At 40.6% G+C, this 144179-nt stretch overlaps 1 protein-coding gene and 1 long non-coding RNA gene across 5 annotated transcripts; one reads left to right on the top strand and one right to left on the bottom strand.

Moving 5' to 3' along the window:
• Window positions 1-56082: 56082 nt before the first annotated feature.
• Window positions 56083-130167, top strand: PTCH1 (patched 1). Of its 4 annotated transcripts, none has more exons than XM_065860714.2 (24): window positions 56083-56230; window positions 64014-64206; window positions 85410-85599; window positions 86875-86944; window positions 87044-87135; window positions 88574-88772; window positions 89402-89523; window positions 90713-90860; window positions 91720-91851; window positions 92151-92306; window positions 92927-93025; window positions 94322-94447; window positions 101278-101396; window positions 103354-103753; window positions 104227-104536; window positions 110075-110217; window positions 112272-112455; window positions 113954-114234; window positions 115772-115909; window positions 118851-118993; window positions 121939-122038; window positions 123446-123700; window positions 124767-125295; window positions 126980-130167. In XM_065860714.2, the coding sequence occupies exons 1-23, from the start codon at window positions 56168-56170 to the stop codon at window positions 125292-125294; spliced, it is 4191 nt and encodes a 1396-aa protein (XP_065716786.1). In that variant the 5' UTR covers window positions 56083-56167; the 3' UTR covers window position 125295; window positions 126980-130167. The 4 variants fall into 4 exon arrangements, 3 of the variants coding, with proteins under 3 accessions (XP_065716786.1, XP_065716785.1, XP_071658898.1); XM_065860713.2 differs by lacking the exon at window positions 56083-56230 and adding an exon at window positions 61579-62473; XR_011736718.1 differs by lacking the exons at window positions 56083-56230; window positions 124767-125295; window positions 126980-130167 and adding exons at window positions 61655-62473; window positions 121741-121757 and having other exon boundaries at window positions 123446-123585.
• Window positions 58707-61528, bottom strand: LOC139826574 (uncharacterized). Its single transcript, XR_011736719.1, has 2 exons — window positions 59974-61528; window positions 58707-58895 (listed from the first exon to the last, which is right to left on the bottom strand). It is a non-coding gene; the product is annotated as an uncharacterized lncRNA (long non-coding RNA).
• Window positions 130168-144179: the final 14012 nt, after the last annotated feature.

Below are 144179 nucleotides of genomic sequence, written 5' to 3'. Positions count from 1 at the left end.
TCAGATTAAAAACTGATACAAATTAAGTAAATAAACATGAATGATTTCATTTGCTATTTAGCATGAATGTGGATAGAATCCTTAAACAGAATGTTTGCCATTGGCTGCAATAGAAAGCACATATAGCCCAGAATACGTTAATTATTACACTTCTTCTGAAATGCTTACTTTACAGCTTGTAAGAAAATAATTACTTTTATGCCTCATCATATATTTAGATTATTTGAGGTGGGGGGAATAAGGAGAAATTGTAACATCAAGCATTTAAAGTATATCCCTAGAGTAGGGATAATCAGGGATATCCCTATTAATTACAAGGCAGTAAGTATGTGATTTGAATCTTGCTTTGCATAAGTATTTTTTGTTCTATACTGTTTTCACTCTAAAGATAGTATTCCTAAAATATTTCCACATTAGGCAAAATAAGGCCATATAAAAACGTCTAACCTGTACCCTCTTCACATTCTTTACTCTTATTTATGAATATTAAGATGTTGCTGTAGCCTTCTGTTTTTCAGCCTTTCGTGTTCTAAATCCAAGTGACTGATATTGCAGCTACCTCTTTCAAAGTAAATACAGCAATAGGTTACTACTCTTTTCCTTAAAGTTAAAAGTTGTTAGTAACTTTAGAAAAACAAATTTAACACCAAATCTTGTTTTCATCCTTAAACCAGGTTTGATTCTTAGAAGTCATTTTGATTGAAGTCGCTGCACCGTATCAGTTCCAGAATCCCTTCTAATATTCAACAGGCCTCTCTTATAGTTATTAGAGCTCTTAATCTTGTATATGATTTTGACTGATTTGACAGTGTTTGTCAGGGTAATTGCTTATAAGACTGTAAGAACTATAATTGGGGCTGACGGGGGTATTTGGGCTTGCCTGAGCTGGACAAATCCTGGACAGTGTGAAACTGAAGACAGATCCATCCTGATCTAAGTAAAAAATAACAAATACTAAAAATTTCTACAAAAAATATAAAAATAGGTGGAAGAAAAATTCTTCTGAAAAAAGAAGGGAGAATCTCAGGAAAAATGCAAGGTGGAATAAAGAACAAACATGAGCAGCAAGAGAAAAAAAGAACAGGATCTATTATACATTTGGAGGAAAGAAAATACACCATTGTATTAGAAAAGAATCTGGCAAACATTTAAATACAATTTTCGAATATCCTTTTTATTAAATGTAATAAGATCTATAACTTTTAAATGAAATTCAGATAAATGTAGGTAAATCATCAGAATTCCAAGACCTCAGCTGAAATGAACAGTGAGGGAAAAATCCTCATCCCTTTGCAGTCAAAGGCAATGGTCAATGTAGCCTTTGCTACAAGGTTTTGTCATGTGCATATGCGTGCAGCACACAGTACAAAGTCTTCTTTCTGTCTTATAGTATTACAAATATACTGTTTTTCTATCTGTGAGACATATATCTGCTATGTACTTAGCAGCAGTAAGTCTTTAAGTATTCAGAGAGAAATTGGTCCCGGTGTAATTCTGGTGGAGTAGTTAGGGTGACACCAGGACTGAGTTTGTCTCACAGCATCTGGTTCAGGAACGAGAGCCACCTTGCCAGGACTTGAAGATGTGAAGAATTTACCACAGGAAGAAAACCATCACTTTTTGATTCCTTCCCTAGGCTTGCCGTATCCTGCAAGGAGCATCGTCAGTGAATCACAAGAGAATGATAATTGTTTGGAAGAAAGTAGAGTCTCATTGCACAGAGATACACGATGTACTGTGTATCATGTACACTGTACATGAAGAAGGTTACAAATCCTGATGTACAAAAGAGAGGAGAAGGGAGAGAGGTAGGTATATAGACAGAACGATTATGATGGCGTATTATATTATAGCCACTTTGTTTGAAAGACTGCCTTCTTGTGAATGGACAGTTGCACTGAAGAGGCAGGAGACGTCTTTGCGGAACAGAGAGAGAATTTTACTGAAGAAATTGGGACGAATTCCTCATATCTTTGCTTGTTGGGCAGACTGAGGAGAGGTCGAGTCAGAGCCTACCTCCAAGCCTTGAGGTCTGGATTCTCTCCCAGCCACCACAGCTGCTGCTGGGCGAAGGAGAAAGCCACGCCCAGATTCTTGTTCAGTATCAGGTAAGAGGAATTGCACCCAGCTTGGCTGCCAAGGTGGAAACCACAAGAAGTTTGCCAGTTGTGGCAATTGGTTTTGTCCCCATCCTTCTCATCCTTCATTAAGTCACTAGGCAGTTGGTAAGATGAGAGGACTGGTTTTGGAAAAGATTTTGGAAAAGCCTGAACTACCCAGAGCCTCACCTTATGTGGTCCCTGGATTTGAAGTCCAAATGCTGTGCTTGTGCTCAGCGCAGCTGTGGGGCACAGTTCAGCTGACTTACTGGGAGATGCTATAACATTTTCTCTCAGCTTAGCAGTGCACAGTGAGGGAGTGTGTCTGTATGCTTATGCACCTCGAGATTACCATTGTCTTACCTTTTACAGGAAAAAAATTGGGAAGCTACACTGTTTTTAGGATCCTGAAAGGAGAGTGGGAACATTACCTTCAGAGCCACCCAGGTGCTGGTGCCAGCAGAAGTCTTTTACCAAGAGGTGTGGGCTGAATGCTTATGTAATTTCAAGAAAATTGTGATCTCTGAATTTCATCTTGTGCTTGTGTCTCTGTTTTATCGCTTCTGCTTTTGCATCAGTGATTCTGCACCAAAGCAAGGACCACAAAACATAGAATCTTTGCAAGCCTCGTGGGTGTGTTGCTATGCCAAGGTAAATACATATTTTTTTTACCCAAAGCCCTACTTCAAACACTGATTGAGAACAGCTTATAGAGGCATAAGTATTGACTTGATCTAAAGGTCACAAAAAACCCAGAGAAAGTATAACAAAGTTTACTGTGTTCTTTATATAATTAATATTATTTTCTAGCATCAAAGTATAGCTCATAAAATATCTTAGTTGGTGTTTGCCTTGGTTATGAACAGAAGAAGTCAAATTCACTCTAGCATAAATACTCACATTCCACTGAAATCAAGAGGCATTTTTCCCATTTACACCATGGATGGATTTGGCCTAATGATTTGCAGAGCATCAGAGTGGCTGCTGCTGTTAGTGTAGCTAATATTTATAACAAATTCATATTTATAACAAATTACTGTAGTAGCACCTAGTGGACCACTTGGAGGTTGTTGTGGTTTAATCCAGGCTAGCAATACAACCACAACAACTGCTTACTCACCCTGGTCCACACCCCCAAGTAGGGGAGAGAATCAAAAGGGAAGGGAGAAACTTGGATTGAGATAAACACAGTTTAATAAAATAACTAAATACTAATACACTACTAGTAAATATATATGTGACACAGAAATAGAATATAAAATAAAAGATAGCCAGTGCAATTTCTCATTAACTCCATCCACACCAAGCAGCCAGTCCTAGCACCTGGTCCCAAAAGCCTATCCCAGAGAGAGAAGAGAGAAAAAGGCAGAAAGGCTCAGAGGCCTCTGCAAATAGCAGGATGGCAAAAGGCCAAACTAACAAAAGTCCCGGACAGAACTCTCCTGAACGATCCCAGCTACAACAAAAAGAGTGAAGAAGGTGAAGAAGTGAGATAAAGTGACTGGAAGATCCCAACTCTCCTTAAATATTAAGCGTGACACTAATTGGATGCAATACTCTTATTGATCAGTCTGGATGTCAGTCAAGCTCTGCCCCATCCATGCCCTCCTTCCTCGCTGCCTCACACCTGTGGGCAGAGAGCTCAGAACATCCTTGACTCTCAGACCAGAGCAATTAAAAACATTAACTCTGTTCCAGGGTATTATCTTTTGTTCTCAAACTAAGTCCAAATAATGACCGTGCTAGCTATGAAAAAGAAAGGTTTTTAACTGCAGAGTCATCAAGACACTCCTTGGACATTCCGTTACAGGCTTGGTGCTGTGACCACTTTCCTGAGGACCTTGTTCTAGTGACTAACCAGACTCTCAGTGAAGAACCCTTTCCTCATGTCCAGTCTGAACTTCCCTTGACACAGCTTTGCTCCATTTCCTCATGTCCTACCAGTGGTCATCAGAGAGAGGAGATCAGCACCTCCTCTGCTGCCCCCCTTGAGGAAGTTATAGACTGTGATGAGATCTCCCCTCAGTCTTCTCTAAGCTGAGCAAACCAAATAGCCTCAAGCCGCTCCTCGTAAGTCTTGCCCTTGAGACCTTTCACCATCTTGGTTGCCCTCCTCTGTACACACTCCAATAGCTTCATATCCTTCTTATATTGAGGAGATCACGACTACACACAGCATTTGAGGTAGGGCTGCACCAGTGCAGAGCAGAGCAGAGCAGGACAATGACCTCTGTCGCTCAGCTGGCAATGCTGTGCTTGATGCACACCAGGACACAGGGGGCCCTCTTGGATGCCAGGGCACACTGCTGGCTCATGTTCAACTTGCTGTCAACCAGAACTCCCACACCTCCTTCTGCAGGGCTGTTCTGCAGCTTCTCATCCCCCAATTTGTACATATAACCAGGATTACACCATCCCAGGTAGAGAATCCTTCACTTGCTCTTGTTAAATTTCATACTGTTGGTGATTATCCAGCCCTCTAGTCTAGCCAGGTCTCTCTGTAAGGCCTCTCTACTGTTGAGGGAGTCCACAACTCCTCTTAGTTTAGTATCATCAGCAAACCTACTTAATGTACATTATATTTTTGTGTCTAGACCACTTATAAAAATATTTAAAGAGCACTGGGCCTAAAATCAAGCCCTGGGCTACCTCATTGGTGGCTGGCTGCCAGCCTGGTGTAACCCCATTTATGACAACTCTTCAAGCCCAACCTGTCAGGCAATAGTTCACCTAACGTATTACAGACTTATGTAGCTGTATGCTGGACATCTTGTCCAGAAGGATGCTATGAGAGACAGTATCAAAACTTTGCTAACATCAAAACAAAACCCACATCTACTGGCTTCCTTTGGTCAACTAGATGGCTGACCTTGTCGTAGAAGGAAATTAGGTTGGTTAAGCCAAACTTTTCCTTGTGAACCCATGCTGGTTATGACCAATGACTGTGCTGTCTGTGGGGGACTACGGTGGGTCCATGGATTCTCTGACAGAGGGCATGGGAACAGAAATTAACCTTGAAGATATTAAGGCCTACCCGTGAGAAAGATGGGAGTAAAGGAGTATCCAGAGATGTTAAGAGGTACCCGTGAGAGAGAAGGGAGTAGAAGAGTAGCATTGATGACAGCAAAATTAGCCAATGAGATGTTGCTGCTGTAACTTGTAACAAATAGTGAAGAGACACATGAATTGGTAAAACTGTATAAATATGCACTTGTGGCAATAAATGGCATCTACTACTTTCATCCTGGAAGAACCTGGTCTATGTCGTTTGTCCATCTCAATCATGACATATGTTGACCCCGACGCAATCCTGCATGAATAGGATCTCGCATGAAGAAGAGACAGTGGTGAAGCTGTGGCAGCCAAAGACAAGCTGGGGAGGCGGAGCCCGGTACAGCTGATAGAGCAGCAGGGGGGAGCTGCCAAAGATCCGACTCCTTGAAAAGACACCACGACAGTTGTATCTCTAGTGTTTTTCAGTAACTCCCAGAATAACCTTCTCCATAATTTTACCAGGCACTGAAATGAGACTGACAGTCCTGCGATTACCAGGGTCTCCCTTCTTACCCTTCTTGAAAATTGTGACAACATTTACCAGCTTCCAGTTGACTGGAACCTCTCCAGACTCCGAAGATTGTTGAAAAATAATGGAGAAAGGTTCCATGATGACATTGGTCACCTTTTTCAGTACCCTGGGATGAATACATTGGACCCCATAGATGTATGTGCATCCAGCTGGAGCACAAGGTCAGAGTTGGCTGGGAGTTTATCATCCTCCCACCTTCCGACACAGGGCTCCGGGTGTCCCAGGGCCCATCAATGGTGTTGAAGACAAAGGAAGCATTAAACATCTCTTCTTTGTCTATGTCCCTATTTGTGAGGTAACTGACCTCATCAAGTAACAAACCAATGTTATCCCTGATACTCCTTTTGCTCTTAGTATACTATATTTTGAAAGGCCTTTTTTGTTGTCCTTCACAGTTCTGGCCAGCTTGAACTCTAATTGAGCTTTGACTGCACAAATTTTCTCCCTACCGTGGTAAGCGGCATCTCTGTAGTCCTACCATGTTGCCTGTCATTGCATCCAATGTCCACACACTCCTTTTTTACCTAAGTTCTAGAAGATCCCTGATAAGTCAAGCCAGCCTTCTGCCCCTCTTGCTTGACTTCTGACACTTCGGAATTGCCTGTTCCTGTGCTTTTAAGAGACAGCTTTTAAAAAGCAACAAATATTCATGGACCCAAATACTGTCAACCTCTAGTTGTTGGGCAATATATTTTGTGTCTCCTTTGGCAGGGCAGGAAGAAGGTTTTGAGCTAAATTGGATCTTTGCACCCACTCTGTGTGCCTGTACAACATCTAGTTCTGCAAGATGCAGGCAGAGTTTCCATTGCCATGGGTTGCAATCTGTATTGATCCCTCACACTATGCTCTGGGAATTAAATGGTGTTCTTGTCAACAGTAATGGTCCCATTAATTTTATTTGTGTCCAAGTGTGACCAGTCAGATATAGCTGGCTGCTAGATGATGTTTCCTGCAGGCTGTTGTCAGTAGCAGCTCTGTGGTGAGAGACAGGACAAGACCCAGCAGCAAGCCTCCATTTCTTCAGTCCTGTCTAAGTTTGCCTGAGCTTGAGCTTGGTCACGTCATGGGTAAGGTGAAATCAACTACAACAGGTTTGCTTCTCAGAGTACAAACTGAGATGTTTACCCTTCACCTTTGTCTTCTCTGGACCTGACTAATCTGATACTGTCATGGGGTAGCTTGTCACAGCCATGAACCACAGGCAGAACTCTTACCTCAAGCTGAGGTTTTTCCTCAGTTTAGATGACACAGAAGTCCCCTGAATACAACTAAAGTTGTACAATTCTGTGGGTACTTCCAAACATAAGATAATTAATGAAAGACTGATCTTACCATGTTGGCCTTCAAACTGAGTAAGCAATTAACTATCCTTTTTTCAGAAAAAAGAATATTTTCTTAGGTTCAAGTCAGACTGCAGCCTGTGAGTCATTCAGGGTTTTTGCAAGAAGTCAGTGAGAAAAGAAGGATCCTAAAGTGAAGGTGAACATATTTCCCAGATGCCTTACACTTCAGCTGGGATTTGTACAAATGGCCTTTCAGACTAAATAGACCCCCACTAATCTGCAGTGCAAAGCTGTCTCTATTTCATTTTCTGTGTTTGTTGCCACAAACAGTAAGATGACAGCTTGATTGTATTTATTATGTTTAAGGAGCAAGGACTTTTCTTCTGTTACCAGAAGAACAAGAGAAATCACTTGCTTTGAAAGAAAAGAGCCTGAAAGTTCACTTTTAGTTTGAGACTTAATCAATAGCTCTTCATTAACCTTTTATTTTAGAGATTAGAAGAAATTATCTCAGAGTAAAGGTATGTGGTTATGCATAACCATGAAAAAACATGGTGTTCCATGCTAGCACACCATTCAAGGGCTGCAGTCAAAACTAAAAAGAGTGAATGTCACCAAGCCACGTCTGTTCACAACTGTAGACTGATTGAAATGCATGACCTTCTTGTACTACAAATAAGAGGCAGCTTTTCTTCAGAGGACACAGCAAATCCAAGGATTGAGACACTTAAAGCATGTGAATCAAGTAAGAAGTAAAGAACTTAAAAAGAGATACAATTCAAATACTGGTTGTAGTGTATTTTAAAACTCAAGCCGGCCTTCACTGCAATCTCAGAGCTCCCACTGAAGCCTGTAAAGTGGGCAATAAATAATGGAAATACTGGGCTTGGTCTTCAAGTCACAGGAGGTAAAAACCCTGACTGAATTCACAGGGTCTGTTCAGCAGGACTTTTTTTTGGAGAGTGAATAAAGCATGTCATTCTATACTCATTTTAAATAGTTAAGTATATCAGCAATCCTTTTGAATACTCCTTCTGCTTATCAATCAGAGTTAACTTTTTTAGGAAAAAATAATCCCATCAGGAGGGGTAAGAATGTGTCCATTACTAGCTCACCCCAGACAATCCTGTCCACTTTATTTATTGTCTTCTGCCTCTTTCCAGAATTTCTTCCCAGCTATGAAAAGAGAAGCAAGACTTGGAATAGTTGGGGGGGACTGTGGAGGTGATGATCTTTATGGAGATTCTTTAATCTTTTCCACATTTAATAAATCTGGCAGTGTCATCTGCTAATGTCATTTTATCTCATATGTCATTCAGAATTTACCAAGAGATCCTACTGTTTACAATGGATACGCACTTTCCTAGTAAGATTAAATTATAGTTTTTTTTTTAAATACAATTTGATTATCATATAATTCCCAGAGCAGGTAAACGTTTATTTGGTAATACCAGTAACATCCTTCCTCTGATATCCTCTCTCTATTTAACTCATAAAGTACTTCTTCCTTCAGAGCTCATAAATGTGTGCTCAGCAGTGTGGTGTGTATTTTATTAAGGCAAATAAGTTAGTTTCTGTTTCAATCATACTTCAGAATCCAGAAAGGGGGCTCCATGACAGTGAAAACTCTAAAGCAAGATGAAGCTTTTGAAGATTATGGTAATTAAGCCTGGTTTGCATCATCAAGAGCAGGAAGAAGAAAAGAACATGGCAAAGGTACCTCAGTTTTTCACAAAGTTAGTTTTGGTTTCTGCAGTCTCTGGGTCATGGTTGGCTGCTTCCTTAGGTAAGGGCGGATGTCAGTCCTTCATGGACATCTTAGTAAATGCAGATTTATAAGTCTTAATTAAAAAAAATTAAATAATTGCAAGAGGAAAGAAAAAAAAGTTTCCTGGAAATGGTGAGCCAAAAGCAAAGAAAACAAATCTGTCAATAGAATAAGCGTATCTTTTCCCTTGAATCTCAAGACACTAACTAGTGAAATTCTACCTATTTCTGATTCTTTAATTTTAATTTCCACACGTATTAATTTTTCAGTCTTCTTGTCTCATTTCCAAGCAGAAAGAAGCAACACCAACATCTTAATTATCTCCATGTGTAAATACTTGCCTCTGTTTTATATTTCTGCTCTCTTTCCAGGCTAATAAATGCCATTTAATATTTTCAAGATGATCTATTTTAAACATAATGAAGTATATTTTAAGAAGTTGTTTCAGATTAAGCCCATAGATAGTCTCTGCCAGATCTAGTTGTGGAAGTTAAAAATGGCATCCCCCCACCCTTTTTCAGCCCCGCCCGCCCCCCCCCCCCCCCCCCCCCAAGACCTGGCAAATTTGTGAACCATTCTCAATTTACTCCAGGCAAAATGAAGTGGGTTAACATCACCAGATTATAAAAACCTGTTCAACTGATAAACAATTTGCTGTTACTATTATTACTACCATTAGCAGCAGCAGCAACTAGTACAGCTATTTGTGTAATGAATATTCAACTAAGAAATATGAAAAATAGGTTGTACAAGTTTATACAAAAATGTTGTGAATGCAAAATCCCAGAATAATGCATTCCTCTGGCCAAGCTAGTGTTTTTCTGTCTGGTAAAAGACATATGTTCCTTAGTAAAAATGATACTTCCTGTGGTACTGCTATGCTGAGTAAATGACAGACACAACAGTAACTCAGCAAATAAAAAGTATGATAATCGTATGGTTGACATGGGTTATCATAAACCATTTTCTGGTTAACACCTGAGTGGTGTTAAACTGTTGCTCCTGATTATGTGACATTTGAATAGCCACAACTAATGCTTTATTCATAGTTGAAGTGTCTTCTGCATAATAGCTGTGCCAAAAATAGTGATAGTTTTCATCTAACTATTTTCTAAAATCCTGTTTTTTGTTTTAATTTCAAGGCTTTAAACTATTTTACAAAATATGTATTAATTGTGAGCAATTGAGGCATTTTAGCTATTCAGTAATGAATCACACACTAAGAGCTGTGTTTCAGCTAATTTGTATCACATTGTTGCAGGTCCCAGATTATGTGAGTAAACAACAGTATTTCTGACAAGAATACTTAACACTCCTAATTTAAATGTTTATCTCCATGAATAGTTACAAACGGTACTCCTAAATTCATTCTTTTGCGCCACTGTAACTCGGTTGTGTGAGCGATAATAGAAGGTCAATAGAGATGAAAGGAAGATAACATAAAACTAAAGCAGGCATTGCATGTTTTTGTACTCATCCATTAACTTCAACTCTGTAGAACTGTAGGGCTCTCTTGCAAACTTTTACTCTTTATTCTTAAGATTCAAAATGATATATAACGACAGGCTACAAAAGAGAACCAATGTAGGAATGTTGCCTGGCGTATGCAGGGATGGTGTTACACCTGCTCCTCAGCCAAAGCTCAGGGTTCAGCTGTGGAGTTGTAGATGGCAAGAGGTGACCAGGAGAACTTCTATAGCTACTTTAGCAGTGCAAGAATAAGGAAAAAAAGAGGGCAAAGCACTAGGAAGCCTGCATTGGGCAGGCGCTACTGGATGACCTTCGGAGGTCTCTTCCAACCTGAAGGATTCCATGATTCTGTGAATGTGCAAACAAAGCATCAATAACCTCCATCAAAAATACGCTAAGGCATAAGACAGTATTACAGCAAAATGTTCTTCATTCCAAACAATTTTTGTCAGCAGTGAGGTTTTGTTCTTTGAAAAGTATTTATGTTTTTAGCCAAATTCAACTTTTTGCTTTTACATAGTCCATTCTTTGTGGATTTCACAGTAACCCTTTTGAAGGGTAAAACACATTCTTAAAAGCATCCCCAAAACTGTTTCTAATTTGAGCATGCAGCAAATAACTTGAACATGAGTGTTACAAACTCACTTAACTTTAAACATATGAACAGTCAACAGAACAACTCAGAAACTGAAAGTTAAAACCATATTTAGGTGTTAGGTTTGGATGACAGCTCTGGAAGGCAATGGAAAACAGCATCGTTGCTCCCCTTTTGAGTCTGAGGAATAGCAGTCTTTATCATAAGGTAAACGGTTTGTGTAGTCATAACCCCTGGAGGCTGGGCAGTCACAGACTGGAAGCCTCAAAAGAGCTTGGAGGATCTCCTGCAAGGTTCTCCTAATAAGATACAGTTCCTAGCTATCAAAATTTATGAGCTTTCCAAGCCAGAGAGAAATCTTAGATGTGAAAATGAACAAGACATCTAGTTGGATATACTAAGCAGAAGAATAATTCAAATGTAAAATTTAGATTACTAATATGATAGATGTTTATAGTGTCTTAAGCAAGAAATAACCTGGTACTCAGGAAACTAAGTAAAGACTTTAAGGCAGGCAAAAAAAAATATTACTTCTCAGTGAATCCTTAAAATCCCTAAAATCTGAACATGTCGGGAATGGTGGAATTATGATGAAGATTTAGCAGTCTTCAGATGGTACTCCTGAACATTTTTGAGTCAGCGATTAGTTGGTTTCAGAGTCTATCTTCCTGGTGTCAAACATTATTACTAAGACACAGGAATTCCTGGAAGGGCTGAGGGGTTAGACCGGTAACTCAGCTTTGGTGTCACTGGCCGCAAGATCAAAGTAGAAATTTTGGGATGTCTGGGGGGACCATGATTGCTCGGAATTTCAGTGGGGATAGGTTGGTTCACTCAGCATCTCAAAGCTTAAAGCATCTCTGCATCTCTTCCATCTTCTGTGCCCAGACTCTGGTGAAGGGATTAGACACCAACGACTAGAAGGAAATCTAGAGCTTCCTCTGGAATCTTTACACCCATTTCTTTTGCTTATATGTATATTAATAATTGCTTTACTGCAATTTAACCTCCTGGTTTTATGCAAAAAAAGCAAAAAACAGAAAGGGAGAGAAAAGGATAATTTCCATTCCTAGAACATAAACTTGGCAAAAGCCATCTGGTATTTATCTATGTCATTAATTGACTTCACAGTTGAAGACTTCAAAGAGGAGCTGTGTGGGAACTGGAAATTAGGTTATTTCAAAATTTGTTTTCATTTTAACTCAGAACAACACATCATATTTAGAAATTTCTTACAAAAAATAATTTCAATTTAAAAAATCAGTGTTGTAGTGATACTTAAAGAAAGTAGAAAAATAGTCTTTCTTAATTTTCATATTTTTCTTCTATTTTATTCTTTAGTCAATAGAGTCTTTTTCAAATGGGCTTTCCAGTTTCTATTAAAAATCAAAATATTCTCTTCAAACTTCTAAAATATTTTGCACTGGTTTAGTCTGTTCTGTTTTAATGGGCTGCCTTCCAAATCACCACAATCGCATGTTTCAGTGCAGATTGAATGCCACTTTGTTTCACTGGAAAATTTTGCAAGATCTGCCTATGAGGAGTCAGTTGTCCAGAAGATGCTGTTAAACACTCTTTTTTAAAGAGAAAGATAAATTCTAGAGGTATTTGTGCTGGCTGCCCCTCATCGTCATGGATTGTCATCACCACAATTTCATGTGCATGTCCTGTGGATTTTCGGTCCAATCTGTACTCCTGTCTGCTCAGTCACATCCTCCTCGGGCACAAATGGCTCCATCTTGCAGCTTTCAAGAGCATTTTGAAACTGGGAGTACACTACCTGAAAAATTCATCTTCTTATGTGATGTTGCACAAAGAGGCTCCAGTACACAGATAGTGTATAACGGTTTCTTACTAGAATAAACCAGTACTGCTTGTTTTGGTTTGCTTTTGACTCATTTAGTTTCAAACAAGTCAAAGCATGCCACTGTTTAGTAACAATTTGCATTTTTGTAGTCTATTTTTAAAAAAAAAAAAAAGTGTTTACCAGAGAATTTGTATTTTTAGAAGTAAAGGAAAAATCACCTTCAAGGAATGCATAAAAGGTTTTCAAGTCATAGTTTTACTGGAAGTAAGAGCACGCAAAATTGCAGGGGAGGTTACTGCATGTTTTCAACCTTAGCGGAAGCCAATAGGTAGCCTTTGTATTACAGCTGCAAAACACAAACATTTTATGTGATGTGTTGTTGTGATATAGTAATTTTATGGTTTCCACTTTACAGATTTGGAACAAAAAAAATTAGAGTCCAGTTTTTTCCCGTTGCAAGAATTACTTGCAGAGCTTCTAGAAGCATATTCCACATGTGCCTGTGATGCATGCCAGAAATAGTAAATGAATGTCATTTATGGTGGCTCTGTTGCTACCTACAGCTACAGAGAGCACTGAATAAAGCTTTGATTTCGAAAGTTTGTGAAGGGCATAATTATTTTTGAAGTTTTAGCTGGAAGCAGGACAGGGCGTTGAGAAGGGGAATGAATGGGCTACCCCACGAGGGATTTTAAAGGAGTGGCTGGAATGAAAACGTAGGCTTGAATTTAGGAAAGCTCCAAAGAGCTGTAGCATGTGCAGTAGTTGTTGCCAATACAATGGTGCTTATATACAAATATACAGTGATACACAGGCCTAGACTTTCAAAAGAGTTCAGTATCCAAGTTTGGAACCACATTTTTTACGGCGTCTGACCTCAAATGTCGGCACTGCACAATTGAAAATCTAGCCCCATGGTGCGTAGGCGCACAGCACGCATCACTGTGTTTGTAATTATATGCAGTGTACAGATGAATAGATAGTGGGACATTTGATTGTGATTAAGCAGATCGCATTCATTTTTAGCAAAGGTTAAGAAAAAGCTGCTAAGAAAATCCAGCTGAGTCTCAGTGAATGTCTGAAACCGGTGTTCACAGCAAATGTGGGTGGGCGATCCTGAACTGTTTATGTATGCTGGCCGAGAGACAACAACACCAGGAATGCCAACTGCTGGAAACCAGATGAGAAGGTACAATCAGCTCAGTGGGACAGGGAGCGTGCCTCTGGAAGTAAGCAATACAAGAAAAAGCAATAGGTCAAAGTCACATCATGTGTAGCATTTGGAAACCTCTCCTCAGCAATTGTTTGACAAACTGTTTTCAAAAAGTGTGATTTATTAAAAGTTGTAGCAATTATCAAAATAATTACAGTGCCACTCAGTACAAAAATAGAACAAATGGACGGGGAAAAGAAGTTTCCCATTATTTTGAAAAACATTTGTAAAATTTTAACTTAGAAAGGGTAGAAGAGTTGTTTCCAGGGCTAATACATTTCACAGTGTTTACAAGTTATTAACTTTTCATCATATACTCCTTAAAAAAAAAAAAAAAAAAAAAAGGGTGGGAGAGGGAATACGGAAAGTCTCATTGAAATGACGCATTTCAAAAAGAGCAGATGACAAAACTGTTCTCAGATTTCTCATAAAACCAGCTTCTATTGGGTTTCTTTGAATATTTGTTCTCTGGCTAGTTAGGCATGAAGAAAAGAAGTGAACCAGCACTCTTTTGTTGATAACATACCCACGCTGATGAGACTTAGATATCCTCCAGCCACAGTGCCCCATCAGAGGCAGCTCTCTGGAAGGATGACTCATAGGAGGGGACAGAGAAGAAGGGCTGGGTAGGAATTTACTCTGCAGTAGATTTTTACATACTTGATTGGTCGGTACCCTTTTAAATGCTTTGGAAATCAACACCAGGCATCTTTCTGCGAAAAGCAGAGTGCAGTAGTGACACACTGATATTTAGATTCTGACACGGAGAAAAGTGCAATTCTCTAGAGAGCAGAAGAGACAAAAGAAAATCAATCTCCAGGCCATTAGAACTGCAGTCATAATTGAATTTGTTCTCCAACAAGGGGAATGAGGGTTTCTTCCTTTCCTTTCCTTTCCTTTCCTTTCCTTTCCTTTCCTTTCCTTTCCTTTCCTTTCCTTTCCTTTCCTTTCCTTTCCTTTCCTTTCCTTTCCTTTCCTTTCCTTTCCTTTCCTTTCCTTTCCTTTCCTTTCCTTTCCTTTCCTTTCCTTTCCTTTCCTTTCCTTTCCTTCCCTTCCCTTCCCTTCCCTTCCCTTCCCTTCCCTTCCCTTCCCTTCCCTTCCCTTCCCTTCCCTTCCCTTCCCTTCCCTTCCCTTCCCTTCCCTTCCCTTCCCTTCCCTTCCCTTCCCTTCCCTTCCCTTCCCTTCCCTTCCCTTCCCTTCCCTTCCCTTCCCTTCCCTTCCCTTCCCTTCCCTTCCCTTCCCTTCCCTTCCCTTCCCTCCCCTCCCCTCCCCTTCCCTCCCCTCCCCTCCCCTCCCCTCCCCTCCCCTCCCCTCCCCTCCCCTCCCCTCCCATCCCCTCCCCTCCCCTCCCCTCCCCTCCCCTCCCCTCCCCTCCCCTCCCCTCCCCTCCCCTCCCCTCCTCTCCTCTCCTCTCCTCTCCTCTCCTCTTTCACAGAGTAATAGCCATGGAGATGACAAGCACCATGTGCACATGTTTGCTGTGCATATACAGCATTATCTCATACAGTAACTTCTATAATAAATAGCAACACCTAGTTTTAGCTGGTAGGTCTTCCATTTGTCTCCTGAATGTACTATTCCATACCAAAAGCTGATTGCCCAGTTTTCTCTCTTTCTGTCCTTCCCTTTGGCTTGTGTTTGTCATTAATATCGTTCCACTCACTTGCACACAAATTGCATTTCCCCCTGATTGCCTGCGCTCTCAAAATGCTTGCAGTACCTTGATGACCCCTTGTTGTTGCCTCCATTTAGACCCCAGAAGTAGTTCACAGAAGGCAGGACCTGTGGTCAAGAAGAACCTGTTTGGCTTGGTACTCAGAAATCCACCTTCACTCTTTTTGTAAGACCAAGTACTCCTTTTTTTTTTTTTTTTCCTCAAGATACATCTGTTCTGCTCAAAGCATATTTACTTAACTTGCCCATCTAGAAATATGTGCAAGGAATGTGCCACTAAAAATGGATAGATTACATTCTGCTGTCCTGCTACCAAAACCACTGATCAGTAATGATGCTAAATGCCCCAGTGAGTGGGTATAAGTAGGTCTAATGAAATTCAGAATTTACTGTGAAAATAAGTTCTGTTCCAATCTCTTCAAATCAAACCTCCAGTCCTCAAAGATTTCCAGGAGACCTGGTATGCTCTCAGTCTGAAGTGGATTTCAAACTGGTGCATTCTGAACTGGTACAGGTGAATCTACATATATCTGCAGGGTGATTTCACAGTATCACAGTATCGCAGTATGTTTGGGATTGGAAGGGACCTCGAAAGATCATCTAGTCCAATCCCCCTGCTAGAGCATGAATGCCTAGGTGAGGTTACACAGGAACTTGTCCAGGCAGGTTTTGAATGTCTCCAGGGAAGGAGACTCCACAACCTCCCTGGGTAGCCTGTTCCAGTGCTCTGTCACCCTCACTGAGAAGAAGTTTTTTCTCAAATTTAAGTGGAACCTCTTGTGTTCCAGCTTGGTCCCATTACCCCTTGTCCTATCATTGTTTGCCACTGAGAAGAGCCTGGCTCCATCCTCGTGGCACTCATCCTTTATATATTTATAAACATTAATAAGATCACCCCTCAGTCTCCTCTTCTCCAAACTAAAGAGACCCAGCTCCCTCAGCCTTTCCTCATAAGGGAGATGCTCCACTCCCTTCATCATCTTTGTTGCCCTGCGCTGGACCCTCTCCAGCAGTTCCCTGTCCTAACAAGTTTGTTTGTTTGTGCAAACAAACGATTAATTTCAGCCAGCCTGGAGTATTTTCACCCACACTATTCTCTGTCAGATCCTTTGCTCAGAGGAGAAAATCTAGGATAGCAGTTGCTAACAGCAAGAAGGTGAATATATTTATTTAGTAGGAAACTGTCCTTTTTGAGCTCTTGAAGAGCTCTCTTCTACAGAAGTGTAGGCTGAAAAATTGCCAGCACATACAGTCTTAAACTAAACATTGTGAGTTTTTTAAGCTGTCCTACTTTGATGTATTTGCCAAAGCCCCATTTTAGTGTTCAATATTTCCTCTGTTGTCATCATTAGCGGTATCATTAAGTGTTTCAGGGGAGCCAAATAGTTGAGTGTTAGGTCTTCAGAAATAAATGGAATAAAGACTGTTTCACTGAGGTGGCATTAAGCATGAACTTTCAAAACAGTGAAAATTAAAAATACAATGTAGAAAGAGTGTACATTGATGCCTTATTATACATTAAGACTGAGAGTGTTTGTCCATCACAGTCCGTTAACACTAATATTTAACTGTGAACAGGTAGTGGAGGCACAAGAAATTGCCAGCAGCAAAAACATATCAGGTGGCATTTGTTGGGTGAATTTATACTCACAAGTCCAGTAAACTTTTAGAAAAGCTGTAAATAGCCCAATTTGATAAGGAGGTTTTACGTAATGACTGAAAGAAAAAAAAATAACAACATAAATTATTTTTCAGCCTCACTCAGAAAAACAGGACAACAGAAAGTTATGAAAGAGGTCTGAAAATTAAACCAAGAAAGAAGTCGATGCATATTGGAAAGAGGGTTTGGTGGAAGACCTAAAGGGAGAAAGGCCCCTGCAGTTTGTCCTCTCTGGCATATTGACTTATAAATATCTGATTTACAATACACCAAATCCTCCCTTGGGTTGGTCTGTTTCTGAACCATGGTAGACACAAAAGGATTTGCTGTAACTGTCCTTTCAGGGGGAGGGGAGGGAAAATAATATTTTATTCTGAAATCTATCTTTCAATATTTTAAAAAATTACTTATATGGGCATATTATACATATTAATATTTGTGTGTGTATATCTGTGTATAAAAGAGAGATATTTAAGGGAAACAGAAAATGTGTTATTTAAGTAGTAACAAGAAAGGCCAGACAGCATTTAATGCTCAGAGAGAAAAACTTTCTTCATAGGTGATTAGTGACCAATGTTTATGTTGGATTGATATAAAAATACATTTTAAACTAGGATTGTATTAGTAAATTCTGTCTTCAGACCAGTTTAAAATTATTTTTCAGCTCCTCTCTCCCCACCTTTAAAAGTAATCACTGGTAACCAAGTTCTACCTGCAAAATTTGGGTCCTTGTGCTGACTGAAATTCAATGAAACATAGCTGGTTTAGCAAATGTGTTGCTAATGCATGACTACAAAAAATAAACTAGTTGTATTGATGCCACAGTGCTAACTGGAGCAAAATGCAAGAGGGAAAGGTCTCTCCTCAGAAAAGCAAATATATATTTCCTAAAGTAGTTGTCAGAAGCAGATCTGTGAAATTATTAAGGAAATTTTCCCCTTCTTAATTTCAGAAAGCGAACACACAACCAACTTTTGCTCATTTTAAAGAAATGCTGCAATCATAAAAGCCAAATTGTATTAGAGTATTTATAGGGAAATAGGACTCCACAATTTTGAACAAAGAAAGTTGATGTGAATTTCTACACCCGGGCAAGAGTGGCATCACCTTACATCACCAAAAGGTCTGGCAACAATCACTATTTACAGAGCTACTTCCTAAAAATAGATCTGCCAGTTGAGACAGTGGAACTATAACTGCTTTGGTTAGTCATTGTAGACTGAGCTGATTTTGAATAAAATAGGTAGTTTAAAATAAAAAAGTATATTATGTTTTTGTGTGGTGCAGAAAAAGGTGATGAAAGAGAAAAGATGCTGTGAAGCTGACCATAGCTGGACTTTATTCACCTGTTGTGACACTCTCAATGAAAGGCTGATGGAGACTAGCAAGAGAAGAAAAAACAAATCTGCTGGAAAGGTCAGGAATGCATCAGGCTTCAGACTTCATAAAAATAATATAAATGTCAGCAGAGTTTACAGGAACAGAAATATGTAATTTTACTACTTTAATTCTTGTGAAACAGCAATAAAACTTATCACAATAGAGACCTGGCAAAGCCTACACTTATTTGTTTTGCCTTTTAAAAGTATGGAATAATTTAAACATTTGTTTTTATTTTCTCTTGTTAAAAATGGTTTTAACAAGTGGCAGAATTTCATCCTGCACAATTCTGGAAGCATTCTTTGCTAAGAAGCAGGTTTTCTCTCTTAATATTATTTTAAAATGTAGCCAAAATCACACACACAAAAAAAAAAAGTCATTAAGTTGAGAAGAAATAGAATTTTGTGAAGAATTAGATTATGAAAAGTCTGAAGTTTGGGTGTTTTAATAGAAGGAGAACATTTAGCTAGACTACCTAGATTGATGCTCTAAGTGACCAGAAGAGAGAGAGAGACACTGTATGTATGTATAACAAATGCAACTTTGGTATCTCTCAGTGAATTTTAGAGTACTTGATTATTGTTTTCTTCACTTAATAACACAAGGCACTGTCAGAATTTAATTGTGGGAAACTCTGCAACAACCTAGATAAAAATAAGAGAATAAAGGAAAAAAATACTCAATCATTATTTTTCTTAAATCTTAAAAAGAACCGCTTGGTTTATTGAACTATAGGAGTAAGAAGACCAGCCCAAGTCTAACACATAGAAGGCATCTTTCCAGCAACTGATCAGGGAGCACTGAATTCTGAGGAAATGTCATAAATCCCTAGCCAAAGTCCATTCACTGCTTCATCACACTAAACAACAGAAATAGTCTAACTAGTTGCAAATAGTAAGTGCCCTTATAGTCTTTTACACCACAAGAAAAATTCGTACTCTGGAATCTGGAATCACTCCACAGCTACTAACTCTGCATCTAATCAAGGATGTTGCAAGCGCATCTTGGCTGGAGATGCAGTTGTACACACAAAATGCGCTGTTGAAACCAAGAGTGTAAGATCAACCTCCTTATGCCAAAGGCAGGCAACGTGAGAAGCAGAGCTGAGGAAAGACCGTGGAGAGCTGAGTGACCGCTCTTAGGATGAAAAAGATGGTAAGGATGAAGATGATTGTTCTTTTAGAAAGAGTGGCCACCATCCTGTGGAGGTGTGTTCCACAGATTCAGACCTCTCTGAATCTCTGTGGCCATAGGCAGTAACAAATTAACTTTCCAAGGCTTGGAATTAGGCTAAATAACTGTTTTGCTTCTCTTTACAATCTGCTGCAGTGAAATGTTGCCTGTTTTTCTTATCGTTAGATTCAAAAAGTCCTGATTCATTACAAGATAACACGGCAAAATTATATCCATCTGCTCCTTCTATAAGAGAAATCTACTGAAATACAAGTATAAAAAAGCATGGTTTGTCCTTATAAAGTCTTTTCATGGAGAACTAGGGGGTTATAGACCTTATGGGCCAGATGTCTAACTTCAACATGTCAACATTTCTGCTACTTGGTTTGGTAGGTGTGCATGGTGTTTACACCAGGAACAGTCTTCTCATTCCAGAAAAGTAACAGCATTTAACCACACTCCTGTCGTAGTTTTGCTGATTTTCATGATTAACATCCAGGACAAAGTGGATTTTTAATGGCGTAAGATTTCCACGCTGTGTGAAAGATAGTGAGACATTCAGTATCAGGTTTACATGGAATTAGAGTATTAGCAGTACTCTGGTAATTGTCCAAAGTTCCACATCTGTTCTATGTCCTTGATATTAGCAATGTTTTTTGATGCTTCTATGTTGATTAAAAGCAACATTACACACATGAAGGTGTCATTTTCTTTCTCCTCCATTTTAGATCCTCTTAATAGAGACTTCCATGAAAGAAAAGTTCAGAGTACTGTAAATAATGTAAAAATGCACAATCATATACGTAATATCTCCTCTTCTGAGTCATTGTCTATAGCAGCACCTCTCTTTCATAATTTTTACATGAGAGAATGTGTTATGATTATTTAGCTAAGAATTAAAATTGCTACCAAGATGCTGTTAGAGTCATCCACCACTCCTGTGTCTCTCAGCTGACAATGCAATGTCATTGCATATGCTCCAAGCTGCTTTACCAATTCCACTCTTATCCACTCTTAAGATACCCTACCAAAATCGATATTGCAGTCTGGTCAGTCATGATTACAAGCACTGTCTGTCTTGCTGACCCCATAAATGGGGTGGCCCAGCAGTTTTCCTCCAGGCTTTTGGCCTTATAAGAACCACCAGCAGCAGCAAGGAGCAATACAACTATGCGCTAGATACAAATAAAAGATTGAAGACCTGTCTTCAAGCTTCATGTAAAATATTCTGAAGTAATTGTGGAATACTCGTGAGCCACATGAGCTGGAGCAGGGTTCATGGCACAAGAGTCTGTCCCTGTGTGCTGCCACAAAGACATGGACCAAATCTGCCCAACCCAAAAGGTTCTGCTGTTTCACAATATGAACAAGAGGCAGGTTTCCACCATTTGATCAAGAAATTAGACGGATCTCTGTTGCACACCATGTCAGAAAGGCATTGTGGGTTCATTCATAGTACTTCATCAGAATTCAAACCACAAAAATGTTAAGCTAGTCTGTAATCAAAATACTGATTGAGCTCTGAAACAGTCATATTAAAGAGAAAACATTATGGTCTCACAATAAGCAGAAGACAATTTCAAAAAAGAAGGTTGTTTAAAAATAGATAAAACATATCACGAAACACATTAGGCAGGTAATTATTTCAAAAGACCCCGAACCCTAAGTTTCAGATTATACCTGCACAAGCTTAATTTTGTGTCTACCAAATTCCCTTATTCAAAGTTTATTTAATAATTAAATATGAGATAGCCTATACACATCTTATATAAAGAAAAACTAATACCATGTGTGTATGAAACATTTTAAAGTACAAGTCAGTCTATTTTAGAGCAATTTTCTTAAGTTCACCTGTATATTGGAATACTAATATACCCGTTTCTCAGTTTAATTATACCACACTTTAAAATTTGTGGGGAAAAAAAATATATACTGAAATGAGAGATAAATCTACAGTGACCAAAAATCCAACTATGAATTCAGTGAAGAAAAATAACTGTAGTTTCTGGGATGAGACGTAGCTCTGAATCTACAGTAGCTCATTTGTTAATGAATGCAGAGTGGCCAGGAAATAAGAGACCCACTTCATTATGGCTGCCCCACAGTTACTCTAAACCTTATTTTGCAACAGCATGGAGAGAATAAAAACTTCTTAAGCTGGTTGTCCTTCGCTCTGAGACAGGATAATCTTTGAGAAACATTTTACGGCGCATCTTTTGAAGAAAAGTGCATTAGTCTTTACTGAAAAAAAAAAATTTGTTGACCTTGAAAATAAAGCATTCATGAGAAGTATGAGCAGAAGTTTTCATTATTCCTTAAGCCCTCCCTTCAGAGAGACAAAAAATTCCTCCCTCCATTGCAGCTCCACAATACCCAGTTGCCAGGCAACTGATCTTTTATGGTGGATCTCCATGGAGACTGATGTAAACAAAATCATAAATCCCATTACCTAGCTAAATACTAGGGCTGCACAATAAAAGGGCAAAGAATCACTCTGAACTTTAAAGAGATAATATGAAAGAGTGACAACAAGATTTAAAAAATAAATTGCTGTTGCTGAAATCATAGTTAATATGGTTCATTTTACCAAACTTGCTCTTTCTCCATTTTCCTACAAGCCATGCCAAACCATTTTCCTCCTTATTTAGTAAGTACATTTTCAGCATAATTAAGCTGGTTAAGGAAACCACTACACTTCAGTCACGGCTAAGACCAATCTGTGCACAGAGGAATTGTCCTAACATTGTTATAGTGCTTTGAAAAGCTTTTGGGGTAGATGAATCAAAGCTGAAGATGACTGGTAAGATACAGTGGCTAAGCAGATAGTTACACCGCTCTTGCCTAGTGGAAAGTCAAAATAGGAAAGTATAAGGCCCAGTACGCTTTTGCTCCCTGTGAGCATGCAGAGAAATTCAGGCTGGCCACAGAAGCAGAAGAGACCTGACCACATGCTCAGGGGCTCCTCAAAAGGGTCTTACAGCTGTTGATACTGTGGGAAAAGACCAGAACAAGGCGAAGACTTGTACTGTGCAAGCAGAGGTTTCCTGAAGTCAGTGGTAGCAGGTCTGACATCCATTTGGACAACCATGTCAACAAGTCATTCAGCAGCACCCTTAAAAGATGGAAACAATGCAACTGCATCTTTGAGCGGGAAAAGGCTGTATTTGCATTTGTTGGTTCTACTCAGTCTCTGCTTATTTATACCATTCACTGCATGTTACAGACAGCGAACCTCTGGGGCTTTTACCTTTTTAAATCCAACTTCCTTCTGCACAGACTGTGTCTTTTAAATACCACTTGGTGACACAATCTTCCCCAAAACTGTATCTGTTCGGTTCACTGCACTTTTAGTTACAATCCATGCATCTACAAAGTGATCTTCAGCTGCCATTTTTGTGATTCTGGTTACCCTTTAAATACAATCACCATGCAATACTTTCAAGTACAAATAAATCAACATAAAACCAGATCTATTTGTATTATTTTTAAAATCTGACCATATGATTACTTTCTTGAGCAGGGTGCATTGAAGTCAGACTCCCAAGAAGGAGAGAAATAATTGCACCTAAAACACATATAGTATTTTTCTATCTGCATTTATAGTGCATATGAACAGAACAATTTTAGAAGCAGATGTATGAGTTGTAATTGAGTATTTAATATTGTTTTGATAGTAAGCAAAAGTTAAAACTTATTTAACTAAAAGAACTAAAAAACTAATAGTGGGTATTATAGTTTTGAGTGTACACAGATTATGCTAAAATACTAACTATTCCTTATTTTAACACCTCTAGTCTTTTAAAAGTGTTATACACGATAAGCATTTTCAATGGATAGAGCAATAATAATAGAAAAATAACCTTTTATGGCCTTGGAATATCTTGTGGATTTCCTCTGTCCAAGCCCCTCATTGCCTCCGGGCAATGTTTTTTAAAACTGGATTAACTAATGGTGACACAAGAACAGGAAGTTCCATATCTTGATCAAGACCTTGATCTAGATATATTTTGCAGCTTTTATTTGTCATTGTAATATGGCCTTCCATAGCCAAATTAGACAAACAGGCACACAATATTTTAGAAATGTTAAGTGAAATTCACAATACTCCATATCAAAGGTAATTCATTAAATCATTTAGCAACTCTCCAGTTTCTGAAAACCTATTTTGATAGTAAGTCAAATATAGCAGAAACTGGGAGTACCTCTCTAGTTATGACTGTGTGAAGCATCCGAGTTTTCTCGTAAGAATGCTGGGGGGGTTTAGGTCCCCTCTCTCCCTTTTTTGATTAAATTATTCACTAACTGTTTTACAGATACGAGTTGAGTTAGAAATATGGTGGAAGAGCAAATCCTCTTCTGCATCTTTAATTTACCATAAAATGGGCATGAGAACAAGAGAAGTACATAGCCCAAGCAAGGACAGTAAAGGAACAGAGCCATTTACTGTTTGCATGAGAAAAGCTTTGTGTGGGTACAGAAGATGAGCATACCTTGTGTATAACCCAACACTGGGTGGCTCTTCCTCAGTATTACCCAAGAGTGTCAAGACAGCTTGAGAAATTATAGCTATGTTAGGGCTGTACCACTGTCTAAATAGACCTGAGCCTGACAGCTGGGGGTTCAAAAACTGTAACTAGCAGATACTGTTCCTTTCCACACCACTGGGGAGTTCAGGGAGAGATATGAATATGGAAGACTTCTGTTGTGAGACTGCTATGAAACATTACTGCTGACCTGAAGCTGCAACCTTCTCACTACTCTGTCTCACTTTTAGAGTGCTTACAGAGAACTTTGTCCAGCCTTTTCCCACAGGCTTTACAGGTAAAGGTTTAACAAAGCAGCGTTCATGCCCCAACAACTTGTCAGGTGTTGCTCTTCTCCTTATTGACACATGACTGTTTCCTCCAACAGAGTATGAAGCCTCTTGTCTGGTTCCAATTAAAACTAACACAGGCTGATGGCAATATATTCAGTAGGAACCTGAATACCTAGTCATTGGTAACAGGGAGTCTAACATGCATAGCTTTTTGTTCTTCCACTTAAATGCTTCTTCATTCATGTTCATCCTCCTAGGCTAAAGAAGATGTTAAGTAAATCCATAAAACTGGATCAAATAGCATTGATTTTTGTCCTGCCCTCACTGAAAACCTGATGCAAGCTTTGATTACTATTGTTCAGCTTTGCTGTCACTTTTAGACAGTATCAGAAAATATTGATATACCTTGAATTTGTGTTTAATGTCCTGACACGTATCCAACTTCTAATGAGATAAACACAGTAGGACAAAAGTAGTATTCCTTTTACAGCTATAAAAGTCAATCACTATCGACCTGTTAAACAAAAGCCAGATAGCTATCATGCCTTTTATCTCCATGATCTCAGTTGTCTTATGTACTTTATTGTAATTACAGGTTGAAATAATAAGCTGGTTTTAACATATAATGGAGTTGGAAATTGCAAAAGCCTGACCATACTTTCTGTTTTTCCACATACAATACTCAATATTCTCCCACTTTTGCTACACTCTGTAAAAGAAAACAAAAACATGTCTTTCAAAGGACAGCAGTAAAATGTAAATTACTCTGGCATACATTCATCTAAAATCCAGCAAAATATTGAAAAGTAGGTACGGCTAATAGGATACTTTTAACCAAAATAATGTCTAGTCTCATGGAGGCCCTGGGGCTTCTCTCATAAGCAGGGAAAAGGGAAACAACAGAATTAATTTCTGAGTAGGTAACAGAATTAATTTCTGAGTAGGTAACAGAAAGGGAGGATATTCTTAAGTTATTCTGCACAAAATTCTAACTGCAGGATAATGCAGAATTAGATTCCTTTCAAAATTAAGAACGGGGTACCTGCAGAACATGAAAATATTGGTCTAAAATGAATGAACAGAAAACCACTCTAGATATTTAATGATTATGATGATGACTTTTTTTTTTTTTTTTTTTTTCCCTCATGTAGACTTAAAAAAAGGTACCATGACTAAATCTGTCTTATAGATTTTTACAGCCAAGTGTTTTGCTCAAGCCACCTGACCTTCTAGCAACAGGTTTACTGGCTAGAGTTTTTTTCTGGCATTATGTACAGAATCTCTCAGATCTATAAGTCAGTCATAAATTATAACTAGTGGAGTTCAGTTGTATGGGGAAGTATGAACAGGCAAGAAAAATAAGGCTTTTTCAAATACTTAAGTTTGTAGTTGTCTTCATGTTGTTTGGATGAGAATAATAAAAAAGGCACATAGCATGAATTGGCAGTTGTCTACATCACCAAACCATCACAGAAGTTGGCACAATTCAACACAGTTTCTGTTTCTGAGAGGCCCAGATCTGAAAAAACCTTGATGCTGTAGATCACAAATTTGTTAGCAGACTGAGTGCAAAAAAATAGTTATCCTTTCATAGATCGGCTGGAAGAAAAGGATTACACCTTTAACTAAGTGTGGCATTCTCCCAGTATTTTGGAGGGCAATGTATTGTTATGAGACTCGGTGATAAATCAGGGTTCCTGATACACTCTGCACATCAGATTCCGGTTTAACTAGGATCTCCAGAAGTGAAGCTGGCCAGTCACCATTCACTGCCACATACAGCAGAGGGTCTGCCCAGGTGGCAGATATACAGAAATGTTGTCCTCCCCACTCTTACCTGATGCAGTACCTCTGCACATCCCACCTGTGCTGATGCACATGTATTAATAAAAAATCAGAACAGAGGCCAGCTGACTGAATCTAAAAAGTGGCAAGAGAGGCATTCAGAAACCTGTGCACAAGGAAGAAAGGCTCAGAATCAGAAACTCAGAGGGCTCTACAGTTTTCAAAATTATGAACTATTGCTGTTTGAAAAACAAGAAAAGAGAATTATGTTTGTTATTTTGGTTGACTCAGATTTAAGTTATGAATGCCTTCATTTCTTCATTTTCAGGCCTTCACTGGGTATTCCTGCTCATTTAAATGTGAACAGTGTTTTGCCCTCAAATGAAGGACACTTTTTGTCCTTCCTGCTACTATTATCCACTCCACCAAGAAGAATCATTGGATTCTACCAGTAGGTGATCCTTGAAAGGAAAAATAGGATGACAGATCCTCCTGCCTTGCTCTAAAGTCAACCTGGTACAGGTTTCCCAAGAGCTGTTGTCTTCCCCTTGGAAAAATATTACCCAAATAGCAATGCAACAAAAAATGACATTCACTGAAACTAGCATGTTGATAAATTTTTTGTTATCCATAACTTTTTAAAACCCAGGCTAAAGTAATAAGCCTCTCAGTTTTCCAGCCCCACTGGAAAAGACTGAGAGGGACAGGTTAGTCTGTCCTTCTGCAGAGCTGAATCACTCAAGCCTTGTATGACTCCTGCATGGTCAGGTGCAGAATTCGTAGATAAGTGTGTGAGTATTGAACAGTCTGAGGATGATACAATTTGTCATCTGCTCCTCAAGCCTGGTGGTAACACTGCAAATGCTTTTGGAAACTCTAAATAAACAGCTGTTTTTTCAGTGAAGTCCTGGGTTCACCACTGAAAACACTCAGCAAGTTTAAGTATTTGCATGAAACTAACTTGCTATTCAGAAAAATCTCACATGACCAAATAGAGAGTGCCTGAGTAAGAAAGATTTCAGATAATCTGTAATAAAGATTATCCACTAAATAACTTCACACACTTCAGACATGTTCATTATAGTTACACAAATTTATGTTTTAAATAGTTGTCAATTTCATTTTAAAAACAGAACTGATTTTTATTCATTTTTGCCAATTCAGTCACATAATAAATAATGAAACTATTGATACAGCTGCTGTTTATAGACTGATTTAAATTATGACAGAAAGACCTCTGTAAGCTTGATTTCCGAGTGCAAACAGACTGTGACCTACATGTGATCACCTGACTTTATGGTATTTCAACAAAGAGTTGACCTGTATCCTTACTCTTATAGTTAAATCGGTATTGCTGCAGCTGTGGAGCTTCTGCCTGGGAATCTAACTAATGGTCAGCAGCACAATTACCATCCTAATAATAGCTGTAAATTAGTTTTCATTTATACCGTTCACAAAGTGTGAAAAAATATTGATTTGTATCTCAGCATTGTACAGATTGTATATCTCTAACACACCACAAAATATCATTTAGACTATCTTCTTAGGCAGGGTCAATGTAGGATGAACTATGTCTCTCCAATGCTAGAGGCCCCGTAGACTGCTTATTTTAAGATGTTCTAGTATGTCATTAACCTTCACCACTAGAAAGTTTTCCCTAGTGCCTTCTAAGTCCTTTGTAATTCTCTTAAGCCCTTCCAAGAGTAATCCCACATTTTTAACATGGACACTAGAAGAAAATGGATGGGAACACATATGCTCAGTTGCTGATTAGACAGAACATAAGCTATTTTATCTTGAAACTGCAATATCTATTCTGAGCAGTTTCAAGAAGAAATATTTCCTTCTTTAATACTGGATTGCACCTTAAATCTCTCAGTGATGGACAGAAGACAAAGTGGTTTGCCACCATTGGTTGTTTTTTAGTTTTTTGCCTACTCTCAAAGAATCTTTTCACCATGAAGATAAAGCTACTTTTGATGACTCTCTCCTATAAACCTCAAGAAAAACAGAAAGTAAGGTAAGGGGAACAGACCAGTGTTCACAAAATGCACAGGCCAATATGTTTACTCCCAGAAATCACCAAATGTCTCTGAAATCCACAGCACGCAGCTAAGCTCTCAAATATCCCTGCATTTGTTTTGAGAAGAATATGCAGGGTATGAGGTACTACAGCCTGAAGATGATCTTCACTTCACAAGCATTCATGTTCAGAGAAATAGATCAAATCTCTGAACCTACCACTCAAATAAAATGTGCAGACATATCACATTCTACGTGGATCCCCGACTTATTCAGAGAAAAACATGATCTGTTTCTTTCACCATATCAAGTCATCTGGTGGAAAGGAAGTGGATGAAACAAATATCATTCAACCAAGATGAATAACAATGAATGGAAACAACTACTTGCTGATAAGAAAGCACTTTTCATAATCATAGTTGCACTCCACTATCTCAAGAAAGGTGCAAAAAGCTTATAGATTTACTGGAAAATGGCACCTGATCAACAGAGGTACTGATTTTGTGACATCTTAAAATCTTCCTGCTTCTCCTTCCCCACTGCACATCATTAGCACCTTTTTGTTTGTTGTTGTTTTGGTTTGGTTTGGTTTGGTTTTCCATCCGACCATTTCCCTCTCTTGCCTTTTATTCTGCCTGCCCTTGCCACAAGCATCTCTCACTCAGTGTTATTGACAACATTTCTAGCTCAGGTGTTCTAATTAAGCAGTATTATTGTAGTTACCTTAAACTGATTACACCTAGCTTATATTTAGGTTAGACTTGCCTGCTTCTTGTCAAACTTGTTGGAGGAATGCTGGATATGAAAGCTTTCTCTGCTTTTTCCACCTGTAGCATCTCATCTAGGAAGATGTGACCTCTTCCTATAGTCTTCTATGAACAAAGGATCTCTCTGTGTTAAGAATAAACAGAGTATATTGACTAGACTTATCTTTAGCATATACAGTTTATATCAACATTTTAAAATGTTTATAAGTTTAAGAGAGAAGACCTAAACAACTGACTAGTTTGAGTAAATTACACCCCTTTATTTGCTTTTAGATGCTTTTTAGGGGCAAAATCTTTGCTTCTCTATCCTTCCTGTACAATTCCTTAGTTCCTTGATGATATGAGCAATGTTTGGATATGGCAGAATACCAATTGTGTGTGAAGCCAAGAGCTTAGCAGGATTCAATAAAGGATTATACATTTGTGTGGATAATGAGAACATCCACAGTTACATTAAACAGCACAAAAATTAAAGGAATTAATCTTATTTCTTAAATTCTAAGAACAACCACTATCCAGTATAAGAGCTATGCAGAGACTTTTACCAGTAAGTCGGTTACAGCAGAATTATGTGACCAGCCTGATGTGATGGTAATACAATTCCTATATTCCTTCATTGCTGTGTGATCAGGCCTGCTTTAGTTTCGCCAACACTGGACAACAGTTTGCCACCTAAAAGTAGATAGATGAAATTGTATCTTGAAGAACTGTCACAGTTCAGAACTACTAAAACAGTAGGGTAGTCTGCAGAAAAGTGGTGAAAGAGTGGATGTGATAAGTGTACTGAAAATACAAGGAAAGAAAACACAAAGAAAGGAAAATTAGTCCTTCAGATTTATTTTTTTGATGGGTGCTAAATTCTAAATACCTCTCATTCCCTTCTATAAGCAATGGAGATTTGAAATAAAATAAACAATAGAACAAACAACAAAGTTAAGAGAAAGTCAGTCTGCAAAAGAATTACACTGTTTCTCTGTATCATAAGTAAAAAGTAGTAGTTGGGTTTAAAAAAAAAAAAAAAAGATAATTCAACTTCAAAGACTTTTCAAAGACTTATTGTGATTCCTAACAGTTGAAACAAAATTAGATTACATTTTTTTTTTTATTGTCGCTCTTCTCTAAAGAAGAGAGAAGCCAGAACAAATGAAAACACAAGGCTCATACACCTCCAGGAAATGCTTGCGTAAGGCTTATTTATCTTCTAACTAACATTTGTTAACCATGGATTAGTGGAACAGTCTCTTGTAATTATGGTTACTGTTCCATTTGTGGCTATCTTCATGAGGCCAGCAAATCTTCAAATTACAGGCTGACCACCCGGGAGCACAAGTATTGAATCAGCCACATCTCCATAGGCACCACATTTGGATGATTATCCCAAAAGATGACATGCTAACACACACATACACAACAAAGAAGGTTTATGCTCACAGCTTCAGAGTCACTTTCAGTCCCTGTAGCGGTTTAGAGTTCAATAAAACCAGGGTGGCCCCTGACATAATGTGTTCCATTTTAGTACGGGAGAAATCACTGGTGAAGACAGTCTTTGTTAAATACCGGCCATTCTGACAGCTATCACAGTGTCCTTCAGTTACAGCCTCAGACATTGGACTGCAGCAAGAGCTGGGAAACTGGCCAGAGGAAAAAAGGTTTGGTTTGCTTAAAGGCTGTATACATTTGAAATATACACATATTTATGTATATATACATGTGTAGATATACACAGATGCATGCACATATAGGCAGACATATATATATACACACATACATATCAAATAGGAAGAGAAAAAAAAAAACTATTCTTCTATTCCTAAAAGACTGTATAGTTAAAGGGATTTTACTATGTGTTTGTTATTGTCTTTGTTATTGCCTCAGGGCTTACCATTCAAATCACCACTTCCAAGATAAAAGACTTTATGATCTTTATTGCCTGGATCATTCATCTTTGAGACATGATCTGTAGTCCCTGGGGATCAGATCACAGATCTAGTTCTCAAAGAAATCCAGCCAGTAGGCAAAGTACAGTGAGAGACTCTGTGCTGAACCAGTCTTCCCTTCTCTTCTAGCTCCACGTAAGTTGTGCTGGCATCAAGGTGCACACAGATTTCGTCTGAAGGACTTATAAAGAAAGTTGTTCCATCTCAGTCTGAGATTTGTAATGGTCAGTTTACAAATCCACACAGACATGTGACTAAAAAGTTTTCTGCAAGTCTTACATCAGAGCTGGTGACCTTGCCCTAGCCCAGGGCATAGCTTTAGGCAGATAGGCAACATCATACAAAACCAGCTCTCTTCTTCGAGAAAATTTGCTCTCATATATCCATTGTCTAATAAATTGTTCCATTAGAATAGAATTTCAGAAGGAGAACCAGCACTCTTCAAATATCACACCCTGAGTAAATAAGGGCAAGAATCTGGCTTTTACTTAGTTGTCATTCAGTCTTTCCATAATGCATAAATAATGTGCATGTAATATATACACATTTACGGACATGTTTTGATGGCATCCAGGAATTCAAAGAGGATCTGGTTTCCCATTGTGCAGGGCATTATATAAACATGGATTTAAAAGGTGGTCTTTTCCCCAGAGGCCTTACAACATAGTCTTAATGCTATGCTGATAGATGCCTCACCATCTGTGCAAACTCACTTACCAAACCACTACCTAATTACATATAGGCAATGCACATCTGAATCAAAAAAGTTGCAGTGTAGAGAATTACAGGTAGACAGTGTAGAGCTGCTGCGATTTTGCAATTATAACATATATTTTTAATTACTTCTGAGATAAGCAAAATTCAGCTGGAGAGGTCATCTGTTCTGTGTGAGAAGATTTGGCTCTTTGTTTATACAATGATTCTTCATTTGGAGGGGAGATGAGGAAAGATCTTTAATGTTTTTGATGCAAAAATTGTCAAACAAACTTGAAATGCAGAGTGGTTGTACACAGTGTAAGGCAGGCGCATTTGCACTATACATGGTAACCCTTGCCCAGTACACCTCCCATTTGCTTTCTAGCTCTACATTGATTTGAGATCTGAATGCTACCACCCAGTGCTTGCTGGGTGGCTTTATGTGGAAGGAAAACCCCATGCAGCTGTAGTCCCAGCTCACTGCTGCGGTTCCTCTGGTTTGGAGGAGCAGGTTCTGAGGAGCACTATGGGGTCACACCTGCCCTGCCATAAGGATGTGGGCCAACAAAGTGGTAGGTACCCCAGGACCCTCAGGGGAGTAGCAGAGAATAAGCAGCAGATTACAGCCTTCACGTTACCTGCTGCCTGTCCTGACGGCAGGTGGGACGTAACGCATAGCATTGAGGATCTGGTTCTCTGGGAGCATTGACTCCTCTGGGTTTCTCCCCTTGAGCAGTCTGTGAGAGTGCTCCTGTGAAGTGTCACCACCCACTCCCTCATCTCGTGGTGAGAATGCACACAGACAGAAAATAGTTACTTCTCCTGCATTTTTTAATCTTTCTCTGGGCGGTTGTTCTCTGCTACCATTATCATTGTGTGCCACCTGCCTCCTTCTCTGGACCTGTGGGTCTGGGTTTAGAGTACAAGCATTACATCAAGTTAGCTTTTAGTTCCTACACAGCCTCTCTGCAAAGCATATTTTCCTTGTTTACAGTTAGAAAACAATATATTGAGGTTCACAACTTCATACTGTTTTTTCTTTCCCCTTGGTTTGTGTAGCCACAAGCATATTTATCTAGCAAGAATGCTACTCCTTAGACTGTTTCATTTTGGCAACAAAACGCTGCCTATGGAGAATGGCTCATTCTATTGTTTCCCTATCAAAAAGAATTTGAGGGAGGGACAGAAAAAGTGGAACAGTTGCAAGATGAAATAGCCATAGCTGTGATTATGCTGCATTCTTTTCAGGATGTTGCAGCATTTAAAGGTAGTTTGTTTCAGGTACTGAAAAGGTTGGTATCTGCCGTTTACACCAGAAAATACTTCTGTCTAATTGGACAGATGAACTAAGAAGGGCCAAGGCCAAAACCGCAGTTAGGGACAAGGGAAGATTTGTCATATCAAAAAATCTGTGTTAACAATTTTAGGTTATGCCTCTACATTATTTTTATTGTTATTTTTTTACGAATGGATGAGAAATAAATTAACAATTGTTCCATATGTATAAAAAGGCATCTGAGTGCATTGGTGGTTTGGCATGGTCAAAAATATCTTTCAACTTAATTCTAAGGCAGTTTACCTGTCTTTTTTGTCTCGTGAAAGTGGACAAATGTAGTGGTGCTACATTCACCCACATTACAGATACAGTTAGGACTATAGGCAAAGGCTGAATTAAAAAATACACATTACAATTTTCACATGCTTCTTCAGATGACTGGAAACCTAGACTGACATGTCCATCTGCCACAGAAGCAGTGTCAGGACTTGCATTCTACGCACTTTTCATGTTGGACCAGGAATTGACTATAAACTACGAAAAATCCTATATTACCTGGAATACATAGTATCCAGCATTGGAGAATGGAGTCTCAAGAGCCATTGCAGATTGGACCCCTGGGATTTTGTGGGGTGCCAGCATAGGTGAGCCGGAGGGCAGCTGTTTGTAGAAGGGTTTTTTGTGCTCCGCTTGTCTCCCATTTTGTGACTGAGAGAATGAGGGGTTGAGAGTCAGCAACTGCCAACAGCTCTGAAGTTGAATCTTAAGCTAAAATTAATCGTAGAACCACAAACTGTTTCATAACGTCTTTCATAATAACAGTAGTTTATTGCCTTGTGATGCTGAGTCCTTCCCTGTTTCTCCACTCTGGAAAACCTCTATTGTACTGGCTTCTTCCTGTTTCATTGAAGGGAACAGCTTGTATGAATCAGGGATGAACCACTCTCTGGAGTTATGAATTTCCAGCTATCACCCTCTGCCCTGACTGTCCAGAAAGGCCAGAAATGCATCTTCAAATCTCTTTCCATTCTTCCATTTTTTTCCATTGGTGTAAGGGAGCTGTGGCTGCAACCTGGATATTGGCCACGTTAGTGTACAATGCAGACTTAGGCCTCCTAAAGGCATGAGAAGCACACAGCTGTCAGCTTGTGTCCCATATTCACTGAAAAGATATTTCTGCTTGTAATCTTCTTGTATTGTTTTTAAACAAAACTAAACTCCCTGCGAAGGCACAGAGGGTGGGGAAGAGTGTTAAATTGAGACCCCCCCACAACCAAGGTGTTTTTCATTGAAACTTTAAAGATCATCTGAATATATCATAAAGTCTTAGGAAACACAAACATCAAAGATCCCAACTTAACATCTCAAGAAACTAATGGATAAGTAAGCTGACAATAAAATTGGTATTGTTTGTGAACTGTCAGTCCTCTAAGAATTTATTCAATCTGTTTACGGATTTTCTGGTTCTTGAGTACTTTGGAAAATCTTGCCCGGCTTAACAGTATTCTTAAACCCTTCAGTTCCTTCTTTGATGCTGCAGAACCTCCTGCTAGTCCTCCTTGGCTCCTCTCTTAAGCAGTGTTTTTGCAAATAGACTGAAAGAGTTAGCGAGCAAGTCATTTTAACTTAGCATAAATATGGGATTTTGAGCACGTATGTAAAACTGTAAATCATTATTAACTCCACTTTTCCCCTCAAAGCAAGATAAAACCACTAATGTTAAAGGGTGGATATGACAAGCTCATCTACAGAGCTTTCACAGTCAGTTACAATATAATACCAAGTGTAGAGCATTTATTACGTGCTATGCTGGACACTGTAGGGTTTCATTGTGAATCTGCAAGTGAATGACTGTTCAGCATTTGGATGGAGTACACAGCCAACTAAGATTACCACAGAAAACATGGGACATGAGAAGAATATTGTTTTCTGACCATGAAAAGACCACACACAGAGTCCATGTGGAATGCACACTGGACCATCTTCAAAAACATAGAAGTTGCATTCTCTGTTATGCTCACAGGCTGGTTTAATTAAATATAGGCATTAGGCAGTAAATGTGTTGGCAGTTTCACACTGAAATGCCGCTGTTCTACAAGTAACTGCCTCACTGTAGTTTATTATTTTAAAATGGTATCTTTTTATTTTTTTTAATTCTGCTTAAGACTTGCCAGGGAACATATTTTTATAAATCAGAATCCTGAAAAACACAATGTGAGAACTAATTAATTCCTTTAATTAACAAATACTTATAAATTAAGTGATTAAAAACATGGGTATTTTCAAGGTTTATGTTTCAAAATATAGTTATGGGTCATATTACAAAATCAAGTGGTTATCAGTTTCATATTTTAATAATTAATTCTTCTGAGAGCAGTATTTACTATTTAGTACTACTATTTTTACTCAGATATTTATATACATACTTGCATAAATGCCATCTATATTTTACTCAGTTTACAGTGTCAAAGCTAGATTGTGGCTGAATAACTTAGGTTAAAATGTGTGTGACCAAAAATGTAGTTAAGTAAAACTTACTGTATGAGCCTTGTAAATTTTAGGAACATAAACCTGAGCTATTCCCTTAGCACAGACATTTTTCAGTCTTGAAATTTCAAGATCTGTTTAAAAATCTCAAATGGCCCATATAACATCGATTTTCTTGTCCCAAAATCATCCTTCCATAGATAAAAGCAATTACTGCTAATAAAACTTCTCCTTGTAGGGTACTTTTTATAATTACAAGTTACATATTTGCCTAGCAAATTTCTAGGAAGTCATGATCTATACAACTCTCTGACTTGTATAGCTGCAAGTTTCCATTATATCATCCTTCTATTATGCACAAGCAGGTAAAAAGGTGTATGAAGGTGGCCTTTTCCATTTTAGACATTAAAAGCAGGAGGCACAAAACCTGACTGGAAGTGGTGTACAGACTAAAAGGGACATAGCCACCAGTTGTTTTGCCTGTTAAGAGGATGCCTTGCCCCTCCTTATTTGAAGCTTTGGTTATGTATGCACGCTGTCATCACAGCTTTACCCAGACACTCTTATTCAAGTAAAAGCAATGAAGTCACATCTCTCATGAATTCCAGAAGCATAAAACATGGCACTGGAAAAGATACAGATTCTTGTTGAAGAAAACTTTTTTGTTACAAACTTGACCTGCATGCAAACTTTCAATGGGTTTTATTTTATGGGTGTAAATTAGCATAAGCTAGGCAACAAAGCAATGCTTATGAGAAATAGGCACCAAGAAAGTGACTGTGGGCAAGAAAAGATCAGATGTGAGTGGGGCTAGAAAAGTTTGAAGCCCCACAATCAGCTTTTAATCACCATTGTGCAGGTAGCTGCTTCTCAATTCTAGAGTAGAAGAAATAGTGATTTCTTCTACTGTCTCTTCTATCACCCTTGCCTTTGTAGCTGGGCATTTATTTGTGGGGCAATGTAGTGACAAGAGAGCTCTTCCCCAGTTGTGTGTTCTTCTGACAGGGAATTGCATTACGTCTTCTCTTTTGAGCTTTTTCATTTGAGGACTTCACCTCTAAATTTGGGTCAGGTCTTGCTAACAAACTGGTCAACAGTTAGGAAACCTTAACTTCTGGAAGCAACATTTCTAGGTGGTTTAGATTGCTTTCTCTGTGATTAAGATTGGAAGCATTTTTTAAGGCAGATGTCTTGAAGGGGCGTGACACAGTTGGTTATGTGTTATTTGTGTTGCTCTGAATTTACTAGCTCTACCATTGTTTTCATACACAGAGTAAAAATTCTCCTAAACTCACTCCTTTGAAGTTGCTGCTTTGAGACAAATCTTTTGAATTCCATGTGGTTACCAAATCACATCTGAGGTCAGTGTGCCCCCGCTCAGGATACCCCTCCACGACTTCCCACTGGCGTTACTGTCTTAGAAGTGACATCCTGTGGGCTGGGGAAGGTTTGCCTTTTCCCACCCCCTTACAACACCTCAGAGATCACGAAAGACACCGGTGTGCTTAATAACGTATTTCCAGGCTACTCTGGTACGATAAACATATTGAGCTGTGCAGTTTGTGTGTAAGTGGCTCTGTAGCCAAGGTACTGATGCTGGACTGAATGAAGCATTCACCTCCCCTGGTAACTTCAGATATGCATCACTGTGTAAACAAGTGCTCTTTAGAACGCACAGCACTGCTTACTCCTGCTTTGAGGAAAAAGGTTATTTAAATAGATGGCATAGATGGAGCCAAAAGTTTGGAGGAATGAAATTACTATTTTGGTCTTTACAACTTAAACTACATCTCTGCTGCAAGCCCCTGATCATCCTTTGCATAGTCCTTGGGGCATGGTGTCCCCTCTTTTTTGTGATATACAGGGAGAGGGCTGTCAAATGAGCTGCCATTTTTCCAAAGTGACAGCTATATATTTATTCTGCTTTGAGCCTGCATCCATGCACATCTCAAGTCTGAGTTTAGTACTGAAAACATATGTTGTTTTAATCTGCTTTATGTCTAGGATCAGTAATAACAGCAGCAATATAACCCATTTATTTCACCCGAATGAAAGAAGCCAAAAGCCACCCTTTTAATGATTTTTCCATTCCTGCTGTTTATATTTTTATAGTGCCCATTAATTGGAGACTATTAGTAAAACAATACTGTGTACGCTGTTTAGGACCCATGTTTAAAATGAACTCATTAGCTGACAAGTTGTTACAGAGAAATACTTTGGTTAAAAAAATACAAAAACACATTCACTTCAGCCCAGTCTTCAGTGACTGAAAGGAGTTCCCCCATTTTCTGAAAGCACTTCCATGGGGGAGAGTGAGCTTACTTCCTAAGGAAATTACTCTAGAGGTGTCTGTAAGAGAAAACCAGGCACCGCTTTGCAGCTCCACAATTGCAATGAGAGTAGTCATGAATGAATGCCGAGCCAAAAGAGTGATGCATGTTTACATTATGCTTACTATATTATGCCTTCAAATGCATAAAAATGCAGCTGCCATGAACAACTGCCATGTATAGCACTTAGTATTCACGAAAGCATTTGGTTCTGGGTATAGGGCTCTGTCTCAGCCTCCTGCTTTAAAAAATCCTTCTCCAGGCAGTCACAGGCTTGCAGAGGTGAATGCTCTGGCACATAATGCACGCTGCAGCAGATGAGCAGTGCCTGTGGGCATGCTTCATTTAAAGAAAGCCCACTGTCCCTTACACTGTTCTGGGACCTCAGAAGAAGCAAAGCTGGCTTTGTGCTAGGCAGTCTCTTTGCAGGGCCCCCGTGGCACAGGAAGAGGCGATGGCTGCTTGCATGTTTCTTTTGGCACCCACAGAGGTCCTTCCCCCTCCCTCTCACCTGGCACAGGTTACACTAGTACTACTGGTTGTGGGACCATATCATGAACTGGGTCAATGAGCAAGCCAAGCTGGAAATCACACTTGGAAAAAAATAAATAAATTAAATAAATACAGCATTTTTAAGCTGGATATATGCCCTGATTACTTCACCTTGTGGTTGCATGAACACTTGCACTGACACCACTGAGAGGACAAAAAATGCGCAGGTGGAAGTCACTCACATGACCCTACCACTGAAAAAGTGGCATGTGTAAACCTCGTCCTTACTGTAGAGAAGACAATGCACAGGTGCTTGCCTTGTGATTCCTTTGAGCTCAGTTAACGATATTTTCTTTTCTCCTAACCAAAGAGTTTCCCAGAATGATACATTCTGAAAGGCTAAAAGAAATTTAAAAGTTGATTTAGATGATAAGTCAAGAAACAAACACTTTTATCATGTCTTTTAAGGCTAGAAAATCCACCTGATACGGTAGAAAATTGTGCTACCAAGCATGTAATACACTGAGAATCGGAGACTATTAACAGAAGATGAGTTCTGAAGGTGACTTTTTAATTTTTTTTTTTTTTTTTTCTGCATATGTCTGAAAAAATGACTGTCTTCACTAAGTACATCATGGACTAAACAATATTTTCACAAGCAATTTTTGCTTTGTCTTTCACATGTCTTCTTTGTGATCAGAGAATCAGTGTTTTAACATTCATCAAATGGTTAAGTGCACAGGCTGAGTGGCTCCCAAAATAGGAGTAGAAATACACTTTGATTAAATTCTTTCAAACTCCTTGACAAGAAAATTAGTGCTATAAAAGAGTGCTGAAATGGAGTGATTCAAGTAGTGCTACATTCACAACCTAATTCCTTGAGCCTGCCTATTTCCTCTGGACTTATTAACTTCTAAAACCCTTCCATACCCCATGTAGGCCAACACAGAACAAATTAGCCCGGGACTGAAGCAAGCTGGCGGTCAGGTACACCTGTAAATCCTGGCACAGGTAGTATACCTACTGTGAAATTCTGTGGTCAGCAAAATAGGAGTCTGCAGGCAAACAGGAGGTTGATAAGCACTGTGCCTAATTTCTGTAACCATTATGCAACTGGAGTAGCCAAGTGTGACAACATCCTGTGCTACCGCACTGGCACAAAGCCCTCCATCCCCCGATGGCAGCGTGGTGCAGGGAAGGGGAAAGCATATGAAATAGCAGTTTCTGACTGCACCAAAACCTAACTAAATTTCTGCTGTACACAGATCAGTTATGTTATACCATAGTCCCAAGTTAACTTTGAGCTCTCAAATACTCGAAATCTGCATTCTCATCTTGTAGCTAATTGTAGACTATGTGCACACATCAGGTGGTCTTCAAATACGATTTTGCACCTAGCTGACATGTATGACTTTAGTAAGTCTCACCAATTAACCTCCTCTGTGTAGGAATTCAGAAAGACGTCATCATAAACATTTTGCAGCCAGTTTTCCTTACATTTTCAAACAAATAATCCCGAGGACTTTCACTGACTGTACATGAAACACATTCTTCCCTCATAGTCACCCTTGTATGCATTAGTTTATTTTATCCTGTGCTCTCCATACTGACACATCAGTGAGCACATTGTACCTCCAGCAAACATCATGAGAAGCCTGGCGGCAGCAGGATCCCCACTCACCCAGTCAGCCTCGGTGTATTTATGTGCCGGAGTAATGAGTGGATGACAAGCTGCTGTTCTTCATCAGAAACCTTAAAGATCCCTCATTAGAGCGGTTTTAGGAGCAGATAACCTCTGCTTTTTGAAGTCCCACTTTGAGTGGATGGACAGGAAGAAAACAGTAGTTGGTTGATGTAAAGTCAGAGACAGAAAATAGTCAGCAGAGATTTAGACAGCCTGGGGAAGTGAAGCTGGCGGACTACATCAATTACAAAAGACAAGACAGGGAGGGGAGGGTGAAATAGATTTTTTCATATCTGTGTTCTGTAATGTTCTCTGAAGGTCAGCTTTGTTAGAGACTTTGCTGCCCACTGTTCAAATCTGCGTATTTTTACATCCACGTAAACCTATGTGAAGTGTCAGGTCTTAAGGATTTAGCCCAATGTTCACTTGCAGGTTGCACTGGGACCGTATTTTTAGAGGTCTAAGACACCAGCTCTGAAGATCAAGTACACGGAGGCAAGAAAGTCTAAGGCAATTTTCAGATATGAGTGGGTTAAATCACTTTACAGTAATCTGTCCAAAGGCTTACACTTGAGGGATTTACAAATGAGAGTTTGCTTAAAAACCAGATCAGTTCCAACAGAGATTTTCAGTGATGAATGTGTGAGTTTTAACAGAGACACAGCTTAGGAGAAGCCTAAACATCACCCTGGTTTATCTTTCTATTTTGTTGCTTTGGTTTTTTGTTTGTTTGTTTGTTTTTTGTGTTTTTTTTAAATCATACTCTTCCATATTTACCTCACAACAATGAATCATCTTGCTCCTAAAGTCTGCCTACAATCCTTTCCATCTCCCCAAACAGATTTTTTTCAATTCGCATTATGTGGAGATGGTCGTGGGGGAAAAAAAAAAAAAAAAGGCTATAAATCAGGCGAGATAGGGCTATTTAGGCCCACTTTGTTATTTGGATGAGCAGCCATGAACACAACCTTACCCATCAGGAAGAAATGCGGAGCCTTCTGCAATAAGGCAGCTTGTGAAGCAGAAAGCCATCCAGAAACAGAAATAAGCATCCTCTGGCAAGATCTGACTTGAGAGTTGTTTGTGTGGTTACATAAAATGTAGTTCTATCCATTAAACCATTCTTAGACCTGTGGTTACTGTGAGATATACATGCCAGTCCTATTTGCCATATTGACTTGCTACCTGAGTACACCATGGTATTTGGGAGACCGAAGTGCTCAGAATCAGTGGATCAAGAACAAACATGCAGAGCCCTTTGGCACTGGCACAGCACAATTCCAAACTCCTGTAAAATCCCCATTGACAGCAGCAACCACACTATGAAATACTTCAGCTTTTTCAGCATGTGTAACTTATTTTTTTATCCAATTGTTATTAACTGATGTACCACATATACCTCCAGTAGTCTATAACTCTGGTAGCTGAAGAAGGTGGTGCCAGTGAGAAACAGGACTTTTGGCTGTACGGATTGGGTGCACAGGGATACATAACCATTCTCAGATGTGTTGAATAACACTGAGTTAGACCGGCGCAGCTGAGGGGAAGTGAATGCAAGAAGGATAAGCAGAATTCTGTGCAAAAAATTGATCTACTAATTAGTCTTTCTTGTCAGAGACCAAATTGCTTGTAACTAATGCTGTACCTACAAAGCATTCTTTGATCCTGTGTCTTAAAGCAGATGACTGCAAGATTTTAACATTGTTTTCTGATGAAATGGGAAGTACAGAATTATATAGTGCGGCTGTCGACTGATTTTAACCAGATTTGAGATAAATTTCAGAAAGTCTTGCAAGGGCCTGAAATATGCCTGAGAAATCGAGACTCACTAGTGCTTCTTTGAATAGAACAACTTATTTTTTGTTTCAGTTTTCAAAGACACAACTTCTTTTGTCATCCTACCTGACATGATCAGAAGAGAGACATGGAGAAGTTTAGCTTCTCAATCGTGGAGAGAGTCTGAAACTCTGAAAAAGCATAGGGAAAAGAACACAGCCTTTAAGCAGGCTATACCGCCCATTCTGTGGATGGTAAATAAATAGATTGCATCTGATTTCATTTTTAAAAGGTTAATAAAGTAGATATGTAACCATCTGTTCTGATCTAGAGAAGCATCTGGAAAGTTACTTATTGATTTTCTACATCATGCTGTTTCCACTGTTTTTTTCTCTTCTATCAGATATGATAACTATTATTTGCTATACTTTTCTATGGGACGATTCTCAACTTTTGATGCTCTTTCTAAGTTGTTATGTTACTAGTTGCAGTGCCACACCACCCAAAACTTTAAACGCTCTACCTGCACGCTCTGCTAGCTCCTGGGATAGGAGTGTTGATTTTCACATGCTTCCCTTACTTCCCTTGGCTCATGACAGACAGTTGTTGACACGAGAGAGCAGAATGTAATAGGTTCTCAGCATTAGTATTTGGGTGAAGCAGCTAATATTAATGAATTATTAATAAATTTCAGAAAATGAACTATGAATTTCTGAACTACTCTACATAAGAAGTAATATTAGTGCATACTGAAGTTCTCAACAATTATTTGACCTGAGAATGATTCCTTAATGAAAAGCAGTGGAGTATTTATTCAGTCATGATGTTTAAAACAGCAGACACAGCTCTTTTGCCATTTCTGGATGCAATCCATATGATCAGTTGGTCTACACTGCAAAAGAGCAACAGCATTGACAACAGGAATGGCTCAATTGTTTATAAATTGTGAAGGCCACATTACTTTCTCCTCTGACTTCATATCAGCCTTTCAAATATTTAGATTCTCATTTGCAGCTGTTCATCACCATGCAGGCTCCTGGTGTGGGCTGCTGTCAAGGGGCCATCCCAGTACTTCTCCCTTGATCTGCAGGGTGAAATAGATTAGGAAACCAATCTGGTTGAAAGGCAATGATAACAAAAAAAGGTGGGTTATCAGTCCTCAGGAACTTTGCTTTGGCTGGTTCACTATGATCAGTTCTCAGCTCTAATCTGGTTTAAATGCTACTCTGCTCGTATCACAAGAACACCTCCCTAGATGCTTTGCTTTAAGCAATGCACAGCAATCATATAATAGCCTTGGACTGACTCCCATACTATAGGACTATGAGACCTTCAATGGTTAGTCACATAAACATGCATTGTTTTCCAAAGATTTCATGTTCAGCATCTCCTTTTGAATATAACATCTTACATTTGTATCTTTCCTTCAGGATACTAGTGAAATGCTTCTTCTACCAGTGGTTTTTGAGAGGAAGAAACCAATTACTTTATTACTTCTGCTTAGCTCTATTTTATGAGGGAGCTTATGTTCTAAAACACAGTGCTGGTAGGAGACAAACTACTTGTTTTAGTTGTATTACAGCAAACACAGTATCTGTCCAATTTTTGTATCCTGATGCCATACAGAATGACAAGATGTTCATGCCACTGTGTAAACATACAAAGAAACAGCATTTTGAGACCATATTAAAGGAATCTTAGAGGTACATTATTCAGCACTATAAGACCAGGAAATCCCAAAACTCAGTGTAAATTTTCAACCTTCATTCTTGACTTTTAAGTTTGCACAAACCGTGATTTAAATAAGGTCTCATTTTTCAAGTAATAAAATATTTCCCAAGATGTTCTAATTTTGAATAAAAGTAATGTATCATAGTATTATGAATAGTATTTGGATAACTTTTTGTATATATCACAATCATTACTGTAATTTTAGGGGGATCGAGGGTGACAAATATTATTTCTGAATTACAGAAGCTGTTGATAAAAGCTAGTCCTGGATTTCAACCTTAAATTTGCCATCTAAAGGCTTGCAACTGATAGTCATCCCCATATTATTAGGGCTTAGAGGGAACATCAGAACAGTTGGAGGCTTTATGTGGGTTTCAGGGTCTACCCACATGCTTCTGATAGTGCTATATAGCAAAAAACTATTTTATTGAAAGAACATTGTCCTAAGCTTAAGCTAAGAACCTATGTGATTATTTAAGAGCAAATCTCTAGCAAGTATTGGGAGGATAAAACCAAATGAGCTACAAATTTCACCATTCAGAGCTTTCCATTTTGTTTTAGCTTCAGAAGAAGTTTCTCAGCTTAAACATGTCCTGCGTGCTTGCAGCTTAATTGAATAAATTCTAATACAATTGATTTATTTTATAAGCTATAAAAGGTGAACTGGGAGGCCACATTTTTATTTTAAAAGAAATCAAATACTCAGATTCCACCATAATTATGCATCTCTAAATAGTTTCCCCTTATGATTAAAAATCGTGGCTGACAGTACCTTCCCAGAGTTTTAAAAGTGCTAACCACCAGTCCTGCACTGGATGGTGCCCACATTAGCGTAAATGACCAGGCAGGAAGAACTGCAGAGAGTTCAAATCCAGGGAAATACAGACCTTAGCCTGACTCTGTAGGTATTGGTTAAAGTACCAAGGCTAAGCACATACTAATCGGAGCTCTACACAGCACTATGCAAGCTACTAGCTATCTTGAAAATGCATTTAATAAGCAAAAGGCATTTAAAGCCTTACCATGCAAAGAAAGGCGTTTACATAATGGACCTTAGTATAGACTTTAACTTAAAAGGTTCATCTTCATTGTTAAAGAGTAAAAAATTCGGTACTTGCTATACTGTACATCATGCCCACTTTTTCCGTACACTTGGAAGAGCAATTCTTGAAGCATACAGTTGAAGAGCAGGTATTTCTGTACAGGAACATATGCAACATAGACTAAAAAAACCCACTTTTTCCTTTTAAAATCTAAGTTTTTTTAAGAAAAGCCTTAGAACAATCTCAAAAATGTTCCGTGGGTCCTAAATTCATTGTAAAGAGCCCTTCCTTCTGTAGTGCTTTTTGTTTACTGACTTTTATTTTAAATGCAGCCTTTACATTACAAAGCTGCAGCTTAGTTTCATGAAGCTCTAAGCAGAGGCAACCATTGAAAACCACTCAACCAATGCTAGCCAAATATAACCATTGATCAGCACTATTTGCCTCTTAAAGTTAGGACCTAATCCCTTATGCAATCCCTAAGAAGCCTCTACTTTATTTTGGCATTTTTTGCTTTTGGAATCTACTGCCTTCTTCACCACAGAAAACAATTGGTGCCTCTCCCCCTCTCCCTCCGTTCTGCCACACCCAAAATTATAAGCAGAGCTGGAGGGATCAGTTCAGAACAAATACAAGCTCAGAGCAGGCACTGTTGGCAGTTCGAAAGAGTGTAATTTCTTTATTCCATTGTTTTCCTCCTTTTTTTTTTCTTTTTTTTTTCTTTTCTTTTTTGTCCTTGCGCTCTGTGTTTTGATTCCTGCAGAGACTGGAAGTGGAAGTAGAGAAATTCCATAAGAAAAGCTGTTTACAGAGGACTGTTCGCCTATTTAGAAGCACTAGAAATCTCATGAGGACTCTTGCATACATCAGGTTTTCAGGCCAGTTGTACAAACTGAAGAACACAGTCGAAGTTTGAGATCAACGTCCACACAGCAATTGACAATTATAGTTATTTATTTATGCTGCGACAAGAAGAGGTCCCAAAAGCTTAGGTAGAGTGCAAGAGAGTCTTTTTTTTTCAACCTTCAGATTAGCAATACACATTATCAAAGGTGTAACATGTAATTTGTACTGTGATAGTCTAAAAAAAAGTGTTAGGCGAGGATCATAACCCTCTTAAAGCAGATACAAGAAAAAAGCTTGATTGGATATAGAGCAGTAAAGCTATTCCCAAATAGCTTCCAGCTTCTTGTCAAGCAAGAACATTGTATTCTAAGGTATCTTAATTCATCCTGAAAATGTGTAAACTAAAAGGGGAGCAAGGTCCTTTTGCTCCCCAGTGAGACTGCGCACAGCTGGAATAAGCCAGAAATAGCTGGAATGCCGTAAATTCAGACCGTTTCACCTGAATTCACTTTCAGGCATTATCAACCCCCTAAAAGATAGTCCCTATCCTACACTTCAATTCCATACCTAAACACAAATATGTTTGTTCAAACCAGTCTCCTGAAACACATAAAAACTAAACATTTTTCACTTAATCACCCTTTGCCTATAAGATTTCCACAAGAGCTCTCAGGATCCTGAATTCCTTTCCCATAGTATAGATCTATATGACGTCCTCTGAAGACTGATGCGCCACGCTGAACTCAGCGTTAATATTAAATCCCATGCAGTGTCACTGGCTCCACTGGAACTGAGTTTGTAAGATAATTTAGCTCTTTATATGATCTGAACACTTAAATTTATTAAAGTTGTTTATAGCTAATATCATCTTTCATGAGAGGCAGTCAATATTTTACTGAAGAAACTTACTTTCGGCAAATTCTCTCCTCCTTTTGAGAAACTTCTTAGTACAAGGAAAGTCAGTGTTTCAACACCTCAGATTTCAAACTGAAGCTCAGCAAAAGCTGAAAGAACAAAACAGGAACTGAGGGTTTGAGAAGGGTCAGGTATACTCATGGATATTTTTGTCAACCTCCCCACCTTCCCCATTTCATTTTGCTCTTTCCCACCTCCCCCTCAGAAACAAACTGAAAAAGACATGTGGGGAATAGGCACTTAGCATTCAAACACAAAACTAGAGCCACCAAAGCAGCTCTTGATTTTTAAATTTTGGGTTTCACTATGGGCTAAAGAAACACCCTGTTCTGCAAGTTGTGCCAATGAATTCAGTATTTCCAAGGTTTTGTGTGAGAGAAGATGATGGCATCCTGCCCCTGACCTTCTTATATTTTCAGGAGGAAGGGATGGAAAAACTTCGATTCTACAGCTTGGGTAACAAGTTATAATCACTAAATTTGTCTTTGTGTGACTGGGTCTAAGTACTGTAGCATCCACATTTATCAGATATTGTGGAAGAAAAATATGGATTGTTGTATATTTACTTTTTGTATTTTTTCTTTATATCCAACTGACATCAGAAAACACAAGTTTAGAACAGCTTCCTTTTGGTCTTGTACAAATATCAGGACGATTCAACCAGCCAAGAGTTTTTTTTCTACCTGCTGCAGTAGCTAAAAATGAAGTAGATTTGAATGCATTTTTAGTTGGTGTATTTCCTACTTTTCTTTCATATAAGAAAATCCTGTTCCAAAAAGACATTTATTATGTAGCAATAGTTGACTATTACTCCCTAGTGATACATATATAACGTCCACAACAGTTTTGCTCAGTTTGTAGGTCAACAGCGTATTCCTTAATGAAAGAGAAAAAAACAGAGTTGCTGTTATGACGCAGGTGCTGAAATCTCAGTAACAGCTCCAGAGCAATGTGAAAGCCCCGTAAATCATGACTGTCTCACAAGGCAACCAAGGCGACGGATTTCCCCAAACTACTCTTATTTTGCTAAGAGTGTCATCTTGTGGAATTCTTGGAACACTCTTCAGCCCTGATTGGCAGCTGAAGAGGAGGATTAGTTTTCCTCCTGGTGGAGTAATCCATTACAGCTGAGGATGATTTCTTTTAAGAAAGCAATGTGTCAGCAAAATCAAATAAAATGTGGTTCCCTGACATCTACCATTAATGAGACACCATTCTTTTATTTGCTCTCCAGAGGTATTTCCTAATGACAAAGTTGAAGGGCGTGAAAAGGGTGTTCAGTTTTTTAACCTGCAGCAGCTGCATAGACTTTGATATCAAGCTGTTGTAATCTCAAATCAAAAGACAGCACCCATAGGACTGTACAGGCTCCATTATACCTGATGGGTCTGATTTCCCCGTTCCTACCACCACAGTTACCCTCATCTACAAAGCTCTGTGGTGCTAATAGTGATCACCTTAACAAAAGTGTATGTTTTCCTCTGGGTGTCACACTGAAAGAGGAATTTCTTTAGATTCTCTAATTTTGTCAGCCTTTCACCGATGGTTGACAGTAGTCTGAGCCATGGTACTGTCAAATCAATGGCAGTGACAATTTAAAATGTCAGTTCTGAGAATGGAATTTATTTCTTGTAACCAAAGTTGTACTCTGTGGCACTATGTCAAAAGGCATTTTAATTTTTCTTTAATTGTCTAAAGAAATCAATGTTCTAAAGGATTTTTTTGAAGCAATGCACTGATAAAATACAGGTTAGAAGCTTTAATAATAGTATGTAGGTCAGCAGACAAGGACAGTTTTCAAAGTACAGTTCAGTATAATTCATTGTATTGTGGCTTAAAATTTAACCTTGTGTGACTCAGCCCACACAGCTTTTATATAGGGTATTCAAACTACATCTTAAAGGCTAGAATGGCAGCTAGCTGTATATCTGAAAACATTGCTCTCCTTTATTTGATATGTTTCATGAATCTTCACTCTAGGCAGATACATTCTGCTGACAGCATACAGGCACCTGGCTTGCAAAAAAATATTCTTAATAAAGAATAGAAAAGGAAAAAAAAACACAAACATTTCTGAATGTTCACAAGTTCTGAATTGTGACTCTTCCGCACATAATCCATGAACAGGTCAAAATTAACAGCTTTACTAGTTTTGAAAACAGCAATGAACTCTTTAACTAGTTCATAATACTAGGACTCACCCAGATGGAAGAGTTCTGTTGAATAAATCAACAGCACTACGTCATTCAAGAGCAATTAATTCTCAGTGAAGTCGACACCGCTGGAAATAAGCCCATGGTTCTAACAGGCTGCATTTTTCTAAGCTCTTCCATCCAGCTATCACACAGCCCCAGTTTGAAACTGAATTATTGCACAAAAATACACCATCACAGGTATTTTAGAAGCATGAATTCTACTGGGATATAAGCACTCAACTTTGTTATATGAGGTCCCCCAGGTTTTTAAGCAGATTCTTACTTGTTTATTTATTTGCAGAGGGGTGCCCAACTGCCTCTCAAGTGGAGGAAATTAAGTGCCTTTCAAAATCAAGAACAACGTAAAAAGAAAATAAAAGTCATAGGTCAGTGATGAACTGGAAGAACCACTATCACTACTAGCAGACCAAGCTAGAAATAGCTGTTTGCAAAATGGCAGAAGCTCCAGCTACCTGTTCAGAGGAGAAAATAACTTTTTTTCAAAACAAAGCTCAGCAGCAGTAGTAACAATAACGATGAAATATAGCAACATGAGTAAACATTAAAAATAGATTCATAAACATCTAAGCATGTGTCTTTTCTGTAGTGAATCCTAGCCTATTTGTCCAGACAATTTGTTACAGATGAGTACAAAATGCTCAATAGCATATGTCACTGAACTTCACTAACATGGATGCTTTCTTAAGTTTCACACTGAGCAAAGATTTTGTAGCAGAGCATTACAAAGTACTTTTGTATTAGTGTAACAGCATAGTGAGTGCTGAGACTTCATTTACTCATTTGCTAGCAGACTAAATAATATCATTAATAAGGAAAATGAAACTGCCAAAATAAATGTAGAAAGTGTATTGTGATGAAAAATTCTTGGGGGAAGCATGACAGAGTTGTTCTGTGCATTCCTTCCCTACTTTACAAAATAAAGGGCAAATTTTTCCATTGTTATTTAAGAGAAAATACTCTACCATGAGCATATCTTGGGTTACAACTTAAAATGCAGTAATTTTGCCCAGACTCATTAAATATTGTAGAGAAGACTAACTAGCTGGTCTTCCCCCACTGGAAGATGAAAGTACTTGACAAAATGAAAAGGCAAAGAAATCATACAAAACACAACTTCATAATGCTACTGAGGAAAATAGCTGGCATTTATCTTGGGAGAAAACCTTTTCAGTTAACTTAGCAAAGATTAAACGCCAAAAGCAGTCTTTCAGTTCTTATGCTTCAGGGCCTAAACACACCAGCAAAGGACAAAGCAGATGTCTGTCCTGCCATCTATAGTTGAGCAACTAAAAACCTGGGGGAAAGTTAGGCTTGCTTCTGAACGGTCTGTCATTCAGACACGTTGGACTTCCCTGTAGCTGAGCTGCCCATTTCTTATAATGAGAAGATGTGTAAGTAGAGCTAATATATTTTATTAGTCCAACTTGTACAAATGAAGGATAAAGGACAGCTTTCGGGTGCACAAACCCTTTTGTTATTAAATACTCTCTTCAAAATATTCACCTGGGAACTGAAACTCATAACCACAGCAGTCACTAGAAATCCTGGATTCATTAGCTGTTTAGGGCATACTTCCCCTCTTTGTTTTTCTCCTCCAGCTCCCTCCAAAAACTTCTGTGTGTTCCCTAGGCAATAAATTACATGTTTCTCAATTATCTTAGGAGATAACGCCTCTTAACACCTCTCTGCTCCAGAGGCCCAAATACCTTTCCTCTTATGTCTAATTAAACTCAGCATAATTAAATTCACAGGCACGATTCCAAACTTGCAGGTAATTTTTAAGCTTTCTGCTTCTCTTTCAGAGCTGAAGGAAGATCTGTGTACCCACAATTTTGCCTAGATTCCTCACTATTCTACTTGTCCCAATTTTTAAAACTCACCATGACTTAAAAAATTGTCCTTGGGTACAACTTAACACGTGCGACCCCAACATCCCAGCACCAATGTCACTCTAGTTTGAAGCAAAGTACGGTTAATAGCAAATGATGGCTTAGGAAATCCCCTTGGTCCTGATGGCTACCAATGTCCTAGGAAGTACTACAGGAAGAAGAGTGGATTGCTCTGCCCTTCTCTAACACTTTTTCATCGAGCAGACAGGTAGGAATCATCTGTCACCAAAACCATAGCAGAGTCCAGTGACTTATCAAGGCCACTACTGCTTGTGCTCCCAGGGGATTGTTCACCAAATTCCCTCTCTCCCCATGAAGAGGTAATGGATCTGGGAAATGCTGCAATAGAAACAGGATGTTCACAGACTGGCACACTCTTTCACACATCCTCCTAACCATACATCTTCATTTACCAACATGGTTTCAGTAGGTACGAGGTATAACTCCATTTCTTAGATCCAGATAAATTCCTAACAACCACTCAGATCCACGGTGCTGCTTCTGTTGTTTCTCTGCACCACATGAAATTTTTGGTCCCACAGGAATGGTTTGCACCATGTTTAAGCCGACATGTAGTATTAGCTAAAGGCCACACACACTGGCTTGCAGATATGAAACTTCACAGCTCCAGCTTTGAAGTTCATGGAAAGAAGATACCCTACAGAAGATCTGCCTCTCTTGTACCTTCTGTCACTTGCATTGTTTCTGAGAGTACACCGTATTTCCTGCATCACACCAGAAACCTTATACACTATGTTAATTACCTCAATAAACCTGAGAAATCTCAGGTCAGCAATGTCTTAGGAGGTTTTTCAGGTTTATTGAGCTAATATCAAGCCAGGGATGGTCTGAGAGTGCAGCCTGGGGACCATGTATTTATTTTCTGCAAACAGCTTCCAGCAGTTACATGTTTCTGATAGTATGGTGGGAATCCTTTATATGACATTGGGTCTTTTATCCTTGATGTGACATTCTGAAATCAAACCACCAGTCTTAGTTAGTCAATGAGTTAGCGCTGTCAGTCGTCTTGCTCATGGCTTACAGAAGATGGGCTAATTCCCAGCAGCTGAGCTCCCACCTTTATTCAATTTTGGGCTGCATTTAATAAAATAAAATGTTTAGCAAGGTCTTTAAATTGAGTCAATGAATTTCAGGTTCATTTCCAAGATTAGCAAGCAAATTTTTTCTAACAAGGTCCCACAGAGGCAAGGCAAGACATTTCATGTTTTCATTGACTATGGCCAAACTTTTACTGGAAAGCTCACTGTACTGCAATATGATACCAAATTAAAGTGGATAAGAAAATCATAAGATTTTGTAACAGCTGAATATGATACAAAAAGTTGGAATAAAACTGTTTTGCAGTGACACAGGGACACACTTAAAGAGAAGACTTCAGACAAAGATAATGCAGAAAAGGATCTGGGTATTATAGTGGATTCTATGCTGAGTACAAGCAAGAAAATGCCACACTTGCAAGCAAGGAAAATTCCCTGTTACATCTGTAGGGAGAGGTACCATGTGTGAGCCTTGATTCTACAACATTTGGACCAGCTCTGGAGCATCACAGGAACAACAGTCGTTAGAGGTTTAGAACATATGCCACTGGAGAAAGGTTGAATGAATTGTGTAGAGACTCAAGACAAAGAAAAGACATGGATAATCTCATTTTCTTTTTTGAATGTATTGAGACAGGAAATAAACTTTATCTTCACAGTTAAAATGACAAGAAGCAATATGTCTAAACTATAGAAAAGGAAATTTGGACTAGATATCAGGAAAAAAAACTTTCCAACAGTCAGAACCAGTCTCCCTCCTGCTTGTGTAGAAAGATTGTAAGGGAACATTTTAAAGGCCAGACTGGACAACTGTCTTCCAGGAATATCCTATGAACCAATCCTGTCTTCAGAAGGAGGATGGAGCAAATGACCTGGCTGGCCCTAAGACTTCTGATACTGTCTTTTGGACATTTTTTGCCATTTGAACATCTCTTTTCCAGGGTTTCTTAAACCACTAACTCTCTGCAAGATACTCATTATAAAAGTAGCAAAGGACTAGCAGACTTCCATCCACAGCTGTGTTTCCTCTCTATAACGAATTAAAGGAAAGCAGTCAGTGTATTCCTTTTCCTGCTCTCCTCCCTCCTTTTTCTGCTCCAGAGATCAGCATGCTCAGGGCTGAAAACCGTGGGATTTTAAAAATGTTGGGTGATGAGGACTGAGGGTTTTTTTGTAGTGAGGGTCAGCACTGAAGTAATAAGGGACCCCTTTAAGTACCAAAAAAAAAAACACAGCAAACAAGCAAACAAACCAAACAAACCAACCAAACAAACTTGGAAACATGGCATACTTTTGTATCAGACCTGCAGGTACTTCGTACCGATTCCGTCATTCAGGTAGGACATTGTGGCCTTGTCATATGTTCAGAATGGTTTTCTTGTCAGCACCACCTTCAGCTGGAGCTGAAGAGCCTCAACAGTGGCCTCAGAAGGCAAGTACAGAATTGCACTGAAATATCATTTTTATTAGTATAGGACCAAAGTGGAATAAATTAGGATAAGATCCTGGAGCATGGATGCAGAAGATGTCTGTTTTTCAGCAGCAAAGTTAGTTTTCTCACTTAGTTTTCTCACTTTACCTTCACTTGTGAAGTACTGACATCCTAATAGAACCAGAATGAACTTCTAGATTGCTATTTATAATTATCAGTAGAGCCAATGTGGCAGCACTAGCCACTCTAGGGTTACCTGTGCTAGGAAGTTGTGTGGAGATGCCATCAGGAACTACCTACCAGAAGCCTCTGAGCTTTCACACTTGAGTAACCACCTCCTGACGATCAAATCTGTGAACAGGAGCCAGCACAGAAGCACAGTTTCTACTTTTTCAGGACAGCATAACAGTTCTTGTTTGACAGGCTATGAATTTTGCTCCCCGTCATTTTCAAAGGTTTCTGTCAACGTTTTATAATCATTACTTCTGTTAAGCGTATAGTAACTGATCTGTTTTTCCCCAGGAGTTCCATTGAGTATAGATACACAGATGTAAATGTCTACTCACCATTTAGCTACCATTAGTATACAATAATTTAGTGAAGTTACAGACAAAATACCAAACTATTTACTGCGTAAGACCATAAATAAAAACACTGTGTGTCATGCGAAGCCCCAACCTGACCAGCATGCTGCCTCCAACAGGGTCTAGTAGGAAGTGCTTAGCGAAATAGTACAGAAAAGAGAACAATAATCAAGTAATTCTTCCCTGGTTTAATCTTCCAGATATAAGTAACACATTTGTTTAAATAGCTACATGAGAGAACTAGAAAGCTAGCACTGTTACCTCTGCCCTCCACTTCTGAAACATTCTGGATGATCCCCATACGTGTCTATGTTTTCATTTCCCCCATGTCATGTGTCTAGGCAGTTTATGTCCAATTATGCTATTTCTTCTGAGCATGCTAAGAGCTTCAGTGACATCAATGCAAAAGACCCAAGTTTGCTGGGTAGTGCAGAAGTAATTAGAAGAACTAAACTGGAAAAAGAGACAATGAGAGCTCTGTGTTTTACCACTGATCTGTATTCAATGCTGAACAAGTGAGAAGCCTTGTATTTCTCAGGTTATTTTCTCTGACATTCCTAACTGGCACAAACATCCCAATCCTATAATTGTTCCTAGTTCTTCGTCTGTACTGCACACCTCTTTCTAAATCTGCACATTCAAATATTGCAATGTTTTGCCCCACTTTTCTTCCCTAGCAGCATAATTGCAGATCTTTTATGTGACTATTCTGCCTCCTAAGAGCTTAAATAACAGTATTGTGGATACACAGCATGGTTAGGCTGGGCACTGTGGATCCTGTCCTGTCCAATATGTAGAGTTAGAAACCACTGGGACTTATCAGGAGTTATGATGAGTTTCTCTGGACAATTTAAGGCTAAATGCATTGAGTGGGAGGACAGATTGGAGGGATTACTACCATGACACCCATGCACCTTCTACCCTGCTGTCTTGCTGCAGTAATTTAACTCTGTGATTGATCAGTGAGGCCATAAAAAGTGATGTATGTTTTTCACGTACATTTTTAAAATCCTGTAAAATGGCTTTTCCCATGTTTTTCCAACTCTTCATCATTGACGCAAGTCCATCATGTAAAAATAATAACAGTTTTGTAGGCAAAATATCTCTCTTGCTCATTATTTTGACACCTAGCCTGGTTTTATGTATATAAGAATGTGTATAGAGCAAAGCTGTTTAATGCAATCTGACCATGAGATGTTTCCTAACAGCTTTTCTTGAAAAATATTTTTATATTCTTGATAGTGAATATATGACCATAAGATACATATTATTCTCTGTTAGTGGAATTCTCTAACAGAAGTAATGTAAACAAAGCATAGCTAAAGAATATTCAGAAAAAAAAAAAAAAAAGTCCTGTGAAATCATTGAACCCAATCATCGAGCACGTTTTTTAAATGTATCACAAAGAAAAATATCTGAGGAACTTGGACACAAGACTATGGTGATACGGAACAAAGTTTATTCTCAATATATGTTGTGGATATAACAAATCTGACAGCAAATCAAATATGACTGACTAGAGGAACAGGATCTTCCATGAAAAATTAGTGACATGGTTCCCAGACACATGTTTTATTCCTTGCAATGTGCCCTAATCCAGAAACAACACTTGACATCACTTCTCTCAGATCCTGTAATGACACTCATCCACTACAAGATCTGAAAAGTAGTGGTAAATTTCCACACTGTTTATATCCCATTTGCAGCTATTCAAGAAAAAGAGGCTTTTAAAAATGAAAATCACTGTGCTTCTTCCCAGCAACATTCAGGTACCATTCACTGGAGCTAACTTTCTTGCCCTTCGCTGCTTCACCACCTGAAATCTGACATTCTAGTGACCTCTAGCAAAAATGCGCAGGACGAGCATAAACCTTCCATAACACAATCAGGTGCAGTGTGGGGTGCTCAGCAGTCAGAACACTCTGCTTCTCTCTCCTCTCCATGTACATCCAACTATACATATATGTTCTGACAAAGAAACCGCTTTCCACCGCCTGGCACCTTTTGCACTCTCCCTGCTCTTGAAAGCCGAGGTGGGAGAAGGGAAGGGAGGGCAGAGGCGGAACGAGCCCTGTGCGCGCTGCCGTGCGCAGGGGGGAGCGGCGGCCCGGGCAGCGGTGCGGGCCGCAGCACCGGGCTCTGCCTCCCTTAGCTTTTTTCTTCTTCCTAAAGTTTATTGTAAAGGGGTAACGTTTGCGGGTTCGTCACGTGACCCTGACAGGTCCTGCCTATTGAGAGCCAGACCACCCACATTGAGGACGATGGAGCTGCTTAATAGAAACAGGCATGTAATTGTGAGGCTTTCCAGCACTCTGCAGAATGCCTGCAACCTAGAAGGGTTATTTTTTTACAGTTTTCCGCTCCTTTGGGGTAGGGGAAAAAAAAAAAAAGAAAAGGAAGGAGGAGGGGGACAACGGGAAGGAAGGAAGGAAGGAAGGAAGGAAGGAAGGAAGGAAGGAAGGAAGGAAGGAAGGAAGGAAGGAAGGAAGGAAGGAAGGAAGGAAGGAAGGAAGGAAGGAAGGAAGGAAGGAAGGAAGGAAGGAAGGAAGGAAGGAAGGAAGGAAGGAAGGAAGGAAGGAAGGAAGGAAGGAAGGAAGGAAGGAAGGAAGGAAGGAAAAACAGGGAAGGACAGAGGAAGCAAGCACCGATGTCCCATTAAAGCCGTCAGTGCCAGTGAATGAGGGTGCATCCAGCCCTCCAGCACGGCTCCCCACCAGCGGCTCCGGCAAGGGCGGCGATGGTAGGTGCAGCCCCGGGGGGCGACGGCGGGGCGGCAGCGGGGCCGGGGGCCGCAGGACCCAGCGGACAGGGCCAGGGCGCGGGCCGGGGGCTGGCACGGTGTTGGGGGGGCTGCGCGGGCCCTCACCGGAGCCGCTGGCAGCTGGGGCCCGGGACTGGCGGAAGGGGGTGAGGGAAGCCTCCCTCCAGCCGCCGGGGCCGCGACTACGATGGGGCACCGGGCCCTCCCCCGTGCAGGGAAACCAGGGACAGGGACCGGGCCAGCGGCTCCTGCCCGAGCGGGGACGGCAGCGCGAGGCACGGCCGGGCAGCTTGGGGCGGGGGCGCGGTGCGGGCCCCGCGGCGGGAGGCACGGGGCGGCGGGACTCCCCCGCGACCGGGCGCTGCGCTGCCCCTTGCCCAGCCGGCTCCCCGCACCTCGGTGGTGCCGTGGCTCGGAGCTCCCGGTGGGGACGCTGGGGATCTCACCGCTGATGGGAAGTGTCTCCTGCGATGACTCTGTGTAGTCCCGCACAGCACTGCAGGTGGGGCCCTAGTCCCAGCGACTTGGCACCTGGATGAGCTTGGGGTCCAAAGAACCTGCCATGCATGGCGCAGAAACCCTTCTCGGGCTAAATAGGGATTCTTACATGAGATGTACTGAGAAGCTCTTTCCCTCTCTTCACAACTCTGAATGCATGCAGTCAGCGGAAGCTGCTGAAAACATAGAGCTATATGGAAAAGGAGGGACAGTCGCTCCCTAATTTAACAGCAGTGAAATGTATGGTGTGCCTTAGATTAAGTTGGATAGTTCTTCAGCCTCTGATTACAGTATTAGCCTCTGCGTGTGGTTCGACCATCAGGACCAGTATACCGCTGCTGTCATCCGTCTTGAATGCATTGCCCCACTGCTCCCAGGGTCTGGAAGCCTGAGGACATTCAGTGACACATCTACCCCACCTGGAGCCTTAAGTCCCACTATGAGAGGCAGACCTGAAGGGGGCAAAAGTGGGGAGAGTAATGGGGAAGACATCTGGTGTTGTCGGGTGGTATTAAAAGAAGTGTTGGAGCCAAGGTGGCTGTCTTCCAGCTCCTAACCAGACAGCGTTTACCAGTTCTGGTTAGAGGGTCTCCCATCATTTTGGCACCAGTCTGATATGTGTATCTAATTTCTTGTTAGGGCTATTAGGGTCATTGTGTGTCTGGATTATAATCTGACATTGTATCTGGATGGGAAGTAGTGGTGTTGAGAAATGTTAGGCTTGCGGAGGGAGGGGGAGAAGAATGCACTCTTTAAAATCTATTTGCTTTTGAGAGCTGGTAGATATAAAAACTGGCAGCCCACTCTGAATTAAAATGTCTTGGGCTTCTCTGTTTTTATCCTTATTTCACATGCACACACACGCGCACACACACACCTTTTATTTTGCTCTGCCTTTGCCACAGTGTATAAAGCCCTATTGAGTCATGTAGGCGTGATGTGTAAACTGGATTAGCAGTATGAAAGAAAGACATACAATGAGCCTGAATTGTTTTACTTCCTTTTCATTTCTCACACCTATATCTCTAATAAATTTGTTGCTCCAGCAGTGGGTCAAAGAGATCTTGTCGCTCAGCTTTTTTTTCTGCAAGACCCAATGGCAGAGATCATGAAAATGAATTACCTGCCTTCTGCCAAATGCGAGACTTGAGCTATATCATTACACAGACCCAGTGTTGTCCAGACTGACTAAAAACTGTTTTGTATAACTTTCCCTCTCTATGCACATTAAAGTCCTGCAAGTGGCAGGGCATTTTGCCAGGAAAAGAATCTGTTATGAAGACGACTTGGGCTTTTAGAGTTAAAGCCCCTTATAGAGCATGATGAAGTTTGCCAGAGCTGGGATGCCCTGCAGCTTTTCGAGGGAGATGGCTGTTGCTCCCACTGCTGTCCTCTGCAGACCCCCGGGCGCTCTGGTCCTTCCCTGGGAGTCCACTGCTGCGCTGGAGGAGCGCAAGAACCTCAGAGGCTCTTCTAGAGGCACAGTTCCCAGCAGCCCTCCACAGAAGAAAATGCCTGAGCTCTTGGGTTGATGCTGTAGATCCCTCATTTGCTCCTTTGTGGTGTGCAGAGCAGCTTTCCATTAAAGGAGATCAGGGGTAATTAGCCGCATTATTTTGACAAGTTGGCTCAAGCAGTTCCCTTTCTTCCAGGTCTGAGGAGGGGGAGAGGGCGAGCTTCGTGCTGCCGCCTCCCTCCCAGGCACCTCCGCTGCCCTGTGTAGCGGGTCCCTGCTGTGCGCCACCACCCCCAAACTGCAACCCCCACTTGCCTGGTGGCAAGTGGGGCACTATGAGTGGAAACAGAGAGGCTCAGGCTGCTATGCAAAACCCAGTGAAGGTGCTGCCCCGTGCATGGTCTTATATGATGTCAAAGCCAGAGTCAGGCATGCATGTGGGGTTCAGCCCGAGGTAGACCTGTGCCCTTGCACGATGAAAATGTGTGACAGACAAAAATCTGAGGGAACAAGCAAAAATCAGGTTATTTTATATCAAGTCCTTCTTCTGCTATGGCCAGCTTTCTTGCAGCCCTTACAAAAGGAAGACAAAGTGCCCATGCTTCATTTCTACGTCATTTCTTTATCAACGTAATCAGATGCTCCAGCACTGCAATGCTCTTGGTGCTGTATCCACAGGTGATGAGCAACCTAGGAAAATGCATTAAAGTAAAATCAGTGTAAATACCTGTTCCCCATTGCTAATCTCTACTGGCTTTGATCCATCATCTGGAGGGAGGAAGTATGAAGCTCTGCATAAGCAAGAGGCAGAGCATTACAAACCAAAGCCACTATCAGCAAAGCTCTGAGTTTCTTGTACGCCAGCCTTGGCTGTCCAGGAATCAGGAGGATCGGGTGTAAAAGGTTGCAGGCTGCAGGTACCCTACCCAAGGAGATGTGTTCCTAGGCCTTCGCCAGGGAGCAAGTCTGAGATAAGGAATCTGTGGGATCCCTGCAAGATGCTGAATATGGAAAAAGCCTGTGGTGTGGAGGAGCAGTTGCACACACAGGGCATGCATATCACAGACAGCAGTGCTTACAAATGTAAATAAGTACAGATTGATTAGGAACAACATTATCTTCGGCACTGTAGCATACAGGCATCAGCTATGAGGCAAACTAGGGGCAGCCACTGCTTTGACCACCCAAGTGGAGACTTTTACACTGACACTTCTTCCTTAAGGGAAAAAAAAAATACAGAAATAAGGCCAATTAGATCCCTGCAGTAATTAATCTCTTGTGTATGCTTTAAAAAAAAAAAAAATTAAAAAAAATCCCTCTGGACCACAGGGAGAGGGGGTCGGTTAAGACAGCGCTTGTTAAATTCTAGTCTTCAGACTGAGTTTTGGAACCAGAAAGGAGGACTGATGGGCGCTGGGCTATTGTGTGAAGCTGAGCAGGCAGGAGCCAGACAGGAGCCACGCAGGGCAACTCTGGGGCTGGATGTGCTTGGAGGGACACTCTCCCCTGGTTTTGAAGCCTGCTGGGAGACTGAACTAAAAAGCCTTTCCACCCATCCCTTCCTGCTCCATCCCCCAGCCCTACCACCTCATCAGACTGGGTGACGTTAAGCAGGGCAGGAGCAGTGGCACATCGGTTCCTAATGAGATGGACGGTCACTTTCCCAAGTGGAAACTCGAATTAGAGGTGGCCGACCGCATCTCAGGTGCGGTTTCAGCCTCCAACTCCAAGCTGTTTAGGCTTCCTTCTCCCATATGTATTCACTTACGTGTGCGTGACAGCTTGCTGTCCCCAGCCACCTTCCTGGAGACAGTCCTGTGCGGAGCACGGGGCCGGGCCTTCAGCGTGGCAGGTTTCCCAGTGCGAGACAAACGGAGGTGGTACGGAGACGAAAGCAAAAGGGACAGCGGCAGCTGCGACTCCAGGAAGCCGCTGGCCGTGGGTGCCCCGGGCAGTTTTACGGAGAGCCTCCGCACGGAGAGTGCACGCGTCCCGCACCCCCTTCCCGCCGGCGGCCTCGGCCTCCGGAGCGCTGCCCGCCCCCACTGCTGGCGCTGGGGCTGTGTGTCTGGCAGCCCGGCCGGGACGGCCGCGTACCGGGCAGGGAGCTACTCGGGCTCCCCCTCGCACCTCGGGTGCCCACACTTTTTCTCAGTATTTCTATTTTCCCGCAACGAACGTACAGCCGGAGCGCCCACAGCCGCGCTTCACAGCGAGCCCGCAGCGGACTCCCTGCTGGGGGGCAGCCCCCCACAAAGAGCCTTCCCGGGCCGGGCGCGGAGCGGCAGGACGCGTTTCCCGCTGCCCTCCGCGCCAGTTCGCCGGGAGGTCCGGCGGGCCGCGGAGCCGCCGCGGCAGCCGCGCTGGGGACCGGGGCGCGCAGCCCCGGGGCTGGGGGGAGTGCGCGCAGCTGTACCGGCAGCAATTAATGGCTGAGTCTCAATGAACAGAGACGGGGAGAAGCGGTGCCAAAAAAATAAACAATCGCGTATAGTTGAAGAAGTGTTTAGCGCGGCCGGGCAGGCTGCGTTTCATGGACTTTTACACTAAAAACATATTAAAATTGGTTTTCCTCGGGTTTCAGTTAAAGAATGAATCCTAAGTTGAAACAGGCTAGCTACCGCGTGGCTTTAAATCCCTCAAGTGTTAAGTTTTCATTGTGTTTTTCTAACTAGACGGAGTGGTTTTCTTGCAAGGAACTAACTCTCCTCTTTAGTTAAAAAAGAGAGAGGGAGAAAAATCTGGCACTTTCTACTGCAGTATCCACCACTCTGTCATTATTTCTGCAAGCCTGGGAATTCAGCTCAGACCTCCCAGTATTTGTTGCAGCTTGAGGCCAAGGTGCCTCTAAAAGGATTTTCTTTTTAAGGGCTTTAGAAATCGTTTGACGCTGCTTTCCTCCCGTTTCGCTCTCTTTTTTACAAGGGAAAAATATATTTCTGTGTTGATCGCGAGAAAAGTTCTGCGCGTGTATTTGTCTGCAAGCATCCCGGCCGGAAAAAAAAAAAAAAAAAGAAAAAAGAAAAAAAAGATTGTTGAAAAGAAAATGAAAAAGAAGGGGGGGGGGAAGGCATTCCTTAATGGAAGTATTGCATGCAAAGAAGGCTGGATCTCTTTAAGGCTCCCCCTGAAGCTGGAGATGCACACACAAGGGTTGCCTGCCTGGGTGGTCTCTCTACTTTGGTGAGCTGTTGCTAAGCAGCTAATAATAGTCATGTTTGCTGAGTAATTTCTGCCCTCCCCGAGCCAATCGCCTCGCAGAAACCCAAGCCATCTGACAGCCCTGGGGGCGGGCTTTCAGCTTTTTTTTTTCTTTTTTTTTTTTTTTTCCCCTTCCCTCCCTCGCTGCCTCTCTCTCCTCTCATACTCCCCCCCCCCCCCCTCCCACCCCTCCTCCTCTTTATCCAAATGGAGAGAGTAGTTTTTTTCTTCTTCATCTCATCTCTTGAGCCGAGGGGCTGCAGCTCGGTGCTGCCGCGCACACGCCGGGGGAGAGCGCCAGGCAGCCGGCAGCCCGCCTCCGCGGCGGGGCCGACCGCGGAGCCCCGCCGGCCCCGCGGCCCGCGGGAAGCACCCCGGCGCTGAAGCAGGATGGTGCAGCGCGGCGAAGCAGCCCAGCAGCAGCAGCCGCCGCGGGCCGCCGCGCCGCCTTCGCGCCGCCGTCGCTGAGCGCCGCCGCGGACAGCAGCTTCCCGGAGGCAGCGGCGGCCGCAGGAGGCGATTTCAGCGGGAGCGGAGGAAGGCGCGGCGGCGGCAGCCGGGGAGGCCCGGGGGTCGCGCCGGTCCGCCTGCCCTCGCCGGGCGCGGGGAGCGGCCGCCTGCAGCTCGGGGTCCGCGCGCGATGTGGCAATGGGAGGCGCGGGGAGCGACTCGGCCGGAGCGGCCGCGGCAGCAGCCGCCGCCCCGCGCCCCGCGTGAGGCGGCCGCGCCGCAGCAGCCCCAGCAGCAGCAGCAGCCCGCGGCCCGCAGCGCCGCCAGCCCCCCGCGGCCCCGCCGCGCCCCCGGGCCCCCGAGCTCCGCCGCAGCGGCGGCAGCGCCAGCTCCCCCGTCCCGCCGGCGGCGGCAACATGGCCTCGGCCGGTAACGCGTCGGAGCCAGAGACGAGCAGCAGTGCGGGCGGCAGCGGCCACCCTGGCCGGGCGGCGAGGAGCGGCGGCGGGAGGCGGCGAAGAACCGGAGGGAATCGGCGTGCCGCGGCGCCCGACCGGGAGTATCTGCAGCGGCCAAGCTACTGCGATGCGGCTTTCGCCTTGGAGCAGATCGCAAAGGTGCATTCACTCTTTTTTCCAGAGATACACGATAGTGCTAGTGCTGTTTTTAGGCGGGGGAGGAGGGGGGTGGTGTGTTTTCTCGCGGGGGTGGAAGGAGGAGATGGAAATCAAACAGCCACCAATAAAATGCTGGGAAAAAGAGAGGGACGTCTGTGACTCTTCAGTGCGGGAGAGAGTGCCCTCCTTCCCTGCTCGCCTGTGCCTGCCCTGGTGCGTACTTGCACTGCGGAGCACTCTTCTGGTTAAATTTCCCGAGACAGCCTCAGGTCGCTCCCCGCCTTTCCGCCCCCGGCTAGCCTCCGGCCCGCTCTCCCGCTCCTTCTCCGCTTCCTTTCTGTTTCTCCATCCCCTCGTAGCGCCCTGCGACCTCGGCAACACTCGCTCCCGGTTGGGACGGGGTAGAAAGCGGGCAGCCGCTTTCTTGGCAGAAGTTGTGCTTTTGTGAAGTTCTCCGCCGAGCGCCGACACGGCCACTGCCCTCGGAGCGGGGGTTCCCCAGCCGAGAAAGCGTGCGGCGGTTTTCTTCCCCCGGCTGTCGGAGGGGAAGCGAGGGCCGTAAACAGCTTGCCACCTTAATTCTGCCGCGCAGGTCGCGCCGGTCCCCGCGGTGCGGTGGCGGTATTGTTGGCGGCGAAGGGCTGAAGGTGCCGGAGCGCCCCACAAGCCCGGCCCGGGCGGGGCGGAGGGATGTCCTGGGCCGCCAATCTCCGCCGGCCAAAAAATGTTCAAAGTAAACAACTTCGAGACGCTGCCTTGCTGCAGGGATGGTTTCACTTCAGGGAGCAGATTTCTAGGCTTTGTAAGAAGGAGGAAAGGAGGAGGGAAAAAAAAATCCATGTGGCTGCCCTCTTCCGTTCACAAATATTGTCGTAACTTACAGATGGCTGTTCTACTTCCTAATTCAGATCACACAGCGTCTCCAAACTCTATGGAAATGAATTACTTCTGATCTTACAACCCTGCTCACCACGTGGGTCCTGCCTCAGCACCAAACCCCTGCTAGGAGCTGGGGATGGGGGAAACGGCAGCTAGTTTGCTACCCACTAGGTTTCCATCATCAGCGAGTCCACTTTCATTCCACCCACCACCCTTCAGAGGTCTAAGGAGAACAGGAAAAGGGACTTGTTTCTTTCTTGTGGCTGTTTAGGTTCATTGGCAGTGGTTACTTCTGCCCTGGAGCCATAGGTCTTGGCAGCACAAGTGCTTTGCAGCCTGAGCTGCTGGTGGTGCCTTCGGCATGAGGAGAGTGCGGTGGGCAGCATAGGCGAGGGTGCAGGGGTCTTGGGCAGTGGCGTTGCTCCAAACCCGTGCGTTGGCTGGGGTGAGAATGACTACCAGCAGGTACACCTTGGCCTTTGTGTGTGCCCAAGGGTGGCCCTCCTGGAAAGGTGCCTGCTTCCGCTGCTCACAGGGCTTCCCAGGGATGCTGCGTGGGAGATGCACCCCGAGGAGCACGAGCTATTTAGCCCGTGGGTGAGGAAGCACGTCCGGTGGCCTACTGCAGCCCCTCTACTACTGACTTCTTCTTGCCTTGCAGGGGAAGGCGACGGGACGGAAAGCGCCACTCTGGCTGCGAGCAAAGTTTCAGAGACTGCTGTTTAAACTGGGCTGTTACATTCAGAAAAACTGCGGGAAGTTCTTGGTTGTCGGCCTCCTGATATTTGGGGCTTTCGCTGTAGGATTAAGGGCAGCTAATCTCGAAACCAACGTGGAGGAGCTGTGGGTGGAAGGTAAGTCCGAGGCCCTGTCCTCTGCCGTTTCCCCTCCCCGTCCCCCCACGCCAGGCCGGCCGGGTAAAGCTAGCTCGAGCGGCGGAGGCTGGAGTGCTTGCGTGTGTACGCTTGTGCACAGGGCCGGTACATGCCGGGGGAGGCCTGCTGCCGGCGGGGAGCCCGGCGCAGCGCTGGGCGGTTGGGCGGGCCGTTGTCGAGGCGGGCGGTGGGCCGGCGCGTACCACTTCTCTGCCTGCGGGGGGCCGCACTAGCAGGCCGTGCTCTCAGCGGGGGGGCGCCGGGCCAGGCCGCCCCCGTTCTGCCCCGCGCTCCCGCCTTCGGCCAGTTTCACCGTGCGGGATGGCGGTGGGCAACGAGTCTCTGCGCCCCGTCGGCGGCGGGAGGCGGTCTCGCTGCCGGGAGGCGCCCCTCCGCCATTTTGGGAGTGCGTGCGCCCGCGGCGGGGGGAGGGGGGCGGGCGGCGAGGAGCGCGGCGCGGCGGGGCGGGTGCCTGTGTGTGGTCCTGTTTTTTGGACAGCTTTCAACTGTGGGGGGGAGCGTTTGTCTCAAGGTAAAAAAAAAATAAAAGGGGGGGGGGGGAGGGGCGGGAAGGGAGAGGACAAAAAAGCCGGCTGCCGAGGCGAGGCAGGGCTTGTCAGGCCGCCGGGAGCAGGGTGGCCGCGGGCAGTGCCCGGGCTGGGGGCGCCGTCCTCCGGGCGCAGCCCGGGCGTAGCAAGGCAGGCTTGGTAAAGGAGAGGAGCGGTATCGCGGCGCCGGGGCTTCGCGGGCTGCCTTTCGAAACAGACACCCTGCACCCCGGACACAAACACCTGGGCTGTGAGGTGGGCAGAGCCGTGTCAGCAGCGCCCCCTTCGCAAGGCCCCGCGTGTCCCTCAGGGTGTCGGGCAGCCAGCCCGGGCGAGTCACCCTGCCCTGAGAGGCACGGCTGCCGGGTTTTGTGGTGCTTCTTGTGTTTGGGGTTTTGTTTCTTTGGTTGTTTTTTTTTTTTTTTTTCTTTCGTGTTCTTTTTGTGTGTGTTTTTTTTTTTTTTTTTAACTTTTTGTGTGAGTTTTTGTTTTTGCTGTAGGGTCTTGGTTTAGTATTTACTTAGCATCACATTCCCTTTCTAGCAGGGTTGATGTGAAAATAGAGTTCCTTGACTGCAGTAGTTACTCGGGGTTTATGTCAAAGTCACAGATTTGGCTTATAAAAGTTAATATGGAGAGCTGCATAAATAATCATTCCTAAATAACTCTCTGTATGTGGGCCTGTGGAAAAGCCAGTGCTAAGTGCAAACAAAGCTAGCGGCTGTTATTGAAGGTGGTCTGACTTGTCCCTTGGATGAATTGGAGCATATAGGACCAGACTCCATCCTTGTAGATGACAGCCATATTTGGGGTCAGGATGAGGTTCCTGGGTCATTTAGTGAGTATTGATTTTTCTGTTTTGGAAAACAAAGTGTTACCAGCTGAACTTGTTTTGGTACATGTAGCCCAGGAGCCCAAAATATGATGAGATTTGCTCCCAGTAGCACTTAGAGCAGGCAGGTTCCCATCTGTAGGAGGAGATGAGCATTCAGAGTCTCTATTGATCACTAGGTCCTGTGCACCTTAAATACTGATGCAAAGTATTATGAACATTTTTTTTTTTTTTAAGTCCTTGTGAGTTTGTTGTGGCAAAGTTTGTTTTGTCAATTTTTGCACAAGTGTTTTGTATTTTCTATGTTTGGTGTGTAATATGTGAATGCAGTTCCATCCAACACCATTCCCTGAGCTTTATTATTCTAATATTACTGAGGTTCACTTACTTGATAGGGTGATCCCATCCCATAAATGCCACCTGTGTTTTGTAACTCTGTAATACCAAGAAAATACTTGCTGACAATGCCTGTATGACTGGCCTTGCAGTAAAAATGCAGTTCTCCAGGAAAAAATATTATTTGCAAAATAGCTGCTTAGTTCAATTGCTGCAATGACCTCGTGTCATTATTGCTTCTTGGAGAAAGGAAGAGGGAAAGTCCCTGGTAGAAAATCTAGTTGAAATTGATCTCTGAGGTTTTTATGGCCAAGATGAATTCATAATGCAGTTGATTGTATAGAGTTAACCTATGTAATTTCACAGCTGTTGAGTTTTGTTTTCAGGTCAGAATTGGTGTAAAGTAATGTATTAAAACTCTGCATTTAGAAACCCTCACATTTGCAGATTGAAAAAAAAGGCTCATTGATTAGGGTGAAATAAAATATTCTGGATTTAATTTAAATTAACTTCCAGTCTTCCTATTCTAGTGCTACGTAACTATCTACACAAAAGGACTTGCTAAAATGTGCTTTCCTGGTAGAGACTCTGCAAATGTTCCAGTCATTAACTAGGGTGTTATACATCTAACAAATAGCAATCCCATATTTCTGTTGCAAAACTACAGAGGCAAGTACAGAGTGGGAACCTGAGATGGAACAGGTGTAGGAAGAGATAGTATGGAAAATGGAGTTCTTCCTATGCAGAAATGGAAAGCAGTGACCAAACTAATTTTTCTGCACTTGTATGCCACTGGTCCTAACAGCTTTAAAGTACACTCTATGGAGGTTATTGTACTAACTGACCCTTTAGAACAAGGTTTTTTTAGGAGAAGCAGTGACTGAATTGCCCTGTTTATTAAAATAGCTGTCTTATTTTTGCCTTTACCTTTTGTCTACTGAGAGTTTGAATGAACTGAGCAATGTTGGCCAAATATGGTAAATTACTTGAAATATATTATAAGTAACAGTTTTGATCTGCTGCTGAGGCTTTTTACAGTTATTACTGCTAAATAAATTGGCAGTATTTATATAAAGAGACTGATTTTGTATAGTGTGTTTCTGAATACCATGGAGCATACTACAGCACTAAACTTTGCTGTAAGTAAGTGGTTGCTTTAAAACTGTAACATAATTAATTAAAAATAGTGAAGCAAAGTTTGAATGAGTTTTAAGACCATGTACATTCCAAGATAAATGATTAGTAGTCTGGGTCTGAAGCTATTATGCATGAAATATTTACATAAGAAGTTTAGAAACCCACCTCGTAGGCAAACTTTCAAAGAGAGAAAAAGAAAAACAGATCTCCAAAACATCATTCTTTCAGTTTTCCTGTAGTAGCCATTCTCCTTCAGAATTTGTGCCAACGCTCTTGGCATTCTCTAAGCCTCCTGATACCAAAGTGGCTTTCCTCTCAGCTTGTTTCTTGGCACTAAGTGTTGTAGAGTAGCCTTTTTTTTTTTTTTTTTTTTTTTTTTTAACCCACAGTCCTCCTCTGACTGCTCGTCAGAGCATTTCAGTGTCCCCTCCCCGTGGTATGCTCTCAGTCTGTGCTCCTGTCTCATAGTTGGGTTTTCTGGCATTGTTGTTTGGGTCACATACCTGTTTGGGTCAGATACCTGTTTCCCCTGAGCCCATCAGCAGGTCTGTCATCCCAGTGTGCATGCCTTTCTACTGGAGGATGCTTGTGTTAATTTCTTGGGCAAACAAATTCTGGACTAGCATTTTAATGGCAGTTCTGTTGTCCACGCCCATTCAGCTTTAGTTGAACTGCTGTATGTGGGTGTCCATGCATACTGGAGTTGTGGAGACTGTTTAGCATCTTTATACATCATAAGCCCTTGAGAGAACAAAAAGGGCTTTGCATTGATTTCCTCTGTGACTGAATTTTGTTGGACACAGATGTGCTTTTAGAAACATCCATTCATAACTAGAAAGTACTCTGCATGGAAAAGAAATCATGCCTATAACTGCTTATGTGTTTTTGCTACCACTCTAATAGGCACTCTAAGACCCTGTGTGTGAACAGTAGTCATACATGTAAATTCACAGCCTCTGCTTCTGAAAGAAGGTAGTTTTTTGCTCCAGAGAAGGTTCTGTTAAGCGAAGCTTGAAATTTGGCTACTGCAGTGCCTTGAGTGGCATTAATTGGAGCAGCTTATATGGGGAGATATGGTCTAGTCTTACTTCTTCATAATTCTTTTAACGTTACTATTGTCTTTGGATTGTTTTTCCCCCCTCACTTTCTTCATTACTTTTTCTTTTTTGAGAGATTGAAGATCATAGTGTTCTTTCCTTCCTTTTTTTGCAGTTTTTGAACTAGCTGTAGATCAGTTGAAACTAGCATAAAGAAGGAACTCTGCATGTTAGAACTTGGTTAGCTTTGTGAAGAGAGCTAACCAAGGCCAGGAGGGAAGTTTCAACTGGTGCCTCAGTGGCCACATAGTTCAGCTTTGGTACTTGGAGCAGTGTGTGTGTTCTAACTGCAAGTGAATTAGGACCAAGTTCATATGACATGAACAGTTTTAAACTGTTAAAGATTTGAGCTATGTGTAGTATTATTTCCTTTCCTTCTAAAGGGGCAAAAATCAAGTTACTGTTGGTATTTATGGCTGACCCGTCTTAAAATATGTCAGTCTACCCATGCAATATAAGGATGAGGTGAAAATGAGGAAAGTGTGTGAGTGATGCAGGAACCAGTGTTATTTCCATAGATTCTTGGTTTGCTTAACCCAGTAAGATCAAATGCAGGTGGAGATGAAAGTTATTCTTAAATTCTGCCTAAGGCATCTGTTAACTTTACAGTAGTATTCTTTGGAGAAACAAAATAGTAAAGGAACAGATCTTTGGGAATTGATGACAAATTTATGTGAGGGGCTTGGAGTAACATGTTTGGTTTGAATATGGTTAGCAGGAATTGACCCAGTTGGGTATAATTCAGTTTTACCACAAACATACACATTTGGGCACAGCAGTGGAGTAGAACTGGTCTAGATGTCCTTGTATCTGCATCAACACAGAATAGATGGCAGAAGAGCAGAAGTTACTCAGCTGGTGAATCTGAGGTGGTGTGTTTATTGGCTGCATGACACTCTGGGGGCTTTATCTCTGATCTCATCACCAAATCCATTAGTTTCATATGGATCAGGTGACATAGGAGTTTACATATCTCTGAATACTGTCTTGTACTGTGTTGTATCCCTCAGTGTGTATTAAAAGTTTGTGGAAAGGTGTTTATCTGGAAAATTTCCAAGTCCACTGTTTGTTTGAATTAAGTGCAATTATTTATTATGTGGTTTCTCAAATGGGAAAGTAGCAGCAGTTTTTCCACATGGTGGCTGAAGGATGATCACCTGGGCAATGTGCTCTTTTCCATTTTTACTCGTCGAAATGGAAGAGTATTCCGTACTTGCTTCTGTTTTGGAAAAAAGAAAACAAACAAAACAAAACAAAAAAAAAAAAAAAAAACCATGAAATTCTAATATTTAAGCTTTACATGATGTTTGTGGATAAAAACATCAGCATTATGGGTGTTGTATTCCTGTGAAATTGAATTCCCTCTCTTTTCATATATTGAAAGTTGTTGAGAAAAGGTGTCTAAAGGTTTTAGTTATATGGATGCTTGATGGTTATCTTTCAAGTGCCTGCTGTTACATTTAAAGTCACTGGATGTCTCTAAGTACCATCTTGACAGGTGTCCATATCAACAGCTCAGAGTTGGTGCTCCTTGCTGAAAAATTCTTGCATAAAAAAGAACAACAAACAGCTTCAATATTTAAAACTCCTCTTTCATCTGTAAGCGTTTTAATGAAGGTATTATTGCATGTGACCGTTCTTTGGTCATTGAGAAGGTAAAGGGTGAAATCCCGAACTTGCTGAATGTAGTGGAAGAATTTGGAATGGCTTTAGTGTAGCCTGGCTTTTACCCTGATATAAAGCCACAGCAGACTAACAGCGTGCCTCTGCTCTACCTCTTCTGGGAAGGGCAGGAGGAGGATCTCCTCCTGTAGAACTGGCACCCCCTAAGCTGTAATTGCATGGTTGCACAGTTCCTTCTGCCTTTCAGACTTTGGAGGCGTTTGATGTCCCCAAGGCTGCAGAAAAATAATCTTCATTATTATTTCCAAACTTAGCACACTGTCACCAGTGTCCATGCCAGAATGTGGCCTTACAGATCCTTGTTTGGAAGGGTCTGTTTCCTTCTCTGCTGAAATATATATTTAAACAGGGCAGTGCCTTGGCTGCACCATTCTCCTCTTCTGAACTTTGAGTGTCATCTTGCGCTCTGGGGATTTTGCTGTTTGTGAAGAGAGTGTGAAGGCATTTCTGTAGTTCTGGAGAGCCTAGAGATTTCAGTACAGAAATCCTGGAGTAAAATAGAACAGTTGAAAGCAGCATTGCTTTATTGTTGTTCCCCATGCCATTGCTGCTGAAGAGGAAAAGGGGAATGTAGGTAAGTAGAAGAGCTAGCTCAGCTCTAGGGCTGGTTGCTGCTGGAGTTGTGGTATTATGTGGAGGTGGTGGTCAGTGGTTTTGAGGTCTACTACCAGGTCCTGTTACCTGCTAAGTGGACTTTTTTTCTTTTCTTGTTGTTGTTGTTAAGAGACTAGGCCTTCATTTCTCATTATTCCTTAGCAGATGTTGGGTTCAGACAAGAATAAACTCTAATAGCCATGAGTACTCAAACTCACTTTCAACAGAGAATGCATTAAGGAAAACTTGAGCTCCTCACCCTGACTCCATCCATTTTCATGATTTATTTTTTTTCGTGGGAAGAGATGGCCCTAGCCCTGTTAGTATTTGTGGTGGTTCCCCAGAATGTAGTAATACCGCATAGCATATGCATGTAATTCTTGACCACTCAACAAATTTAAAGGCTACTACATGCAAGTGCATGTTTCAGTTACACATAACTGTTAGTAGGCTCCAAAATATGACAGCTTCCAGATGTATGAACCGACTGATCCCTTCGTTTAGATTATGCACCACAGCTGATGCCTAGATTAGTGCTGGCCGGACAAAGCTATGGAAGATTTGTCTGGTTTCCACAATGTCATGTTTATATTTCATTTGGATTTTTCCTTCAAAGCTGACCTCCCTATGACCTGTTGGAACTGTGTCCACTAGGATGCTGGTTTTAATGTGTCTGCAACTGCTTTCCTTTTGGTGTCTAATGGAACATGTTCTCATTTTGATGCTCGTGGTCTTTTATGCACAATCCTTTTAACATTGAATCACACACTCAGCCTATGAGCAGTCAGGTAAAACTGTGCTTGTAAAGCTTTCTGCCCCACAGGTAGCTTTGTAAGAATATTTTGATTGGTTAAAGCAGCATTTTGGTTATAGACCTTGTGGGGCTGTTCCTTGTCAGGCATTTTCTCACGTATATAAAGTTCAGTCTTCCAGCCTTTGCACAGTGTTTTTTCTGTCTACGGATGATGGTGTGGATATATACGTGTTTCTAGCTGTTCTTTTTTGGAGCTCAGCAGGAGCTGGAGTGCAGAATTTTACCAAGAAGTTCATTCTTCATTTTGTCTACTGTAAAGTTACATGTGTTAATAATTCTTATTTATCTTCCGTATGCCTTGGTTATTTTAATTTCTCTAATCTCTCCTGCCTTTTATTATGCAGGAGGTCTTTCGCCATTTGTGTTTGTCACCTGGGGAAACTTGAAGATATGAGTAAAACTCCGTAAGGGCTAAGTGACAGTTCTAGAATAGGAAGAGTAGTCCCCTGTCAGAGTTCAGAAAGATAAAGATACACAAATTTCATTATTACTTACAGAAACTCGATTTTTTTTTTTTTTACTATTGATGCTTCACTGAGGCAACAGATTCCCAAGATTGTACCTCATAACACAAAATTCATTGCTTTGAAGTATGATTTGAACGCTGGAAATACATGCTATCTTATAGTGACCACTTTATTTTTGTGCTCATAAATCAAGGAAAACAGGAAAATGGTTTGCTCCTGTTTTGCATGATCTCTGCTATTTTATTATCTATTTACAGTGTCCTAAATACAACCAATGAATACAGGATACTGTAAGCTGTGCTCATTCTTGCTGTTAGCTGAGTGACTTTGGGAATAATATTTCATTGTACATTGCACTAGAAATAGTTTGAGTGGAGGTGACAGGAGTAACTTTGAATTCAGAATTTAAAAATAAAATTTATTTTTCTTAATTCTTTTTTTCTGTGTAAAATTAGTTTAATGTCTGTAAATACGATTTACTTGTTACTGTTTTTTCTGTTATTTTCATTCTGTATCACCTCAGTTGCTATAAACATCCTGAATTTGGCAGAAGTAGTAGTTTCACGAGGTAAAAAGCCCTGTATGGAAACTGCTGACCATATAGATGTTTTGATGTATGGAGAATTTTAATTTTGGTTTTTAGAATTAATGTCTTGACTTTGACTTCTGCTTGGTTTTGGGAAACTTTTTTCAGTGCTTGAGCAAAATATATAAGCATGAGCAGAACCGTAACCCGACTCTTCTGCAAAGGTGCTGCTCCTTTAGAGAATTGTACTGAACTTAATACCAGCTTTAAATATACAAGTAATCACTGTGTATTTGAAACATCTGTATTTGGCTCATGTGCAAGAAAAAAAAGAAAAAGCTGATATTTTTAAGGCACATATGCTGTGTTGTAGACCCATATACCTGAAGCTGGAACTGAGCCCTTAAACTGTAATACAGTCTTCGTTTACTAACAGAGATAAATTAAAAGAAACAGCCTTCTCTCATTTACCAGTCTGGTGCATTTCTGCTTTTCAGTCAGTAACCAAAAGCTAAGTGCAACAAACTAGAAATGAGCACTGTTAAGTCAAATTGTATGATTCCTCCCCCCCGCCCCCCTTAAATCATTGCTTAAGGGCTTCTGGCCCCTAGCTCAGGAATCCTGCCCAAAAATGCCAGATGTATTACACAGTCAAGTATTGCAATGTAAATAGTGTTCTATGCCATGAGAGCAGGGTGGTCCATCTCCCAGTTAAAAAAAAAAAAAAAAAGAGGGAAAAATCCACACAATCTGAAAAAAGCACAGTAGTTGTAGTGTTATTTGTGTTTTTGGCTGCACAACCAGTATTTTGGAGCTGAAAAAACACAGATAAATTAGTGCTTTGGACTAGCAGATAATAACTACTGAAACTGAGATTCTAGAAAGCAAGATGTGTCTTGGCTGAAGCTGCTTGGTTTAGTCGAACAGGCGTCTAAGAAGTAAAATATTAAAGGCCGTTGCTGACAGGCAGAACCTGTTGCTTTACCTTACTGTGAACAGCAGTCTCCTGCACATGGAAGCAGAGTGGACAAAGGGTGAGCAGTAGGGAAGGCAGAGGCTGTGTAATAAGAAGACTTGGGTGTGTTACTGCACCTTCTGAGTAGAAACATTGCCGAGCTGTTCTTGTTTTTAATTAAATACCCTTTGCTGTATATTAACAATGACTTACCTTCAGTGTGCTTATCTTCAGATGCAGTAGTGGATATAGGAGTTTTATTTGCACATTTTTCTATTTTGTGTATGAACATGTCATTTCATAACATTTAAAACTGGTTGAAATGAGATTCTACATATCTGACCTGAAAGAAGATCGCCAAGGGTGATGCAGTAATCAGATTTACGTTTGGGTTATCTGACAAATCTGTGAATTGCCATAGCTTCCTTGGGTGTGTGCAGAGGGGAAAAGGTTTATAGGAACTTATTTGTATGTGATAAACTGTATTTAAATAGCTACAGGAGTGTAATCCCAATGCAGATCTTGGTGTAATCTCCTGAGTGAGATACCCAGAAGAAAAATAAGATTTAGGAACTCATTTAAACCTCTCCCTTCCTGCTGACACTACTATAAAATTAAAAAAAATACTCCAATCCCTTGCAACTCTTAAGTTTTTCTTCCTAATTTACCTTTTCTGTAGTGGTAAAAAGAGTATTAGATACTGGAAAAATATAGTATCTTGCACCTGTTTTCCTGATATTTCCTGTGAATTTGTCTTATTTGCTTCTCACCATGGGCCTGATTCTGATATCATTTACACCAGTCTTACTCTACTGACTTCACAAGGGGTTCACTATACTTAGAAAAAAAAGCCCTTGCTTGTTAGGATGCTGATGCTAAGTGGTAGATAATAGAAAATATGATATTCTAGTGCAAATTATTAAGATCAAGAAACAAAACTCAAACATGTTTAGTATGACTTCCAACTGTAGATAAAAGCTAGCATCTTGAGAGAATTGTGATCAGGCGTAAACATCTATTAACTGCTCTTTCTAGAGATTTGGGGAAATAGGATGACCTTTTTTATTCCTTTTTTAAATCTTTTTTTTTTTCCCTCTCTTCCCCCCCCCCCCTTTTTTTTTTTTTTAAATAGGCTACAGTTTCACATGGCTTGCAAAAGAAATCTTTCTCCCTTTTTGTTTCCCACACCAATTGATTTATCATTTTGCTTGCAAGCAGACTTAGAATGTTAGGGCAGGAACACACTCACTTTTTTCTCGTAACTTTTTTGTTGCAGACCGAAACCAGTTGACTTGAATAAATTTTTCTGTGGTCTGAATGAAGCCAGCAACGTGGAAAAATCTTGCCATTCAGAGCCGTCTGAATGTACATTTCAGCCACACAGTAAGCTGTATTGGTAGGCAGTGGACTGCTAAATACAACCATTTTTCGCAGCAGAGAGTTAGACAGGTGATTAGCATAATTAGCACAGAGTAGGCTATACATATGGTAATGTTAAGTGTGTAAATGCCAGCTGCGGTGTAAAATTTATGTCAGGGGTCGACAGGGCTGTGCGAAAGTATTGTGTTACAGCTGCAGGTCAAAGCCTCCATTGCTTTACCCCCTTTTCTCTTGTTGGTGAATGCGCTAAACAGAAGAGAAAGACGGACAGAAATATAACAGATAAGGCTTTGATTGAACAGCCTGGTTCTGTGCAAGAGGGACTACTCTAGGAAAAAAAAAAACCCACAAAACAAAAAAACCCCACACACTGAAAAACAAAAAACTACACACACACTTGCAAAACAAAAGTCTCCCTCTTTCACTATAGATTTTATTTTGCATCATGCCATCTACAAAAGTGTTGCTGTCTTTGAGTGATGTCATTACGATGGGATGAGGGGAATCTTGAGGTTGGGGGAGTGTGAAGTTGGTAATTATGCTTTAAGGAGAAAAAACAAACAAAAAACCTAAATTCACCTTCTCCTTTCTGCATTCCAACCCACCTCTGGTTTTTAATGTCTCTGTTACTACACTTACGGGGCTAGGAATTAAATAGTCCTGAAGGTGACAGCATTATATGTAATAAAATCTCAACAGTGCAACAATCTTTGAGCTGCATGACTGGTTTTAGACTAAGTGCCAGAAGTTCCTCTGTGGTTTTGTGTGTGGGTTGCTGCGCTTATTCCCCAGGTTCCTCCCACCTCCTAAACCACTAAATTCTTTATAAATTAAAAATGACTAATACAGGTTTATTGTTTTAAAGGAGCACAGCGTTGAAGGGTACACATCTTCTTAAACAGCTGATGGGGAAATCTGTAAATCTCTTCGTTGCCGTTAACTGTTCATTCACATATTTCACTTGCAATTTTTTTTGCCCCTTTTGTATTTTTTGTACTCGGCTATAAGGAGTGGTGGTGTTGACAGAGTATAGTTCACACCACACTGACCTTGCGATGAAACTTCCTCACAGCCGCAGGGGGTCCTTATGAATCGGCCCCTAATCCAGCTAATCCCGCTCGCAACAAAATCATGAAAGTGGCTCCCAGCGATGTGTGTTTCCCTGCACAGATACGGCGGGAAGGCGCGGCGGCGTGCCGTGCCGTGCCGTTCCGTTCCGCCGGCCCGGGGGGAGCAGCGGTGGAGGGGCTGGGAAGGGGTTCCCGGTGCGCCGGGGACTCCGGTGGGAGCGTGAGGCAGCCCCCGTTGGCGGCAGGGCCCGGGAGAGCCGCCACTGTGCCGCCGTATCCGCTGTGGCAAGGGCGTGTCTCCGCCGGCCCTAGAGCTGCTAATAGCCCGTTCAAAAGAAGAACGGACCGTTGTTGTAGCCTGGTGAGCTTGGTGGTGAAGTAAAATTACCTGCATGATAAGAACAGCCAAAAGTAGAAAATAAAGGTTGTGTTGTGGGGTGTGTTTGGTCATTTGTTCAACTTTCTTTCCCAGCCCTTTCTGCTTCAGAATAAACTTGGCCATATGGTCACGCTCTCAGAGTATCTGACGGGAATCTCTGATTGCATCCTGCACAAAATGAAATGTGCTCTTTACTGCTCAGTGTGAATAGCAAGCAAACTATGAAAAATGGGCCTCCTGACAGATGCAACACTGTCTTGGGAGCTGGTGGCCAGTAAGAAATATCGAGGTGGGGGGAGCTGTGACAGGCAGCAGGTTCGGTGCTGGGGGGAGTGCTGACCTGACCTGATTGTGTCCGACAGTGAGAGCAGTTCTGCTTCACTGCAAAGCCATTCAGAAGGAAGCTGCTTAGGCAACAACAGATGGTACAGCAAGCAGCTGGTAGGGAATACTTGAAAGAAACTGTACTCTTTCATAACATGTTCATTCCTTTCATTTTTCTATATATTAGTTTTGCCATCTCCTAAAAGCAATATTTAGGAAGCAGTATGCTCTAAAAGGTTCTGGATTAAGAGTTTTTTCATTACTACTTGCTGCTCCTTTGAAAAAAATTACATTCAAATTTTGTGATACTCCATGTACAGCTGAAACTTGTGCTATCCCAGGAGTACAGATGAAAAGACTTAAAAATGCTGCTTTTAACCACACAGGAAAACAATTACATATTTGCGGAAAGGGCACTGAGAGGTTAAATGAAAAGTTCGGCCTAGAGGAAAGCTGACTGCTGTGGAACAACACAGCAAATTGTTTTTAACGTATTACCCAGTAGAAGCTCTTACTCAAGTTAAAGTAACTTAAAACAATTACATTCAGCTGTTTAGAAATCCTTAGGTTTAGACCTTGATGCTCCTTACATGCCTTTCGCAGCAGAACTGGAAACTTAGTCACTTGCATGTACAATTGAGGATTTTGGCCTGTTACGAAGTGTGCTCAAATGTTTTCTTAAATTATAGAAAAATTATTCAGCTTTGCCTCTCAGCGGGTGTAAACTGTTACATAACCATAAATGTTGGAGAGTAGCAAAAGTCTGTATTAGCTGCCTATCCTCACTGTAGGCCATCCCTCTGATTTCTAGGAAAAAGCAGTCTAGAGGACTCTATTCCTTTGCTGCTTTGGCCAGAAAACTCAATAGTTGGGCGTCTCCACCAGAAGCTGTGACCTAGCTCTGTCCTGAAGGGATAAGGTCTTCGGAAGAAAGGATAGTTCGCTCTCCATGCCCATTCATTCCTCAGCCTCTTTGTTGGGATGGTCAACAAGAATGCCAGTTGTGATGGTGGTTTTCTGCAAAATATGAACACCTGCCCACTAGGAAGTGGACTGAGACCACAAGCTCATTTCACATAAGCTAGCAAACAGCTGTCAGAGGGTAAACAACTTGTGGTCACTGTTGTTCCTGGCTGGATTAGATCCAGTGACCCAGAGGTGAACAGCTCATATCCTGTTACCAAGGACATGTGTCACAGCTCGGTAAGGAGCTACTGTGATTTTGTGATACTGCATTTTGTGTTTAATTGGAAACTTTGATATGCAGGTACCAGGTCTGTGTATTACTGTACATTTCAAAGTTGCTTTTGTGAGGTGGTTTTTTTCAGTTGGTAGCGTTCATTGTTTTTTAAACTTTTTTTTTAACTGCAGATTACCAGTTTCTCAAACCAAAGGGGGACCAAGCAAGAAACGCATCAAAAAATGTTTAATTTTTTTTTAGCAATCTGTCTGTTTTACCCAATCAGAAATAATATTTTTGTGCCTGTGGACAGTACAGATGCATATGTGTAAAATCAGCTTTTATTTGATTTTTAGAGAGAGAAGGTTTCAGCTCCTAAAATTGCAGGGAAGGTTTCCTTCTACAAGCAGAGACAGCTGTTGTTGGGCTTTCTTCCTGAGCATGCAGACAGCTTTGTGTCCCTGTCACAGCTCTAAACTTTGTCAAACTGTGACAGAATGAAAAGTCATCTTTGATGTGTGTTTTTATTTTTGTTATTCATAATCATGTCAGCATTATTGAAATATGTAACAGGAACACTGGAGTCATCCCCAGCATGAGTGAGGAGTAACTTGACTCATATCATATGATCGCTTGGGAGATAAAAACAACCTTTTGAAGTGTGGCTTTTGGTTGTTTTTTTGTTTTGATTTGGTTTGGGGTTTTTTTGCATGTGTAGGCTACAGTCTTTTATATTTGCTTTTTATTTATCTCTCTTTTTTTTTTTTTTCTTAAGCAAAACCAAATAACTTGGTGTTACCTAATTCCCAGTATGACAGAACTGGTTGAGATGGTCATGTTGCTTCTAGATTTTCCTGGAAGTCGGTGCTAAAGAAGGATTGAAGTCAGTTGATTCTTCACATTGGGATGTGGTGATACTCTGGACAGACAGTGTCCTTTTGTGGACATTCTAATGGGGAGAAGAAGTGTAGAGCGTCCACTGGGTGTAGGAGGAAGGGAGGTGGTGGAGTGCAGGCTGTCTTAACCTAGGCGTGCACAACCCTCGCTGTTCCGTGTCAGCTGTACAAATGCAGATATGTGTATTCAGCAGAGTAAATGCCATGCTAGAAAACCTAGACACAGTGTGGAATTTCTGACTGCCTGCAGTCCAGTGTTGGCATAGATCATGTCTAATTACATGATAAAGGTGATAATTTTTCATTGAGCCGTTACACAGCCAATTGAATGACCATGTAATCTCTTTAAGACAGCTTACCACTGTGTTCTAGCTCTTGTGAGCTCATCATTTCTCAGTGTGGTTTTTTTTGGTAGCTCAGCTTCAGTCACTCCCTATGAAGTCTTTATTTTGCATAGTTAAATAAATGAGCAGAAAAAAAAAATTGTAGGTAACCAAAACTTTTTTATAATGTAATCCTGACAGGTTTGTGAGAGCTGTCCAGAGCATTGTTAGAATATCAGATATGTTAAATACACTATAATGTCTTACAGTCACTAGGTAATAAATTCAGAGATCAGCCATGTGAGGCAATAGCAGTTCTGACTCTACAAGTAGACAACATTCCAAAAGTTTAAAGAAGTAGACATGCCAACCAGTCCAATCTCTTCTACTGACTAAAGTTAGATTTCGAGGGAAGTGTTTCGCACTTCCTCCCAGCGAACAGTTTTACCTCTGTACTCTGCCAGTCAGGCCTAAAGAGTGCCGTCTTCCCTGCTCTTCTGTCAGGATGCTAACTAATACTGTCTGTGTGCAGGAAAACTATATTCTGTTGCTGACAAAGAGCAGCACAGACAAGCTCAAACATCCAAGAGAACTCCCTAGAGAGCAACAGGAAGCTTTAAATCAAAAGACCATTTTTTTTTCTGTGCCCAGTAAGAGGCAGGGTAATCTTCGTATCTGCCAGAGAACTTCAACTCTTCATCTCAATTTCTTTATAGGAGGTTTTGATCCTGTGTGAGTAGTACTTGGCTGCTGTGTTTGCTGTCCTGAGGTCTGTGCTCCTTTATTAATAAAAATGGGAATTGTCTTTGGTGTCATTAGGTACTAACCTTCAGATATGCAGCAGGTGTAGAAGACTTCAAATAGTGGAACGCCATACTGACAGGGAGGCAAGGCTGTGGCTTACTGGCTTATCTGTGTACCAGTGAAGTGGACTGAAATTAGTTTCATTTTGTAGTTTTTAAGTAATGTCTGTATCTGCATTTAATGAAGATGCATGTGAGAACAGCCCAAGGAGAGCCTATGTGACGGCGTGGAGTGGAAGGAAGCCCGTAACAGCAGTCAAAGCTGAGGGCAATAGGCTGTGTAGGATGCATGGGAGAGACATATGAAGACAAAGACCCTTCCTGGTTCTCATCCCAGCAGGGAGAGAGTGCTGAAGGGAGAGAAGACAAGGTGTCTGCAGCTTTCCCTGACTCTCACTCAGGATGAAGTGTATCACATAGGCAAGTCTGGGCTGTTCTTGTCTTTCTCTGCATGCTGCTGCTTTTTGGGTCGATTCATAAAGGTTGGTCTCAGGCAGACACATTAGGTTATTGTGCTTATTCTTCATTTTTATATGGCTACTGAGTGATTAAGGGTTTTTATTTTCTGTTTCTCTTTGTTTCCTGTTGTGATGGTAACAAATATTGCAAATTGCAGAGGTTGCCTGCTTTTGCTGTTGCTCAGGCTATAATGTAAGCATTGTAAGGGGTATTGATTGACACATCTGATTTATCAAAAAGGGTTGGCATCTTTTGGAGGGATGAAATTGAAACATGGTTTGTGTGACGTGTCCATGGCTATTAGAGGTACAGTTGTATTGATTCGAGTTGTCATTGTCAAAAGGTTGGTCTAGAGTGCTCTGATGCTACACAGTTGAAGTCCTGGAAACATGTAAAAGGTAATGTTGCTCAAACACGTAAGTGTGTCCACCCACCTGTAAGGCCCATAGTCTTCAGAAGGGAGATTCGCCAAAAAAATTTGCTCCATTCACACACCTCAAGCTTGTCACAGGAGAACTTAGGCTCGAAAACCAGTAAGTGTTTCTGGAAATCTTAGCTTTGGTTTCTCAAAGTCTGTCCACCACATTGTTAGGCAAACACTTTTATTTGAAGTGTTGGACTCTGAGGAATGTTCTCTTTTGAGAGAGAGCTTGCTCTCTACTAAGCTACTTGTTTCACAGTTGTACACAAGGTAGCTATTGAATGGTTAATAGAGGTAGTGTTCATGTCTGAAAAAAAAAAACAAAAACAACAAAGCCTCAGGCTATATGATGCAATTCCAGTAACCTGAAATGAAACATTGTAAGATACTCTGAAAAATAAATATTTCATGCCTTTTGAGCAACCGGACGATAAATTAACAGGCAGAGATTTTTGGGTATCACTCATGGCTTGATTTAGGATCAGTCTCTTAGTGTATGAGAGGTCAAACTTGCTCCTGAGACTACTCGGTGTGGAAGGGATTGCAGTTTCTAGCTGTAGATTCCAGAGTTCTTTATAAGCATGTTAATGTAATGCCATGTAAATTTTGAATGTGAATTGTGAGAAGGATGTAGGTAAACCAGTGACATTTGCAGTGGAAATGAGCATGAGGTGAGTGATGCATAAACTTCCGAACTGGTAGTAAGTCAGTGGAAGGAAATCTGTCAGAAATTGCATCAATAAAAACAAATATGTTTTCACTCTAATGTTGTTAGAGAGATGGTCCTTGTGGGTCCCTTCTAACTCAGGACATTCTATGATTCTCTGATTCTCTGATCACTGTTTTGCAAAGGTACACTAGAGGCAAGTAGTTTTGTTTTTCTGGGTGCTTCTCTTGAGATTCACTGAAGCATTTTAATCTGTGATGACTGAATCACTGGGACTGTGACCACAGTGCCTGGTAATGGGATCTAGAGCCTTTCACCTATAGGTCACGGGTTCAGGTCTGCCTCAAGTTAAGGATGACTAAAACTTGTTACCACCTGACAGCTGTTCATTGCTCTTGGGGGAGGGAGACGTGGTGGTCCCTACATAGTTCTTAGCAACCCAGTGTCCATACTGACAATTACTGCTCTCTTCGAGCTGTTCAGAAGGGCAAAGAATTTAGTACCTTGACCAGCTTCTGTTCAGTTTGGTGGGAAAGTTCGGGAGAAGCACCAGTATGTTTTCATGGCACAAGAAGCTGACTTGCACAAGGCAGATCTTATGTGTTCTGGTAAAGAGCTAAGAGGGAAGCCTGTGGATATTGTGGAGAGGGGGAGGGGGAAGACACTTCCCTCTTGTGTGGAAAGCACAAGTTTTTAACAAGAATTAATACTCAGCGACAAAGATGCTGTCAGTAAAACTGTCTCATGGTGAACGCCGGCCTTCAGACACATTCTTGAGAATTAGAAACTGACATATTCGAGTGAGAGATGGTGCCAGGATGCTAGTGTTATTGCTTTGTGGTGATTTTTCTTTTCTTTTTAAAAAATTTGTTAGCTAAAATGTAGAGATGGCATAGTATCTCATTCTCTGTAGGCAGACACCCAGAATCTGATGACGCTACTGGAACGATAGTGTTCAAACTGCTGCATTTGTTACAACCAGCCATGAGACAATGTACCAATCTGTTCTTTAAATCAGTGTTTTGGCTTGTGGGAATTTGTGCCATCAATTCAGCCACCTAGGCACTAAATCATAAGGAATCATGTAACAAAGGACTCAAATGCTGTCAAGTGGCTTTTGATGTACCAGAAAAGGAGAGTGATGTTTGGATTTTGTCACCAAGATATTAAAGTGAAGTAGTCTGTTTGATACAGAATAAAATGGGAAGTATTGGTACTGTATGCTGTATACAATTTAAGTCAGTAGTATTTTGAGTGTAAAATGTTGTCACCAACGATAGGGAAGCAGAGTCCATAAAGGAAAACTACAAAACACCAGCATTTCGTTAATTGGTCATATTTTCCATTACATCATTTGTCCTGTAGCATGGAAATCCTATGATGACTATAATGCATGCTTTTTTTTTTTTCTTACAAGTGTAAGGAATTGCTTTCCTGTAGAGTGTGCAAGTGTTGAGCCTAGTGTTGTGTATCTTTAGCACAGTGAGACCAGAGGCTTCAGGTACATTCAGTGACATGTCTAGTGGTCTCTCTCCTAGGATTTTGCACCAGCTATGGATAGTTGTGGGGGAGAGGGCCGGTAAGGGGCGGAAAAAAAGGCAGCAGGAGCGCTTGATCTAAAAAAAGTGCATATTCAGCTGATAGTGCTGGTTGTGGAGGTTTAAGATCTTTGGGTATCACAGCCTTCAGTGATCTTTGCAAATTTAAATGAAAACATAATGGGTATAAGCCTTTTTTTTTTGGCCTTCCCTTTTTCTCTTTATTACTTGTGGTGTTTTGAAAGGCCACTGATGTATCTACTTGCTTCTGGTCTATGTTTTTGACATCATGTGTCTTTGGCAGAGTTTTCCTCTGCAGTCTACCTTTATCAGTTCCTTGTACCTGAGTGTTACGTTGTATAAAGTATCTATTTGCCTGTGTAGTTATCTTTATGCTATTTAGCTGAAGAAATGTACATAATGGGCCTATCAAATAAATAATTAAATGGTGTAATGCCTTGAGAAGAATGTGGAGCAGACCTGCTGCTGGGTTCTGGAACGTGCACGCGCCGTCTTGGGTGGTTTTGCTATTCCTGTTTTGAATGTTAAAAGGGGAAGAAAATAGCTTCTGTTCTGATTACTGACTTGTGTGATGTGATTTTGATTAGCTAAATCTGCCTTGTTCAGTGAAGTTAATGTGGTTTGACAGGACCTTGATTAGGAAGCAATCATTTCTGTTGATAGTAAACAGTTGGTCACTTTCAGCAGAGATAGGAATGCTGCCCTTTGTCTTGCATGAAGTATGGTTTGTTGGTTCAAGTCCTGGTTAAATTCAAAAGGAAAGTGTGGGTGGGGTGGGAGAGAATATAGTACCAGGAGCAGAAGTTTATGGTAGACTCCACACTCCTCATAAAATTGGGGCTGTATTGTCTTGCCTGGCATTGAGACACAAAAGAGGGAGAGAGACATTTTGTCTTTGGAAGCACTTGCAGTGTAAAGGACTGCAAAAGAAAGCTCTGATTCCAAGACATACGGATTACGATAACTCTGCTCCCTTACCCACCCCCACCCCATATTCCAGTAAGATGAAGTAAAATTAGTGTATCATAGGCTACTTCTTGATGGAGGAAGTGAGTATCCATGCGAGCCTGATGGGTGAAAGTATTTTTAGGGTTTAATTCTTGATAAAAAATAACAACAGGTTTTTTTTTTTTTTTTTACTATACAATGCTGTCTCAATGATCGTATGTTCTCTCACTGTAGTGAGAGGGATATTAAGTCATAAACAGACTCTAGGTAAGGAAGTTATACTTCGATTTTTTTTTTTTTCTTACTGTGAGCTGGTCGCTGTTACTTGGTGTGAAGAAGGTAACACCACATGTGACAGGCTGAAAAAAATTAGTGTATTGTGGAAACACTTCTTCAAAGAATTCTTGAACTAGAAATTAAGCAGTGCTTCATGCCAGAATGACTGTATGGTTTAATTGTTGAGGATCTCATTCTGACAGCTTTATCCACACGGGGGCCCAGCTTCTTGCCTGGTGGTCCTTCTAGCCCAGGAGGGTTACGAATGGGTTGGGGGCCCAAGTGACTGGAAAAATATGTCCCTGTCCAGGATTGGGAATGTCATCTTCCACACTGCCAGCTGGTTACACATCAGTCTTCCGTTATTCGGCCTAGGAGCAGATAGATGTGCATGCCTAATTTCTGTTCACACTGTTGCAGAACTAAACTTTGGCAGTAATTCAGATCACCAGTGCCAAGCTGACTAGGACTGAAAAAAATGTAACAAATTATACCAGGTTTGTAGCTTGGACTTAGCAATACAGGTAATAAATTGTGAAGGATGGAAACAACATGTTGGTGGTATTCTTGTCCTCCTCATCTGGATGTGGTCTTGATTCAGCTAATGGGCTGAATTAATTGACCCTACTTCCCACATGCATTTTCTAGAGAGACTAAAAGGGAGGTTATATAAAAGATGTGAACTCTATATGAGTGCTTTTTTGTGGGAGGGAAGATAATTTTCCATTCTTACGTAATATTTTTTGGCAAGGCAAATTGAGTATGGCTCCCTCTAGAGCCTGTCGACTTTGCAGTCTCCCTCTGCCTTTCTCACGTGGGTTTAAAAACAGGTGGTGATTATGAATGATTGCATCACAACATGTTATGCAGGTACTGGATGCACTGGGATAAATTAGCTGTAGACAGTCCTTTCTGCTACACTCAAAACCGCATCTCTTTGTATGAATTTGGCTTTTTGTTTTTTGTTGGTTTTTTTTTTTAATTTAAGGTTGAAAGAAGTACTCATGCTCACTTACTCCTTCCCTCCTCCCTTTTTTTAACTGAAGAGAAACATTCTCCTTCTGCCTTTGCTAAATTGTTTAGCAGAGGAGTGTAAATTAAAGTCATTTATCTTGAAGTGTGCTATTGGAGCAGACTGTTTATACATGTGTAAGAAATTGTAATAGTATTTGGTCTGGTCTGCAAGGAAAGGCTTTTTCTTTTTTTTTTTTTTTTTTTTAATTTTTACATATGGGATATTGGTTAAAATGAAGAAAAAACTGTTCGAGGCTCCAGTTTATGCATCAATGTTTTAGTGCAGTAGAGATGATGGTGTTTTGATGAGGAATATGTTTTTTACTGCGGTGTTATTAAAATAAAGTTATTAGTTCTAGAGTTAAATTGTAATCAGTTTGGGACAGAATAGTCCATGCACATGGTGAAGTTTTTCCCACTAGGAAGTGCTCATCACGTCAATCCAGGATAAGCAGTTACTGGCTAATACAAGGCTGTTGATATTTATCCGTCAGTTGGTGGACGAGTGAGTCGGGAGTTAAATTACACACGGCAGAAGATTGGAGAAGAGGCCATGTTTAACCCCCAGCTCATGATCCAGACTCCACAGGAAGATGGTGCTAATGTACTAACCACAGAAGCACTCCGACAGCATCTTGACTCTGCGCTTCAAGCCAGCAGAGTACATGTCTATATGTACAACAGGTAAGGGGAAAAGCAGAAATTTTCCTGTTCATCTGTGACAGGTAAAAAGTGGGTGCATGCTTCCCTCTCTGTATTTTGAAATAGTTAGCACTTCAGAACCTTTCCCTTAGGACTGCGTTTTGATATGAAGGTCACTGGTTTCTGATACTTGAGATGGTGGCATGGTAGCAGTGACAAGTTGGCTTTTAACAAATAAGATAGATTAAGTGGTGTTGGAAGAGATTTTGAGTGTACCCTGATGAGCAGTGCTACAGTATCCCAGCATTTGTCTTGGTACAGCAGCGATGTCTGTGCTCTTAAACATAGGATCTTAGGGAAGGGATTCCTAATGCTGCAAATCCTTCCATATTAGAGTTGAATTCACTTGCTGACACCATCATGAGGTACATAATGACTGAGCATTGGCACAAGTCACTATCCTTCCAATAGTCTGGATGTAAAGGGAAATGCAGATGTGAGAAATGGTGGTGAGTGGAATAACAAACATAACAGAGATGGCCTTCAGAGTGTCTGTGTGCAGTACTGAAGGTTGGGAGTTGTGTCTTATCCAACAAAAAAATAACAAAGGTGCATCATAAGAAGATACCAGTTTTGGGCTAGTGAGATGTCTCCCTGAAAACTGCCCTCTCCAGGGTTACCGCTTACAGGATAATGTGCCACGGGGTGCTGTCTGCAAGGTGTGAAGCCCCCTGTCTTTCAGCCTGTCTTTTCAACTGAAGCCTAAGTGAACTAATGCCAAGGCTCCAGTTATCTTTTGCCCAGCTCCTGCCTTGTCTAAGGCATTAGAAGCCATGGCAGCAGAGGCTGTAACATAGCTGAAAAAGGAAGGCAGAATTCGTAATCGTTTCTTTTCTCCTGTGTGTCAGGGTCAGCTGGGAATATTCTAATCCTCTGAGCTGGAGCTAGCTTCTCCCTCACTTGTGTCTCCGAGTGACATGTTAAGTCACAAGTGGTCCAATTTATACAAAAATGTATTTCTGTCCCTTAAACCTGTTGACTAGCCTGTTCATCCAAAGGGAGCTCAATTATTTTTAATGAGTTTTACAGAGAATATGACGATAACTGAAACAATTGTCTAGTCTGTAACTACAAAAAGAAAGGCCTTTGCTTTTTTTTGAGTATATCTATGTTGAATAATATTTGCCTTTCTCAATTATTTGCAGTTTGAGGCTAATATGTGTCTATTAATTGCAATTTTATAGGTATGTTACATTTTAGAAATAACTTTTCAATAATTGTGAAAGAAAAAAAAAATGTTCTTTGTATTTCTTACAGACAGTGGAAATTGGAACATTTGTGTTATAAATCAGGAGAGCTCATCACAGAAGCAGGTTACATGGACCAGGTATGGGTAGCAAGCATTTGTGTATTCTTACAATACAGATTGTGCAACTTGAATTACATTCTAATATTACTGTGTTTTTCCCCTTTCTGATTTTGACAGATCATAGAATATCTTTATCCTTGCTTAATTATCACTCCTTTGGACTGCTTCTGGGAGGGAGCAAAGCTACAGTCGGGAACTGCCTACCTATTGTAAGCATGTTTTTATAACTTTTGGGTCTGACTGATTTTAGTTGTGTAACTGTATGGTTTTTCATTTGTATTCCTATTGTTTGGTCAGATTCTGCTTTAACAGAAAAATAAAAGATAAAGTGTGGTGTCTCTGCAGAAAATATGCATTGATTTTTCTTCATTGAACAAAGATTTTCCTTTTTCTAAGAATTGATTTGTAGGTATCAGTTTAAATCCTGTGTTATTTTTCCCATTCTGCTAGCATGCAAAATAAAATGTAAGTTCTGAATTCAAGCTTTAGGAATTTTATGCTTTTTTTTTTTTTCTTCCTGAAATAAACTTGTTTCTGGTGTTGGTTTGGTTTGTTTTTTTGGCTTTTGTTTTGTTTTTCCCATAAAATACGAAAACATTGGCTTGGAATTTTATTCCTAAGAAAAATGCCTTGATTGAAATCTCAAGTCTTCCTAAGGAATAAAGAACAAATCCTTTGCTTGTGAGATCATTAAATAAACCATATAGTATCTTTTATGGGTCGTTTCTCACAGTTTACAAGTGTGATATTATATGCCCTTGAATCCTTTAAAGAGTTAATTGTTAATCTGTGCAGGCATTTTCTGTTAATTATGCAAGAGTTAGCATTTGAGTTATTGTTTCTGTCCTGGTTTGCATGTCTCTGTAAAAGCAATTCGCAATGGCCATCTCCTAACCTTTAGTGTACAGTTTTAGATGGGGAAATAAGGGGGTTTGTGTTTTCTGGTTGGGAGATTTGGAATAATGACTTAAGCCTGGTTAAGCAGATACAGTGTGGTTTGAACCACAGAATGAGGCAGCCAAAAGCCTTTCTAGTCTGTCAACATCACAAATTTAGAAGTGGGGGGTGGGAGACGTGACAGTGATAGTGGTGACAGCCATGGTAGCGGGAAAGCTTAATGGTTGATAGTCAAGCTGCCAGGGCATTTGAAGGAGTGCAGTATTGTTACAGATAAACAAAGATCAGCTATATTGATTGATTACATTTGCAAGATGATTATTAGACTAGCAAGAAGTAATCTGATACTATGAGAAAGTCTTTCTTTCCTCAGCCCCCCTCTCTTCTTTCCCTCTCCCCTCCCCCCTGATTCTTTGAAGGAGCAGTTGGCTGCTTTTTTGTTATTTAGGTGCTTGATGATTTGTTTTCCTTTGCGTTTAAATTGAAATATTTTTAACCTGTGAGTATTCAGTTTTATACAATAACTTTGTAAGAACCGAGTATTTATATTAAAATTACAACTGGGCTGCAAGAAAAGTAAACAAACTAATCTTAATGAAAACATGCCTTACATTTCATGAAACAATCTTACCAGAAAAAGTTTTAACTTGTAGCAGAAAATAACTGCATTATTTGTGCAAATATGATTTTGTATGTTTGATTCAGTACTTCTTTTGTGTGTGTGTCATTTTCTCCTGGTTTCTCTTGCAGAGGGAAGCCTCCTTTGCAGTGGATCAACTTTGACCCCTTAGAATTCTTGGAAGAGTTAAAGAAAATAAACTACCAAGTGGAGAGCTGGGAAGAAATGCTGAATAAAGCAGAGGTTGGTCATGGTTATATGGATCGACCCTGCCTGAATCCTGCTGATCCCGATTGCCCAATCACAGCTCCCAATAAAAATTCCACCAAAGTAAGTTTGCTTGTCTTCGTGCATATCTTTTCAAGGGAGGCCAGGGCTTGAGGGGAGGTCAGAGGGGAGAGAAGAAGGTAAACCATTTTCTTCCAAGCAACATAGTTTCTATCCTTGAGCAGTGTCATTTTTCTGTTTCTCTTATACGCTGTTAGCCCACACTGACGAACTTCTCCTCATTCTGTGATGCAATGCTTAATCCTGTATATTTAGAGTCAAGAGTATGGTTGTCGACTACTGGCTGCCTGTGGCAAGGCAGGGATGTGGCATTTCAGCAAACCTGATGCCTCAGACAGACATAGCCATTGCTGCTGCTCTACACTCACAACATGCAGCAAATCCTTCCTTCAACTAGCACCAGTTCTGTTGATTTTTGTGAAGAATTTGAAGTCACGGGCCCCAATTTTATGTATCTCTTTATCAATCACATCAGGCTTTGGAGGAGTTGCTATCTGGTTGACAAGTATCCAGCTGATTTGTTCAGCTTGGTTTATTGAACACATTTATCTTTGTAAACCTCCTAGATTGTCTATAATATCCATTATTCTAGTACACTGGGTGTTGAATTAGGGGATGAGTTTGTCTGAAGTTAGGAAACTGATTACTTGATTCTTTACAACTTTTTCTAGCCTCTTGATGTAGCGCTTGTTTTGAGTGGCGGATGCTATGGACTGTCAAGAAAATACATGCATTGGCAAGAGGAGTTGATTGTAGGTGGTACAGTCAAGAACAGTTCTGGTAAACTTGTCAGGTAAACAAATGTTTAATGGCAACTGAAAAGGTTTTTTTGTTACAATTTGGTTTTCAGGGCACAGGGAGAGGATCATGCAAAATCTGCTCTTCGTGTGTAGTATGAGCCCAAGTTTAGGAGGACATGCCTCAAGAGAACAGAATTCAAAAGAGTGATTTTGTAACTTTGTTTTTTAGAACAGTGTTTAAAGCACTGAACAGCTTAGATCATGTTTTGAAATACAATCAGAGGAAAAAAGGCAAAAAATGACTTGGATTGTGTGCTCACCCATTTGACATCTCTCAGAATTCCAAAATCCCCACTGAACTTTTTGTTCAGGATCAATACAGAGAAAAGTCTATTTTTATGTTCCTACATCTTGAATACAGTTTTGAGTAATAAAACAAACCCATTTGTTTTTAGACGCTTGAAGAAGTCATGGAACACAAGACTTCACTGCTGGGAAAAAACAGTGAAATAGAACTGTTGTGAAAAACGTAGGCCATACTAAACTAAATAAAGCATAATTCTTCTGTATTTAATATAGAGAACTTTCAATATTAATTTCAAACTTTTTAAGATTAATTTTGAACTTTTTAACATTCACACTAAACTGATAAGTCTTTCAGCAAGTAGTCAAAGAATATATTTTTAGTGAAAAATAAAATAGTTCCTTAAGTTTCTAAAATTGCTGGATACAGTCGGATACTGTGGAAATTCAGGGTGGAGAGTTGTTGCAATTGTGTGCTTCTTGCAGCTTGTCAGGTATCAGGAGCTTAATCTGGCATTTTTCTCCAGGGGATGAAAAAGACCAAGGTCTTCAAATGACAAATTGCCAACAGCATTTACAAGATCTCGTAGAAATAACTGTTCCTGTGGCATCCTCACAGTAATCTACCTGTTAATCATGATCTTAAGTGATTTGTAGAGTTATGTTCTTTGCTTCTGAAACGGATCCTGTTGAAAATAACGGTAAAACTGTCATTAACTTCAGTGAAACCAGATTGAGCCTCAGTGATGTGTAGACTGGTACAGCTGCACCAGATACACAGTAAAATAATTACACTCTCTTCGATTTTAATACAAACACGTGCCCTATAAAATCAAGAACTCCATTAAGGTCTTATTTAGGCCTTGATGCCATTAAAATAATTTCCTCAAAATGCTCATTTTATGCGTCTTGCTCTTCTCCCTTCTCTCCATGTTGCAGTGCCCAGGCTTTACAAACCATGTTTCAGTTAATGACTCCTAAGCAAATGTATGAGCACTTCAAGGGGTATGAATATGTTTCACATATCAACTGGAACGAGGATAAAGCAGCAGCAATTCTGGAAGCCTGGCAGAGGATGTATGTTGAGGTAAAACTGAAAATAACATATATATCATACCTTGAAATCCTGCTAAGATCCACTGCCTTCTGTCATGGCTTTTTTGCAGTATTTTTTCAAGGAAGATGCTTAAACCAGAACTGAGTTCTGGTTCTAAGCTGCCTCCCAGTTTTTAAGCTCTTTTTTTTAATTTGTGGTGGGTTTTGGTTTGGTTTTGGTTTTGGTTGGTTGGTTGTTTTTTTGTTTGTTTGTTTTTGTTGTTGGTTTGTGGGTTTTATTTATTTATTTATTTAAGAAGCTGTTTGGTTATTCACGTATGAGAAGACATAAAAGTTTTGGTCTTTGGTGTGTGGGACATTTTTGCTTTGCTGGGACTGAGAAGGAACCAAAGAACTAGCTGGAATTCAAAAGCTTTTGGTTGGCGTGATTATTCTAAATGCGTCTGGAAAGCATTAGCCAGCCACAGGCTGCGCTGCCAGCAGCAGCCTGGGTGGGGAGGCTCTGTGACAGTGCCTGGCCTCTGTGTCCCAAGCTTTGACCTCTGCTGCGCTGCTTCTGACCTCTGCAAATGGCCAGGCAGGGGGAAAGAGGCTGCTGGCCTTGGCTTAAAGGCAAAACTTGCACTGCAACAAATCCACAGTGGAGTTATGGGAAGAGGATTCAAGTTAAATGTTTGGAATGGGCTGGACATGCAGTAGCTTTTCCTGAGGGATGCAAATTCTTGTCTGATCTCAGTAGCTTGCAAGAAGTAATTCCCAAACACATTTGCATAGTACCAGCATAAACTCTGTACAGGATATGGGCTTTTGCAGGAACATTAAGGCAAAAGTAGTAGATGTGTGCTGTAGAAGATGGTAATGAATTTGTTGTTTTATTTTTCTTTTCATAGGTTGTTCATCAAAGTGTTGCACAAAACTCTACTCAGAAGGTGCTTTCCTTTACTACGACCACTCTGGATGACATCCTAAAGTCATTTTCTGATGTCAGTGTTATCAGAGTAGCTAGTGGCTACTTGCTAATGGTAATAAAATACATTTATTTAAGTTTCACTGCTAGTGAGCAGGGCTTAAACATTCGCTTTATTGTTACCAGTCAGAAGTCCAACACATTAGGCATATTTAAAATAAAACCTACAGTTTGTAAACTTTTGCCTCGGGCTTGTCACCTGTTCCTCTGTGTAGCATCTATGATGTGTCTGTTCTGTTTAGAGATGTTTTTAAGGATGTGTATTTTGAGTGGGGAGAGATAGCTGTTAGAGAAGGATCCATTCTAATATTTTGCCTTTTTTTCCCCCAACTCCTTCCCCCCCACTTGCTTTAGCTTGCCTACGCCTGTTTAACAATGCTGCGGTGGGACTGTGCCAAGTCTCAGGGTGCCGTGGGGCTGGCAGGAGTCTTGTTGGTTGCACTCTCAGTGGCTGCAGGATTGGGCCTGTGCTCATTGATTGGAATTTCCTTTAATGCTGCCACAACTCAGGTATTTAAGAGACACAAGTCTGCTGTTAAGTTATAAGTACTTGGTTAGTAAATGAACAGAACTGAATCTCTGAGGGGAAAAAAGCTGCAGAAGTATTTTCGCTCTGGATTTTTACATGTGGCTTTTTTCTATCTCATAGCTTATGCTGGTAGAAAATAAGTGATTGTACTGCCAAATGATATTAAAGAAAGGTATCATGTAGTTTGTATAATTACTAGATTCTGTGTTATTTGATTTTTCTCGGTCCAAGTACGAGTGGAGGCACCCAGTTGTACATAAAAAGGTGCAGTTTTTTTCTTTACATCTGAATATATCTGGATGTTCAAATTCTGAAAATATTTTAAATGTGTCTTGAATTATTATCAGATGTTCTTCATCTACTCAGAACTTCAATTACTTTTGGTGAGATTTTTTACCTGTAAATGGTATAGGGCAAGTATATGGCAGTATTCCAGAATAAAAGTTACTGGCTGTATTGCATCCTTTTGATTTTCATTTTACCCTTGGATTTGTGTACAGTGTAATGTAAGAGTTGCTTTAATTAGTCATTTAATGGCTAGCTGCATGGCAGATCATAAAACAACTTTATTGGTTTTTGTTTGTTTTGTTTCTCCCCCAAGGTTTTGCCTTTTCTTGCTCTTGGAGTTGGTGTAGATGATGTTTTCCTTCTGGCACATGCATTTAGTGAAACAGGGCAGAATAAGAGAATTCCATTTGAGGTAATAACAGAATGGGGATTGGGGGGAAGATAAAACAACAAGCTTCATATAGGAAAAGATAACTGTATCCAGAGTTAATTAGTAGGGATTAAAAAAACCCATTTTTTTTCTCAATAGCTTTTCATAGGGTCTGGAAATTCTTATTTCTGTCAAAATAGGAAACAATGGCAATATGTGTGATCCTAGAATGTTTTGGAATGTTCATATTCTTTTTCTCTTTTTCTTTTTAATAGTGTCTTAGATTTATTTTGTTTTAAAAATTTAATTTATAGCTGTCATATAAAGATGAATTTACATAATCCAAATTGTGCCCAAAATTTCAGCTAAAGTCATTGTAAATTTAGGAACAAACTCAAATATGAATCTGACAATTAAATGACAGAATGCTTTTAATGGGAAGACAAAATTGTTAAAGTGAAGAGAAGGAGCATAGCTTGGAAGACAAATATTTCTTTTTATTTCTATCAACTGTTACCTTTACTTATTTGTTGTGACCTTAAATTTGACTTATATTGTGTATTTTTCTGTTTTTCTTTTCTGATGTTTATAATTGACCATGACATTTCAAAGCATAACATATTAATGTTACGAAATCTAAGATGATGTAGCTTTTATGATCCTTTCTTTTTATTGACCTTTCTGCCCTCAGTCCTAAGTTTCTTATCCAAAGTACACACCATTTAAAAGCAATGTATATTTGCCCATTTGGTTTTGTACAAGCAATGTCTTCCATGTGCTCTTTCCAGCAAGTTGGGCCTGCAGGCAGTACAACCTCAGTCTACTATAGCCTCCATATGTTGTAAAATAGGTCATGTGTATATCTTGATATGTCTGCATTTTTTGTGTGTGGTCCCTGGTTTGGGGTTGTTTTCTTGTTTTGTTACATACTTCTTCAAGATGTGTAGCTATGTTATGCCTACATGCTGTTAATACATGGTTATTTTGTCTGAAAACTAAGAATACCAAGTGACTCCGCTGGTAAAAAACACATCCCACTTAATTACAGATGTATTTGCTACAATGTCAGTACCAATTTAGTTTTGTGTTCTGAAGCTGGAATCAGCTTTGATAATGTTTTCTACCCTCAAAAAACATGAGCGCTTCCTGCGTCATCTGCTTTTCTCCTGAACTGTGTATTTAGTATATTGTTTATTCTCATGTACTCTCAAGTGCACACTTGTATTCAGAATTTCATTGTAATAATTTTTCACTGTTACTGTGTTATCTCTGTAGGATGACCCCTTCATTTGCAGGACATTACCTTATCCACTTCTAAGACACCCGTTTGTTTTGCAGGACAGAACAGGTGAATGTTTGAAGCGAACAGGAGCAAGCGTAGCCCTTACATCTATCAGCAATGTTACTGCTTTCTTTATGGCTGCCTTAATTCCTATTCCTGCTTTACGAGCATTTTCACTCCAAGTAAGTTTATATGATATTTTGTTAGCTCTTAAGCATAGTCCCATCATGGGAGGCTAGTGATGATACCTGTTAGTGGTAAAGTCCGTGTTCAGTGCTGCTGCAGTTCACTGAACCAGTGTGTGATGGCCAGGTGACAACAATTGCTGTCTGTCCTTGATTCTACCTCTGCCATTTCTCCTGCATGGAGTCTCTCGCATCCTTTTAGCAGGTGAAAGAAGACCCTGCCCCATCACAGCTGGGTTGAGTGTGAAAACCAAGATGTATTCAACTAAGCAGAAACGAGTCTCCAGGAAGATTTGCATTCTTAAGACAAAAGGAGTAGACTCTACCATAATATTCCTTAATAGGAATTTAATCCTTTCATTCTACGTTTGTTCAATTTGCTCCTCTTAAAAACTGTAACGAAAGTGCAAAGACAGCAGCAAATACGCATTTGCCATATTAATTATTACTGCAGCAGTTTATACTGCCTTGTTCCCAGTGCAATTTTAGCAAACTTGGAGAAAACTTCAAGAAGTTTATGTTCCAACTGCTTTGAGAGAAAATGTGAATTTTATGTGCTGAACCATGTATCATTCTCTCTTCCTTTCTCTTTTTGTCCCCTTGTATTTGTTCGTAATATTTTACCTTCAGGAATATGAAATATTAAGGATGCTGGAGAAAGCTTTCTTCTAAAAACAAGGGCTCTTCAAAGAAAGCTTTGGGAGTTTCTCCCTGGCACTGCTTTAATACACAAGCAATTTATAGCACTGTCTGACCTTGGTGCAGAGCATACAAACTTTACTTTTTCAGCTTTTATTTTTCTTCTGCTGTAGCCCAGTTCTCCAATCATTTTTCATTATCCTTGAGCCTTTGGCTATACAGAGGAAGCAAAGGCTGCAATTTTTCTTAATATATGTGGCAATTATTGCTGGGTTTAGAGGTTTAAGTATGCCTGCGTTAAGCTGTAAAGTGTTAAACTGTTTGCAATTGTAGTTACATTACCAATAAGTTTTAATAATTTGTTTACCATTTTCTTCTCAGTAGGCAGTTGGTAGTGAATAATAAAGTAAAGGCTGCATTGGTTCTCTGCATTGTTTAGCAGATGTCTGTGGCAACTAAAACTAGATCCTTCATCCTGAATCATTAGCAGTATTTAGTATCTGCTTACAGGTGATTTGACAGTGAATTATTGTATGGCAAAGATGAGTGTCAATGTGTGAAATATTTTTTGAAGTGTAACACTTCTTCTTTAGGAAGAAGTTATTTATGTCTCCTAAATCGGTGGCCTAATTTAAAACATTCAGCAAGTACCCTAAGCAGTTAACACGATACTGGAGATCTTCTCTAGGAATCAGCAAAGGGTTGTTTTGTCAGGCTTTGTGGTACCTGTGTTTTACAGAAGTTATTTCAGCCTAAATGCATCTCAAAAGAAGCACTCAACAAGGGAGGGGTCATTTTGTCCTAATCGCACTGCTGAGCTATTGAGTGGGAGCCACCAGAATTATTCTTTCTTATCTGATGAAAGCCTTTCTCTGTTCTCAGTCTTCACATCAGAACATGACAGGTTGCCTTTGGAACATATGTGGAGACAACAGCTGTAATGGTTACTGTAATCTGAGTATAAGTTAAATATACATTTCCTAAACTATTTTATTTTTGCTTCTTGCCACACTTTAGACTGAATCACTGAAAGTTCAGAAGACAAAGTCTGCATAGCAAAATGATAAAAAGTTTCCAGTGAGATTTCAACATATTCATGTATGAACTTGTTGATATTATTCAGAATAAAAACATGATTATCAAAGTCCTTTTTAAGGCAGTGATTAATATGGAATCTATGTGGAGGAACTTTTGGGTGTCCAGAAATTAATGTTTGAGTTGCTCAATCTTTTCTCATGTACCTCTGTAATTTGTCTTTGCTTGCACAAAGTAACCCCTGATGTGTATATAGGAGATGGAAAATGTGCCAAAAAAGGGCAGCTGTAGGCCTGTAATGAGGATTTATTGGTGCTAGAGCAATATGTATAACTGGTATGTATATAAGATAGAAACCACTAAAATAACATCCTCTGTTAGAAAAGGACATCTATTACTTGTTTTGCCTAGCTGCACCAGGTAAAATCAGAATCAGGTGGTACATCAATCACAGCATTCAGAATCAGACAACTATGGCAGATTTTGGTGGGTGGTCTGTATTTATGTATAGATTTCTTTATTTACAGTCTTCTTCCTCCCTCTCCCTCTTACTCAGGCTTGTTTAAACAAGGAGTCTTTGCTGTCTTTGATAGCTTCCTAGCAAGACTTAGAAAGCAATGAAATACTGCATTTACTTTTCACAGATGCTGCCTTCTTCTCATCCAGATAGTGAATTTTTAACAGATGGACTTAAAAAAAGGATTGCTCTTGACCTTGTTTTGCTCTTCATTCACTTTTCTTGAGACACTGCAAGATAATTGTCAGAGTTTCCATAACTTTTGAGGCCCAGTATCTGTAAAACAACCCAGCTGCTTGGGGAGAATAAATGGTTTCCTGCATCTGCAGCACAACTTTCAGTTTGAAACTCATATTTTGCATATCAATGCTTACTTCTTTCCCAGCTTCTCTTCTGCCAGTTAAAGCAATTCATTGGTACCTCTGAGTTGTTCATTTACTTTGTGGAACTCCAACACTGCAAGTCTTGATGCTGTCTTAGGAGTTTGCTAGGGTTAGCTCTTGCTGAGTTTTAAAAAATGGAAATTAGTCCTTTTGAAAGTGATTTTTTTTTTATTAATTGCACTGTGCAGATAAGGACTGTTTTACCTTTTTAATAGTTTTAATTTTTTTCATTTGTTGATCTTATTAGCCCCTTATTTAAACAGTCTTAGGGCTTTGAGATGCTGAAAGTGCCTCAGATAGTCACAAGAATCACCTGTGAGAGTGCTTGGACTTTGAAGGAATAGGTCCTTGTTTTTCAGATGTGTTTCATTTCTTAAAATTGTGGTGGGGGAGGTTATTAGAGAAATCCACTGAAAGTTTTTGAAGTTTGCAGTGGAAAATTCTTAAACGTAGCCCTTTGTTTTGAATATAAGTTAAGGAAATCAAAGCAGAGTATAATTACTGCTGGGCTGAATTTTTTCCTCAGACTATTTGGATACCATTATGGAATAAATTCTGCTCAGGAAAGAGAAGGTACGGCTTCACAAAAATTCATCCACCTCTTCTTGCTTACACCAGAAACTTCCTCCCCTGACAGCAGAGGAGTGGTGTGAATTCACTAATGAGCAGGCATGGAACTTTTCCCAATAAGTCTAAGAAGTAACTTTTTCCCTCACCATAAAAAATGACAAGCTTTTTCCTAAATGTAAAAGCGCATTACCAGGTGGTAGTGGTGGGCTTGTGGAGAGGAAGAACGTAAGTTTTCAAGCTCTCTCAGTTACCTTACTCTGCTGGAGTGGTTTGTCCCTCTTGTTTTACCCACATAATTTACCTTTCCCTGCTCCTGACATGAGAATTTAACAAGCAAAGTAAAAGCTTAAGGGAAGAGGGGAGGGGAAGGAGGGATCTGAGTCTGTAGGCTGTCAGGAGGGAGTTGCAGATAAGCAGCAGTAGGGTGGAAGTTTCCTGACAGACCTCCTCCTCTGTTCATCACCTCTGGCTATACAGCACACCCCTTCTCCTTGGGTGGGCTGCCAGGAATGGCACCGTGCAGCACATACCTTCCGCGGGGCCCCAGCCGGGCTGCCTCTCCCTTGCCGCCTCCAGCACAGACTGCCATTCTTCTGTCTCCCCTAACAGTTGCACCAGCAATAATATTTTAAGGCTTGTGCATTATGAAAAGATGCAAAAAGCAGAGCATGTTTCTCAGAAAGCGACCAACAATTTTTTTCTAATTAATGGAATTTCTTTACTGCTTTCTGATCTCATTTCACTGAATGCCTTCATTTTACACCCTTGAGTAGGCCTCATTTATGCCTTCTAGGACTAATCTTACCTTTGTTGACTTCTCAAGGGTAAGGTCTGGGGCCCTTTCCTCTCCTGTTTGTCTCTGAAGGTATGAGGTAAGATGCCCTGTCCCCAAAAGTCCTAAGCATGCTCTCAGCTTGGGTGCTGCAAACAGATAGTCTGTATCCTGCAAGCTCCGCTACCACTGTTTTTTGTCAATGCAATTGTTACAGGTTGTGGGTGTTGTCATGATGGCATTTCTCCTACATTCCCATTCCTAGCCACCAGATGTCTAAATGGCATTGGGAGGGGAAGCAATGGCTGATGCATCAGGTCAGAGATGGAGTCATCCTTTCCTTCCCTCTCCTTATCAAGTCACAGGGTGGTTTTTGATGGTACAACAAATTAGAATTGATACAAGAACAATGTTTTATGTATTTAATTCTGAAAACTGAGAACTGTTAATGCCTTTGAAACGCTTGATAGGTGGGTGAGGGACAGGCAGTGTGCAATATATAGGAAGTGTGGTGTCAAGCTCTAGGCATCTATATAAGTACAAATCGTAACAGAGAGGATTGTTTAAAAATATTTTAGTTGCAGGGTTAGTACATCAGCACCAGGATGAAAAATCTAATTGTTCTAAAAAGAGATGCCATGTTAATAGGCAGATTTACCATGTGTTGTTGGATTAGCTTCCATGCTTCTTAAAAAATCCAAGGTGAATATAACTAACTTTAATGCACCTCTGCTGTATATTAAAGTGCTAGTTTTCAGGTTTAGTGACATTTGAGATTCAAGGTTGCTGGGATCTACACTGGGCACTGATACAGCATGATGTGTTTGCAGTTTATGGAGCAGGAATGAAGGACTTCTATTAGTTTTTCAGCCATGCTGGGAGGACCAAGAATTATTGAGTCAGGCCTCAGCTATTTTTTCCAAATCTCAATAAATTTTAGTTGATCATTGATAGAAGATCTTGATTAGACACAACCAATTATTCATGTTATATGGTTTATTCAACCTTCTCTGGTTTAGCAGCAATAAAGAAAGCAGTTGTATGAACTAGGTCTAACAAACACCTTGCTTGCAATAGCAGCCATTTGTTTTTCTGACAGATTCAGTTAATTGTAGAGAGGATCAAAAGGCAATCACTTAATTTTAAAGTTTTGGCTATAATCTTACGTAGCTTTCTGTGTGAATATTTATAGATCATGAAATAGTCATTGGATCTTTTCTCTCAAAGATGGCTTAATGCTAATTTGGCTTTAAGTAACAGGTAAATCTGTTTTAGTAGTTGTGTCTACAGACAGCCACCCACAAGACCAAAATCTTACTTCAGGCAGGCTGGAGACAACAAGAGAAACACCAATAAAACCACTTTTTTATACTATATATTTATGATTGAGATGACTAGAAAATATTTACATAACTAGTTGATTCTCTCATCCTCAGGAAAGTGAAAACAATATCTGGTCTTTTTATTTTACTTTGACAGCTTCAGAACTCTTGAAATCATTTAGTGTTTAGTACTTTCAATTTTCAGATAAAGAGACACAAAAATAGAACTTGCATTATTTAGGTGATTCATAGTATTTATTTAGCACTTAAGTCAAGAATTTTTACAACATGGATTTTGGATATGACATCTTTTGACCTGTCAGTTTTGAGGCCTGATTTTTCAACATCAAAAGCAGCCATTCATTTATTTTGGAAAAAGCGGGGCCTATTTATATCAGGTCAACGACTTCATTTTTGTAGCCCATCTTTGTTCTTTATGACTGTTTTAACCCAAGCAGTTCTAACTTCAAAAGTTTACAGGTGGAGGCACTTGATAGTTTGTATTATTTCCTTAGCATGAAACTGGGCTGCTATTGAGATGGCTACTGCTTATCTAATGGGTAAAAGAAAAGGATTTCAGGGTGCTTTTTCACCTGTTGATGGCTCAACCATTTTTTTCCCCCAGCGTCTCTCCTACTCTTGTAACTGTCTTCCTGTCCCATCTGTGCCCAGGCTTTCCCTTTGTGATGACTAGTGCTCCTAACAATTCTGCATTACAAATAAATGCTATTAATAATAATGATAGATGCAGCACTGCATATGTTCATGGAGATTCTCTGGGAATCTCTGTGTGGGAAAGGGTTTTAAGTATGGTTTGAAAGGGGGTGGGCGGGGAGGATTTTTTTTTGTTCATTACGTAATGTTCACTTTGCAAATTAAACCAAGTATTCTTGTTCCAGTTTAAGAGCTATTCTTGTTACAATTGAAGACTTGTTTTGGTAGACTGGCTCATTAATCAAGTTATTTTAAGTGCAAGCATATTCATATATAAATTTCGTATAGTGTGTTGGATTAATATTGATTCTCCTTTAACAACAATCCCTGATAAACCCAAAGTGTTGCTCTTTTTGGCTAGACTTAAGTAAGTACATCAAATGCATAACATTTTACTAACTAGAACAGTTTCATTTAGATTTACTTAAACCTTTGTTTCATTTCTGATTTAATAATATGCTTTAATGTTATTGTAATGCTAAAATTACGTTGCATCCCCTTCTAGTTCCAGGTTTGATTTTGCTTCCATCATTTTTTTTTTTTTTACTGTGAGACTAAATATGGCAGAATCTCATGCAAAACTAAGATCTTTTGACTCTGTTTTCCCACATTAAAAAATCACAACCATATCTCCAGACACAGATGTATTCACACAATATGAAATTTATTATTAAAACTAATTAACTCAGTAGGCCTACCATAATGAAAGGGGAATGTAGATCAGTTTCATCAGGGAAAATCTTGAAAGCATCTGGGGGGTTGACATGGTAAATGTGTGAACAAATGAGAACTGAAAGGAGGTTTTATGCTTTGTAAAGCTGATGCCCTATGTGAAGCTTAGTAACGACATCACTTCTCCCATGATTGATCTCTAGGCAGCAGTTGTGGTGGTATTCAACTTTGCTATGGTTCTGCTGATTTTTCCTGCTATCCTGAGCATGGACCTTTATCGTCGGGAAGACAGGAGACTGGATATATTCTGCTGTTTTACCAGGTGAGAAAGTGTGATAGATTAACAAATGAAGTGCATCCCTTTTGTGGTCATCAACCTGTGCTCCCATTCCTGGTCAGGAGTAGGAGTTTTTGATTGCAACAGAGTCAGTGATGTTATTGTTAGGATTTCATTGCCAGTGGCTGACTTAAGTTTGCTGCTTTGGTTTTTACCTGATTGAGGGGAGAATTTAAAATACATCTGTCCCTCTCTCTCTCTCACACACACACACACTTTTCCTTTCATTCATATGTTATGTTCATTTTGACTGTTGGAGGACAATATTTGGAAAGCAGATAAAAGATACATGCTTTAGGAATATCTTCAAGTGTTTTTAGAATGTTACAGGGTACTGCAAGGTGTCCAGTGCTAGTACTGGATAGTCCTGGAAGACTTTACATAACTCAGAGCACTGAGAAGCCTTACACTCTGCTAATTTCTGTGGTTTTTATGCCTTTAAACTCCAATACATAAACATAATGTATAAACTGTAAAATGACTTCCACTTAGCTGAGTTTTTCATAGGACTATGAGGAATGCAGGATGATCAGGAATGCATAATGCTCGATAAAGTTTCTGTTATCACTGCAATAGTAATTTTGAATGGTAATACTGCCATTCTAAAGGGTGTACACACAGACTCTCAGCTGATACATAGCCAGCTCTGAGCGTAGAATGGGGCTAGGAAGAGTCTATTCTCATCGGTGGAGCCACTGATAATTAAGCATGTTTTTTGCTTTTGCCTGCAATGGAGAGGATAACATACATTTCTACACATGTCCTCTTACTGTCATAACCAGCATGTGGAGAATCCATGTTGTGTCATCTTAGCCATTTACACCCACCTAGGAGCTGACATAGTTTGCCGTTTTAATGTCAAAGAGAGAAAGTGCTTTCCTAAATTTGTTTTTGAAGGAGTGGTTGGAACAGGGAGTTGATCCCAAGCCAGGACTTCTACTTTCTGTTTCTGATTTCAGTCACAGTTTCAGTGGATGGCGTAATGTGCTTGAATTTTGGAGCCCTGATTCTCAGAAATACAGGGCAATCAGACCTTCCATTTATTCTGTCCTCTAAAGTTGCACCAAATCTGTTTCAGAATTTGGGTCTATTTACATATGAAGAAATGCAGTTAATGAGAGCTTGCTTTGTTTAGCCAGACAATATTCTGAATTCCTCTTGTTTTTCTAAGATTTGTCAACTTGGTGAAAAATCTCTGATACTATTTTTTATCATAAATTTGTCTTTTCTCATTTGCAGGAAGAGGTTTGTCTCTGGTAATTTTTTTCATAAGCTAGGTATCTGTTAAGGTCTGTGTAGACAAAAATGAGGAGAATGTTTCAATTACTTCGGTAATTTTGTCTCTTCATGTTGCCCATCCTTCCTGGGAATTAATCCTTGCATATGTTTATTTAATTTTTAAAACATTCTGTCAGTGTATGGCAAGTGGTTTCAACCTGCCTCCCAAAAGTCTGAGATCTTATCCAGAAGGCCCAAATATTATTTAACAGTTACTCTAATAGTTCTAAACAGAAGAACTCAGTATGTCATGTGTTTACATTTTGATCTAAATAGCTTAATTCTCAGCATGGGCACATAGGTGTAAACTCACACACATATTGTGCATTCAGACTGTGTAACTACCTGGGTGTTGACCTGATTAGCATGTGTAATTAATGAAGTGGTGTGGGTAGATGTCAATATCTTCAGACAAATACTGGTTCCTTCTTTCTTGAGCACAAGAAATGTGCTTACATTCTCAGAGGCCTTTGCTTTGAACTACATCTGAGAAATGTTTCCTAAAGGTGCAGAGTAAAATTTATATCAAAAAGTTACACTTAATTTATATAAACTATCTAATAGTAGTAGAAGCAGTCTCAGATGGAAGCAGGTTATACTATCCAGTCTGATTAAAGTAAAGGTCCATCTAAATGCGAATAGGTGATTTTCTCTTCTGTTACAGTCCGTGTGTCACTAGAGTGATTCAGATTGAACCTCAAGCATATGCGGAAAACGACAATACTTGCTACAGTCCTCCACCCCCATACAGCAGTCACAGTTTTGCACATGAAACTCAGATTACAATGCAGTCAACAGTGCAGTTGCGCACAGAATACGATCCTCATACGCAGGTGTACTACACCACCGCAGAGCCTCGCTCAGAAATCTCTGTGCAGCCAGTGACAGTGACGCAAGATAATCTCAGCTGCCAGAGCCCAGAAAGCGCAAGCTCGACGAGGGATTTGCTTTCCCAATTCTCAGACTCCAACATGCATTGCCTTGAGCCACCCTGTACGAAGTGGACACTCTCATCTTTTGCAGAGAAGCATTATGCTCCATTCCTCCTCAAACCAAAAGCTAAGGTAATCAGGGAACTCTACCTGTTTTTCAAAAATAGACTTCTGCCTTGCACAGTAATGAGGTGACGCTGGCAGTGGTATTTAATATAAGGAATAAATGGAATTCTCTTGGAACAACAGGCCTTAATAATTTTACAGCTAATTTCGATCTGTAAAAGTTTTATCTTAGGAGTGCTGTGGAGTGAGGGTTTTGGTGATTTTCAGTAACGTAAGCTTGTGAATAGTGAAACTAAACCTACTTTTAAACCTTATTATTATTCAGCTTTATCATCCATGACACAGAGCCCCTTCAATGAAGTGCAGATTAGCTTAGCCTTGTTGTATGTATGTGTATGAAAAAATAAAAAGGAAGAAATAAAAGCTTTGAAGTAGACTGACGGGTGTTAATTTTGAACTTGGCTTTGTAGACTGCCATTATGAGTTGTTAATTTCTTTAGAAACCTAAAACTAAATGCATTTTCCATTTTCTGTTGCAGGTTGTGGTTATTTTTCTTTTTCTGGGTTTACTTGGGCTCAGCCTTTATGGAACTACCCAGGTGAGAGATGGACTGGATCTCACAGACATTGTACCACGGGAAACACGGGAATATGACTTCATTGCCGCACAGTTCAAGTACTTTTCTTTCTACAACATGTATATTGTGACACAGAAAGCAGATTATCCAAATGTCCAGCACTTACTTTATGAACTTCACAGAAGTTTCAGTAATGTGACATACGTCTTGTTGGAAGAGGATAGGCAGCTTCCCAAAATGTGGTTGCACTACTTTCGAGACTGGCTGCAAGGTAAGAGAGAGTTACATGAACTTTTGTTCTTAACTGCACAGTAGGAATTGTTTGTTCATGCTGGTAATGTTCCCCTTTTCAAATACAGCCACATGGTTAAGGACTGTGAGCAGGATGGAGAACACCTAGGCGCTGATCTGAACTCGCAGGTTGATTTGCTGTTTCTCTAACAGGTCACTAAAATTCTTTGTGGCTAACTTCCCAGTAAGAGAGTTTTGAAGGTTTAAGAGATTGTATCTATCAGAGGCCATCTCATGCCATTAATTTCTAAGCAGCCAATGAGGAATTCTGCTATAGAATTAATGGCAAAATATGGCCCACTGTCTTGGGAAAATAAATGTTTGCTCAGTGTTTTGAGAACAGTACATGAGAAATCCCTGTCCAGCAATGTATTTCGGCACAGGCTTAACTTCACCATGAGTGATCCTGTTGGCTTCAGCTGGGACTGCTGGCATGAATAAAATTCAGTGTGGCTTATGTGTTTTATTGGATTTGGAACTTACTGTACATTCTACATTTCCAGTCAAGTGTCCTCAGTTTATCTGTGGTGCTGCTTTTTCTGTGCTGAGTTGTAATGGGGCAGGGAAAAACAAGAGAAGGCATGGCCTTCCAGGTACTGTGATTATAATTATATTGAAGCCAGCTTATTAAAGATATTATAATTACACATGTTGAGACAAATAACTGTTTAGTATTTAAAATAAATAGTACTGTTACATCTCAGCAGATTTAACAGCTCTCTGCTGTGAGCGAACATATTCTGCCTTGGAGTAATTCTGTCCTACCACTGTCTTTCTGTTGGGAGAATCTCCAGGAAGCCTTTGCCAACAGAAAAATAAAGTGTGCTGACCTAGCGAGACTGTAAATTTTAACCTTAACTGTTTACAGATGACCAGTGCAGCCAGTGATTCTTAGACAACATGTAGGTAACTGTTAGTACTTAGGCTATTTTATTCCTTCTGAAAATATGTTGGGCAGCATTAGGAGAGCAGATATATTTAAGTGACACATCTAAACAAAATGATCAAGTTTCCTGTGTGTTTAGTGCACTGTTAAGTCATGCAAAGCAGTATTTCAGCAATTAGCTTTGTTTTTTTAATGATTTTTAAATACATTGGCTCCATTCATTACATCCTACTTACTGGAAGTTTTACTTAAAATATTTTGCTCGCATAAGCATATTGAGCTGAAAGGGAAGGTATTACTGGCAGGAAGAAAAATCAACATTGCTTAGATGTTTTGCTGGATTGAAACCTTACTATACTTTCTAGATTTCTAATCAAGCATCTTTTTACATGCTTTTCTAAATTCTCTTGTAACTCTGCTATTTTATTTCTTTTTTGGGTATTTTTTGTTGTTGTTCCAAAACAGTAGGAAGAAAATGTGTGTGGTGTGCCACCTTCCACCTTCACCCCCCTCCCTCCTCCAAACCTATGAGGGAGATGGAAATCTGAGATGGTGTTTAGGATCTTCACATGCTAGTGCTGAATTTCAGCATAGTCTGCCAGTGACAAAGTCAGGAAGAAGTGCCCTTGGATCCGCTCCCTTGCTGCCTTCTCAGGGTGAAACGCTGGAGGCCAGTCCACTTAAGTGCTGCTCCCATTCCCTCTCTCTCAGGCCCACCACGTATTTTCCCGACCCCCTTCCGCTTTGGATGCCTCTCTGTCCATTTATAATCACCTCCTTGTGCCAAGGACTGTTTGTGTGGCCATGGCTCAGCGCCAAGGGCCCGCACCTCTCCTCTGTTCTGTGTGTCTGTGCTCAGATGTCACCTTTCCAGATCCTTAAGGGTGTTCCTGTTCTGTTCTTAACTGCCCACAGTTACATTTTTCCTTCCAGCCCCCATTAGCCTGCCCATGCTTCTTGTCCTTGGCTTCTCTTTGACTAGAGGAGCTGTGAGTATTTGTGGTACCCTGGGTATTCTGACAGGGTTCATGGTGCTGAAATGCTATACTGGAAAGGCTAGGGACACTCCAAGGAAGCAGTGACTTGCAGTGGTTCAAGTGGATGTGGAAGCACATTGCTTGGCCCATTGATCACCCATAGTTCTAGAATCAATTGTTACGATTACTAATTAGCATTTAGGTCTTTGTCCTTACCCATCTTACCCACCTTCCCCCAGAGGGGCACGATTAATTGAAACCAGCTGCTGTCTGCACAGAATGTGATACTGCATTCACAAAGCTGTGAATAAGAAGGATATTTAGATGTATCAATAAAAATAAATTATGCTTTAAAATCATACAGGGCATTGATGTAACTGGGTAACTAAACTGTTATACTAAAAGCTACCACACTTGTCAAAGTTAGGTAATTATCTCAAGGGGCAGACCCTAATAGACAGACTAACACCTGATCATTACCAGCTGGGGCCGGTGCTGAGGGAGTAAAGGTGAGGGAAGGTGAAAACAATTTACAAACAAGGTAAAGTTTTAGGTTGGATTAAGGGAGGATCATTTTGGGAATGGTTCTACTGGTACATTTTGACGTGCTGGAGGAGCAGGATAATCAAAGTCACCTTTGAACTTCGTGGCTAACTTCTGCCAGCTTGACTGGGAATTCAGTTCTAGAGATTAATGGCTCAAGATGGCCTTCTGACACACACACATTTGTCGGGCAGAATGAGGGAAGCAACAGCATGTGAACAGAACCATTTTTCATTAAGAAGGCATCCTTAATCTTAGGCGTACGTTTCTCCTCGTTTACCAGCAGCAGAGTGCTTTCAGCTTAACGTGCTGCTTTTTTCAGAGGTTCCCTTGTATTTTGCTTTCTGGTATCATATCCTGTTGGTGTGTTTTCTGTTACTGAAAATGCAGCGGAGTAAGAGTTAACAGGAACCATTCATTTAAACCAGAAATGTTAACTTTATTTTTTGTGACTGAATGTAAATGAGGTACCTTGAATTCCCTGATGGCTTGTAATTGGGCTTATTTTTGCAAAGGGTAATCTTATCTGGTGTTTCATGGTGCCAGCTGTTGACATGAGTCAGTAGGAATTCCTTCCTCCCCCCCATTACTGCATCCAACATAATTTTAGAGGATTTTACTTTCTTCTGAAGCACTACACAAATGTGACTGCAGATACTAAAAAATCCCAAATATAAGACTTTTTAAATTCCCTTAATTTTTATAACTGCTTGGCAGAAGGAGGTCAACAGGTTACTTTTATCTTTCTGCCTGGAGATGTTTTGTTAACCCAATTTAAAAGATGTTGAATGTCTTTTAAAATCATTAGTATAAATAGTTTATAACGGACATACCATTTGCTTTGAAAGCAGCAACTCTGCTATTGATTGTAAAGTGTTATGGGAAATATTAATTGTTGAAACTTTGAAATCCTTTCGAAATTAAGCACAACTGGTAGTGGTTTCTTGGTATTCTTTTCTGCAGCCTTTTGGTTTCAGCAAGATCAGTAACAGAATAACCTGGAGTGTAAAGCGATTAAACCAGCTGAGGAATAAAGATATAAAAGTGAGCAGGGTTTGAGGGATTACCAAATTGTGAGAATAGGGAAGGGGCAGAGATGTGAGAGAGATGAGTTTTCACCTGCTGCAGTAATGTTAAGCCTACATGCTCTTTTTTTTATGTCCCTTGCAGCCACCAACTGGTGAGGTCACATGCCAATGGGTGTGCTTGTTATTGTGGGTCTGTGGAGCCCCCTGACAGGGGCTGGATGTTAGTGTGAAAGCTCTGCCCTCACATGCTGTCTACGATAGCAATTTGTGTGCTCCTCCTGCTGAAGGGAGCCATTTTTACTGCAAGTTAAGCTGTTCTTTGGTGGTCTTTCCCACGTTTTTTTGGCAGCCTCCTCCTAACCTTCCAAAGTCATCTTTCATATCACCAGTATGATAGTACAAATGCTCTCACCTGGCCACCTTCTGAAGGACAGACATGTAGCTGAAGTTGGTCCAGCAGAACTAGATGGTATTTTTGCATGTCCTAAGCAACGTTTCCCCTCTCTGGGGGCACCAACAAACAGTGTTTTTTTCAAGGGGGTCAGAAAGTCTGTTGGTGATGCCAGAAAATTTGATGGCAAATAGTCCCTTCTCCTGGGCAGATGTTGGAGATCTGGCAGGCTTCTTTTACAGCTTGGTTCTCAGCCTCTTGGCTTCATGACCGTGTACAGTTTGGCAGGACAACATGGGAGGCAGTTTTCTGAGGAGAGGCACAAGGTTGTAAATGGAAGCAGGTACTGCAGCTCAAAGGCAGTGTCTGCCGGGTGTGTTTTCTCTTCCAGCACTCTTATCTCCGTACAGCTGTTGTTAACCCATCTGATCTGTAATGATGGTTTTCATTACGGCTGCTCAGCACAGCTGTGAGGTGGGTCAGTGATTTCCTCCACCGCTGGTCTCCTGGCCTTTTCCATCCTTTCCCTGGACATGCGGTTTGTCATCTGCTTGCACAGAGCCTCCTTGTACTGAGCTGTGGCTTCCTGTACTAAATCTGATCCAAATTTGTGCTGTGAGGTATTCCCTGCCCCTTGAAGGGTGGCAAAGAGGAAAATAACAGTTGAGACTGAATAGGTGTTGGCTGTGATCTTTACATGTGCTGGCAGCAGATCCCACGACTTGTATTAGCTGCACAAGTTGAACAGATGGAACAAATTGACAAAATCGTGTTCACTCACGCTGTGCTCGAGGAGCAGCTGAGTTGCTGTTTGAAGTTGAAAGTTTAAGTGTGTTTTTTTTTCCCCTTGTAGTGGAATTTCTGGTTGTATTGTAGAAGCTATTGCCTCAGTGCTCTGCAGTAGCCCAAAACATTTAATAAGAGCGGTGTGTGTCCTCCTCTGTGGCTCAGTGCATTTGACCAGGGTTTGGTGAGCCAGAGGGGAATATGGGGAGCGTTTCCCATCTAGATAATGGACTATATGCCTCCTCTGGTTTTAGCTCTGCAGTAGGCATTGAACTTGGATCAGGGCTGAACTCAACCCTTTTCTGTTCTGGCACCATCCAGGTCAGGCCAGGACTTCAGCCTTGTTCTGAGGAAAGTGTGTAATAAAGGGGTAATATATGAAAATATGCTTATGGAGTTTTCAGTTTGATGATTCTGGAATTGTGGTTCACAAGGAAAACCACTCTCTATTCTAGACAATATTAACTCTTCCCCGTATACTTCTCCAAGCAGAGTGCTAGCTTACTGTCAAAGGTTCTGAGAAGGACACTGGAGGGTCCTGATCCCATCCAAAATTTCTTTACCTTGAAGGGAAGCTGGCTTATGCCGGTTCACACTGCACCTGCAACTTTCTAGCTCAACTTTGCTGATCTGTACAACGTGGGAAGACTCTTGAGGCTTCTCCCGTGCACTTTCTTGCTTTCTCTGCCGTTCTTTTGGCAAAATACTGTTCATGCAACTGGTTCTTTTACCTTCCCATACACTGACAGTGAATGAGGCACCCTAAATTTAGGAGGCATCAGGTGGATAATTTCCTTTGTGACTTAGCTATGAGAAGAGTAATTCTTAATTCCTGCTGAAATTCATTTCTAAGAGTGATTGCTTAACTGCTTGTTCTGTCTTCCCCTTCTCTCCCTTAACTCTTCAGGACTTCAGGATGCATTTGACAGCGACTGGGAAACTGGGAAGATCACTTACAACAATTACAAAAATGGATGTGATGATGCTGTCTTGGCTTACAAACTCTTGGTACAAACAGGCAACCGAGCAAAGCCCATTGACATCAGCCAGGTACTGTATGAGAGTCCATACTGGTTTGCACAGGAATACACAAGTCATCAGGAGTAGGAGGAGGTGCAAAGGGCATGTTGTAGTCTCTTTTTTTCATCTTGATTAATTGAATGCCTGAGTTACACTTTAGTGCATGGCCTCAGTGACTGTCCTGAAGCCACTTGTTAGCTGCAGTCTGGCCTGTGTTGCAAAGTATTCACAATCCCTACTGGGAGTGCCTGCCCTTGATTGTTCCTGTTCAATATGCGTTCAGTGCTGCTCATGTGTTGGACACACTCAGTTTCCACTGAATTTTTTGTGAAAAGTGCTTTCCTGCATCCAAAGGTAGATGGAGTCTGGTCTTACGCCAGACAGAGCCAACATTAGCCTTGTTGCCCTCTGATTTGAATCAGATTGCCTTGTAGGGTTGACCTTTGCTCAGCTTTCTGCTGTGGCTTTAAATTTAGCATTTGCAATTGTTTGGTTACTTCTACCGATTTATGCAAAACATAGGATTTAAAAAACTATGTTGATAAGTAATAGTGGAAGGAAACTGAAATCATTGCATGCTATATCTTATTCTTGTTCCATGATCACTAAATACAGCTATACTGTTGTAGAACTAAGAACAGCAGTTGTTTGAGCTGCCCAAGTAAAATATGCCTGAGGTTCTTTTGCAAGGTTATCACAGCATATTTTTGCATTTGCTGTAACCATTGGTAGGTGGAAACACAAGGTTTGACTCCTTACACTAAAATTAGATTTCAAACCTCTAAGAAGAAATTCTACAATAACCTAACTTCTCCTCTCCTAAAGTCATCATTGACTCACTATGCTTTCAGGCAGAAAAATAGTCTTTCTAATGAGCTTCTTGGCAGATCTGCTTATTGTCTTTCTTTTTTTCCTGGCATTAAAGGTGACAGATTTACGGAGTACATTGTTCAAAGTTACTATGGTGTGTAAAACACACTGCTGTATAGCAACATGCAGTATGCTGTCAGGTCTGAATGAGGCTTCAGCTATGAATTAAGCAAAGAAAGGCAGTTGAAGAGAAAACCTTCAGTGAGATTTTTGTTTAGCAGAGTGTACCAGGTACGCTGTGGAACAAATGCGATTGGACTGCAGCTGCTGATATAATTTCCTGTGCCTGGGAGGGGAAAAAGTGTGGTGTACCCACAGGGGCTGAGTGCTGTACTGTGCAGTTCCAGAGACAGCTTGAAGACATACAGTTGTTGCATATCCTGTGGACTAATTGAATCCAGATCCTTGGAATCCAGCTTTTTTTTTTTAACTGCTGTCACTGTTGTTTTTCATTTCATTAAAAAGACCTGAAACTGGAGCTGAGCCAGAATTTTAAATAAACAAAACAAAAAACCGCAGTAATACTTTTCACCCAGAGAGTCCTCTGTCAGGGCTCTGGCTGTGCAGGATTTGGCTGCAGAACCCTAGAAGTGTGCCACTGCTGTTTGCCCCACAGAGGCATTTGCCCACAGTGACCCAAATAACACAGGACTCTCGTCTCCTTACTTGACGCTGGGCATTGTCTGAACACATAGGTCATAGGAGGCAAGTGTTAGCAAAATTTATACAGATGTTGTTTTATTTTTATAGCTCTCCTCCATTTACTGGGTGGCATTTCCTTCTAGTGTTAACAACAGAGGTTAACTGCACACAGACGTGTATAGGGACTCTTGCCAGGTTTTCTTTCCCTTTCTTTAAATATGTTTCTCCAACTTGGTTGTTTTTCACTCTTGGCTGCGGGCTTTCAGAATTCAGATATCAATGGTTCAGACTATTCTGGAACCATCTGCTGATTTAGTGGTTATTGTAAACATTATATGAGCACTAATTTATAACTAACCACTTTCTACTGTCACTGTAGTTTTTTATATATTTTTTTCACTGTGAAACAATAGCTTACTGATAAGTCACATCAAGTAAAGATCCATACTCTTTTGCTTTTCCTGTCCTCTATGTGTTGTGTCTCCAGGCCATTTGTCAAAGGCTTTGCAGCAGGAGGCCCAAAAGCAGCTCTCATCTGAAAGGCTTCTAATTTTTTTTTTTTCATTTTGCAGTTGACCAAACAGCGTCTGGTGGATGCAGATGGAATCATTAACCCAAATGCTTTCTACATCTACCTGACAGCCTGGGTTAGCAATGACCCTGTGGCCTATGCTGCCTCGCAAGCCAACATCCGGCCCCACCGCCCAGAGTGGGTCCATGACAAAGCAGACTACATGCCAGAAACAAGGCTGAGAAGTAAGTAGCGTTTCATCTTAATGTCTTATAGTTTATGTAAGTGCCCCCGCTCCTTCCTTCAAGAGCCAGTAACTCTGTAGTTGGCTGTTGCTGCACAGGGCTCAGAAGCGTAAACAGGACAATATATTGTGTTACCATGTAGTCTTAGGAGACCCATGCACCATTGCAAATGTGGCACCACTGCAGAGTTTTATCACGTTGAAAAATGAGGTTTATAACCATTTAAAATTACAAGAAGCATTGTTTTTTATTGACACCTGATAGTTCTGTCTGTGAGAGAAACCTGCAGATTGCATGAAATTCCTACCTGTGATTCTGAAATTTCATCCCTGAGATTATATCACACTTATCCTTAATTCTTAAGAGATTTTTAATCAAGGTAGCCGAATAGACTGAGCTACCAACACTGATATGGTACAACAGGTATTTAGGTAGAGGAACAGTTCCATTCTGTGTCATTCACTGTTTTCTTGAGCACCAATGCCAGTTTGCGTTGTGTTGCTTCAGCTTTCAATTTATTGGGAGAATTGCTAGTCGGACACCAGTAGGGAAGGGGAGAGTGCATACAGGGGAAGACTGGTGTGGGATTGGGTAACCAGCTAGCCGTGCTTCAGTGTATCCGAACCCTAGAGTTTTGTGGCAGTCAGCCAAGTCTTGTCTTAATGAAAATTTATGGTTGAGATTATAATAGGGCAAATCATGTTTAGCAAGTCAACTGAATGACCCTGCAGGGTCTGGAACACACAACGGCAGTAACAAAATGCTAGTTGTGGAAGCTTTTTTTTTTTTTCCCCTTGTCATACAGTAGACTTAGCACTACACTCAAAAAGAAGTATGGAGACTGTTCGTTTGTCAAATTATTAAAGGATAAAAAGTTCCGTATTTCCTCAGTAAACTGTTACTTTTATGGTAGGTTTTTTCCCAGTCTTTTGCATCAGTAACAGAACATGGATTTCTGAATCTGACTTTCAAAATATTGAAGGGAAATCTTAAAGACCAACCAGCTTAATTGAGCTTAATTCTTGTTTAGTTTTGTGTCTGTGGACCTCAGTTAGTCTTAGGAAAATTACCTTTGATTTCAAAGGAACTGCACTTGCATAAAAGAAGAGCATTTGGATAAAACGTTTAAGATTATGTGGTCCACTTTATATTGCAGTTAGGGATTTTTGGCTAGATATTCAGTAAAAACACTGTAGCACTGTTGATGGTTAAATACATATATTGAAATATATCTGTTAAATTATACAGAATTGCTTGGGGACTTGATGTAGACTGTGTTCATGCCATTGCACTGCATGATAAAATACAGCGATCTCCTGTATTGCCTCAGCTTTCAATTTATTGGGAAGTTTTTAAAATGTCACTTGTTCCAGGGAAGTGAAATTTAAATTCAACACCTTTAAGCATTTCGCTGTGGAGAATGAAGTGTTCTGTTAATTGTGCTCTCTGTGTATCTTCTTTCTGAACACACATTTTAACACTGCTCTCCTCTTCCTAGTTCCAGCTGCTGAGCCCATTGAATACGCTCAGTTCCCTTTCTACCTCAATGGATTGCGTGAAACTTCTGACTTTGTGGAGGCTATTGAGAAAGTGAGAGCTATCTGTAGTAACTACACCAGCCTGGGCATCGCCAGCTACCCAAATGGTTACCCATTTCTGTTTTGGGAGCAGTACCTTGGGCTTCGTCACTGGCTTCTCTTATCCATTAGTGTGGTTTTGGCTTGCACGTTTCTGGTGTGTGCCCTCTTCCTCCTAAACCCCTGGACGGCTGGGATCATTGTAAGTTTATTATAAGGGTCTTTGTTGAAGTCAAATTCCTTTCAGCATAGCTCTTGCTGTAGTCGGGAAGGTTTTGTTTATGTCTGGGCCTCTGGTGGAGTATATATATTGCATCATTCATTATATATTTATTCAACTTGAAGGGGTAGAGTTCATGCTAAAGGTACAAACCTTAATAACCTTAATCCTTTGGCCACCTTTTTTGCAGCTTTAAAGGTTTCTTATAAAGGTACATAAACTTTTGCCCTTGCTCAGATGCACACTAACATGAAAAATAAAGGCACAGAGGAAAAACTAAGAGCTTTATTAAATATTAAAGTTATTTCTAATTATTTATTCCTTCTCCCCTTTTATCAGACATAGTTATTTTTCAAGGCAGTTGCTTGTGACTAACTCGCCTGTAAATTTTCCTACTGATTTCTGAATGCAGTCTTTCTGTAAAAACTAAAATGGTTAGGTTGTACAGTACATACTGTGGAAAGAGTGTAACTGAGTGATTGAGGAGAAAGAGTCATAAAATTATAAACTGAAGAGAATACTCCTCCATGCTTTCTGCAAGGCACCATAAGCCTCTCAATAAACATTCAAGTTAAACTGAATGATGATCTTCCTATGTTTAAATTCCGTAAGCTATCATATGGTTTATAAAATGCCAGAAGTAGAAAAGCGTAAAACAGTTACTAGTTTTTGTAATATACGTTTATATGACAGGTATGTTAAAAGGTAAATGTTTAGTCTAGAATATTTTTCATAGCACTTAATCAAGCAATTTATGTTATTACTCTTGATTCATTAGCTTATAAAATCATTTATTGTAGTGCATACTTCTTTCCCCTTGGAAAAGGCGTTTATTTTCAGAGTCCATCATTGCTTTTATAAGTATGTCTATCTTGTTTTCCTGCTTGGCTTTAGCAACTTCTAAAGTTTACTCTACAGGTTTCCTCCCCTCCCTTTTCTTCAAGTTTTTTTTTTGCACAGTAGATGAAAGAAGAATAAAAGCTTTCTGTTAGATTTAACTGTTCACTTTGTCTATGTCAATCCCTCCAAGTATCTTAAAAGCTCAGAGCCCCTCTGTAACCTGAGACTCCTCAGCTGATTATGGCATTCACTTTCTTCTGGGCTTTAAACCTACTCAGAAGTCATCCTCGTTTATTGCCATTCTGCAAAAACAATTTCAACACAGGTAGTTGGTAATTACTTTTTCTGGAAGGATTGTCTGAGAAAATGGTGAAGGAGAGAATAAATGTTTTGGTATCCATGATAAGGAAGAATAAAGTGTTTTTCAGGTCACCGATAAATTGTAACCAATACAAAATCGATGCTTGGCCTGTTAACTGGTTCTTAAGAGTATAATTTAAAGTATTTTTTTTAGCAAGTCGTTGCCGTTCAGCAGAATGAAACAAGGAAAAGTGCCTTGTCTTTGGGAATACAGGATGGCTTTGAGTATGCTTTATAGTCACCATGTTGTTTTGAAATACCTTCCTCTTCTTTTGCCTAGAGTATAAGAAGTTGCTAACAGCTGTTTGAAATCATCTAGGTGGTGGTGCTGGCTCTGATGACTGTGGAGCTGTTTGGTATGATGGGTCTAATTGGAATAAAGCTGAGTGCAGTGCCTGTGGTTATCCTGATTGCTTCTGTTGGCATCGGCGTGGAATTCACTGTTCATGTTGCTTTGGTACGTAAAATCGGAAGCATTTTCAAAATATTTAAAATAAAATGGTGGCGATGATAGGACTGTGAATCCTTGCTTAGTCTTCTAAGTCATTGGCATGATTCTCAAAAGGGAATTGGTCACAGTTTTGTGTGTGTTTGTTTGTCTTGACAGACTGGAGTTCCTAGTTATTGAGTCAGTCTCTGAGGAGATGCGAGGAGATACATTACCTGTGGTATCTAGTTGTCTGAGTGATGCAAATATAAAGACAAAGCAGAGCTCTTAATGCACCTTACTTCAGTCCAGATGCTTCTGGTCCTTGTCTGCAGCCTCACTGTTGTTGCCTCAGTGCTATGTAGCTGTTGTTCTCTCTTGAATGTGGGTTCTGTATCTTGTGGAAGAGAAGCCTTTAAAGGAGATATTCAAAATCACATGTGGTGTCATTTGATCTCTCTGGACTACTAGAATTTGAATGTATTTGGATTAATTTTCCACTTGAAAAATCTGCACCTTCTTTTCAGATCCCATCAGCTATTAATAAGGGGCACAAACATGCAGTCTGTAGGAAAATAGTTTTCTGATGTGAGGTGGGGGAGCAGAAAGGGGAAAAGTATGTTTTGTATAAAGGTTTTCAGCATTTTAAATGTAGGAAAGGATGAGTGGTTAATACAATTTCACAGAGGAAGTGCTTGTAGTCTACTATAATCTCAAGTATACTAGTACTGTAGCAATCCAAAAAGAACTGAAGTAAGGGGGCTGTAAAGCGGTGGGGAGGTTGGATGGGAATGCAACAGGCCTTGTAGACTCGGAAGAAGGCTGGTAGGCTGCTAAGAGGATCTGGTGACAGTGAAAAACAGAGGATAACTATGAGGGAACTTAGCACACTGGAGATGGCCAAATACTGGGACTGTGTTGTAGGTGATGTACAGAGTTGGGACAGCGTGGAAAGAATAATTTTAAGAAAAAAAGTGGAGGTTGTAGGGTGAGGTTAAAGAGGAGCAACTGGATCTCTGGAGCTGTGACATCTTTTTTTCTGCTACTAATATGAATAAATAGTTAGGCTTTTGGTGCTAAACCTGTTCGCTGGGATTAGCAGTAGTTTGGGAAGTGTTAGGAAATAATGGTGTACATGAGGAAGAAAGAAATGACAGTTTCTTTGAATTGAAGATTCAAAACAGAAAAACTGCAATAGGAACACTTGGCTTTAAATGGGACTTTATATGTAAAGCAGAAGTCGCCTGTGGCTGAAGGTAGAATGCCTAGCAAATGGAAAACTTCGTTTTTTCAAATATAGGCTTTAAATAAAGGAATGCCTAGTAGACCTAAGATGATAGCAGCAGCACTAACCTTCACAGAACTTCCTGTATATAAACAGTCAAACCAGTGTTGCATAAACAAAAAAGGCAATGCTGGAACTGTTGATACAGAACTTAATTGGACTTGTTTAAGAGTGGTTCACAATCCACTTGTGGCTCAGTTCTGTGCTATCACTTGTGAATTGTGACCTCATGTTTTGATTGTTGCAAATAAATTCTGAATTGACACTAGACTCTTGTATTATGCATCTTTTAATTACACACACATACATAAGTTTATATAACTTGAAAATACGTTTGTCGATCAGGTCCCATAGCTCCCATTCATGTGAGTCATCTCATTGACAGCTGCCTTTACCTTGTAGGGGATTCTTTATCCATTTATGTTTATGAGAATGTAAAATGTCCTGGATATGTTAATTTTCAGTAGATGACTTTTAGTCCAACACAGAGGATTAATAGTACATGGTTTCATTACCTACAGAAGTGAGGGCTGGGAATTTCACTCCATATGTACCCTTTTTTGGTCTGTTTGTCCTGCTAAATAACTTTTTAATGTGTTGGTTGATTTTACCCCAGATTTGACAGATAAGTGAAAATATGACCCTAGAGAGGAGAGACATTCCAGGACCAAGAGGAAGATAGCTGTTTGAACTCAAATCTTAATAGACAGTAGAGAATTCACCAAAGAGAGCCCTTATAAATCATAGGAAGAATATCAGCTATGTTCTTATCATCTTAAACTGTTAAGTGGTGTACAGAGAAGACAAATCCATATGAAACAACACCATTTGAGTGTTCTTGGTGCAGCTTGTTTACTAATGAGTTGGAGCAAGGAGGACAATTCACTAACATTGTTGCTCAGACACTACCATGTTCAGCATCATTCCTGAGGCAACTCTATATGTGTAGGCTTGCTAGTTTTGAAGTAGTAGAAGCTGCAAAACAATTTTGAGTGAAACAGAAGTGTTTCAGTCTAGTGTTACTCCATACCAGTCCTTTTAAGTATGCTAACAAATTTCCGTCAGTTGGGTGCTTACTGTGTGTAACATCTGATTGTCTGGGGCTTCATACCAGTGAGAAGAAATTTACTGTACCGATGGACAGTTCCATGTACAGGGACAAAGGGACCTGATGTGCCAATGAACCATGGGTGTCACTGTGTACCCAAACTGAGGCTACCAGTCCCTGGTCTGTGACAAGTGCATGCGAAAGCCTGCATCAATACTGGCTGGTGTTACAACAAACTTTTCATGATAGTCATGGAAACCATGGCCCCACAAGAGTGAGAGAAGTAGCCCTATAATTTTGACACCTTAAGTGCTTTAACTATGAAATTAATTATTTGAAGGTGGACATAAGCAAAGCTGGAGACAAAAGCCTACTCATACAAGCAGGCATTGTTTCCAAAATTATTTGTATGGTCTGACTCTGTAATCAGTGCCTTCTCTGGCTGTGTGACTTCAGCAGCAGGTTTGTTGTATGGCTGCAGAATCAGGCCTTCTCTTGAAGATTAGCCAGCTACAGAGATACTTTCATAAACTACAGTTTGAAGTAAATAACTGGTGGAAAACTGTGCATGCTATGAGAGAGACTATTTGGAAGGTTGTATGCAGCTGTCTAGTGAAATGCATTTCATTGTTTTACAGGCATTTTTAACTGCCATAGGAGACAGAAACCATAGGGCTGTCCTTGCACTGGAACACATGTTTGCACCAGTGCTGGATGGGGCTGTGTCCACTCTGCTTGGAGTGTTAATGCTTGCAGGATCGGAGTTTGATTTTATTGTCAGGTAAAGCATTTGTGTGTGTCTTGATTTTCCTTTTAAAATAAAAATAAGTATGCTTTTAATTTTTAGTCACTTCAGTGTATCTGTCATTTTATTACTATGCATGGTGTGTCAAGCATGCTTACGTCATGGTCCTGCTTTCCCTCTGTTTTATTAACTCCTTGTTACATGCTAGGTGCAGTAATGTTTCCATTGCTGGTATTAGAATCTGTTCCAGGAAAATCTGACACCCAGCATGAAAGAACACAAAAGTGGCCCTCTTTAGCAAAGTTTGCTAATTCTGGGTTTGGTTCAATTCAAAGCATCTAGTATTGTCTGGTATTAGCTGCATTTGACCTTTAGCCTTCAGGTCCTCCAGATGTCTTCTGTGCACAACAATTTTTGTGTAAATGACACAGGAACTCACAAACATGCTGCAACTGTGCTGCAAGTGACTCTGTCTGGGCCCTCTCCTTCTGTTCGTTACGTGAGGTTTACAGCAATGTGTAACAGGGAGTGGGAAAAAATCCCTGTTTGGGAGCTGGGGAACCATAAGTATGAACACAGAACTTCATATTAAAATTTTGTAAAGCAAAGCCTGAAGGCCCTTCTGTTCAGAACTCCACAGGCAGACTCTTTCTTGTGAATGTAATTAAGAATGTGAATTCATCAACTATGAGAGGAAAGCAAGTTTTCAGTTGAGAGGAATTTGAGAAGTGCAGTGAAACAGATTCTATTCTATTCCAAACAACCTGTGGAGCTCTGCAAAAAGGCAGATCTTAGAAGTAACACAGGTTCTTTGTGGCAAACATGCATTAAAAAAAAAAATCCAAGCCATAAAATGGAACTGAGGTAGAACTGGGCCAAATAAAAATGTTCTGAAAGATGACTTAACTACTTAGGTAGACATAAGCTGGATAGATAACTACAGGTAGCTGACATGCATTTGACAATAAGAACAACAAAATGTCAGAGGCAGGAACTGAGAGAATGGTTGCTACATCTCATCAAGATTTGTTGTTTATGTATGTAAGAGATTTGAACAAAGCAAGCAGTTTGCAGTTAGACCTCATGAAACCTACAGATACACAGATATTACATGCCCCAAAATAGAACTTGTATTTTTTCCCAAGTCAATATTTTTTACTTTATTGTTGTTGAAGAAATGAGGTAGAATTATTCTTTTAGTACCAGATCTTGTACGACTTGGAACACTTTGACATATAGATTACTTGTACATATAACCTAAATTTATACGAGTACATTTGGTGTGCTACTTTCCTACTTAACAGATGAGATTTTGGCAAGCATATTTTTGTGTCATAGCAAATGGAAGATTGTAGCAGCCCTCCACACCAAATTTGGATTGGATGTTCTCTCAGTTTATAAAATGAACTTTTAAACTTCTGTTATTTTACTTTTTTTGGCCATTGGTTTCTCATTTGCTAGCATAATGTGACTTTAGTTTGCCTTGTTTAAAAAGAAAATAAAATAAACTATGGGAGCCTTAGCATTGTTATAGTGGGTGAAGAAGATCCCAAACTTCCGGAAAGCGATAGATTAGTCCAACAATGTGGAAGATTAAGTAAATTAAGAGACATTGTATACACCAAGTGGTCATAGCTATAATCCTCCTGTTTATCCTAGTGTTAGATGGATGAGATGCAAATGTTTTTAATGCCTGTTGTTGATCTCTGTCCCAATATAAAGTTCTGGTGGTTTATGTTAGTAAGTAGATTGGCTTGCTGATTTTTGCTAATGCAGATCAGAAATTCCCGAATGTTTACAACAGCAGGATATTTGCAGTTTTACAGGAGTCTGATATTATTTGATCAGATGTGAAAACAGTGAGGCAGTAAAGTTTGTTGCCAGCTAGACAATGTAATCAGCAGCCCAATTAGGAGCAAACTTGCCCTCCGTTCTTCTCCTTTGCCTTCTCCTCCAGGAATTTACCAAGTCTGAGTCCTTGAAATCGTTAGTTACAATGCAGCCTTAAGTTTAGTCTGAGCCCCAGCTGTGCCGAATACCAACTAGCAAGGCTTTCCTTTTACTGACAGGTTTACCTTGGTATTCATGAAGGATCCCAGACCTTAGCCCTCGGTGGTGGGAAAGGACAACCACTTGTGCACTTTCCTCTTCTTCCATAGTGCTTCAGCCTTTATGTTTGAATTGGCTGACGCAAAACAAGAGTATTCAGAGATGCTAAATTGTTCAACAAAAGATTAGCCTGCAATGCAGCTCTGCCATTGTGGAGTGCTCTTACTCAGTACAATGCTGAAGCTTGCTATAGAATGGGCAGCATTTTCTTTGCAGAAAGCAGGTTCCTGTGTTGTAAAAAGGTTGCGATTCAAGCTATTTGGTGAAACTGCAACTCACAGTATTCTAGGCAGAAAGTTGTGATTAATGAACAGCAAGGGAAACCCTTACCTGATACACTGGAGATTTAATTAGAGGTTCTGCTGTAAGATGCAGAAGCATTTCACAGTGGATTAGCTGCTGGGAGAAGAGGGCTTCTTTTCCTCCTAGGCTAAATTGTTTAAATTCTACACCCTTCACTTCATTTGTTTGCTTCTGCTGGGTTTTCACTAATGGGGGCCCCTTTTCATTGTATTTGTGCTTTCAATCCATTCAGCTATTCACTGCACATTCCATATTTTTGTGTTTGTGTAACACATTCATAGATAACATTACATGCTTCCAGATTCTGGGAAATTAACAAATGTAATTTTTTTATTCCCTTTATCAACTAACCTTTGGGTTGTGGAATGTAGCTTCTCTAATTCACAAGGTAAAAACCCCTATATCTATATATAGAAAGTTATATATTTATTTGGTACTATGTTAGTAATATTTTAGATTTATTTTAGTTTATGTATTGTTTTAAGTTATTTAGGAGTATTTTGTAATTCCTTATTTCTAACAATATTTGTGGCTGTTCTCTCTCTCAAACCTCTTAAATGGCACTTCAGGTATTTCTTTGCTGTTTTGGCAATCTTAACCGTTCTGGGAGTTCTCAATGGATTGGTGCTGCTTCCTGTTCTTCTTTCATTCTTTGGACCGTACCCCGAGGTCAGTAAAATTAATGGTGAACAGAAGAAATAATGCTATCTCTGCACCCTGCTCCACCCTACCCCCACTCTCTCCCCCTGCCCCAGTCACCTCCCTTTTTTAGAAGCTGTTTATGTTTTGAGTTCCCCTGGATTTTTTTTAGTTTTTAAGTTTCTTGCTCTGGGTGGGTTTTTTTTCTTCTTTATTAAATGTGCTATTATATAGTTTATATTCTTCTGCTTATATTTTTAAAGTGTTTTTATAAGTGTCGTTTTAGAGGCTGCAATCAGCAAACCTGATACAAGTGTAGGGGTTTTTATGCTTTTAAAAGCACAATGTAATATGCAGACTAGTCTGTAAAATAAGGATTTCACCCAATATTTCACAAAAGGCAGTTCGTTTTGCACACATTCCTTCTTCTTTCCTACCTCACTGCCTCTTTTGCTTTCCTCAAAATATTGAACTGAGCAGACCACCAGGAAGGCCTGTGTGGACCAACATACACCAGTGGTGGTCCACAGACCATGCCTTGATAACCATGACCGGTCTGCCAGGAGGTCCCCCCTGGCCAGTTGCCCTTCCGTGCAGCATGCTCTTGGCTCAAGCAACATTTTTGATGGGTGGAAGGCTTCACTTTGATGTTGATGACTTTAGAGTATAAAGCCAAAATCGAGCGAAAAAGGATTCACAGATACCAAATTTGTATTTGGTTGATGATTATTCATTACCTACTCTGTAGTTAACAATATTACTGTGTTATGTAGGACTGTCTTTATCACATATTAGTACAGTCAGTTTGCTGTGCTTCTTGTTTGTGTGTGAGTGTGTGTGTGTGTGTGTGTTTGTGTGTTCAAGAATAAAACACAAGGTACATATACAGCACTAGTAATATTTCAGAAGTATTTATTTTTTAGTATTAGTAAAATAGTTTTGACCAGTGTGTCATGTTTTGTATTCCTGACAGTATACGTGTCCTGTGCATGTTGTTACCACATATGTCACTGTTATGTGTGTGTCCATCTCTCTTTGCAAATAAACACTGTACCATACTATACATACATATTTGTGGTGATTTTATGAAATGGCTCTTAATGTACACTGAAGGAGGATGGAAGTCCATGTACTGTTTTTATATTTTTAAGTGCAAGTGCATGCACACATGTGCACACACACATACGTGGACTTCCTGAGACAGTGATACCCAGAAGAATCTGTGTAATTCTGTTTACATGCATGTGCACAGATGGAGATCCTGTCTCTCTTTCTTTCCTTAATTTTTTCAGTTCAGTATAAATGTTCATCAGAAAACTGATGCTAAGGTCCTTGTCATGTGGGAGGGTGCATTTGGCAGAAGGGCATCAGTCTCAAGCACTAATGATTAAAAGGCTAATGCTAATTGAAAGTTATTGAATGCATTGTTATTATCAGGTTTCTCCAGCCAATGGACGAAACAGATTGCCCACACCATCTCCTGAGCCGCCCCCCAGCATCGTGAGGTTTGCGCTGCCGCCTGGGCACACAAATAATGGCTCAGATTCCTCTGATTCAGAGTACAGCTCTCAAACCACAGTGTCGGGCATCAGTGAAGAGCTTCATCAGTATGAGGCCACCCAAGGCTCTGGGGCACCTGTTCATCAAGTTATAGTGGAAGCCACTGAGAATCCTGTCTTTGCGAGATCCACTGTAAGTAGCTCGTATACTGACTGCCAGGAGAGCAAGAAGAGTGTTTGGTTTTTTTAAATTTAGATCTCTTTATTTTTGTGGAAAGCTTTTCCATATTTCTGGCTGGTAATGCTTTGTGAGTTTGTGCCAAAACTTGTAAGCAGGGAGTGAAGGCTTTCCTCATCCTCTCCTTTAGAATCAAGTCGGGGCTAAAATGGTGATATGAAAGCAGAGGTCTTTGGCATGTGTAATTGCTATTACATCGTATTGACATCAGCCACAAGAGAGAGCTCTCGGTCTGTTTGTTGACTGTTCTCAGAGATCAGGGTGAGATTAAAAGAACTCTTCCACGCAGCTTCTTGTGGTTCACCATCCTTTATGCCTCACTCTGACAGCTTATTCTGGGGAAAAAGATTCATAGAGCCAGAAGAGAAATTTCAGGGTTGTACCAAATCTTGGGCCTGTTGCATCTTGCTACTGGGTTGGCACAACTGTGATTTCAAAGGAAAGTGAAAAAGCTCTGTCTCCTACCCCTGCTGATGCTGCATGCTGAGCTGCAATGCGGATCTGTTTTTGTTCAGCAGAGGCCTAGAAATAGGTACAAGCACAGCCACATTTGAAGTTGGTCACGGTTTGTTGACTGATGTGGCCGCTGCGCTTCACGCTTTTTACAGAAATCAGAAAACAGATTCCTACAGTCTATACAAACTACCCTACCAACATCCTGTGTATGAACCCTGCATGGAATAGAGCTTTTTGCAACTGCCTGCAATTCTGCTTGTTGAACGAGTTAAGATCAAGTGCTTGTTACCCGTTCCTTTGAAAAGAGGGACCAGTGTGTAGGAATTTTACAATAATGTTTTCAGCTGTCATCCTGTGTTTTTCTGAGGGCAGGCTTTCCAGGTTTTAATAACTTCAGATAATGACTATCTGGAAAAAGCAAATATTACCAGACTCCAGAACCTTACCTTTGTGAAGTTAGAGCCAGGACAGCATTATTATAACTGTTCTCAGCATAAAATATAAGCGAGCATAGTATTTGTTTGCCTCACTTTGTGAGAGGCATAACCATACATCTCTCTTTCAGGTGGTTCAGCCAGAGACAAGGTATCAGTCAACTCCCAGATCACAATTGAATCCAGTGTCCAGCACGCAGCAGGCGTCGCGTCAGGGCAGACAACCCAAACGGGAAGCAAGGGAAGGTCTGCGGCCACCTCCTTATCGCCCTCGCAGGGACGCTTTTGAAATTTCTACTGAAGGGCATTCGGGACCCGGCAATAGGGATCGCTTGGGCCACAGGGCACGTTCTCACAATGTGAGAAGCCCAGCGTTCAGCGCCGCGGGCGCCACAGGACCAGCGTATTGCCAGCCCATCACTACTGTGACTGCCTCAGCTTCAGTGACTGTTGCTGTCCACCCTGCTGTGCACAGCCACGGCTCTCGGGGAGGGAGCTTTCCATCCTACGAGGGATACCATGAAGCTGACCATGGGCCATTTGAGGACCCCCATGTACCTTTCAATGTGCGATGTGAAAGAAGAAATTCTAAAGTAGAAGTTATAGAACTGCAAGATGTTGAATGTGAGGAAAGGATACCTGGCAACAGCTCACAGTAAGGTAGGTCCTCTCCTGTAGCTGCAAGCCTTGCCTGTGCCAGGCAATGGTGTGATTGAAAGAAAGGGGAAAGAAAAAATTTCTCTGACGTGCTTTTCCGTCAGGTATGTTTACTTATTCGTCCCTGATCATCTTAAATCTGCTGACTATGAATATAGTGCATTTTGCACTAGAAATCAGGTTGGATAAGATAGTACTTTCCAGTGCTGAAAAGTTATAGTGGGTTCAGACATTAACTACTTCCAAGAGCCTTGCAAAGTGGGTAAGTACCTGGTACAATCCCAGCTTACCAGATGAGGAAAATGAAGCGAAGATGTTGTGTAACATCTTCAAAGCTGTGCAACTACATTTATTTTTGATAGTCTTGCCTTCTGTTCCCTGAATCAGGCACATTCTAAGACATCATGCAGAATGACTTTGACTAGGGGAGTGTAAAATTGCCAGCTACTTTGAGTTGTACTTTCTTGAATAAAACTCTGTGAAAGATATTTGAAGGCATAGTGGGGACTGAATGCCTCTGGACGACAGGCTGACTGAGAGGTGGCAAGGTCTCACCATGCCTAGTGTACTGCTGCATGGTGGAGTGTCCCCTGCGCTTTTGGGCCTTTCAGAGACGCACCCAGCGAACTCATGCACTGAAGGAGTCCTTAGGCCAATCTCTCCCTTGTCATGGGCAGCTGCAGTGCCTGTTGCAGATCTGTGCAGGGTAGAGCTGACCTAGCAGGGGAACTCTTGTCAGACTTGATACCTAAATCATTGTCTGTTTTCAGGCTGGTGAGGGAAGGTTACAGGAAACTGTGCTCTTTAGAGCAGATGGGATATTTTAGCAGATGTTTGGGGAAGAATAAAGCTGTTTGTTTGCTTGAAAATTTTCTATTAAGTTTATAGGGAATACAGTAAAGGGGAGAAACTAGTTGAGATTTTACTCTGATAGCTTTTGGGGGCTTGTGCCTGAAAAAACATTTCTCACTATTCTAATGTTTTTTCTCTTTTTGGGGAAAAGAGGAAGTGTTAAAACAGTTACTTAGATGTGGATCCTTGTTTTCTGCCTTTGCTTTTCAGAGCTTTTCAGTGACAGGCACTAGTTTGACCAGAGCAAACCCTTCTATTGTGCTTGTAGGACTATTTTAGATGTATGCATGCACATGCACCTTCACACACACACACACACACACGCACACACACAGTTTTGATGGAAGTTTTTGGATGACTCACAATGAAATTGCCTTCCAGTTTATAAAAAGTCTCTCCAAACATCTCAAAGTGCAAATAGACATCAATGCCTTCAGCCTCGCAGTCTAGAAACATGGCAAGTAATAGTATCCTCAGAGTAGGGAAGTACTGGTGCTTGGCTTTTTCAGGCTGAACTGCATGGTGATAGGAGATTCTTTACTGTGTGCACAGTTTGATGTATAGTATTTCTCCTTGAAGTGTTCATTGGTTTTGACTGAATTCATTGCAGGAATCTAAAGCTGGAAACTCAGAAATTAAAGCATCCACATTTTTTTATTTAGCATCAGTATTTCTTTACTGCAAAATTTATGACTTAGGTGAAAGCAGAGCCCATGTTTCCTGACTGCAAACTGTAGCCACAAGAATCATGAAATGAGTTTTGGATTAACTCGATTTGTTTGTTTTTCTTGAACTTTAATGAATGTTTGTTTTTCTTCTTTCTTTATTTGTAAAGGGTAATAACTGAAGCAAAGAAGAGGCCAAAGATGGAAAACTGTATTTCCAGAACTGCTTGAAGAGAACAACTGCTTGAAGTTGTAGAAGAGGACATGCTGCATCAGGACAACAGTTCTCTGTTACTGTAACCTATTGTATTATTTTGTTAAATATTTCTTTACGTATTTAAAAGATGTACACATATGTAATATACAAATGAACAATGTAAAGTAGTATAATCTGGAGTCATTTGCCTTTGGGCAATAGAATGGGGACAATATTGTGTGCGCTTTGTACTTTTTGTACATTGATCTCTGTGCCACAACTAAGCTTAATCTAGTTCTAAATTTCAGCATAAGTTGCTGCTGCTTAAATATTGTATAATTTACTTGTATAATTCTATGCAAATATTGCTTATGTAATAGGGTTTTTTTAAAGGTACGTGTCTGTTTAAAATATTTTAAATTTGCATATCACAACCCTGTGGTAGTATGAAATGTTACTGTTAACTTTCAAACACGCTATGCGTGATAATTTTAAAAATAAGCAGATATGAAGAAAAGCAAGTTAATCTGGGAGGCTTAAATAGATTTAGCTATGTGCAGGTTTTGTTTTGCTGTGTGTATCCATGTGTGCATCTGGAAGCCTGCATGCTTTTGTCTGTATGTTCTTGGTGTACTGTAGTTTCTCTTTTACTGTATGGTAACACTTAGTGGGCTTAGAAACCCACTGATGCTGATGTGAGTCTGGCTTTCCCTGTTAGTAGGCACTAGTGAAAACTGTGTTGGTGTTTACCAACGTGTACCATTGACTGCCATCATCAAAGGCCCAACTAAAATAGAAGACAGGGAGTCAGGGTTTGGGATTGTGGTTCAGTTTCCCACACTCTTAATGACTTGGTTCACATGACTTGAGTCAAGTCGCTTGACAGCCCCTGCCTCAGTTTCTCATTTCATAAAATGGGTACCATTACACTTACCTACCTCCCAGGAATGTTGTGAGGCTTAATTACTGTTTGTGCAGTGCTTTGATTTTTTTTTTTTTTTTTTGCAAAAGGTGCCAGGTAAGTGCAAACACTATAACCATTAATTTTTCACTTCCAAAGGTGCTGGATATTGAGAGGTGCTGGTGGTTATAGAAATTCAATGAGCATATGCCTATTTTGGTGTTGATACTGTTTAACTATGAGTGGCATTAGAAGCTGGGTAATTGAGCTGTTTAAAGGTGAGCCACAGCTCAGCATTGAAAGCAGTATCTTTGGTCTCATTATTTTCATGGCAGGAAGGAAGTTAATAGCGATAAAATTCAAATGGAAGGATAAAAAAATTCTGTTTTCACTTTTAAAATATAAATGGCTTTCTGATTGGTCCAGGACTGTAATGACAGATATGGCCTGCGGTGTCTTTTCTCTGTTGTTTGTATTTTCCAATGCTGCATTGGCACTTTTATTTAAAACAGCTAAACTGGGATCTCTTTGCGAAACTAATTTAGCTTTTTGTATTATTATTTTTAAACTAAAGGGGATTGTTGCAGGTGAAGGGTCTGAAAAAAACACTACAATCTGTATTCCAGTGGTAAACAAACCCTAAGAAAGGAGAACCTTAATTTAAAATAATAGAACAAAAGTTTTGATTATCTCTGCCTTCTTCTTTCTTCATCTTTTTTCTGCCCTTCTCCAAGCTGTTTTTTAGAGCAGGTAGATGTTCAGTCGTGTATTCAGAGCCAAACAAACACAAACAATATTCAGTTTCTAAACACAGTACTGTTGGGGATTTTCTTTAACTATAATGCCTGAACAGCAGTGGCCAATTCTTTGATGGGAAAGTGTTTTTCTCCAGTGGCTTCAGGGAGTCTATCTTTGCCCACAGACCTTGCCAGCATAACGAATGGGGATAATTAGAATGCACAAATTTCCATGCCTTTTTTGCTCACTTGAAAACACTTTGATATGAGGCACTTGTTTACAGATCTCCAATGTGAACGCTCAAAGAGCAGGTGGCGAGAGCCTGGTGTCATTTCCGTGACACACGAGCTACTGTTCCGGTGCACACGAAGGGTTAATGTCGCAGCTGCCCACTGGTCCAGTTCACTGTCTGACATGAAAACTCTTAATGACAAAAAGGCGAGGGGCCCCGATTTAGCACTAGCAGCGTAGTGACCTCTGATCGTACGAAGTCTGCAGCAGAACCGTATGATCCTAATTGGGAGCTCCCTCCAGCCGCCGAGCGTGTGCGCGCTCCTGTCAGAGGTCGGTGGGGCTCCCACCGACACCTCCGCCACCATCCCTGTGGCTGCCTTGCTCCCTCCTCTTCCTCGGGAGGGATGAGGGGGCCAGGGCAGCCGCCGTGCCTCCCACCTGCCCCTGCCCGAGTCCTCCTGCCTGCTCCTGTGTGGGTGAGCTGTCTGCTGCTTCGTGCACAATGGGGACCTTCGTCTCCCACAGTCACATTGGCAAGGGGAGAACTCGGTGGCTGGCAACATTTGTTTTGTTTTGGTTTTTAACTTTTTTAATCATGGGTGATATTTATATTTTTGTATCATAAGAATGTTTTCTTACAGTATTTGTCATGCCAGTTTATAACAAACAAGATGCAGGGATTTTATTTCTATTGGAAACACTATTACAGCTATGTTTTTACTGTTTAATGGATTTTTATTTGTATAGAGTGCTTACTAATGTTAAATAGGAAAGAGTATATAACATTTACATTAAGGACTCGTCATAGCTTTTAGTGTAAGGAGTTAAAAGGAATAAAATATTCAAACTGGGTCTCATTGCCTGCCTGTTTGGGTAGGAGTGAGTTTGTGTCATTTCAGTTACAAAGATAAAATTATGCCATATAATTTATTTATATGAAAATTTATTTTTGTAGTGTACATAGTAGTCATCAAGTCTTTTGACAGAAGTATATTTTTAAAGAGTTTATATGTAATGATGATACCATTATGTTTTGGAACACTGCTGAGATACAATTACGGTGCACACTTTTCCTTGTAAACCCCTGGCAGAAAAGAAAGTGTTTAACAGTGTTAAGAGAGAAAGAGAGTGTGACTATTCATACAATTCTGAACTGTGTTTTAGTTACCATTTGTGATCTAATGTGGTTCTCATTTTAAACTTTGAATGGAAATTGTACAAACTCTCTAAATATTAATGTTCAAACACTGATAGAAATTCTAACATGAATAAAAAAATATTATAACTTACTGGCTACAGTTTTGGTTGTTTATAGACTGCTGCTTCATGGTCAGCTGTGCAGGTACAACCACGCAATCATGCTGATTTGGAGCATGAATTTCATGTATGTGGGATGTTTGGGAGATTCACATTTTGGAGCAGGAGCAACTTCTAAAGTCCTGTTTAAATTGTAATATGCTGGTGCTTTTGTCTGGTGATTCTGTTGCTCATGCCCTGTTATGTCTCAGGTGACAGGTTTAGGACTGGATTATACATTTCATTCTCACTCTGAATGAAGCATTTTGTGTAGACATTTAGCCCTTGGATAAAGCAGTTTATGTACAGGTTATTTCTGCTTAGAAATTGAAGGAAACTCTTTGCCTTTTTCCATCTTTGTGGTTGCTACCTAAATTGGATTAGAGAAATAGTCTGGTTTTTCCCACTTTGTGGAACAAAAAGCAGCTAAAAGTGGAGTTACGAAAATGACAGCGTTCCCTAAGAAGGGACACTCTTGACAAAACTCCTTCTGAGGAGATTGGCAGCACCTGCAAACTGGGACACAGGTCCCCTTGTCCCACCGAGCGGGGTGAAGGTTCCAGGTAGCAACATCTGCCTGAAGTCACCTGCATTGTAAACCTCAGCACAGTTCGTCCTATGCAAACAGCCCCTGCTCAGCATCCACCAAGGCGCCACAGAGCCAACAATCCTTTACTTCAGCCTATAACCCTTAGGTGATTTTTTTTCATGAGCCTTCTAAATTTCTCAATAAATAAAAAGCCCAAACATGTCTTGGGATAATTTATAATTCAGCTTCTGCTTTTTGTGGTCAGAGGAAATACAACTTGGATGTTTTCTGGAAGTTTAACCAGCAAATAGAAAACACAGTTGAAGGACTTGAGCTGCAGAACTCCTGTGTGTGGTGTTTTTTGCTGCTGAAAGTGCTCTCCGTCAGATCCTCAGGAATCATCAGGCTGCGTCAGGTGGCAGATCTGGCCTTGGTGGGCTACAGCCCATGAGAACAGCGGCCACTGAAGTCCTGCGTTAGCTCAAATCACTGGCTTTGCCTCTTGCATCCCCGCCATTTATGGGAGCAGCTCCATTCACAGCGCTGGAAACCACATGAATAAGCCAACACATTCTGCCAGTCAGAACACAGGATTTTTCTTCAAAAATTCAATTTTACATCAATGGTAGCTATTTACCTTATATTACTTGTCATGTTTACATTTCTTATAAATGGCTCTTCTTGCTGTCAGTTGTATTAACTCCAGGTAAGACCTTAATCAGATTTTTGTCAGAGATTGGCCCTGTTTATTCAGGCCTTAAGTAAACATGTGGCCAAATTTTTGTTGGCATAATGCATGTATTTAACAGCTTCAGGAATGCTGGATGCTGCTAAACTGCAGCAGCACTGATGTATGAACAGGTGTTTCATTTTTGTTAACTTTCACTCCCAATGAGCATCTGAGACACCGACTGTTTATATCTGAAAACACCGTTGCCAAATTGTAATTACTTTTAATGGCTGCTGCAAGTAATGAGAACAATTACTACTTCCCTACTCCATTTAATCATTCTTGCCCTTTTTGTTGCAGACATGTTGAACCTTACTGCCAGAACAGTATGCATGCCAGGAAACTGCACTACCCAGACTGAGTGGCTTAAAAAAATACATGCCCAGTTTAACTTTACGTGGTTAATTGCAGCTAATTAAACACAAAAATGAAGCAGTACTCTGAGGGGGAAAAAAAAAAGAAGTTTAATGAATTATCCTGGTACATTTGGTGCTGCAGAAACCATTCTGCCTCTGGATAGGCAAAGGAAATCTCTCCCTGAGATTTTTGTCTGCCCAGTGGCATCTAGACCACTCACCACCCTACAACAGCTTTTCTCAGGAACATTTCCACCCTTGTTTGAACAGTCATAACTACATGTGTCACTAGTGCTTCTGCTGCCACGGCAGCAATACCCACTTGCCACTGCTGTTGGGTAAGGCTGCTATGGAGAAAATTTTATCTCCCTTGAATTAGTGAAAGTACTGTAACACAGCTTGCCCTAAGAAGCACTGAACACAAGGCAACATGGATTTTAATTTGTTTTGCTAATCAGAGCATCCTCACAGGCTGTTTTCCAGGCTTAACTCAAGCTGCCAGTTAGGAGCTGCTGGATCTTTTGAGCCAGCTACTTTGACTTAGGATGTCACGTTCACATGGTGCAGATACAGCAGAGCACAAAAACCCCATGGCTTTTCTGTCTGGTCTTTCCACCCCTTGAGCCTCAGGCGTTTGCAGTGGGTCTGACCTTGCAGGTCCCTGGTTGCCTAGAGGCTCCACAGCTGTGAAACCTGCTGGGGAGCGAGGCCCGGAGCCCTGGCAGCCAGGAAGGGACGGGCTGGAAGCTGCTTCCCAGGCAAGGGAGGGTCTGCCTGGGCTCAAGAGGAAGGGCTGGGAAGCAGGGGCTAGGCTTCATTCATGGGTGAGTGAATTAGGTGGTTTCCTGATCTCTGGAGGGGGAAAGACCACTGAAGTGTTTGAAAAGTGATTTACAGCAGCAGCGAGGGGCCCTGGATGCTCTGGAAGAGGGAGAGCTCCACCATCTGATTTGGGAGAGGCAGGATGGTGTGGCAAATGTATTTCAAAGCCTCAGTAAGACTGATTTTTCTGTTACAGGTTGTGTCCAGTTTAACAACTGTGGATTTTTTGTTCCGAAGTTTACATCGGGAAATAGACTTGTAGGGAGGAATCTCTGGCTAGCCTTTTGAAGGAGACGTGAAGGGAAAGGAATGAAACAAGAGTTATTTGGTAACTAGAAAGGACTCAAAGGGTGTTATCATGCTTCTTTTTTCCAGCTTTTGTTACTCTGACAAAGCAAAATTTTTCCTCTTTCTCTCCCTCATGACAGATGTTGTGTCTTTCCCAGAAGACAAGAGGTTGCACCTCCCTGGTCTGGCAGATCTTGGCAGGGCTTTTAAGCCAAGAGCTTCCTTTAGGAGAGCCTGTCAGCACGAAGCGCTGCTCCCGCACTGCGCTGGCTTTATTGGAGGTATGTGTGACTTTGTGAGCCTTTGAGATGCCTGGATTTAAACTACTGATCTTGAGGTTAAAATGCCATTTTCCCTTTCCTATTTACCAAACATGTAACCCATCTGTAATTTCAGTTCACGTCTCTGAGCCAAAAGCATTATTTCTTCTCGTTAAACAAGGGACCAGATATTTTAGTAATCGTTAAGACTAACAAAGGTAAAAGATTTGAGTACCTTATTTCAGTAGAATAATTGGAGGAAATAGGAAACTCATAACTTCCACCCCAAATAACTAGCTTTTGCTCTAGAATTCAAACCCTCGTTCACTATATTGCTTCCCTGTTATACAATCATTTTAAGTGGGCTATTTATTTTAACTTACTAGCATTTACTTTGGTAGCCAATATAAGAGGCTTCTACACCATTTTGCAACATTTTAGAAGACTAACAGGTTCAACTTTAAATGGTTGGAAAGACCAGCAATATGTTGTTTTTTTTAAAAAATAATAGTAATTAAAAAAACTATATCACACACCTTAGTGGAGCACTTAGGCAATTTGTCAGATGACATCTAAAAGTGTTGCAGATGAGCGGAATGTACCTCACTGAAAACAGAAAAGCAGCAATATGTTTTATTGAGGTAACAGCTAAAACTCTTCAGTTTGGAATTAGCAGAATAGAGCTGTTTACCTGGCAAAAGCGGGACGGAGCCTCTTTCTTTTCACTCTTGTCTTCTCAAAATTTGCAAAAAATGGAACAAAGTTCTTCTGAAACAGAATGAATGGAACAAAAGTACCCATCATGTAAGTTCTGTGAATGCCATCCATTTATAGTTTCATTCAGTCTGGCCTATATTGAATCAAGTGAGGAAACAGAACTATAAACTGAGTTATTTTTAGCCCTTAAATACCTACGTATGAATATAACTAATTATTAAGCATATAACTGATGAAAATACTAACCAATACATAAGCTCTGGTGTCCAGCTCCTCTATTTAAGTTACTTAACATTGCTCTATTTAGGTAATTCAACTTTTCACTCTGTATCTCTATGCTGTTGTCAGGCATTTGGGCATAAGTTTGAGGAAAAGTGTATATATGGGGGAAAAAAAGTGCTTTTAAGTATGTTATCTGAGAAAGCTTTAATCTCGTTCATAAATAGATTTCCTAATTAATTAGATAGTAGATGGTTTTAAACCCACTTCAAAGGATGTTCTCTAATGCGATAGGCTGTCATGCTCCAAAGTAACTGTTACAGTCCCTTGAATCAGGAGCCCATGAACTAATGAGAATTTACACATTAGTTGGTTATGGTTCCTTCGGAAGCCCACAGCATAAGAAGATGTGAAGGTCCTTGAGTGCATCCAGAGGAGGGGAACAAAGCTGGTGGAAGGGCTGGCAGGCATGAACTGTGAGGAGCACTGAGTGCCTTGGGCTTGTCTAGTTTGGAGAAAAGGCAGCTGAGGGACAATCTCATTGCTCTCCACAGCTTCCTGAGGAGGAGACGTGGAGAGGGAGATGCTGAGCTCTTCTCCCTAGGATCCAGTGATGGGATGTGTGGAAAGGGTTCAAAGATGTGCCAGGAGAGGTTTAGACCGGACATGAGGAAGCATTTCCTTAGTTAGAGGATGGTCAAACACTGAAACGGGCTTCCTAGAGAGGTGGGTGATGTTGGACTAGATGCTCCTTGTAGGTCCCTTTCAGCTGAAAATATCCTAGTCTAGTCTGGTCTAGTCTAACTGTTAAGAACTTTTAAACATTTTGTTAGTGAAATTTGGCATGAAAATTCCAGCCAAATCTGATGGGAACAAGCCATGAGTCAGCAAGAGTGTTTAAAAGTCTTAAGGAAATATTGCTTTTTAAATTGTCTTTGGTGGGATTACTCATACGTAAATCTGCAGTTGTATTAATCCTTGCACTGTTTGGTCCGTGGAGTGTACAGTGAAAAGTGTGGTCTTGCTTATGCTATTCATACCCTTCCTTCAATCCACGGTATGTAACACAGTGAGTCATCCCACTGAAGATGTTCCTCTGCTGTCATTGACAACAAAATGTACATGGGTTTCAACGGTGCAGGTTCTGGTTGGAGGCCTGTAGTTAGTGGTGTTCCCCAGGGGTCAGTTCTGGGTCCAATACTGTTCAACCTGTTCATCAATGACCTGGATAAGAGATTGAGTGCACCCTCAGCAAGTTTGCTGATGATACCAAACTGGGAGGAAGGACTGACACACCAGAAGGCTGTGCTGCCATTCAGTGAGACCTGGACAGGCTGGAGGACTGGGCAGAGAAGAAGCTGATGAAGTTCAACAAAGACAAGTGTAGGGTCCTGCACCTGGGGAGGAACAACCCCAGGCACCAGTACAGGTTAAGGGCTGACCTGCTGGAGGGCAGCACTGCAGAGAAGGACTTGGGAGTCCTGGTGAACAACAGGTTGACCATGAGTCAACAATGTGCCCTTGTAGCCAAGAAAGGCCAGTGGTATCCTGGGGTACATGAGGAAGAGTGTGACCAGCAGGTTGAGGGAGGTTATCCTCCCCCTCTACTCTGCCCTGGTGAGCCTGCATCTGGAGTACTGTGTCCAGTTCTGGGCTCCCCAGTTTTAGAAGGAGAAGGAATTACTGGAGTACAGTGGTGGGCGACAAAGATGATTAGGGGTCTGGAGCATCTTCCTTATGAGGAAAGACTGAGAGAGCTGTGTCTGTTCATCCTGGAGAAGAGAAGGCTGAGAGGGGATCCCATCAATGTTTATAAATATCTCAAGTGTGGGTGTCAAGAGGATGGGACCAGACCCTTTTCAGTGGTGCCCAACATTAGGATGAGGGGCAACACGCACAGACTGAAGCAAAGAAGGTTCCATCTGAATACGAGGAGAAACTTCTTTACTTTGAGGAGGCTTTGAAATTGGGTCCGTCTTTATGAAACACTCGGTTATGTTCCCTGGAAAATTATTACCTGTGGGATTTTTTTCTTTGCTTTCCTTCTCTGCTTAGTGCATGTGTTTCACAAATTGTTTCATGGTTCAAGTTTTACATGAGTCTAATTGAGAGTTTTACATTGTTGAAAGCCAAGTCATTTATATCAGACACATTTAGCAGAAAAAAGTACTAGTACAGAAAACTCAGGATTCTAACAAAAAGTGACAAAGTCTCTGATCCTTTGAAGTCCTCTGTTTCACAATCACACTGAACAGCTGGGACCATTCAAACTGGAAAAATTAAGTAGTTGCAGAAATGGGATGTGAGTGCTGCAACTGATAAAAATGCTAATAAGAAAGTTTGAGCTTTACCGCTAATGATGATGAGACTTGGTTCGCACACTGTGTGTGGTGTGATGGTTGTTTGCTGCCTTCATAGATGCCGGGTGAAGCGATGCTGAGACACAAAGAAGCAAAAAAGCCAGTGAGCTGTACAGTAGAAAGTGAAAGGGAAACAGCAGAAAAATAAATGGGAGAGAACTATACCTGAGCCCATGTGGGAGGACTCACAAAAGTTTCTTTAAAAGGTGCATTTGAAGTCTGTGTGAAATGAGTAGGGGTGTCACTCTGCTGGACAAGGGAGGCTTGGCTGTGCCTGCATGCTGAGCATAAGAGCTCAGTGTTCCTACTCATAGGGGAGGTGATAACTTGCTTTGGGGGATATTTTTTATAATGTTGATGCTGGCTTTTTGAATGTTTTTCTATGCAGCGTGTGTGTGTGAGTGTGTATGATGGGAAACACGCGAGTGTATAGTAAGAACTGTGGTTTCAGTGTGTGGAATTTGCTACTGGCAAGTTATTCTAGCACCGAGTCCAAGATAAATACCAGGTAGACTTATATTTTTGCATGTGCTTTTTTGTCCTGGAAGTGTTTGAAAAGTCTTCCAAAATGCAGGAAGTTGCACCTGAGGTTTCACAGTTTTCTTGGGGCTGAAATTCCTGGTGCATATTGCTTCATTTTCTGTTTCTGCTTTAATTTTTGTTGTTTGGCAAAGTCCTGAAGGGAAGCTTAGGAGAAGAGGCTCCAGACAAGTGGTTTTTCTTGGTTGTCTGGCTTCACTGACACTTTCTAAAAAGTTTTCTTCTGCCCTGTCCTACAGACTATGGGAGTCTCTAGACCTCCCTTCCACAATCCTGTTGTTTTGGTTCGTTTCTTCAGAGCACCAGTAGGATTAAGCAGAGTGGAAGGGTACTGACTTACTGGAAATGGCCTTGTTAGCTTCCTTAATGTACATGCAATAGAATAAAAAGGCTTTGAATTTAAGATACTCTACTTTGTAATTTAAAATTATTTTCTCTGGCCTAAGAGTACCTTTCCCTTTAAGGTCTTCTTTGCATGGACACTTGGACTAACGCTTAACTTTTTCCCATTGAAATTGTGTGTCAGACCCAGAAGTGGGCTGTGGCCCAGGAGACACTTTCTTTTCCTGTTCCAGAGAACACACAGCCCCCTAATAACCACTGTTTTATTCCTCATGTGCCACCTAACCAGCTAAGTACGTGAGAAGAACAAGGGCTCTGGAAGTCCTTGTGCAGCAGCGCTGCAGCAGAGGCGTGTAGGAAGCCACCACTTACGGGACAGCTGGGAGTCTGGCGGTCGTGATGGCTTTTCCTGGCTTTTCCATGGCAGTTTGGGGTATGTGCACCTTGGTGCACGCTTTCCAGTCCCTGCACTCTGATCAAACGAAAGGAATGAGCGAATAGCCTTGGCTAGCCACAAAAGCCAGAAGGAGGGTGGCAGATAGGGAGAAAAGTGACAGAAAGGGCACTGTCTGGGTCAAATTGTGGACAGTAGCAGCAGAGTTCACTTGTACAGCCATGGGAGCTGGGGAGGAAAGCTCATCTTCGTGTTCAGACGGGGCAAGGAAGATTTGGGAAGTGTTGGGAAGCCAGGGAAGGGTAAAAGAGGCTTGAGCCAGTAGAGGATGGGTTAGAAGGGTCAGGAGACTTCTGAGATGGAAGCATGGGCTGGTGGCTTGGAGAGAGCAGAAAGCTGGGATTAGTTTAGAAAATGGAGACTTTTTCTACTAAAATGTATAGAAAAATGAATGAAAGGCACAGAGCTGCTGAAAAAAAAAAAGGTTCTGCACTTTAAAAGATTAAAAAACTCAAAATGGTCAGAACTTTGTGACAGAGCAGTGAAATACTAGACAAAACAGACAGAAAACAATGCAATTGTAATTAAAATATAATACAACATCACAAAAATTACCTTCTATGTAGTTATCTTTTCATCACAAGAAATCAACCCTTGTAAAATATTAATTAAATGAATGGAATAGTTACGATCTGTCCAGTCCAAATATTATGTTTAAGAGTCCTACCTTACAATAATAATGATAAATACTACAACACATTAGGACATTGTTTGGAGGCACCACCATCACAGGGATAAGTGATGCACGTGCAGTTCATAGAATTGAGAGGAGTCTTGTGTTGGCAAACCGGAGGCTATATATACTCTTATAAATGTGCTTCCATTGGAGCTGTCTGCATTTTCCTGTCATTTTTTTCATAATTCTCAATGACATGAAAAAACCCAAATATAAGAGGGACCAATGTTGTCTTAGATCCTTTTCTTTCAAACTTCTCCTACACTATAATCACTAACAGGGAAGAACACATTTTATATTTTTTCCCTGCTTTGGCTACGAGCAGGTTCTTTTTTCAAGGACAATGTCGTAATTTTTAGCTTTTTTATAAAGAAGGACTTTAAAGGCAAATGGGATTTTGTGATAGGCTGTCAGTAAGAGTATAACCTTGGAAAGAACACCCACGTAGTTAAAGATATTTATCAGCCTCAGAAATTCTGCGTGCAGATTCACAGATGCACATCTACAGTCAAAGAATACTTCTCACTGAGTTAACATCTTGAAGATTTGTTTCTCTAAAGCTTTGAGAACAAACCACTGCTTGAAAACAAGCAGGAAAGAGCCACAATAGGAGAAGTGACACTGTGGAACTGTGACAAACGGATGGGGAATTCCACCTTCCTGCAAGTGCCTTCTGGCTTTGGTTTATTCTATGGCCCTCTCTGGGATCATACAATTTTATTTAGACACCAATATAGGTAACCACATTTTTCAGGAGCACTGAGAACTCGGCTATGGTTTCTCTATTGGATGCTGGCCTCTTTGTTCCAACCAACAGAGGTAGGAAAGATCTATCAAAGCTTTTTTCTCTTTTTTTTTTTTTGTACTTTGTTCCAAAGGAAGTGGGTTCTGGAAACATTCACCACTGTAAATCATGGCTTAAATTCGATACTTGTTCATATGTTTAACTGCTGCTCTGTGTTTTCAGCCTCTTACCCAGTGCTGTGTTTTTGGGAGCATAGAGGTAACTGTATTGTCACTTAAAATACATGAAAATCATTATGTATATTAGTAATTTACATAAAATACTGATATTTAAGGGTTCTTTAATCTCTGTTTAAAAATTAAAAGTGGCTACACATCCTATTTATTGTGTGCCATGAATCCTTTCCCATTGTTTTATGATTATATCTTACAATAACTGATAAAATCTAAGCCTTTCATCCACAACAGACGCTCCGTATCCTAGCGAGCCTTTGATCCAATATGATCTTCTTAAATGGCACCACAGGGTCAGAGCATTTTCTCCAGAGAGTTTTGAGCTGAAGCATATTTCATAATGAGGTCGTTTTATTAAGATCCCTTCTGCCACTCCAATGTAAAACACAGATTTGTGATCTGTCTCTTACAGGATATTAAACAAAAATTATACTATCATTATTGGATTAGTTACCTCGGTGCTTTCAGAGATTAACTTGTTATCATTACATTTTTCTAAATGGCTTATTGCTTGCTTAATACAAATGGATTTCAAGTGGTCCTGTAAGCAGAAAATCAATAAATGGAACAGCAGTGTGATCTTTTAGACTAATAAAAACGTAATGACTCCCAGCTTCATATAATTCAGCCTGATTAAAAATCTCTTCCATATCTTTATCAAGGTTTTAATTCTCTTTTGCTTTTCCGCAGAAGGAAGGTTCCATGTTTAGTAGTTCAGAAGGAGGCACTGAGGAAGAATTTTTCTGTAACTAGTTCAGATGAGCTGACCTGAGCTGAAGCAAATGTAGAAACCTGACAGCAGGATTTATGCTAAAGATACGTTTTTAGATCATGTATTCTGGTCAGGTATTTACTTCTTGCACTTCACATGTGCTGCAAAATATGTTGCTGAAAAAAGGTGTTGACAGCAGAAACATAGCCACAATACTGATTCTCCTTCCCACACCCTGTGATAAAAATGGTGGGTCTATGTACATGCCCATTTAAACAATTTATTGTCATAGCCATGGGGCCAGCACTCCAGAACACACAAAATTTGTAGATGCCTGTAGTTTGTAAGCTGCTGAAAGCAGATATTGCCTCTATGAAATGTACAACTTTCTAGGCTGCTATATGTAATAATTTATACATATTCAAGAAGTCTACATGAAAGCACCTCTGTTAGGTTCCCTCTAATATCTTTATGGTACATGAAATCAAATAACAATGGATGTGAGGAAGACCCTGGGAATAAGTAGAAGTATACCTGGAATACTATGATGGAGGATGTGCTGCTTTCCCCATTCAATGCGGTGACTCCAAGCTGTGTATACTACCTTCAGTAATTCATCTTCCTAGCAGGTGTGCATCCAAATTGTAATTCTGGGCATCCTTGTTCGTAGTTCTGGCATTGCAGTAAAACCTAGGAACTTCAGGCATAGATTAGTTTAATTCTTCATGCAATCTAATGACATTGTCACATGAGCATCTACCATTTTGATTGGCTTGACTTCAGAATTGTGAACTGAATTAGGTGGATGTTGCTTGCTAAGGTCTGTGATTTCTGAAATTTTTTGCAGTGGCTCTATCTCTCTTATCAAAATACATGAATTTGTGTTTGCTTCTGGTTCCCAGCATTCTGTTTTGGACTTCCATATTGCTTATATATGTTCACTTATGTTTTTCACTTGGACTTTTACTTGCATTTGCCCCGATTTCCCCTTCTATCCACATAAGTACTGAGATACTTGAGTCTGGTGCTCTAAGCACGTGTCAAGTAATGCAGAAATAAAAAAATAATAAGGTGTAATGCTGTAAGAAGGTTTCCTTCAATTTCGATACAACCAGGAAAAACACACTTTCTACCCAGATGAGTGACATCTGTCCATCCTCACAAGGTAAGAAATCTGCCTAAAACCTGATGAAGAAGTGTTAATTCTCGGAATACCCCAGTAATTTCAAAGCGTTTCCTTTTCAAGTATTTGTCTGCAGGAAGATAGGCTGCAGTTTAAAACCTGGAATCTTTTAAAGTTTGCCAGTACACCTCTGGACGTTCGATATGGATTTCAGGACTGAAGCTATCCATTTGGTGAGAAATTTTTGTTCAAAGCAACATTCAACATGTTGGACAATCAGATATTGCTAAACTCGGGTATATATCGGGGGTGCTAAATTGTGTTTTGGAATGGTGGTTTTATTATTAATTGTCTGGTTGAGAGACTTAAACCATTTGGTGCTTGGACAAATTGGAATCCTTTAAGTAAATAGTTTAGTCTTGGCATCCTTTCACCCTAACTGCTGCAACTTATCCAGTTAATGTCGGAGGGGTGGATGTTTCATCTCGAAAGCACATTTAGAAGGACAAAATTTGGTTTTATACACACTGTCTCTTACACTAAAAGCACAGACTTTCAAACAGTGTATAAAAGTCCATAATTCATGCCCAGCCACAGGCAGCATTTGCAACTATTTCAGCCTAAACCAGGAAAGCACTGGGTGTTTTTTTCTTGTTTTTTTTTCTTCTTCTTTTTTTTTTTTTTTTTTTTGGTTGGTTGGTTGGTTGGTTTATTTGGGGTTTGTTTTTTTTTTTGAGAAACCTGCATTTCTTAGGGTGCCTTGAATTCAGGTTGGGAGTCTGGCTTCCTGGATTGCATTTGGCTATTGCCATGAGAATGTGGTGGCTGAAAGGGAGAATTCACATTCGAACAAGCAGTACAGTCATGGGGATAAAAGCATATTCCAGCATGCGTATTATTAATATAATATTACAATAAAAAACCCCTTAAGCTTCAATCCTACAAATGTTTACTAAGTGCTTAACTCTCAGAGGACTCTTAAGTCTGTACAATTAAGCAGATGTGTAACTGTTTGCAGGATTTGTGCCGCAGGACTTGCTCTGTATCCTACCAAGCTGAATGGAGGTTGGGTTTGGGATATTCACAAGCCTTAAGGTAACACCTGTGCACATTGTTGAGGTGCTGAAGCATCTTTGAGAATAAAAGAAACCCGTATGCCAGTGGAAATAATCTTACAATAGGATGGAAGAGCTATGGGAGTGTGTATGTGTGTATATGTGTATGGAAAGCACACGTGTATGGAAAGCAAGGTTATTTCAGCAGAAGCGTTATAAGCTTTTGTAGTGCAACGGGGTGTTGACAGGATTGCTGGAATCATCTTTTGCTCTGCAGCTCTGAGTGCCTTAAGAAAATAATTACTTTCACTGCTGAAACATAGTTTGCCCAGCAGGATGACTGGCTTTAGATGCTTCCCCATTTACTGATAGAGATTCTAACAGTTGTTGAGAGGGATGTGTTGATACTTACCTTTGTCTTATTAAAAGTGGTGAAGTCAAATTCCAGAGCCCTGATACATCCCCCAAAGCTAACTACCCAGTGAGGTAAATTCTGGTGAAATAAAAATCTGCCATTTGACAGGAGCAGAACTGGTTTAATGCACCAATGAGGCTCAGAAGCTCCAGGCAAGTCACCTGACTTCTAGTTTAAAAATCAGTAGAGGCATTAAAGACTTAGATGTTATAGAACTGGCAGCATTAGGGGCTTCAGCTTTATCTGTACCTGGGCTTATTTGTGTTACCATAGTACAAATGTGTAAAACAGTAAAAAATAATTATTTCTACTAAACTTCCAGAATTTTTTTCCCCAGCAGCAATAGCGATATTTCAATGATGATGTTCTTACTTTGCTTTGTTTTTTGAAGTTAGAATATTACAAAAACATAAAGCCTTGTATGGACAGCCATTCTGAAAGACAAATTACCTATTAGACACAGATGCTTCAAGATTTATTCAGTAGTTTGTAGAGCTTAAACCAATTCCTGTTTTATTCCAAAATGTGCCCACTCAGGGGCAACAATACTTCCACTGAGTGCTCCTTTTCTGTTCCACCAAATTGATTCCAAATGTATTTTCTTGAATTCTTCTTTTGCTACTACACTGTCTCCCCAGAAGATGTTTTAAATGGAATTATTTATTATTTATGGACCCTTATTAAAGCCTATAAAATCCTGCCTGTGTTAAATTTTCATTTTGGCCTGCTGGCCAGCTGGTATTCTGAATGATCATGTCTTTGTGAAAATATACTAGATGATGAGGAAAAGAAGATGGAGTATTTAGTTCTTGGTGAATATATACACATTTCAGTGTTTTTGCTTCTTTGGTAGGCAAAAAACATCCCATGTCTTCCAGGAGATCTGAAATGATAATCAGATAAACTGATCTGAAAGTTGTCAGGGTGCTCTGCTTCCATTTTTCATAATAAGTATAATTAAAACTGTGTGACTGGAACGCTGAGAGGTGACTCAACTAATTGGCTGGTTAATGTTATGAGGGTGTAAATTCTCCAGAAAAACCCTGTGCATACCAACTGAAAATGCAACCCATGAAATAAATCCATCTGCCTACATTTGTTTTAACAGTAAAACTGACCTTAGAGCAAGGTATTTCCGAAGGATTTTTAATGACCAGCTGGAGTTAATAGCCGCTGGCTGTTCCTCAGGCTTTAAACTCTGCCCAGCCAGTCATTAATTCCTAGGAAATGCTCTGTTCCTTGATTGTTTCTGCTTAACAACATGACAACATAGACTGTAAATAGCTGTTAGCAGAGAAAATACTATTACTGTTAAATGCATGTAGTACCTTCCTTCAGAAAAGACTCCAAAATACTTACAAGCCCGGGGTTCTGAAAAAAAGTCAGCAAAGATAATTTTTTTGCTGGGAAAATAGCCTATTTTGTAACA

The sequence above is a fragment of the Patagioenas fasciata genome, chromosome Z (assembly GCF_037038585.1).
Source record: "Patagioenas fasciata isolate bPatFas1 chromosome Z, bPatFas1.hap1, whole genome shotgun sequence".
Lineage (NCBI taxonomy): Eukaryota > Metazoa > Chordata > Aves > Columbiformes > Columbidae > Patagioenas > Patagioenas fasciata.
Note: the sequence above shows the minus strand (reverse complement) of the source record. Positions and strands in the feature narration are given on the sequence as shown.

Excerpts from the sequence above, each read along its gene's own strand:
- PTCH1 (XM_065860713.2), top strand. The coding sequence starts at position 62,273 with ATGGCCTCGGCCGGTAACGCGTCGGAGCCAGAGACGAGCAGCAGTGCG. Across the intron at positions 87,136-88,573 it reads TCGGGAACTGCCTACCTATT|AGGGAAGCCTCCTTTGCAGT; the intron begins GTAAGCATGTTT and ends TTTCTCTTGCAG. Across the intron at positions 104,537-110,074 it reads CTTTCGAGACTGGCTGCAAG|GACTTCAGGATGCATTTGAC; the intron begins GTAAGAGAGAGT and ends TTAACTCTTCAG.